The sequence below is a fragment of the Melanostigma gelatinosum genome (genome assembly GCF_949748355.1).
Source record: "Melanostigma gelatinosum genome assembly, chromosome: 18".
Taxonomy (NCBI): Eukaryota; Metazoa; Chordata; class Actinopteri; order Perciformes; family Zoarcidae; genus Melanostigma; species Melanostigma gelatinosum.
The window spans coordinates 16,286,922-16,431,100 of record NC_136651.1 but is presented as its reverse complement, the minus strand read 5'-3'; the positions used below and the strand labels follow the sequence as shown (position 1 = coordinate 16,431,100).

The window sequence follows — 144,179 nt, the reverse complement described above, 5'->3', positions numbered from 1 at the left end:
ATAAAATACTCAAAGTAATTGAAATACGTATAAGATTTACAAATGTGATTTGTGCATCATTTTTGGAAATATTAATATTACATGTGCAGATTTTTAAGCTTCAACTTCACAGATCTGTTAAGTTTATTGGTCGGTGCCCCCTCTGTATTTGTTTTGGTAAAGACATGGTTAGAGAAGCAGCCATTTTGTTTGTTTTGTTTTCAGAGGTAGTTAGCCAGGCCTAGTTTTGTTATATTGATTTCTATTTGTTTGGCACGACCACATCCCATCCTCTCCCACTTTGTTTGATAATCTTTTGTTTGAAAATAGCCGAGATTAAATAAATATTGTTAAATTGTTACTTCCACTTTGGACTATTATATTACTTATCGCTTCGAGTAAAAGAAAAGGGGTCTTAACATTACATTAAAGATATTTATAGTATGTGTCTGAAACGGCTGTTAAAAATCATGGTATTAAAGTGTGTGTGTGTGTGTGTGTTCTGTACGAGTAAAGAGTTGCATCCACCAACGACCCTTCACTGAATATGCATCTGTCTGGCTTATAATACAATAATATCATAATAACCTTTATTTAACCATTGTGGTTCATTCAGACCATGTAATTGTGATTAAATGCAAGTTGTGATGATCTGAAAAGGTCACGGAACACAAAAGTGTCATAGAACACAAACGTGTCATAGAACACAAGTGTCAGAACACACTGAAGAACTTAGAATGCCCGTGCAGAATGGGCATTCTGAGGTCCAACAGTATCAGTGATTAGTGCCTTCAGAGATTTAGAGAGCAAGCAGCAAGACAAGAGTTATCCCAACCTTGAAACTTGTACCTCTTGAATTTCAAACGTACTCGTCCGAACTTGTGATTTACACACTTATTTACAACGTTTTGCGGAGAAAATCCCGACAAATCCCAAGGACATCAGCTGCAGCACTCGGTAAGTATCTTTTACTTTCGTAATTGTTCTAACATCATAACTTTCATTTCTTTTATCAAAATGTGATTGTTATAGTGTTACATTGTGACTAAATGTTGTGTCCCCATCGGCATTCCTCGCAGCTTTGAGTTCCTGGCAGCAGTTGTCTCATCTGATGGCTTCAAATATGTCCGACCTTCCACCATCCTATCATAACTCGGTAGCTGTTGGAGCCTTGCTCCGTTCTAGGTTCTCCAAGTACCTGGTGGAGTCTGTCCTGGGGCAGGGCACCTTCGGCACAGTTGCTAAGTGCAGGAGGATCGCCGACAGGAAGACTGTGGCCATCAAAATGATGAGAAATCAGTACCAGCAGGCAAAAGCTGAGGTAGGAGAGGAAACTGAAAAGTGCTCATCTGTATTTGAGGAAATACCTACAATACAATATAATGGTTTGTTACTGTGGGTAAAGCTCATATAAAATCTGTGCCCTGTTATCTATCCCCAGGTGGCTGTCCTGTTAAAACTTAAATTCCTGGACTCTGACAAATGCAACCTGGTTCGCTGGTACCGGTCTTTCCGCAGCAATGGACACTTTTGTCTGGAGTTCGAGCACCTGGACATAAGTCTTCACGACTTAATGGTTGCCAGAAATGGCCAGCCTCTCCATATTAAGGAAATCAGACCCATTGTTCAGCAGGTACGTTCTACTGCAGTTCTTCCTGCATTAATAAACACACTAAAGCATACTGATAAAATATCGTTTCCCTTCTTGTGAAATGACTGACTTTAATGACCTTTCAGCTCGCCAACGCACTTGACCACTTGAAGGTTGCTGGAATAATACATGCAGACCTCAAGTTGGAAAATATAATGTTGGTGAACCATGCACAGGAGCCTTACAGAGTTAAAGTCATCGACTTTGGCCTGGCCTGTGATGTGTCAGCTGCCAGACAGGGCTCCTGCCTTCAGAGCCATCCGTACAGGTGAGTGACTGAAATCACATTTGATTGGTCGGGGGTTTCGCTGCAGTCATATGCTTCAAGTTGTGATTGATACAGGTCCCTGTCAAAACAGTGGAAATTGTCATAATTGTTGTTTTTCCTCTCTCAGGTCTCCGGAGATTATTTTGGGTCTACCATTTACCGAGGCCATAGATATGTGGTCTCTGGGCATCATCATTGCTACGCTCTACCTCGGCTTCTTACCCTACCCCGGCAGCAGTGACTATGATGTGGTAAGTACTACCTGAAGTTTGGTCCTCTGATTTAGTTGTGTGTATGTAGTAAATGTAAACTATATTTTTTTTTCTTCACTCTTAAACCACTTGGTTATTCATTTCCCCCCCTGTTCTTGTTGCTAAATATGTATATTGTATATTCAGATGAGGTACATAGTGGAGACTCAAGGTCAGCCACCCAACACCATGCTCTCCCTCGGATGGAAAACTGGCTGTTATTTCCAGCACAACTTCACAACCTGGGAACTCAAGGTACCTGTCACTTCACCACTACTCTGACCTAACTGACTTGCTCTTTGACCTAGACTTTGTGTCTGGTTAATTCTGTCCATGTTGCATTTCTAACGTACTGTAGAATATTTGAGTCTGTCTGCCTATTTGTCCAAGTTGACTGTACTCTGATTGTCACACGAACAATAACTGTCTGTTCAGACACCAGAACAGTTCTGGAGGGAGAGTGGAATTCAGTCGCAGGAGACCAGGGTCAAGAAGCTCCGCTCGCTGTATGATCTCGTGCTTGTAGGTGTTGGTTTGTTTGTTGACTTAAAAAAAAAGAAATATTTCTCAAGCATTGACTTCTGCAGGTGACTTATTAAGATACCCCTGACCGCTGTTATTGTTTCTTCATTTTACAGATCCGGGCCATCGGCAGTGAAACGAATGCTGATAAAGTTGCAGAATCGAGTGACGTGCTAGACTTTGTGCACCTCCTCAATGGGATGCTTCAGCTTGATGCTGCCGAGAGAATTACACCCAGTCAGGTGCTCAATCATCAGTTCACCAGCATGTACAACATAGTCTGGATGTACCTGCTCAGCTCCTAGTAAGTTAAGATTTCATTGATGTGTGTAGAAGAGAACACTTTTTGTTTCTTACTTTATCTGAATGTGTTTGTTCATACACTTGGTAAAGGAAGTTCATTCATGTAATGCTTCATTTTTTTGGCAGTGTACGGTCCTGTTCTGAGTTAATGAACCCGACTACTGACAGTAGGAAAGCTGTGTGTGGGTCTCTGCAGCAGCTATCCTCTGCGACCGCCCATCCCATCCAGCAGAACCTTCCTTCTGCTTCTGCTGAGAGGAGCCAGTATTCTGGCAATCGCATGCAGGCTAGCACAGCTGTGATCACCCCTCTGGCCCAGGCACACCAATCGAATACTGATACCTCAAGCAGCTACAGTTCGAAGAGGAAGATGGTCGACTCTGACTACCGTGATCAGAAAAAAAGGGTTAAAACTGACCCAGCTCCACCCAGCAGCAGCAAAGCCCCTACCGACGAACCGCATCGGAGGAGCGTCCCTGCTGAGAGCCGGGCTCCGTCAGGGAGGAAGAGAAAATCACCTGATGTCATATATGTGGGTCATCAAGATGGCGGCAATAGGAACAAGCTCCGGAGAAGGAATGCTGCTCCATTCAATTCCATCAGCTATTGCGTCTCCCCAAGTGTAAAGCGGAAGATGGCAGATGGGGACGACAGTCATGAGAGAAAAAGGCGGAAAAACCGACCAATTTAACTGTTGTATAAATGTTGTCATAAATGTTGAATAAATGTTGAATAAATGTTGTCATAAACATGCATGATGTGAATGCAATGAGTACTTTTTAAAACATAGTTTACATTTTAAGACTTACCTTTTGGTGTGTGGTCGAGGACTGGCACCATGCTCCCAGTTTACTAAATGGCCTAATGAGAAGTCTGTGCTGTGAATTAATCATTAATTGCAGTATTAATATGCGTCCATAAAGCATATATTACCATGGTCTCTAACCATTCGTGCATATCTAAATCATATATATATATATATATATATATATATATATATATATATATATATATATATATTAATGTATCGCTAAATAAGTTCTTAATCATTTACTAACACTTTATAAATTGTTTTTAATCACCTACAACTCCTTAATAATTGGTTTGTAACATATATAATACTTAATTTACAAATGGGGAATCCATAATTTATAAAGTATGAAAACAATCACGAAAAACATAATAGACGAGCTTATTAATCAAGAATAAAACATTTATAACTGTTATGAATTGTATACTAATGAGTGTTAATGTAGGAACAATGCTTTATAAATGATGAATTAAGTGTTTACTCATACTTACATACACTTTATAACATTTTTTTAAACCTATAAGGTCTCCATGGCATTTGTTAATTTACTAAATTTACTGAACCCTGTTATTTCTTGAAAGACTAACTGGATCAAATGCTATTTATTTAATTTACAAAGACTTGAATTTGCGCCAAACTTTTCAAGAAAGTTACAAGAATGTATTACAATGTCTACAGTGGAGCCACGGTTCGGTACGTTTCGGTACAGTAGAAAACTATAAATGAGAGAAATGTACTTTATTTTAAAATATATTTATTCATTACAACTAACATCATGAAGTTATTCTTTGACTTTGAACAATGATGGAACTATACCTGAGTGACTCATCTTCTGGGGTGTCTTAGCAACACATAAGCATGAAAAACAAACTGCTCCTTAATGTTATGTAGTATTGTTACTTACATCTTGCAAAAGAGATTTTTAATCTCAATGGTACTACCTGGTTAAATAAAGGTTTTAAAAAAAATTATTTTTATTTTATTTTTATTTTTTTAATTCAAACTTATTCAGTTCGTCATGCGTACCGAACCGTGAGCCTCGTACCGAACGGTTCAATACGAATACGCGTATCGTTACACCCCTACCCAAAAGTAAATTTTCCAACCCTCCTCTGTCTCCGTTTAGGCTTCAAATCCTATTTTTCAGCATCACTGCATGTTGTCAGGTTCTCTGCTGCCTTAAATCATTTTTTCACAGTCTCACTAATTCTCCCATTTTCTACAAGGTTTTGAAAATGTCACGACTACTACTTTAAAGTTTGAACATTGTGAATGGTCAGGTTCTCGTGGTTGACAGCTACTCATTAGATCTGTGTTAGCTGTGATATTTTCACAGCCTGCGATCCAAAAATAGCAAGTTCATGGCACAGTTTTGGGACACAGTTCTCTGTGGAAATTCTTTATCTTTCATATCAGAAACTTAACATTTGAATCTCACTTTAGGACCAGGTTATCTGATTTGAACCAACATCAGCCTTTATCTAGCTTATCAGGTTGTAGTTCTCACACATCTACACTCTTATCTTCTTTTGCTTTTGATGCTGTGAGCTAAGCTTCACTAAAAACACGTAGCTCAGCCTGCACTTAGCACCCTGCTTGACATTTACAATAAACACGACCCCTGAGAAGTCAGAGCGATTCAGACAGACTACACACCGAGACAGTGTGAACAAGGAGACAAAACATACTGGGAATGATTGTTGTGACCATGCATATATCATATCTGTCCATTTAATATGACGCTATGAGCCACGAGGCAGTTGACGGTTAGCTTGTCCGGCTGCGTGGACTAAACTCACGCAACGTAACTTGTTAATCAGTGAGTTTAAAGCAGCTGCGGGGTATCTTGGACAGGGCTATGCTACCTGGCTCCAATGTTAAAGCTAAGCTAAGCTAACGGGGTTCACAGGTCACACGTGAGAGTGGGAGCATTGTTCTATTCTAAGATTATTAACTGCGTCAGTACAACAATTCTTAAGAAGTTACTTTTACTATTCTTATACAGGTGTTACTGTATCGTTGTCACATTTTGTAAGCATCTTACGTGTGTGTATTCTTTCTATTAACTTCTATGTACTGTGGCAGGGTTAGTCAAGCTCTTTTGAATGAAGGCCATATACAAATACATATTAGGAGTCACGGGATGGACAATAGTGAATGTGTAGTTTTCAACATGACAACAAAATTCCTACATTTGGTTCCGTTCATGGCCTAAGCTCCCACATAAAATATTATGATGCTAATGTAGTTAAATCTAACGTGTGAATTCATACGAGCACGTGTCCCGTCCCAAAAACAAACTCAACACGGCGGAATGACGAAAACATCTTGACGCTGGATTTTACAAAGGGCGGCTTACATTCAGCAGCAGAATAAAAGCAAAACTCAGAATTGTAGTGCAAAACATTGAAGACGATCTTTATTGTTCACAGTTAAAACACAAGCCACTGCTTTCCTTTTTGCCATTTGATCCCAGATTGTCCAGCTCAGGTCAGAGTCCTGGTTTCTTCAGTTTGTGCTGATTGTACCTTCTGTCTTGGTTTGCGGTAGTTACTACGGTTGGCGTTTAAAGTGGATTGTTGAACATGCTTTAGATAGCGAGGCAAAAGGAAGTGACAGCAGGCGTTCCCGGTGGACAACAGGATTAGTTTACTTCTAATACTCAGAGGAAACTCCCCGTTTATCAGACCTGCACAAAAGGAACCCGATTGGACGAGACGTTGTCTTTCCCACGGTGTACCAGCTGACTGTACGCGCAGCACGAGAAACAACACCTCTGTTCAGAGTCGTTCCCGTTCAGCCAGAACACAAATGTTTGTATGGCACTTCAAAAATGATCAGCAGGTCATCCTGAACAGAAAAAAAGAAGCTTGGGCTTGTGTCATTTGCCAGGTCTGATTCAAATTTAGGATATGTACTTCATGGCTGAATAAATACAAAAAAAAAAAAAAAAAAAAAACAGAAGGTGGAAATTCCAAACACTTTCCTCGATGAGTCATTGCTGAAATGCCAGAACCAACACGACTGCATCACCCATGCGCTTTCACAGTCGTGAAAAAAAAACCACAAGCAGACTAATTTTGGATAAAAAATTTAAATTAAAAAAAAACCTCAATGGAGACATTTTTTGTTTTCCACTCCACGGCTTCCCCAGAGCAAAAGCCAAACACCTCCATGTGCCCATCACCTCCACCGCTCTGATGCAACACTCAACATGCACTCCTCACACCAAAAACATTTTTCGGTCCGTGGTCGACGCCAAAGTGCTCCGAACAGATGATCGTGACAAATTATAACTCCTGCTGTTAATAAGTGATTAGGTTTTAAAGGGTGGGTACACCCAAACTATGAATAAAACTAAACATTTTCTCACTTGGTTGCAGTGGTACAGACTGGAGTTACATTTGTCCAAATTTGGAGATTTGTGTCAGAGATTGCCGTCTCCACATGCAACACAATGGAGGTGGCTGTATTGGTGGTGCTAACAGCATTTACAAATAACATATTAGAACAGCAACTTGTCTTCCTGGAAAGCGTGTCTCCATCAAAGAAGACTTCACTTAAAAACAACCTTCTGAAACAGTGTCACTAACTGATCTTTCAATGCTGCGAGCGCCACTGAACTTCCAGTCACTTCCATTGTGCCAGCAGAAATCTCAGAGACCGATTTCTCACAACTTGGATAAATGAAAGCGAAACTTTCCGCATGGCTGGTACAACTGGAGCCAAGCGGGATGTTTGCAGTTCGGATGAACTGACCCTTAAAAACGTTGGGCTCACAGTGTCACATGAGAGTTATTGATCACTGTTCGGCGTATTTGTCTCATAATCAAAGACTAGCATCGTCGCTGGTAACATCACATCCACTTAGTATCCCTCTCATCATGTCAAATTCATCGGGGGAATGACTGAAGAAAAAAAGAAAAAAAAAGTAGAACAACATTGTGGGAAATCCTGTTGTCCACTCAGAGGAATGGAACAAATAACACAGAAATCCAAAGAGTTGCTGACGGGTTACTCTTTCTGCGGATTTAGCTCTTCTGCGACGTTAAACTCGTCTCCGGACCTCCGTCCCGGCTCAGTCCAATGTCTTAACTGTGCTCGTGATGCGTTTCATTGTAGTCCATGATCTTTAGCTGCTGCTGCCGGGGGCGCCCTGAACCCGCCTGACCCCGCCCTCCACCTGATCCCGCCTTCCTGCGGGGGCTTTCCTGGCTGGAGGCCCGCTGCTTGGGCTCAGAGGGGGGCTCCTTGGTGGGCACAGTGAGAGGAGTGGCGAGGGCCGGGGCGGCGGAATGTGCCGAGCCGCCGGGGGCGACATAACCGGGGCAGGGCGGCTCCACGCACAGCTCCGTCTTCAGGCCGTGGGCGAGGCCAGCCAGGCGTGACGACGACTGCTGCTGCTCCTCCTCCTCCTCGTCACACTGGCTCTCGCTCTTGTTGCGGAACAGCTCGCGGGCCCTCATGCCCAGGAAGCTCTTGGCGCTGGGGTAGGAGCCCACGATGAGCGGCGCGTCGGCCGGGGGCAGGGGCGCGAGCAAGTTGGCGTAGGGACAGGACAGGGAGGGCTCCTCCAGCAGGGATGGGGCCTGGTCCTGGCTGCCGGAGTAGGCCGTGGTCCTGGAAGAGTTGCTCGCCTTTGGTTGACGTGGCGATAAAGTGCTGCTGTGGCTCCGAGGGGAGCCGCGCGGTGGTCTGCTGCCCACTTCTTCGTTGGTGTGAAGTTGTCTGTCTGGTACCGTGACACTGTGGCGGACAAGAGAAACACTAAAGTAGTAAGTATTCATGTCCATCGAGACAATACCAGTACATGCGTGCATTATATCTGAGGGGTCATGGGAAACACAATTTAAAATGCATGTATGATTTATGATCCATGTTCTATGTGTGCATGTGGATCGTGATGCTGGCAAGAGTATTGTGTGATACAGCGGCTTGGAGCCCAACTCGAGATGTGAAACTGTCCACGATGACTGTATGTGGTTAAAAAAAAATACAATCACAGATCTTTGTGTGAATTGCTTGCAAAAAGTAAGTTACAAGTAAATGTGGCAGTCTAAATGTAACACAGTAGGATGCAAACTGAACAGCTAAAAAAAAAAAAAAAAAAAAATACAGTGCTGAGCCTGACCTGGAGTCAGCAGAAGCGTGAGGCTCAGCGTCACCCCCTGGTGGCGAGCTGCTGGCGGTGCCGGCCGGCGCCTCCGTCTCCACTCTGCTGTAGAGCTGCAGGAGTTCAGTCTGCAGCAGCTGAGTGATTCTCCTCTGAGCCTGATACCTGCTGTCTGAGCCCTGCAGCTCCGCCCTGCAAACAGAGAGCAGAGAGGGAAAAGAATCAAGAAAAAGATGACGCGGGAGCGAGCGAGAGGACACGAGGAGCTTGTGTTGAGGACTCGAGAGGTTCGCGCTCACTTCGCTTGACACTTCACGTCCTCGAGGAACTTCTTCTGCTCGGCGATGAGGTGCTCCTTCTTGGAGTGGTGCGTCTCCAGCTCGCAGACTCTTTGCTGCGCCGCCTCCATTTTCTGACCCTGAACCAGCAGGCTCTGCCTCAGCGTCTCCACCTCTTTCCCATAAGACAGCTTCAGCATCTGGGCCTCCTGGGTTGGTGGGTCGTCGTCCACACAGGTACAAAGAGCAGGAAGCAACGAGAAATGAACGAGAGGGTGAAGGAGACGCAGACCAAGGATTGTGGCGCTTATATAAAAAAAGAAAAAAAGTTTATCGCCATGTGACAGCAGCTTGTTCTTTCCATGGTAGTTCTATGGGGAGTTTTCAGTGTGCGTCACTATTTTTCTGTGCAATAAATGCTACTTTCTGCCATTATCTACAGCACCTGTGAATGTGCTTTGACTCAGAGGAACTCAGTTTCTTTCTTTGTAGACTTCTACTTCATGTGGTGCATTCAATGAAGCGCTGGACATCCGAAACGTGAGTGTCAACTGAGAAATGATATGAAATAGTAATTTCAGGAGAATGTAGTTTACAATATACTAATTATACAGGTGTGAAAATGCATCCAAAGTGTGGCTCTGTAGCACAGTACAAAGTACAGGAGTCAAATCTAGGAAAACAAATATTGGATTTTACAACAACTCAGGTCTCCCAAACGTACCAGATAAAATGCACCGCTACTCGAGTGTTGATAGTTGCGTTATAGCTGGCGAGAAACATCAGTCAGCGTTACTGTCGGACTCATTATCTGAGCTACTCTATACAAAACCCCAAAAAAATGTTTCAGTAAGATGCACGAAGCAGGCCTCTCCATGATCACAACCAACTATGACGTGCAAGAAACTATTTGGAACATGGGTAAGACGCAAAATGACAACATCTGGCGCAATTGTATGATGCGACAAAGGCGGCAAATGTCCATCATTTTCTAGTATACAACATTTTCTAACTCAATGGATTACTCCTTTGGAGGCAAAAAAGCACAAGCTGAAATGAATTTAATCTCCAGTCTATTTTCTAATCTTTGAATGATTAACCAACCCCCAAATCGTATCTGTGTGTCGGTAGATTAGATTAGAACATGTGACTTTAACACCGGAGGGTTCGTTCATTTCCACACCTGAACCTGTCAGGCTCTGTTGAGGGTAAAACACACAAAGAGCACTTAGGATTTACTTTCCTTCCTTTTACTGGAAGTTAACGGATGGGAATTCATGAGCAGAATATATTTTACGATAGACTTAAATAATGGAGATTGAAATGAAGTCTTTTCTCACACTTAATACAACTATTTTAAATGTTGTATAACTATGATGACCATGACATGATCTAGAAAGACCATCTTACAGTGAAGCTAAAAACGCTTCAGCGGGACAGTTTGACTTGGCGCCCAACAAACCCAATTAGTGTCCCTTTTTTCACCTCAGTACGTCTTCTCCGCAGTTCTCCCACACACACACACACACACTTCTTCCACCGTACCTTGGTATTGTCGGCGCCTGCGTGGGGTAACTCCTGCATGGACAGCTTATGCGCCTCCCCGAGGAGCAGCAGCTGCTTGTTCAGGAAGCTCATCTGCTGCTGGGTGCTCTCACTGTTGCTCAGCTGAAGGACACACGAGACAAACAATGTCGACGGAGGGCAAAACAGCAATTAAGCTACAAACCAAACCTGTCCAGGAATATCTGGGAGCGCATCCACAACAGGCACGGCAGAATGAGTCACTAATGATCTCTCGCAGAAACCCGCTGAATACTCAACAAGCTGCGCCCGACGAGCCGTCTAAACATTTCAGTGTACGCGTCACGCTAAGGAGCTTCTTCATGACACTGTACAGACAGTCTCTGAAAGTGATGTTAAGATATTAATCCACGCACTATGCAGTCTATTCATTCTGTCTGAGCATCATAAGTAAGGAGCTTTAGTCATCTAACAGCCCGTTTCCTGAATCAACTGCTCCGTGTCTGTCAGGATTTCGGGTTCAGTCTGGGTCGGAGGAGGGAAACAGACTTCAAACAAGCCCCAGGAGGCAAAAAACACCCGAAGCCCCCGTGATGCTGACCCAAAAATAGAGAGGGAGAGATGGCATCTCCAAGGCAACCGGGCCCTGGGACAGGCTGCAGTCTGGGGAGAGGTGGCAGGACGAGGACATGCGCTGCTGTAACCCCAGATGTCCTTCAGCCGGCTCCACTCCTCCATTTAGAAAGGCAGAAGGAGGCACGCAGGAATCTTTGGGGATTTACATTCTACACTAGATTAGCCAGAAGGGCAGCAACGAAAGAGTGCTGCTGGATTTTTTTAAAGTGGGGTTGTAGGCGGTCTACGTGCCTTTTAATCAATGACCTGAAACTAGTTCACTCACCCCATTAAATAAGTCTTCCTTTACCTTGATAGACATCTGGTTGAGGAGGTGACCAGTGTGGCACACTTTGTTGTTGGCCCTCTGAAGCTCCGCCTCCAGCTCATCTATCCTCTTCTGGCACTCATGTAACTTGCTCTGGAGAACCCGAACAGAACCAGATTAAAGAGTCACATTAGATCTTCTAAAGGCAACTACGGTGGACAAATAGAGGTGTACTTTATCATCATGAAGCTGCCTTAAAACACAGTTATTTATACATTTGTGTGCCTGTATCTAGATCAGTGTGTGTGTACCTGGAGCTCCTGGTTCTTGGTGTAGTAGTCATCCCGACCCTGCTGCAGCTGTCTGATCTGACTGTGCAGCCTGGTCACCACCGTCTCCCGGTCGTCCCACAGCTGCCTGTACCGCTGCTGCTCCACCTGCAGACTCTCCCTCAGAGACACGATGTCCACACCCTGCAGGTTCAGCTGGTCCTTCTGCGCGCGCACACACACACACACACACACACACGCACGTTAAGCACAAAGAGTACGGAGTTTCTAAACGTCTGTTAGAAAGAACAGATGCTTAAAACTGCAGCAGTTTGTTCAGTCCAGCTTTTTTTTTAGCGATGGCAGGGCCAGACAATACTTTTTTTTTTTTTTTACTGTCACAAAACGGAATTACTGTGCAACATGTTCAGCCGATTGAATGTGTCAGTGCTCCACCTCGTTGTTTACACTTCATTCCAGAAGACAAAACATTTAATACTGTTTTTTTGGGGGTCTCCAGCAGGGCTAATCTGTGATAATGAGCGCGTGCACACTTGCCATAGCGTTGTTCTGCTCCTCCAGCGCGGTGGCGTTGATGATGCGTCGGAGGAGGCGTCGGTTGCGGACGGCGTGCTGCTCCCTCTTGTAGCGCTCGTACAGCAGCTGGTTGTGCAGCAGGAGCAGCTGGCTGCGCAGCGTGTGAAGCTCGTCCAGCGGAGCAGAGCCTGGAGAGGCCACGGTAATAACAATGTAATTAACACGGTCACACGAGTAGAAACAAACACAATTATTGGTAAAGTGTGGGATAGCACAGGTGACTCAATGAGATTTCGCCAAGCCATAAACGCTGACAGCCTTCCGGTGTAAATGTCCATCATTGGCAATAAACAAAATCAAGTTTTACGTATCTCACTTTACAAAAGGGAACATTTGCTGACCGGTCACACAGTGACGGGAAACTAGAAATGCTAAACTATTTCAAGGGCATAGATCTTCGCTGGCTTTCTGTAATCCTTAAAATTTGATTTGACACAACACAAAACATTTAAAAATGATTTAATTTGAATTATAATGTGCATCATAACAACCATAATGACAGTCATGTGACGCACGTATATTTAGTCTTTTCAGATTATTGCAGCAAGTCATTACATATTTTCATGAATGAAGCTGTTATCCATGATTTCTTCAAAGCCACAAGACTCCTTTGCCAAAAACTGTTCCTCGCAGAACACGGGAGTTTCTTAGCTGCCTTAAAGCGGTATTGTTGTACGTGTTATTGTGAGTCTTCAGTATTTATAGGGTTAGATTGGATCCATTAAAGTCACACAACAAAAACTGATCATGGCAACGTCCTTGTTCAGCAAGGTCAATGACTGTTTTTGTCAGAAGGAGTCTTGTGGCTTTGAAGAGGACTTCCTGTTGGAAAGGGCTGTCTCACTGCATAGCAAGGCGGTGAAAATATTGTAAATATAGCATACACTTAAACTAATGTTGATTTTGTCTAAAATGCGTTTTGCATACAACCCCACTTTAAAAAAAAAAAATCCAAACGACCTGCTCAAGGCTGCCGTTTACCCAGTTAATCACATTCCAAAATATATTTTAAATGTTGTACTAGTCAACCCCTACAATTGGCCAACATTACTCTGGATACAGAGCTTCCCTTGTCAACACGTACGAACGAAGGAACATTTAAATAGAAAAGCATCCTGAGAATTTGAACCAAGACCAAGTCATCAGTCAGCCACAAGCTCCAAGTTGAATTTAGTTTGAGACGCAATCAACATTACATGACTCCCATCAGCCAACCAGGGGAGATGATTCAATTCTAGAGTTGTAATTACAAGTTGGCCAAGAGTATTAACAAAACAGGCTCTGCATGACTGTGGGAACTCTGCGTTTCTGATTAACTTCTGCTGAACAAATTCCCCCTCTGGCTGGGTAACATTTCAACAGGCTGCTCATGTCTCGGAGCTCGTGACGAATCCCTAGTCATGCCTGAATAACGCTCCATCTGCAGCCTCCATAACGGCTTCTTTTATCAGTGTACGGCAGGCTAGTGCTGCCAGTGTTTTACCTCCAAAGTGCGTCCAGTCAGCTGACTTACTTGGCAAAGGTAATCTGGAAGAGCAGAACGAAAGAAAAACATTTTAGAAGAATGATCTCTCTGGGATGTTTCTTCTCTTTAGTGATTCATGGCAGTCAGGATGTGTAAGGATATGATCATTTTCAGTGTATATACGTGGTTTAGGAAAAGCAAGAGCTTCTGGTGTTGAGAATGGGGAAAGAAACAATTATTCTGTTGCTAAATTCACCAACGTTTCATTGATGAACATACTATATCTCAAACCAGGTTTTAACACAACGAGGTATTCATAAGGAAACACTGCAGCGGCTGGGGCAGCTATAGACGGCCCAGACTGCACTAATCTACGCTGAGACACAACGTGGGTGAAATGTGTGGAAAACACAGGTCAACACAGACAATGGATAGATGGATATATTCAAATAACTCAAAACTATTGTCGCTTTTGAAACATAAGATTTTGCTCTCCTGAAACACCCAAAACATGATTGTAAATACAGTTTGCCATTTGTCTCAGCGTAATGTCTTTCCGCTGATTGTATTCCCTCCATCCGGCCGCGTTTGTCTCCGATGAAGACCGACGTTGGGGTGATGAGCCACGGAAAAGAGCGAAGCCAGATCGTTCTGTGCCCAATGTGTACTTTGCTGACACGGTTGTATTGTTGGCCCTGAGGACCAGCTGTGTGTGTGTGTGTGTGTGTATGTGTGAAAGGGGCCGAGGGATTCTGAACAATGTCGTGCTTGTTCTAAACTGGGTGTTTCCTTTCGGCTGCGGTAACAGACTGGAAACAACCCAGACAGGCTGTTCACAGTGACCAGCACACCGAGACTCACAACACCCTCTTTCACACCGACAACACACTCCAAGTCCAGAGAGCAGTCAGAGAGCAAAAGTCAAAATGGTGGCAAAAAACCTGTTCAGGTGTAAATGGCAAATAAAAGATAAGAAGAAAATAAAAGCCATAAAACCTCAAATCAAAATCGACCTGTGCGGATGGGAAGCTAAGCCCTTACCTCTTGAGAACTTTATCATGGGTGTCGCTCCCCTGCTGAACAAGGCGATCCAGCACCTCCAGCGGGGAAGCGGTCGCGACTCCTTCCTCCTCCCCGTCCTCCAGCCCCTCCTCCCGCTGCAGCATCCTCTCCAGCGCCGCCTTGTGCACCGCCTCCGTCGTCTTCTGGCCCACGAAGAGCGAGGCCGCCCTGGGCAGGGCCAGGTTGAAGAACGACTCGTAGGGCACCGGCGCCTTGTCGCACGGGCTCGGGGAGAACATCCCGAACTTCGCCAAGTCCTCGTCCGGGGCCGAGGGGCTCCGGTGCAGGTGGTGATCGATGGGGGTGAACCCTGACTGGAAGGACCAGGACTGCTCGAGGCCGAGGGCTGAGCTCCTGCTGTCCCCTGCTCCGCCTCCTCCCCTTTCGCTCCCGCCGCCACTGGTACTCGCGGTGGTCTCCCCTTTGTCCGGCGTGGATACGACATGCTGGGTGTCGCTGGCGGGACCGCCGGGCTGGATGTCGGAGAAGGTCTTGTCTGGTGCCTGACAGCCGGTCAGAGTCTCCGTGGTGAGATAGAACGGGGAGTCGAAGTCCCTCAAACCCGACAGCTCCTGCTTCTCCTCGGTGATCTTCAGCAGCTCCTCTGTGATGGCAGCTGCAGCAGAAACAGCATACGGGTGATCGAGGTGGACTTAAAGCGGAAATACTTGAAGTGTGAAGTACCTGCTATCCGGCACAGATAAAAACAACAAGGTGTCTGGGATTCTGTTTGGTTTTCTTTCCTCAAAGAGAGAAGGGAAATGTTTAAGTCTAAGCAGCTAGCTTTGGCAGCAAGAGCTTGTGCCATTTGGCAGATGCTTCCATGCAAAGTGCTTCACAGTACTGTCGGTGCATTCATTTTTAGTACGAGTGGCTCAAGTGGGATTTAAAACCAGTGACTGCGCAGCGATAGCTGAACACAAGCAGGTATATAAACAGTGTGTTAGCATCTTGGATGTTTAGTCAAAGTGTGTGAGCACAGGTGCATTCAGCGCGTGGGATCCAATTCAACACTTTTGGGTTCAGTCAAAACTAAATACCGTTCTGAATGACTTGAAATGATGTTAATCGCACCTATATGTATGGTGTCCGCAATAGGATATCTCTGTTTAAAATGGAGCCAAATATTTTTATGTTGGCTAAAGAAGGAATTTGGGCAAATTGGTTCATCGATACTGGAACACCAAACCTGGGTCTGGCCATTTTAGTGGTGTGGCTGTTAAAACACACCCCCACAGCAGTTTAACTCCTGTATTTTTTGTGCTTCCCCACCAAGAAAAATCAGCAAACAGCAGATTTTGGTTGTGTGAGGATACCCACAATTACAGCTCTTGGATCAAATCAAGTGGACACTCACCCTCTTCCCTCTCTTTCTCTGTCCTCAGCTGAAGCTCCAGCTCCTGTTTCTTCATGAAGACCGACAGCTCCGTCAGAGTCATGGAGACGTTCTCCGCAGCTCCCGCTTCTGATGAGGGAGAGTCACACAAGTGTGGGTCAGAAACACGTCTCAAAAAGAAAAAAGGCAAAAACATCGACGCTACAAATCCACCTCTGATAGTTATTTTTTTAGGAATGTTTGCACCTCGTTAAGATCAACGATCCAATATTGCTATCGCAAATACAGATCGGTAGACGAGACAGGTCTGTCTGTCAACACCCGAGTGGACTCTCTGATCACGTGGTACATCGAATAATCGTCACAGGAGGAAAATGTGCTTTTTGAGGCAGACAGAGAGTGAAGTGCACTAAAAACAACAAATATTACTGAACCTTTTAACCACGACTGAGTCCTCTCCGGGTTAAATTATTAACCGTGCTTTTCCACGGGTTCATTTTGGATGCCATTGAAAATTGAGGAGCTGTGAAGAACTTTACTTTGAAATCAACGACAATTAAATCACAGAGATGAGACACTTACCTCTGTTTGTTGCTACTTCCGCAGTCTTCTCTGTATCTTTCACTGGTTCCTGTCTCACCAGTGCAGGCTTACCACTTTCTCCATGTCGCCGATCCTGGAAAGTCAAAGTTTATAGTTTTCATTTATCCTTTACGTTGTAGTGAATGATGTGGGATTAAAGACCTCAGGCTCTTATTATTGCCTACTTCTACATTCATGCACCAGAATAAAGAACATTTATGAGACAAAAATCACCCCCGAATCAGACTCCTGCTGCGAACCAACAATATGACTGCGAGGATTTCAACTCTTTTCTCCCGATGAGTCACTCCAGAATCAAAGCATGTTAATGAATTTGCCTCCTGCTGACTCGGAAATGAGTTTTCAAGACGATACAAGTTAAGATCATTTGAGTCGGCGGACACGTTTGTCATATTTGCTTGGACGTTCCTAATTAGCAACACAAGAGGAACAGTCTCCTGAATAATTTAACTATTGTGAAATTCAGAAAAGCAGCATTTGCCTTTTGCACTGAAAAACTAAATATTTGAAAAAGTCTGTTTGTGAAAGTACAAATAAAATTCACAAATAGACATCGAACTGTCACTAACTCACTGACTGGGGGGAAAAAATGGAAACAAGTGGTGTTGTAATGACAATTTTAAAATGCAGGGGAGAGAGCATACCTTTCTTGGCGGACTGGACTGGACTGTGTTGGCTGGTAAGGAGATTATGGGGAAGTCATCTGACAGGGTGGGAGGTGGGGAAGAGGTGGCTGGCGTGCTGGAGGCAGGCGTTCCTTTTCCTCCTGCTCAAAAACAAATCAGTGGTCAGCAGAAGAGAAAATTCCAGATCAGTGCACCAACAGCTCTCTTGTTAACGTGCGAGCGCTGACCTGATGTGCATTGGAAGCGGCCGGGGAGGTGTGAGGCACTGTGGGAGAGCTCCGAGTTGGGCGACATGCCTCTGGAGGAAGGGGGCGTGGCCATGCCACACAACGAGGAGGGGCTCCACAGAGGGTCCTTGCCCCCACAGGAAGAGTTGAGTTCACCAGAGGAGTTCTGTGACGAAAGAGACCCAAACGATTCCAGCGCCGACAGAGAAACCATCACAACGCAGATATAAGCTGCCGATCTCCAAAGTCAGAGTTCGTGCTACGTTTACACAACAGTCAGTCAGGTTGCGTTGACGGTCTCAAAATCTTACATTCCACCTTGCAGGCTGAAGTGGGGTGTAATTACATGGTTTATAACAGAGATCGGCCAACTCTGAGACAAAAATAAAAGCAGTGAACATTTGTTGTTGTTGTTGTTGGGCATCTAGTAACTAAACCCATCATGGGAAGATGCGAGTCAAGATCTGGGTGGCTCACCACCTCAGCTAAACAATTTCTTGGGGGGGAAACTGAATTGGTAGTTCGGACTCACTCTAATATCCAGATCCTTTGGCCGATCGTCCACCTTGCTGAATCCCTGACCTCTGACCTCCCTTCAGAAAACGCAAGTGTTGCTTTCGGGATCCAATTACTGCTGTAATGATTGTAACTGAGGGAGGAGTACTTCCTCCTTATTGTACTACAGTTAAAAATGTATGTAACATTAAGTAATATGATCCTGGACACTTTCAAGTTGTTGATGAACCTTTACTGAAATATGTGACTTTCAATATTAAATTCACCTGGTGTGAGAGTGGAGCATCTTGCCCAGAACGACACAATTTCACTCAATGTACCCCCCTGCTACCACCCCCCCGATCAGCTACCTTGCAGCTCAACCAACATTCTGACAGCGTTATGGATGAGCTTACCTGCCGTCTGGAGGTCTGTGGGCTGCGGGGGGAGGACTGCGTCCCTGAGAAGGGGGGCAAGGACAGGGGCGGGGGTAGCGGCTGCCGTGGAGTCGAGAACGGGGTCGAAGAAGAACTTCCTGTTGTCAAGAAGACAAATAGTCGGATCAATCCTCCAATGGTAGCACCTACTGCTCTTTAGGACACTGCTGTTTGGGGTTTGTCCTTTAAACCAGTTAGAATACAATGTTTAATATCAAAAACACAAGCGCTGTACTACTGCAGCACATACTCATATTAGTAGCACGACACATGGACACAACCAGTACTGACGGTTAATAACATCAGATGGATGATTCCTTTTGTTTGCACTGTATCCAACATACTGTTGCTAAATTTACATGTGGACGGAAAGATGCACTGAAATGGTTAATTCCTTCAACAGGGACACTGAGAACTTAAAATTCAAGATGTCAGCTGAAGTTTTGCCAATATTTGTATCTGACTGTACATTACATCTATATGTTGCTTGCATTCCCATATCGCTCTATTACCCATTGAATATTTCTCAATACATTTTTTCCCAGAAAATGTACTTTATTATGAAATATTACATGTACGCTTTCACATTAAAAGAGTTTTGTTTATGCCAAAATACACGTGCAACATCCAAATGTGGCCCATAAGATTTTAAACTCACTAGATGTCAGATACAGATTACCAAACTGTGTTAGTTCCAGCATAAATTGAATCAAATGTTTGTTTGGGTTTTGAATGTCTGTCGTCATATTTTATGACATCATCATCATAAAAAGATTACCCCCAAAAGAGACGTTTGTCATTGTGGTTAAACAAACGTAACCTACGGTGTCTTTAGATCGCTGCTAGACCATTTATAGTTGTGCTTCCTGTATGGTTGGGGCTCTACCAGGCGTCTTACGCATGAGGGGTTTACTGACCGAAGCTGCTGTGGAGGTCTGTGTAGGGGCTGGAAGTGCAGTCTTGTGGTCGCAGGTGGACTTGGGGGTAAAAGTTGGCAGGCATGTTGGCGTAGCCCTCCTCACAGGAGGCCTCCTTGGGGTCTAGAGACACTTTGGCACATTCGATGACGATATCGTGGATTTCATACTTTTTCCACCTGCAGCAAAAGCACAGCACCGATCGTCAAGGAGATGCGGTAGACTTGGAAAAGAAGGTTAAACAGTGAATTGTTCCTTTACAAGGCAGAGCAGTGCAGGCAGCGTCGGAAATACACAAGGGCAAAGCTGCCCCAAAGAAATATCATTTTGCCCCGGATATCACTAGGAGAGGGGCAAACAATGCCCCCGAAAAAAAGGGAGCGCTTCTGAATCAGACCTGTGACTGCGGTCAACTCAGCAGACACTTACATGTTAGTGCACCTATATCCTGAAATTCACGGTAAACGCATTCAAGCGGCGCAGATCGGGAGCGAGCGAAGGACTTTGAAAGTTAACGTAAAGATTAACGTGAGACAACATCCGGTTTCTTCAGACGAACATCCGGTCTTCAGAATAAGATGCCAACAAAGTACACATATTGCATAATGGAAATGAGATTAAATGAATTATATTCACATGAAGTATACAACATGCTACCTGCATCTCATGAGTTAAAGGGAAAATACACCTACATTGTGCGTAAAGCGTCTTTATTCTTTGATTTGAGGGTCGCTGGAAGTTAATAATACCTGAGTGACAGTCAATTAAGATATTTTACGAAGCAAAAACTCTGAACTGAATTTGTACCTTCAAATGGCACATTTTTAAGGTGCTATAAAATGTTTCTCAAAAATTCCACAGAATGACTAACGCATAAGTTCAGGACAGAAATGGGTAATATCACAATATTTGAGGTGCTACAAAAATATCTCTCAATAATTCCATACAATGACTGATGTATATGTAATCAAGGCATCGTTGACTTAATAATTGTTAATAGTTGTTTAAAACATTTAACAATAATAAATAACTACAAAGAAATAATAAAATAGAATGCGATTGTCTGATAAGTTAGTTTTTTGTTAAATAAATCGAAGAAAACGCTTTGAATCTGTAGGCTACTGCCCAATAGTCTTATTATTGCCATTTGATGACAATTGCTCATATACTGTAAGCCTAAATAAGTGTATGTATTATTTTGAACAAAGGTTAAATGTTATTTCACAAGTTTCAAAAAAATGCCCCCAGTTTTTTGAAAATGCCCCTGGATTTAAGTCAGTGGGGGCAAAAATTGCCCCCAAAATAATATGTGAATTTCCTACCCTGAGTGCAGGGTTTACCTGGCGGGGTCGAGCTCATGGTCCTTGGTACCCGTCACCAGTTCTGGGTGAATACGAACGTGTTCAAGCATCGGCTGGATGGTCGGACAAAAAATCTCCATTAGTACTTTGTAATAACGTAGAATGAGAAAGCACGGCAGCAGGGGTCCTCACCTTCACTACTTCCTCAAACGTTTCCATGTTCTCCTTCATGCTGTAATGGGAGCGCAGGTAGGACACAAAGTTGCAAGGGTACATGCCGTAGAGACGGTGGAAGAGTGAGTAGACGCTGGCGTGCAGGTGGATTAGGTAAACCTCCGAAACGTGCCCTGAACGAGTCAGAAATATCAAACATTCAAAAACTTGAAACACATAAGAAGCCTATGGGTGGTTGACTCTTTGGTAGATGAGACGAAAACACAATATTCAAGTGGCTGAAAAGGTTTATGTAGTATGTACAGTATTAAAAGTGATATTTTCTGCTAGCAATACATCATACATCATTATCCTGTGCTGTACTCGAAGTTAGTGTGCGAGTAGTTGCCACCCCAAAGACTAGCTGGGGCGACCCATTCACACACACGTTGCACCGACGTGTTCTGCGAGATGTGACAGGAAGCTCCTACCGGGATTCTTAAGGTTCCAAGACGCCAGGCGGCCGAAGATGTCGAAATACTCCCACAGGTGTTGCTTCCCGGCTTGAGGGATCATGGGGAGCAGAGTGATCAGCACCAGCACTCCGGTTATCAGCACCACTACGTCCGTATCCGTCTGCCAGGACGTTGGACAAAAGTTGGTTTGTGACAAAGTCAGAGATTGAAAAAGTTGAAATTAAGAACTTTTAATTTGTGATTTGACAAAGACAGTTAATAACTGTCGGTGCCAGAATGGGCCGGATAACCTTTAGCTGGGAGAGGGTTGAGGAGCCAGGTAGTTGGTTGGTTTAAAAGCAAACACCAGCCTATTGCAGCAGACTATGCACATAATCAATATCTCATTTGACGAAACAATGATTTGCTAAAATCATGTCTGAAATAACTGAAATATATACAATAAGCCGAGCAAAGTGGAATCTTATACTTACACTTATATCAAAGCGTTATTGACGTAACGGAGCTGTCTGCCATTCTCCGTTATGAACGTACTCGTCACTACCGCATTGCGTTGAGGGATATTTATGTCGCAGAAGGGTCCAATAGTATGCAATTCACGTACTGTTGGTTTCATACTCAGGTTTCGGACGATTTTAACGCACTGAATATCATAAGATTCCAGCTCAACCAATGCTCTAAGAAGTCTACCTGTGCTGTTAGAGAATGTGCTGTTATCCACACGTCTGCTTGCTTTGTTCGCAAATTAAACAAATATATATTGTTTGATGGAGCACCGAAACCTTAAAAGGAAATTGTAAATTATAAGAGTCCGCCCAAATATCACACATGCCATGCGATTCTAAAGCAGCAGGACGGTCGTCCGTCCACACGCCGCTCAGTGCCTCGGCGAGACGAGGCCTTTGCTCACCGAGTCACAGCTGGGTGGTTACCTTGAGGCATTTGAGCAGCGACAGCAGCAGAGGGTATCGAGCGATCTTGTGGATCCAGGACGGCTGCTTGCGGACGACGTGGCCGAGCAGGGTGAGGGTGGGCAGACGGCAGGCCTGTCTGGTCATGCACTCGTTCATCTTGTCCAGAAGGTGCTGCGATGGGGAGGGAGGGACAAGCGGAGTTAGCTCTGTATTCAACACAATAAGGTGGCTGGAGTTCTTTTTCTTGTTAGTAATTGATAAGGAGAGGAAACTACCCTGAAACTTAATTTAGAAGTGCACTTTTTCTATATCGAGATCATATATTATTAAGTTACACAAACAAGTAGCAGCTACAAATCACCGCTGTGATTCTACGCCGACCTCTCGCGGAAGTTGCTACGGGCGTTTTGATTAGATGCAAATTAAATCATAGGAGACTGCAGAAATAATGACAATGACCTCAAAGCCCGGCACCACAACACATCCACATCTTAGTCTGCTATGGCAATATGCAAATACAACGACGAAGCACTGGACGACCCACCCCGTAAATAAAATGTTACCAGACCTATCAGCTTGTAGTCGGTTTCTGATAATGGTTTTACTTTACGTTTACAACAGAGTCAACTTTTTAAAAGCTGTATAGAAGAACTGTGATCGTGATAGAGTCTGTTGTTTGACCTCCATGTTACTCAAGTATTTTACATGACGAGCTAGAATCCGATATATAAATCACATGCACAGATTGCTGGGCCTGTCCCTCTCAAACTACAGGAAGTCAAAGCACGGGGAGAGGAAAGCAAAAAAAAAGAAAGTTGAGCAGATCCTCTAATCCAGACGATTCAATCGGAAATAATTGATTTCACCCAAAAAATGTTGTTGTTTTAAATCCTGTGAGTCTCTCACCTTATCGTGTGGCTCTCTGACTGAGGAGAGGATATGCATGGCCTGGGCAGAGTTCGTTTCCAAGAAGTAGTCCACCAGCGCGTTCAGCAGCATGGACCCTCGCTCTTTAAGGAAAACAGGAAGGATAACAGGGAGGAGTTTGTTTATTTCTTCAAGAAATAGCAGTGAGCATACTAAAACCAGGAAATCAGCGGAGCGACGCTGTTGGTCTGTGAAAAGAGCCGGTAAAAAGTACATCAAACCTGGGCGATGAGGCACAGGCCAAACCGACGAGTAAAGTTACAAATTCTCAAAGCTCCCCAGATATCTGAACACACAAGGATAAACAACTCTGCCGGCAAAAGGAGCCAAGCCGCCCTACCGGTGCTGAGCTGCTCGTTGATGAGGCCTCTGATCTCATCTAGCTGCTGGAGGTCGGAGGTCTCAAGGAGCGGGAGGAGGTCCCCCACGTTGGGCTGCTCCCTGGCCATGGTCAGTGGCAGTGCTGGAGGGGGAGGCAGCGTCTCTCTCTCTCTCGGTGTCCGTCCCTGCCTGCCTGGAGGACTCCTGGGGCCACCCACCAACACAGTCTCCAGGCACCTCTACATCACACACAGAGAACCAAATTCATAAACATTCCCAGAATTAGCGAGCGCTGCGATCTGGGATTAGTGGTCACATGACAATACCGACCGAGCACTGGGAAGCAGGGTTTGTGCTCATGGAATTTTGTCCGAACTGGTAACTCGTCAAAATGACTCAGACATGTGATGCGGTGTAGTTAGCGGTGACAACTGTGGAACTACAATCCCCAACAGGACTGTTTTCATAAATTAGCACAAGTAGCAAACTGTCCGCTGGCAGCACTGGCTCGCTAATTGAAATGGCAAACCAGATTAAAAAGGGTTCCCATATGTTTTTTGGTTAACCTCTACTAGCGTGATGTCTCGTGCACACCAACAGAGCACACGCGTGCGCTCGTACATGCCAACGTACGGGCACACAGGTGACAAACCGATCGTGCCTGCCAATAAGCCCTTTCCAAAGCAGCCATTTTGGCAAGTCATAGTGAGGTAAACACAGGTGTAATTGATCAAATTAATTACAGTACCAGCCGACGTACTGTGTCACAGCCAGTCCATTGAGCCAGCATGCACATTACCCACATATCCTCACATCTTCAGGTGGCGGTGACATGCCGAGAAATGCAGCAATGCGACAATTTCTCAAACTTTCAATGAGAACAGGCCCTTTTTCACAGCAGACGTGTTGACGCACAGGTGTCCCCAATAACGACATTAACAATTGCTCGACAGCAGGACCCCGAAGCTGAAGCAGCTAAATGGAACTCAGCCCTCGTTGTTGTCATTTGACTTGTCATGTGACTTTCCTCCTGTGACGCGTCAACGTGTGTTCGGTAAAGAAGGCTGACATATTGTGTTCCTGCAATGAGGAAATAAATCAAACTCAGGAAAGTACAAACCCAGGAGTCCAATGACAAAGCACATATTGAGCTCAGTTGTTCAACATCACCATACAACACGTGTATCACGCCACACTTAACGAACTGGAACTAGGTTTTTCCAACCCACAGCATCGGATGCAGTTTGTCACGCACTTATACTGAACACATGCACAGCCTCACAAAGAAAAATAGACCCAAACCTCCACACTGTAGAACAAACAAACACAAGTTTAGAGAATGCATTAAGACAACAGATATGGTGGAAAACTCCCAGGAAGTAATTAAGACAAATATATGACCTGATACTGAAAGATTACTTACCTCAATCTTCCCCAAGTTTAATTTAGGAGCTGCATTTACTATTTATTAAAAACACCACCTGGCCTAATGCATTTACCAGTTCCAGCTTATTAGTCTATTCATGTCATCTGCGCTGCATTTCGGGCTAGACACAGAGTCACTCATTCAAATTGAGAAGGAGGCCAGGGGGAGCCTTGCAGAATCTCCCATCTGAAAAACAGGGGATAAATAATCCTGATGGACATGTCATTATCGTCAGGGTGTCTGCACCCAGCAGCTTATTCTCTAACGGGAGTAATGAATCAGCAGCAGAGAGCCGCGTCGGCTCCTAAGATCTCCTTTGAACACTTAGGACAAAACGCTCCACATGCTGCAGGATGAATCCCACCAACTGCTCCATTAGCGCGGGATACTGAACCGTCCCAACGCAGTCACGTGCTATCGAACCCAAGACGACAGGAAGAAACGAATCAAGTATCAGATTTCATCTTACTTCTAATAAAGTCAGCCAAAACCTTCTCCACCCCCACACACACACACACACACACACACACACACACACACACACACACACACACACACACACACACACACACACACACACACACACACACACACACACACACACACACACACACACACACACACACACACACACGGAACGACAATAAATTATGAAGTTGAGCCCGATTTTAGTGTGTGCCAAAACAAAGATTTGATGATTGAATGCTCTCCTGTTTGTTGATTCACAGAAGAGGTCACGGCGCAAACGTCTCCCTGTTCAATCAATTAACTGCTCGGTCACGGGGTTTGGGAGTCTGGGTGTGGAAGGTGGAATCAAATGACGCGGCTGGTTGTTGTTGTTGTTTCACCCTCCGAGCGAGCGTCTTCGATGGCACAACCACGAACCCCGCTCAGTGAGGACACAAAGAACCTTTATGCAGCCCGAGCACTGGAAACTACATTTGGCAAGCGGTTTACCAAGGGCCTCTATTTTCTCCTCGGTGAATAATCAAAAGCAGTTTCATAAAGCACACAAACAGCCTGCTCAGTGCACTCGATGCAATGGTTTTCAATCAACCCAGCCGAGAGCCGGCTCATTAAAAAACAGGGCTTTGGGCAACAACTGACAATTATTTTGAGTACATATTACATCATGTTCAGAACTATTTTTGACTTATAATAATGACAGCTTTCTGGTCTATTTAAATATCAGAAAATACAGCAAAACACTGATGCCTTCAGGTGTCTTGTTCTGTGCAAAACCCAAAGACTTTCATATCACATCACGTCATAGTCATTGATTGTTTTTGTTGCTAGAGACATAACAATGAATCCATCATAAAACGAATCAATTCATTGACTTTTGACAATAATTAGGTTGAGTATTATCCAAACTTTTACTTCCTTTATAGAAATTAAACTGGAACCTCCAAAACGACCGAACAACACTTTTACATTAAAACCTCTACGAAATACAGGTTTCAGTATTTCCTTAATTTAAAAAAAACACCAGTGAGAGGAACACTTTGAAATTTAAGGAAATGAAATGCACAGAAAACAGCTGAAAGAATAAAATTCAATTCAAAAGCATTAGAGCATTTCAGAGACATTGTTTTTAGTCATCTGGTCAGACATTGAGCACATGACTTCAGTACCTCTGTAATCCTAGCTACAGCCCTGTAAGATATTAGTGTTTTCATAAACTAGCAAAGTTGTGACAAACAAACATTAAACATGGCGACAGCCCAGCATGATGTGAGAGATGGGTCGAGGAGGTCAAACTGTGACACTAGTGAAGCATTTTTGTCTGCATGGTGGCAGGAGAGCCTGATGACGAATGAACGAGCACATGCTAGCAGGATATTAATGATTGACATGATAATCAAATGAGAACAGGTGTTATCCATGAGTGATTGCAGACGAATGATATAAGGCAAAGGGATATGATGCAGAAAGCTGCAAGAGATATGCCAATGTGATGCATTATGAGGCAAACAAATAAGCTAATTAAAAAAAAAACACACAAAGGCCATGAAGACAATCTGTTATACCGACATGCATGATGACAGTCATGCCGGCCAGAACCCGCCGAGGTCTGAGGCTGAGAAGCAGCAGAGCTGCTGCTGTATGTGGACTGACCACTGGCTGCTGCCTGTCGTAAACAACTCGCTGAGAACAATGGGCAGGGCTGGGTTTACTTTATCCGATTATACAAACATGCAGGCGTCTTCCCTCTGGTAAAGAGACAACTTCGTCAAACCCAACAGACAACGCAGATAGAACCACAATTAAACGTGCAACGTCTCCAAAGCCCATCACCGGGTCTTTCCAAAAACAAGTCAGTCCCAACGCAGAGAGCTAACGTTAGCTGGGAGCAGCGACCCACGCTCGGTCGGGGATTCATCTTGCCTGTCAGCCGCGTTGTATCCGCGGAGAAGCAAGCCGAACGTCTCGTGCGCAGTACAACCAGTCACATGCGTTGAGATTCGCTGCAAGAAACCCACAGAAGACGTGAATAATCGGACCTGTTTACCTGTTAGAGTAGCTGCACTCCACAGGGCGCCGCCATCTTTAACACCTCACAGCCAATCCCGCCGCAGTCAGCCTCCGCTGTCGGGCTGCATGCAAACTAATCCCCCAAGTTAGCGCCTCGCAAGTCGCAACCGCAACTTCAACAACTTTTTCACCCGAACAACATCTAAAATAAACTTGGTCAATTATATGTATAAACACAGAAGTAGTATTTAATCTGTAACCCCAGATATAGTTTTGCTCTGCTGCAGAGCTAAGATTGTTTTTCCCATCTCCTCATTGGTGGAAGGATGAAATGTGTGTAATGCGGTTTCGCGTGACCCACATGTGAAGAGCGCACGCGCAAATTAGTTGTTTTTTATCCCAGGTAGTGGGGAGATAGATATGGAAGCTAATTAATGCAAAAAATGAATACAAATAAAAAACAGATGCAGAAGTAGAATGTATGCATGTATGGAGGGGCATAACTGAGCTACTGAGGCAAAAAATTACGAATTTTAAAGACAAAATTAAGTAAGTATTAGTTCTATGTTTGTAAGTCAGAGTTATGAGGTGATGATTCAAACTGTTTTATTTACATCCTTTATCATAATTGGGACTTGTATTTTACATTTTTAGATGTAAAAGGTTAAAATTCAAGCCCAATTATGATGCCAAAAGTTTAACCAAATATAATTTGATATGAAAATAAAAATGGTGACTTACCAGAATTCTTACGCAACATGACTATTTTTGGTTTGCCATTCCTTACATCTTAACTATTTTTTTGTCTTTCCTGCCATAAATGTACTTCCATATTCTCAATACTATAAGCTGGACATTTATTTAACATTTTGACATTCAACCTAATATAATATGATGCTACGTCATTGTCATTGACAAAATGTCTGCAGTCTGTCTCCAGGAGATTTATTCAGATTGAGCTGCTGGCTGGACGACATGTTGGGTGCTTATCCAGTGTATTTTATTGATATTCATATTCGACCAAGGCTTTACATGAAGCTCTATGAACTTGACCATCTGACAAGTCAGCTACTTTTTTTTATACATATACATGTATTTAAAAACTGGTGTGTAACCATAAAGTAAGCACACATTACATGAGATATTTCTAAAGTGCTTATTAAAAAGATCTGTTCAAAAGTGTTGTGAGATGGTCACAACTGAGTGTAACTGATTCAGAGGTATTTTTTGGATGAATAAATACAATTACATATTATAAATGCATCTTTTATCAACGTCCAGGAAATACCCAACGTCCCAAACTCCAATATAAGCGTCAAGATTTTAGACACACACTCTCCACAAGATGTCGCACTTGCACTTCTTTCCTCGTATAAATCCTCTCCTCCTCCTCCTCCTCAAAATGTGTCTCGACTCTTCGACATGAAGTTCTTTTAACATAATTTGATGAAACAAAAAAAAACAAAAAATAATAATAATAATTTAAAAAAAGAAAAACGTAAAAAAAGCTCACTCATTTTGTCATTTCAATCTATCTTGTCACTGTGCTCATGCATGACACCAGCATCCTCAGTAGGAAGAAATCTCTTGTCTGAATATTGACATGCTTTCATAAATAAAGACAGAGTCAACAGTGTCGATCTCCCAGACTGGTTTAGTGTGTGTGTCTTTGGAGGAGCTACAGTCTCATGTGATCTTCTGGCCGTTTATTAAATCGTGCACACAATGCACAGCATTACTCCGAGTAAATCCTGTAAATCAAACATTGTGAGGTGGAAATAATGTTGTTCGGATTTTGTTCGTTGGAAGAACTTTTGTTTTTATGCTTTTTTTATGAAAGAAAGAGTAACATAAATTGATGTATGTTTGGTTTGAATTTAAATGAGGCAATGAGGCAAACATGGAAACAAACTGTCTTTCATTTAAAGCGCCGAAACGCTGTGTTCGAAACGAATATGCATGAGCTTCAATTTGATCATTTGACCCTAACGTTTTACACTACATCGCTCTGTCTACACTAACTGTTCAGTGACAGCTAAGGCCCCGTGTTATATGCAAATTTCCATCTGCAGGTTGGCCTTCTCATTGGTTGAAACCACAGTCAGATTCCCCTGCGAAATTATCTGATTGAAAATCAGGGCGGGGAGAAAAAGAGAGAGCAACAAGTGTGATGTTTTTTAAACACTGCTTTGCTTTTCTGACTTTTAGGAAGGGATTTTTTTTGCGACGCGTCTTTCCTCCGCAGAGCCGCTTCACACCCAAAAGAAACAAGGACAAATATTATTGTTAATAACTGCACTTTTCCTTTCGACGGGGACCTGCTCGGTTAACGGTGAGTTGAGATGTGCCGACTATAACTTCTAGACCCTGCGAGTGAAACTTTTGACGACTTGTTTTCCTCACAAATAATAGAATCATTTCAACATCTGAAATATTGAAACTTCTGTTGGCCTATCGACCAAGTATAAATCAATACTAATTCATATTAATCAATTAGTGCGTGAGTTTAATCGAATAAATGCAACAGTAACTGAGTAACGCACCTGCCATTAACGACTGAAACGATAACTTCAGAGTAGCCTGACTGGAATTCAGTAAAATCTTAGATTAAAATGCTTGTAGTGACCGTTTTTTCTTTTTAACAAAATGTGACATAAGCAATATTTTATTGACAATCATGCTATATTTCAAAAAGAATTCATTGGTTCGCTAACGATTTTTTTGGGTGTGTGTAGGATCAACATGCCCCGGTCATTCCTGGTGAAAAACAAGCGGTGCTCGTCCTATAATGTTCACCGATCACACGAAGACGAGCCTGAGGCCCCAACGTGTAAAGGTAGGACTCGGGGAAAAAAAGAAAACTGTCTGCTGTACTCATGTGTCTTTATTTTAAAGCTGCTGCTGCGTTCGATACACATGCATATCGAATATATTACTGAAGTCATACACCTCAAGGTTAATTACTGAATAGATGCTTCTTAAACAGAATGTCCTCCAAGAAGCATTGCAGTTGTTACAGAGTATTTACTTGCTGTGCAATTGTTATGTCCATAACTTTTGAACACAGGGAGAAATCACCCCCCTTCCAGCCACTTGCTCTCAATCGTCTCCAAAACACAACAGCAGGTTGAAGTCAAATCAAATGGATTTAATATCCAAGAAGCATAAAAACAGATACAAACAGTTACAAACCGAATCACACGACTAATAACAAAATAAACATATCAATTCCATGAAATGTGAGAGCTAATCCGTGCCACCGTATGACTCCTTGGTGGCCAGCAGAAGATCTGAAATCCCCCAGAGTTTCAAACCCCTTGTCCCCTCAAAGTTTCATCACACAGAGCCGTGTCTGTTGCTTAGAATTCAATCACACTTTTATTTGCAGAAGACACATCGGAGGTCCAGAGCACAGAAGACAGGCCTCAGTCTTCCCCTGCGGACCGCTGCTCCTTTGAAAAGGAGGAGGCCGAGCTGAAACCCTTACCTGCTCACCCAGAGCCAGCCAGGCCCCCCATGGCTCCCACACAGCCATACTACCTAAATGGTGAGCTGCCAGTGCATTCATCTCTCATCTTTTCCTGCCACCTCCATAAGCTTTCAATCCGATGGGTGATTTCTTCTTCTTTTTTGTGTGTGTTTGCTGTAGGTGTTCACCCCTCAGAGCCCCACATGGACGGATTCGCTCCTTACTTCAAGTCGTCGTACGGCTGGGAGCCGGTGCCGTCCTCCTACAAGCTCCGCCAGTTGAGCTTCAGCCCCACGGTGCTGCAGCACACCAGCGACCTGTACGGCACCCACATCAGCCGCAGCCCACAGCCTCAGCAGCCTCAGCAGCCTCTGGACTGCAGCACGCACTACTCCCCCACCTCAGACACCTACTACCACTGTATCGCCTGCGAAAAGGTGAGCGCAACATTTTTTGTTGTGGTTGTGAAGCTTCTCGTATATTTATTGAGGCCAAAAAGGTCAAATCTGTGATCAGCTGGAGATTCAGTCGAACTTGTCAGCCACCCTTATCAACGGACTGCCTCTCATTTAGGTGTTCTCAACGCCCCACGGCCTGGAGGTTCACGTCCGGAGGTCGCACAGCGGAACCAGACCTTTCGGCTGCAGCATTTGCAGGAAAACCTTCGGCCACGCCGTCAGTCTAGAGCAGCACATGAACGTCCACTCTCAGGTATGCCGGGGACTCAGAGACGCTGAACAACACAACACATTACAAGCTTCTGTTTAGTGGGCTACTATCTAAAAGTAGCTATAATGCCCGGTAAGAGGCCACATCTTTCCATCCCAACGTCTTTCGGTTTGTGACGTAGGCGCTTTGTTAAAAGTTACTATTCTCTGTGCCCAAATTGACACGACCCGGGTGACATCACTATGACATCACCGGGGTTATTATGTATCTGTAGAGCTCGTTACAGGGCATTACATCACTTTTCACAGTCTGAGCAGCGTTCAGCGAGATGAGTGAACCCAACGTTTTTGTGTAAAATGGATGCATTGCCCCAAAGTGTCCCTGCTGCTTTGAACTTACCTGAGTGAAGTTCAAAGTTTGTTCTTTAGTTTGTTCTTTTACTAAATACATTTGATAGATATGAAGATATGAAGTTCATTCAAATTCGTTCAGTCATATTGAGGAAATGGTCATGGCTTATCTATTTACAATTCTTTCAAAGATCGGTTGATGTCACAGGATTAGGTTTTACAATGTATGACTTAAAACTGATCCAACAATTGCAATACAAGGTCAATGGAAGAGCAACTTGCAGGTTGACTTTTATTTAATTTGTACTTAACCTTCCTGAAAATGTAAAAGTGAATGCAGGATTGTATATGTTTACATGAGGTAAGGGCGCACACTCAGAGGGGAAAGTAGCGGTTTTGAGCAATGCTTTTAAAAGCGCTGTTTTTTCAAAATAGTTTTTTTCATATTACGGCTAACGGAGTTGCTGCCCTTGCCTTCTTTTTACTTTGATGAATCTGTCATCGTGTCAATGTCTGTTTTCAGGGCCACAATGAATCGTGAAGCTTCAACCTTTCTGTACTTGTGCTTTCGTCCCTAAATCAGGAAAAAAGCTTTGAGTGCAAGATGTGCGGCAAATCCTTCAAGCGCTCCTCCACGCTCTCCACGCACCTTCTCATCCACTCGGACACGAGGCCTTACCCCTGCCAGTACTGCGGCAAGAGGTTCCACCAGAAGTCTGACATGAAGAAACACACCTACATTCACACCGGTAAGTCACATCATGCAGATTGTCTGTTACAGCAGGTGGCCATATATGAAACTGTCCATGGCTCCTCTTGCTGTAATCTTCTGCTTTCCAGGTGCAGCATGCAGGAATTGTTTCCAGGAGTAATATATCTACTGATAAATCAGAAAAAGAAACTTAACCAAATGTCCTGTGGATTTGCATATCTGGTTTTCCTGCTTCATGCGGAGCTCTGTGAAAGGAAGTCTCTGTGAATCTGAACAATGGCATGATTCTTCACCCGTAGTTATGCATGCTTATCTTTTTTTTTTGGGGGGGGGGGGGGGGGGGTACCTTTTTATGGTGCGCATAACAAACCTGAACTTCTCTCCACAAAATGATTTGGAAAAGATTTCTCGCTGGTTTATTTGTGTGCGTTTTATTTTGCAGGTGAAAAGCCCCACAAATGCCAAGTGTGCGGCAAAGCGTTCAGTCAGAGCTCAAACCTGATCACCCACAGCAGGAAACACACGGGCTTCAAACCGTTTGGATGTGACATTTGCGCCAAGGGCTTCCAGCGCAAGGTGGATCTCCGCCGGCACCACGAGAGCCAGCACGGCATGAAGTCATGAAGAAGCACCGCAGCCTCATGTGTACCATACTACTCAAACAATGAGCTGGTATTAACTTCTGCTTGAAGGCGATTTAACAAAGAAAGAAAAAAAACGTCACCTGGATCATGAAGAAATTCTATATGTGTTAATATATTGGAAGTGATCTCTCAGAGATGCGTTTACATGTGGCTGAATGCGCTGTTGTCATTCAGATTTTAAATATGCTTTTGGCTTTTGACGACAAAAAGGCAGCAAGCAACATTATTTTTGGATTCCTATAATTTATTTGAAGTCTGCTTAATTGTATATTATACTTTCGGGAGTCCGTGTGTGTGTGAGTTGCTAAATGCTTTCCGTTGAAATAAAGTGTGAAAAGCCGGCACATGGTTGGTTGTTCTTCTAGATCTAGACCACAGACATGCAAAGTGAAACGTAAAATCATTTGCACCTTCAAGGCAAAAGAAACATGCGCACCGTTTGTCTAAGATGAGCACTGCAAACACAATTTAACTTCAACACTCGCCTCTTTTATGTGTGTTTTCCCAGCCACGCTCACGTCGGAGCAGGATGTAGAATGACTATAGGGACTGTGGCCTCGGGTGAAAAGCTCTTTTGGGACCAGAGATAGAGTGCAGCGGAGGAACGCTGCATTCAAATGACACGCCTGGAACGCCATGCAAATCCCAGGCCAGAGAGATATTCGTCAGCGGGACAGTTAGCATCCGTTTTATTCGGTTTGAGGCTCAGCAACTTCCTCCAGAGACATAACCGGCTCTATAATCTCAGTAAAAACAAAAAAATCACAATTCCACAAACTGTCAGAAGTTTGGCCACACACCCTTGTCTACATGGAATGTAACTGCTTGGCCGTTACAGTGCATTGAGTCCAATGGGATACAGGGATTAATGCAAGGCTGCGGAAAAGGGATTGAGCCGTTGCCACACCCAGCCAGCCTTCTGGATTAACATCAACAAACAAGCGCCGAAGACTCACCACCTTCCTCAAACACCAAACCTGTTAGGACATTAAGCTGCTTGAGGCAAATCACATCATCACCGGTGCCTTTTAAATCTGATACCAACTGGACCAGAAAACACATCACACCTGTACGGAAACCGCTCCACTGACTGCCGGTTGAGTAAAATGTTGAAGTTAAAGTGTCACTGCTGCTCTACAGGGCCCTAAACAGTATGGCTCCAAAACATATTCTCACTTGCTGTGGCCCAATCAGATCATCAATGTGTCTCCTGAATGCAACGAGAATTACAACTAAACCAGGTGAATTTGGTCAATATGATGCTGTTCTCTGGAACTGATGATCTGAGATCTGCGGTAACCGTATCTTCCTTGAAAAGCATCTTGAGACAGATCTCTTCTCTCAGGATTTTGGTAGTTAGTGTGTTCCTGACTTAGGTTACCTTCTGGGTGCATTTTACCCAACTTGTGGGGACATACATCTGATAACACAGTCACATTGTGAGGACTTTCCTTCTTTATTGGGACAAAATGCACATCTCCATTTTGTAGATCTTTACAATATAGGGTGAAGACTTGGTGGTAGGTTTAGGGTAAGATTGGTGTACGGGTTAGGTAAAGGTTCGGTTAAGGTTTATGTTAGGCTAAGTGTAGGATTAGGCTGGTAGAGTTTATAAGGCTGGTGTAACGTTCCAGGAAATGAATTCAAGTCAATGTAATGTCCCAAAAGTCATGAAAACATGTGTGTGTGTGTGAGTGTGCAAGTCCATGAGTGCAGTAGTAGGATAGTTGTTAAATCATTTTATATTATGTATATATGTGTGTGCATTTTGTATGGTTGGCTGAAAGGCTGAATTCAAATAAAGTATTTTTATCATTTATTTTTGTTTGTTTGAGTTTACCTGCAAAAGTATTGATATAGAAATGAAAAGAAGTGATCATAACTTCCCCAAAAGTGTATTATTCACCTATGCTGTGCCACGGGGAAATCAGTGTCTGCACAGGGAACAGAGGAGACGTGAGGGCTTACGGTCTGGTAAACAAATCTGAGGTCTTTATGCAAAATGTGTTGGTATTGCCAGGGCAACAGCGCCCGTTGTGATGCATTACAGTTCGGACCTGCTGCAGCCACCGCTGCATCCTGGTGAGAGGAGACAGAGCAAATCACAATCCTGCACAGGTAACCAGCAGAAAGAAGGGACATGCAGGGTGGGACTTACGGTAACAAACAGGACATGGGTCCTGAAAGGGGAGGGGTGGTGGTGTGTGTGTGAAGGGAAGGGGAAGGGGGGGGGGGGGATGCGTGCACCTGTAACATTCATCCAACTGTGTATAATTGCATGAGCGTGACAAGATTAATGTGGAGCCATTTTGATTTAATATAATGTTTTTCACAGATGTCAGAGGAAATGGCAGATGAGGACTGTGCTGGAGTTGTTTATGTGGTGATCCAGCTTTTGCTCATTTGCATGTATGTTGCCTGAGGCATGGTAGTGTCCTGAAAGCTGCAAATTGACTTGATGATTTTTCCAACAGTTACGGCTCCACCTGGAAACAGTTTCTTAGGGAAGTGTTTTTTTTTATTTATTTATTCATTTTTTAAATCAGAAGCTGCACGAAAAGACGCATTGAATATATTTTTTAAGTATTGTTTGCAGTGTGACTGCAAAGTTGCTGCCTAAACAGTGGAGTAACAGCACAGTCGGTACCAGAAACAGTCTCAGCACTAACAACAACAATGATCCACCAAATCGGTTCCATCCAAGAGACCATTGAAGAAAGAAAAAAGAAAGAAAAATCAAGTTTCCAAACATCAGCGCTGTGCCTCAAAACCAACAAACCCCAATCCAAATGCGGCACCATCTCACACAAACACACACACAGAACCTAAACATGGCAGAAATTTGTCTTGCAAATTGGCTGCATGCAAATGAATGCTGGTACCGTGGAAACGCTGCAGGATGGAAGGACGGCCTGAGGCATCCGAGGCATATTCATGGGAGTAAGAGAGGGAGATCTAAGAAAGGTTGGAGTCTGAGTCATCGTTTACCGTTGGAAGACATCCGCCACCACCGTACACAAACATTTTATCACACCTAATATCTCCAACTGAACAGTTTTTGCCATACACTCCCTCCCCCCCCCCAAAAAAAATCCCATTGACAGTTGTAGGACCCAGATTTCTTCTCTGTTCATTCATTTTTATCTGATTTCATGTCAACTGTTTTAGCCGTTGACTTGTTTTTCATGTTCCTCATTACAAATGACTAACGCAAACCTTTCATGTTCTTAGATTTAGCATTTGATGGAACAGCATGTTATGTGCTTTCAATAAAATTGGGGCCAACCGTATAAAATGAGTGGGTTTGAACTGGTTCATTGTGTTCCGGTTTATACAAAGAAAGACGGTTTGGAAGTTGAACTCAGGGGGTAGGTTTGGCTTTAATTCTAAAAATGAAAAATAGTTTTTATTCAAGTGAATCACAGGGAAGAGACAAGATGATGCTGCAAATCGGCCTACAAATCTGTATGAGCGGTGTGACTAATACAGAGCTGCTGTTTTATAGTGCTTTCCCAGAATGCACCTGTGCAGAAATACCACAGTTCACAAACGACTGAAGTGTCATTTTATAAAGAACATAAATATGAGATGCAGTAAAAACAATTCTGGCATTTGAAAGCGATTGCAAAAAGATGATGCAAAGAAATAATGAGTGCAAGAACTCGGAGCATCCGTTAATCAACAGGGAGAAGCTGGAAAAGTTTGGAATGCTGAAGATCCAGAACACGTTTGATGAATAAAAACAAAATGTATAAGTGAAGGTTATAGGCCCTGAAGTCATAATAACAACCACAGGGAAGCTACGGAATTGCGTTGCCTTTGTAGAGTCAGTGTTGACTGACATGCCAGTGATCCATCATGTTGTTATTTTACACCGACAGAATAATCCAAACAGAAACACAAGCTGTCAGCAGATTTCCTCTGCATGACTGGTCACAGGGATATGATGTGTGATCACATCCGCTGCTGTCACACAGTGTCGGGGTGAGATACTATTTGATTGCCGGTGACACTGTGTTGTGGCCCAGCACGTCCTGCGCTCCCATAGATAAGTGCGGCGACAAAACATGCACAAAAAGCCACGCCTACAAAGTGTCAGAAAAAGACCACGTTTTCCTGTGGTGTCCTTTTTTTGGGGGATTTAAATCGTCCATTTCACAAGTAAGCAAATCAACACGATGCCTTCAAGTCACACTCCAATGCTGGAAACAGAAAAGAAAAACATTGAAGCTGCTCATGAACGATGACGTGGTTACAAGTGAGAGCTCCAGGAATCATTGAAAGTTTAATTTGAGTTTCTAAAGTGTGATGTTCAATGACCTTTGGACTCTTCGTCAGCCCACAGTCGAGCACTGGCAGCCAGCGAAGGCCCCATTTACATGCATCCCTCGCAAAATGCATTTGCCGCAAAAGATTCATTTATCGACACGCCCGTCTGCCCATGAAATATGCCAAGAGTGGCGAGTGCTGATACTGGCTGGGGCGTCCTGGGTACCAAGCCGTCTTGGATCTGAGCCATGTGGTGAGCGGTATCCCAGGAACCACATGCCATCCCCTTCACTCAGTCCCCGTGTGTCCCCGTCAAAAGCTGTCCCATAAAAGCAAACAATGCCATAAAAATGGACGACTTGATGTAATGAGTAATGTAATCTTATTTTCTTTTCATTGTGTTAACTTATCGATACAATTTTAAAGAAGGGATCATAGCAAACAGTGTCTGCTGCAGTGGTGCCCAAGCTGAGGACAGGGTCCCCTCCGATGGGTCGATAAATCTAGAGGTTCATGACATGATGGGACAGGAAACACTAAAATTAGATGCGTTTCTTCAAACACTTCTCTGGTCTCTGCCTTTTTATTCGGTCCAATTACTGAATGGAATGTCTTGAAATTTTGTACAGACAGTCATGGTGCGCAGAGGATGAACCCCAACGACTCTCGTGATGCCCTGATTTGTTTCTCTGGCAATAACTTTACCTCAAAGCACGCTGTGCTAAAGTCCTGTCTATGTCACTCAAATTACTGAATACTTTTTCATTTCCGGGCCTCTAAAAGTTATTCAGGTAAAACAAAATCCCTCTGATTATTTTGGTCGTAATGCACAAACTTATTCAACCAGTGCTGTGGGTCAATATTGAGCATTTTGAGATATCTAAATAAAACGGCTTGTGCAGTAACGTGACAGCTGTGGGCGGATCTTCACATCAGAGCCTCTTGAACAATTTGCAAAAGTGCTGCGAAAGCAATCACTGACACTGATCTTTAGGTTTGCCTACAGAGAGTGACAAGGCTTCGTAGGTGCGGCCTAAGGTCTACGTCACGCGTTCAAACATGGCCATGCATACAGAAAGCCCGTCCAACCACGAAACAGCCAGCTGCAGGCCCAGAGGACGGAGGTGCAGATGCTGAGAGAAAGGATGACAGGAGAGGAGATACGCTGAGTGAGAAGTCAGAGGGAGTGGGAGCAAAGGGGTGAAATCTGAGGGCAGCAGGCTCTTTCAGAGTAAGAGACTGTCTGATAACCTTATCAAGGCCCCCACACACTGCAACGGCCGGAACACGCCAGCAGAGCCGAAAGGGAGGAGCGAACATGCCCTCGACTGAGATAGCACCAAGAGCTGGACCAACATTCGACGGACAAGGGCCCCGAGACAAAAAGAAAAGAAAGAGGAGGATCATGTAAATCCTTACTTCACCACAGCAGATTGTCAGTCAGAGCCATGGGTGCGTTCTGTCCACTCCCACAAAACACATGATGGCCCAGGCTGGACATCACCATGTATGTTTTTATTGAAGCTCTGCTAGTGTTCACAAAGCTGCTTCAATTTCCCATAAATGGCGGCCAGTCCTACACAACGCAGAACATGACAAAACTACGAAAACAAGTTGTTAACATATATGGCAGAATTTGTACGGTCCAAGGTTTCCCAATATCCTCAAGTATATTCTTCTTTCAAAGGTGGAGGCTAGCTGACAAATCTGGTCTTTAACTTGTCAGAGCAGGACAAGCACAGGTGTTGCTAATGACGTTCACGACGGCTTCATGTCTATTCAGCTGTCACGTGCATTTAATTGGGACATACTACTTCCTCATAACATGGCATCTTGAACTTTGACCCTCTCGCTCATATATTGTGGGTCAGCCAGAAAAGCATGCTGGCTTGCAAACTGCAGAATGTGACAGGATGCAGAGGGACATACTGCACACTGCATTTGACCTTTTATGTGTTGGGACATACCGGTACTTTGGTAGTTTTGGGGTCGTCAAGGTAACGTGATGTGTCGCTGCAAAGTGAGAAAGGTGTAAAATCTTACCCAGAGTCAGTTGAGAAAATCCCAGTTTTAATCTTTGCGTATCCTGTACAGAGATTGATACAACTGTTTAGCCTAGCTTAGCACAAAGACTGTAACCTACAGGTGTAAAATTCACTAGTTGTATCTCACCATCTAGCATATCAGAGCCAACCTAAAACAGCATCACATTCTCCAACTGACCTGCAATTAGGGGAGTTATGTTTCTCTCCAAATCCATACAACTGCACTTGAATGCACCATTCCAGCAGACTTTTCGTTTTGCACACCAACAGCACATTTTCCACACAGGGACATCTCATACATATAAAAATATTTCACTAAAATGTCTGACTGCTCTTTAAAAACAATACAATAATAATAATAATACAAAAACCAAATTCTTTAACTGAAACAAAGGTGATTCAAAACAAAAGTGAATATGAGATGGCTAGAAGCCCACATTGTAAATGTTAAGCCTTACACTCCCTTAAGGCACGGGAGAAGAAGACAAACTAGAATCTAAGCAAACACAGCGTCACATCAGACTATAATCGGCCTACATAAGAGCATCTTAAACAACTTGGTAAACACAACTGTTTCTTCAAAGTCCTCTGTCTTCTCTGAGGGGATGACGGTTTGTTGACAGTTTCTGGGAGGGATTTCTGCTGGGAGGGACAGCACACAAATCCTCTTTACCAAGGGCCCTTTGAAAACAGCGGATGTCTCCTTTTGGCAATACAAATACAGCCTATACTGTTAAAATACCCAATCCTCAATACTAATGAAAAATAAATCTACAGATGAGTCACAGAGACGCAGGGCATTCATGAAGACTCAGTTACTTGAGTTGTTGAACTTTGATGGATGCATGATGCTTTTCCCACAGCCAGAGAATTTCCTCCACCGACCACATTTTGTTTGGTTTTACATCGCCACCCAGTGGCCAAATATGTACATTACATTTGTTGTGACTGTTTCATAAATATATTGCCAATAGAAGATTGTGCAATGGAAGATTTAGGGGACATAAAGAAAGTACAGGTGTGATGGGATGTTACTTGCATAATGTAAACACAGCTTGTATGCTAAAATTGATGAAATAACCCTTTTCAAGAAAAATTATTTACAAGATAAAGAGACAGATTCATAATACAATCTTAAAGTTAATCAAACTGAATATCTTGTTATGTCGCTGAGTGAAAGCTCTATGAGTCGGCTATTTCATGCATTTCATGACGTTTTTGAGTTTTTTTCCAGATATTGTTTTTGAGTTTTTTAATCATAAAGGTAAGATATATTATCCGTGATGGCTACATTTCAATGTTTGACTTAAATATGTTGACAATGTGGTTCATTTTTATTTTGATATCTTTGATATCGGAAATGAATATACCCGCGGAACTAATACGAGTGAGCATTTGTTTCCGCACGGTGTTATTTTGCACTTGGATACTCACTTCCCCCTCCGCTGTAACTGCAGCAGGAATGAGCGAAGCAAGTCTTCCTACGTGTAACTTAGTTAGGTCACAGGAAACAGAGCGTTAGTATTATGCCCGCGTGAACATTACAATTAATAGAACCAATATGGCGGTTTCTAAGGGGCCGAAGCTGGATTTTACTCTGAAAGAACTGACTCTTTCCTGTCCGACTGAAGATGTGGACGTGCCCGGCAGCTCGTCCAGCGTGGTGCTGCAGGACAACAAACTGGTGTGTGTGGAGTATCCGGCGGTGGTGAACAGCGTGGACAAGATGCTGGTGACCCTCGGCGGTGTAAAAGGAGTGTCCAAAGTAAGCGGGCCATGCAATATCTACGTGCCATACATGTACATCATTTTGTGATACCTCTCACAACTCTAATACGTTATAATGTATAATGGAGTTTTAGAACAAGACATAGCTTGATAGTACATTCCAGGCTTTCAGAAACGCAAAATGCAAATATGGCAACTGATTTTAATATTATTCATATTCAGTGGTTTTATTTTCAATGTGATGTCAAGCATTCTAACTTATTTTTATTTTGATTTGCTATGTGTTTTATATATATATTTTATTGTGTAAAGCAGGATTACTTTCATGAAAGCTGCTTTATTTTGTACTTATTCTTTATTAGCTCTTTTCTCACATCCCCTACAACATCAAAGTGCATTTCGACCCGTTGCAAGAGATTACACTACTTATAAAGTCTATCTACACATTCAGTCCAATATACATAGAATTTAGACAAATACAGATTATTATTATTAAGATGTTCCTGCTTTTTATCTTGGCGCCACAATGAGGAGTTGAAATGGGCCTGGATGGTTTGTAGCACAGAAGTGAATTGAATAACAATAAATTACTGTTTTGTGAGTTCATGATCGTCACCATCTTTGCTGCGGTCACATCTTCATCTTCCCCGCTGTAGTAGCTAAACTGCACTAATCTCACCCCCGTCCTTAATGTCCTGTGAATCCCACAGACCTTCGCTCACCCCAACAGGCGTCTTGAAATGCGCTTCCGACCTCAGGACCCTTTCTGTCACTCTCTGTGCGGAAACCGCTTCCCATCAAGCAACCTGGTCCTCAGAGTGCGCCGACGCGTGCGAAAAAGGGACCCCAAGGACGCCGAGATCCACATGGAGATCCTCGGAGTCATAGGAACAACATACAAATTCCAAGGTTACATTTAAAGTCCTCACGAAGCGCATGAAGTTTATTCTTCTTTTCACTGTTGTCAATGATATTGTTCTTGAATTGTGTAATATTGGGTTCTCTTTGTTTGTAATATTGTTTTAGTATCTCAGAAATTGACTCATATGGGAAGAAATTAAAATATTCGGGTGGTTGTTCTCATTACCCGTTTGTTTTTCTGCAGGGATGGCAGACTTTCAGTGCCTCGCCGTGCATTCAGAAGGTGGAAAAGACACCTCTTTGTATGACAAAATCATCCTCCGCAAATCAGAGAATCAAGAGTTCTTTGAGCAGCCCATGCCCCTCTTTCTCCCACCTGCCAGCTTCTCCCGCCTCGACTCTCCTGTGGATTACTACTACCGGCCCGACATCTCTCAAACTTCCCCGTAAGGGAATATGTCACGACGTTTTGTCACTGTGATGCAGCTTATCTGCAGGAATCGATTCAGAATATTTCTCCTCCTTTTTTTCCCCGTTTACAGCCAGGTGCCCAACAGCAAGAACAACTTTATCGGTTTGAATCGAGCTCGCCGGCCCCACAACGCCATTTTTATCAGCTTCGTGGATCCCACTGTGCCCACCGAGTGCCTCGAGGCAGCCACGGCCAACTGGGTACGGGTGTGCGTGAAGGAGAAAGACAAGCAGGCTGAGGAACAATTGAAAAAGGTGTGTGTGGTTGCTGGTTACTGGAAGCGCAACACGCTCTGTGATTAGCACGGTCACTAGTGTGACCGAAGGGTCATTTGGAACAGAAGGCACGCTTATGTTAGTCCTATGTTAAGCAAAAATGTCACGTGTGTTTTGGTTCCAGCCAGACTATGTTTCGCATTTTAATGACATTACGTCGGCCTCTAGGAAATAGTGATGGTAATATTTTCTGATATTTATAAATGAAAAGTGGATGATTTAAAAGAGGCAATCATTAAGTGAAGCCCTGATATTTTTCTCCCCCTGTTCTGTTGTCCATGGAAATAGTTTTCATTTTATTTTTGTCTCTCTGTGTGCATACTCATTGACTGTTGTTTTGGAAGAATTTAGCATGTTATGAAAGGAAATAGTCTCAGAGTTTCAGTTTACTTTCAGTGTTATTCACCAAAACACACTGTGAGACCCGACATAGCACCACTAGAGTTCCTTTAATTACTTAAAAACTAGTGAAGCCAAACCATCATAAATAACTGTTTTCATTCAAGGAATGGCATCTGGTCGATGTCAGGAAATGTTCTTTTTACACGGGCATGACCGTTATCTTATCTGAAACCAAACTTCTTCTTTTTTTCTGTGCTTAGATGTTTGAGAGCCGACCCATCTGGTCACGAAATGCGGTCAAGGCCAACATCAACATCCACCCTGATAAACTGAAACTGCTGCTGCCCGTCTTCGCCTACTACATGGTGAGTGTGGGGGTCGATTTAAGGTGGAAAGTACTTGCTGTTCAATGTATTTTCCATGACGTAAACCATGAAAGTTCAGTGCACTGCTCCTCAGAGGGGTGTTGCTTTGCCGTAGCTGAACAGAAATATTTAAAAATGGAAAATCTCTGTAGAAATAGATTCCAAAGCTGAAATCTATTGATTTGTGAATTTATAACCTTGCTTTAGACTCTGGTGAATGCTCCAATACAATGTGTATTTTGTTGTACCATTTTATTCCACTCCCCGTGCTTAGAGTGACTCCTACATTCTGCTCTCTGCTTTAACGAAAATAATGAAGTCCCATTTAAATCACCAATGAAATGTTCTCAAATAAAAAGGGAGACTCAACGTTTTTTTTCTGCCCAAATGTAAGTTAACACTGTGATTTTCTCTTTAAGGTGACTGGACCCTGGAGGAGTCTGTGGGTGAGGCTGGGCTACGACCCCCGAAAGACTCCAGACTCCAAGAACTACCAGATACTGGACTTCAGGATCCGCTGTAGCACCAAGCACGGTAAGAGCCTCAGGCAGTTACGGAAAGAGAATTTAATCAAATGCATCATCTACTGACTTACTTTGGGTTTTCCATTTTTGGCATTTTATTTGTTTTGTCTTAATTGAAAATTCAAGCCCTGTCTGCCTGACACTGTTGGTTCCTCTGTCTTCCTACTTTTAGGGTATTCATTGTCTGACATACCAGTAAAAGCCAAGAGGAGTGCCCTGAACTACAGCCTGCCTATCACATTCAACAAAGCAGGTGAGTCTGTGAATTTATTCTGATGGAACTCACGTTAAGAAGCCTCAGGAGATTTTACTATTTGTACATTTCTATGGTCACATGATCCATAGACCATCCAGTCATGTATGTCCACCACCTGTCTCTCACAATAAGGAAGTCCATATAAACATTTGGCACTTAGTGACCTCTGGTTTTAAAAAGTGAAGCCACCGCTAAAGTGCCATAAACTTGTATTCTCGCTAATGTCCACCAGGGGCCAACATCTTTATTTATTACCTCAGTAAACATTGTAAACATGATTTTATGGTCTTAATCTCCAGTTTTTAAGTCTTCTTCAACACAGCATGATGTTCATTTCGTACGTTATAGTTAAATAGAGTCAAATAGACCACAAAGCAGGGTATGCTTTAGGGCGGGGCTACCTTGTGATTGACAGGTCGCTGTCAGAGTCATATATGGCGTCTCTACAACACTCCTCTTTAGTCCAAATATGGTCACTTCCACTCACTGGTTGCAGAAATGTAACTCCCTCCTCCTCCTGTATTATCACCTACCGTACTTTTCGGACTATAAGCCGCTACTTTTTACCCCACGCTTTGAGGCGTCTGCTTATAGTCAGGTGCGCTTTATATACGGATTTTTCCGTCGCTTTTCTCCACCACAACAACCGCAACTTCCGGTTCCGGTCTAACACAACATTTACTAGCTCCCGACACAGAGCAGTTGCTACCAGCAACCCCTCTGCTACCAGCTGTTACTGACAGGGTCGCTACAATATGGATGAAGTACCTTTGACCTACCTCTCACTAGGACTGTTAACAAAAAAGGTTGAACGGCAAGATGCTTTTAACAGTACATGTCCGACTCGCTAGCTTCTAAGCTAATTTTAACATTACGGCCAATGGGGAAATGCTAACCGAGATTAGCATTAGCGAATATATAATATATCTTTGTACATCTTTTCATGCAGACATACTTGCATTACAGACTAAGGTCTCTCACGGCTACCAAACGAAAAGCAATGAGGCAATAACTGTTGTTGCTCATAGCTCTGAATAGCTGTTGTGCTAGCAGCAACTGGCCAAGCCAGTTAGCCGTAAATGCTATTCAGAGCTATGAGCAACGTCGACACGCTGCATGAGAAGATCAGCTTTTTCACAATTGTGGCAAATCTTCCAGATATGATCTTAGTTCATGTATAATTGTGTTTACAATGGCTGGTATGATGATAGTCTGCTTTATCTCAGCCATTCGTTGTTATTCAGCCATTCGGCCATGAAGGTACCGGTACATGATGTGGTGTGTTCAAGACCCAAATGCAGACTCCGGACAGCAGAGTTATATTGCAAACCAAGATGAGCTACGAGCAACAAGTTATTGCCTCGTTGCTTTTAGATTCTAATGAGAAGACACGCTGCTTCGTTTTACTTCTTCAGTTTGGTAGCCTTGAGAGACCTTAGTGTGTAAGTATGTCTGCATGAAAAGATGTACGAATATATATTATATTCACTATATTCACGAATGCTAATCGCGGTTAGCATTTCCCCATTGTTAAAATTAGCTTAGAAGCTAGCGACATGTTATGATGTTCATAGAAGAAGACAACTTTCGTGCTGTTGAAAGCATCTTGCTGTTCAACGGGGACACCTGCGGCTTATAGACCAGTGCGGCTTATCTATGTACAACTTCTTTATTCTGTTAAAAAATCAGCTGGTGCGGCCTATGTACCGGTGTACTCTATAGTCCGGAAAGTACGGTAGTTTAGTTGTTTTTGAATTGCGTGTGTTTAAATTAGTGCTGGGCAAGTTAACGCGTTATTGTCGCGTTGACGCATTAATTCATTATTTGTTTTTTATTTTGAAAGTCCGTTGCTCACTGGCAGCGGTGGAGGGAGGCTTCGGCAGACTGCGTTGGATGAAGCGTGTGGGAGAAGTATAGATAAAGAAAAGCAAGACAAGCTAACAAATGCCACAGAGAAGTGGATACAAACTGCAGCCGATTAGTGTTGTGGAAGATGTCTGTCTGAGGAACGGTCTCAAGGTGCGTTCGCGTCGCGTTTGGTGTGAACGCACCTTTAGGATCGCAACGAATGACGAAGGCTCATAACGTATGAGCCTCAAGACACACCGTCACAAGAAGAATACACGAGTTGTATGAGAAGGAGAGGACTACCAAAGCGACGGCGTTACAACGTGCACCAGCTGTTGCTCTCACTGGAGACTACTGGACATCGCTGGGTCACCATCATCACCTCGGAGTTACAGCATTATGTTGACGAACAGTAGAGCTGCATTCAGATGCTCTGACTGTCATGAAGACAGAAGACACACATTTAGACGAAACGTGCTGAAACATTGTATTCCTGTTTCACATATAGTCACACACTGAGCACAGATAGTGCCAGAAATGCTACTGTGTAAAGGAAATACTGCTGCTAACAACAACCTGATGTGTTTAAAGTTTTTGCAAACCAAATGTTATTGCCCTTTTGTTCATATAGCAGTACTTTTAAAATAAAACTGCACAATATACTACTTTTGAATAGATTATTGAACTTTGCCATAACAATGCGATTAATTGCGATTAAAAATTGTAATCGTTGCCCAGCACTAGTTTAAATGTGTCTTCATGTTCATTAAATGTCGTGTATCTCAGGCTCAGGTCTTTATCAAGCGGGCTTTGTTTCCAGAGCCACCAAACTAAAAGGCATACTGCTACAATAAATAGTTCAAACCATTGTTTCCTCAATAATCTCCACTGTCGTAGAAAACGCTTCTTTATTATTTTTTTTTTTTTTTTCTAGGTCCCCAGGCAGCTAGTGTGATGGAACTTCCAGCTCAGGAGGGTCCAGGCTCCAGTCGAGATCCAGTCCCCATCACTTACCAGCTGAAGGTCGGTGATAGTTCATAATCACCTGCTGTAGTTACGTCACAACATGATTGGAGCGCAGCGCTACATGCTAGTTTCAAGCTCTTCTTGGCGGAATCAGTTCCACGCTTAGATTTGATATTTTGTCTGTATTATTGAAATATAAATGTCATGTCTGGTGTTTTTAAACATCCAAACATTCTGATTCTCCGTAAGCCAAAATGTTGAAATGTGAGGAAGTTTACCTGTCGTAGTCATGGAAAACTTTCATTAAATGAAAACTGTGATATCGACCTCCACAGGAGTCATCCTACATTTTCAAAGAGGGCATGCTGCCTCCTCACAGACAGATGTTTTACCAGCTCTGTGATTTGGATGTGGAAAGGTACGTTACAGTTCTTTGTTACCTAATCATTTTATAATAAGTACTTGAGGGAAATGAAACTGCTATCAGGGTATCGGCATGTGCTGAAAAACATTTGGAAATTAGGTGTTTGTCTCAAATATAAGTGTAGTGTTATAAATTCAGTGTCAGGGACTGAAATAAATAGCTCATTATTGAATTATTAAGTAATTAGAATTTACTGCAATGAAAACAGCCATTTGTCCCCCCTGCTGTGGTTGGTGTTCAGTAGTGGAAGCAAATACTCAGATCTTCTACTGAAGTGAAAGAAGTTTTTTTTAAATTTCATCATATTATATAATATTACATATTATATATAATATATACATCAAAATATATATATATATATATATATAGACATGTAAAAAATTATATTTGTATCTGAAAAGTATTGGAGTAGAAGTATAAAGTATCAGAAAAATAAACTTCAAGGACCAGTAAGTTTTACTTCATTGTCAACGACTCTGTGTCTCCAGTATCCGACGGGAGGTTGAGCAGATGAATGAAGATGAGCAGCAGGTATGCGACGAGCGGGACGGCTGGTGTGTCCTTGGCACCACGGACAAGCTGAGGGACATAATCTCAGCCATGATCAAGACGGTCATCCGAGCCCATAAACCATGTAAGGAAAATACCCAGCGCATGCCCTCATTCAAGGGCCCTTCATGGACACGTGCTGATCACACAGTTACTGCTAACAGGTGCACCGATAAAGCACTTTCCTCTTACCATAGACACAACATGGCCAGGGCAAGACTTTGTAACAACTGAACACTGTGTTTAAAAGCGTTATTTTCTCTCCACCCAGCGTTGCCAGAATTCCCCAAGAGACGCAGACGCGTAGGCCAAAATTCCAAATTCTCAGGGAGAGATCATGCGGATGAAGAGGAGCAGGACGACGAGAACAAGGACGATGAAGACGAAGATGAGGAGGATGAGTTTGAGCCGTCGGAGGGCAGCGAAAACGAGATGGAGACGGAAATTCTGGATTACATGTAACTAATCACGGCCAGTTGGATTACATTGATCCTAAATGTGTTCGTGTTGAACTCGTTTCTGTAAAAGGTGTTGTGTTTGAATTATCTTTTTGACTTAAATGTAAATAAATATTTGGAAGTATAGTTTTAGTGGTTTGTGTAAGAACTGTATATTCTTTGTAATTATGTTTTTGGTGGATACACTACACTGGACTATGTCACGGATACCAGTCAACATGCAGTTGTGTTTTAAAACCTCCAAATAGCATTTAAAATCATGACACACGAGATGCACAATATTGTCGAAGTAAATACCTTGTAAATACCATGTGGCGGTCACATCCTGTACATACTATGGATCCTTTATTTAACGGTCATACGAAGTTATTATTCTAAGACAGACTGAGATAAAAGGGAAACACATTGACAAGTGAGGAAACCAATGAGCATTGCAGTAAAAACCCATACAGCATAGTTAACTAAAAGTGCTACAAACTACCACTAATCTATTCCCATGTTTCCATCTCGTGATGAAGGTTTTAGAGTTCAGCTCTGCTGCGTTAGGAAAAGCGTCCTACATGAAACAAGAAAAATTGGATTGGCTGCAGCTGTGTGACTTTGAGTCCAGTTGGACAGCTGTGTCAACTCAGCAGAGGTTACCTTCCTGATACACAATGGAAAACGTTTGAAAAGGCCATTTTTAGCCAGCAATTATTTTGAAGTCCCCCACTACCCATCTCGGTAACACTTTATAATAACTACACACTACGAAGCATTAGTTAAGTATCAGTAAACACTTAATTCATCATTTATAAAGCATTGTTCCTACATTAATAATTCATTGGTATGTAGTTCATAACAGTTGTATGTTTTATTCTTGATTAATAAGCCTGTCTATTGTGTTTCATCGTTGTGTTTTCATACTTTATAAATGATGGATTCCCCATTTGTAAATGATAAGTATTATATTTGTTACAAATCAATTATTAAGGAGTTGTAGATGATTAATAACATCATTTATAAAGTGTTAGTAAATGATGAATAACTTATTTAGATGTACATTATTCATGCATTTATATATATAATGGTTAGGGCCTATGTTAATACATGCTTTATAAACGCAAATTAATACTGCAATTCATGATTAATTCATGATTTTCTCACCTTACCTGTATTGTCCCGCTTAGTTTAAAGCGCCTGTCTCTTTAAGCCCCCCACCCGAAAAAGCCCAGTCTGGTTTGCAAGAAAAATATGGTGCGCCTTTGCACAAGGAGGGTTAAAAAAGGAGATATCACGCGTCATATCATTGGGGTAAAAATCTATTAGCAATCATAAGTAAAATATTCTAATGAGCGTATGAACAGGGGAACCACATCTAAATGGCTTGTTGAATCGCATGTTTCCACAAAAAAACTGACTGGGTTGTCTGATTTCACAGTTTGTTGGTTAGTATGCATTCCACATACCCAAATGTACAGCGTGTGTGCAAGGACTGACCAAATGATGTCTCCCCTTTAAACGACTCAAAACTTGTGGCCAAGATTCAAACCGACTTCTTTACCTTTGTCGAGGGGAAACTTTCAACCGAGTCAAATGGCTTTATCAGAGAAGGATGCCCCCTTTCTTCCTCCCTTTTTATTTGCCATTACTATTGGACAAGAGAGCATTAAAGGACAGGACGGGGTTGGTCCACTGCCATGGCCAGTCCTTGCACAACTTCTCAGTCAGGTTGCATGTTGCTAGTTGTGGGGTGAAGGTGGTGGAAATAGTTCTTCATGTGCGATAAGAAAAGAACGGTTCAATGACATATGTCACTGTTTATTCACGTTTACCTCCACTAACCACTGAAAACCACATGTTTACAAGTTGGCCTACATCTTTATTTGATCACTACATATGTTAGTTTGATTCAGCCAGAGAGGTTTTAAAATGTTAGAGGTAGTCCATACAAAGTATTTCAGGAAAGTGATGTGGACACAAGGTGATTAAATATTACGTGTTATGTAACCGTGGGAAAAACAGGCCCACTGACTGCCCACTGGTCAGATGTTGTTCGGGGGAGGGGTCTCTCCTTTTGTATAAGTCTGGCCGACCATCAACCTGCTTGTCTCAGTTTAATGATGATGGTGAAGCTGGGGATTTTGGTAGCTTTTGCCACGTTTCTGGAGACGGTCTCTGCGACCTCCGTAAGTGTGTTTTTCTAGTGTATCGAGTGTAGTGGTTCTCAACTGGTTCCCACCATCACCCCTTAAAATAATGACAAGCCGCGACCCAAATTTTCAATTTCTCAAATGTAGTTAATGAAAAGATGGTGCAGTTTGAACCTGAGCCGAAGATGTCCTCTGCAGTCGTCGTAGTAGGGAGCTCTCTTGTGCAGAGAAATTGTTCCCGTCAGTCCCCGTCCACACGTTTCACGTTGACGAGTAAAACTGCTTTATTTGTGATGTAGATTCTTACTAATGTGATGTAGATTCGTCGATTTGTAATGCTAAATCACCACTTGCCTTAATTCGAGCTGTGGTCTGTTGTTTGATGTCATCCGACATGTCTTCAATTCGTCTACTCATAGTGTCATTTGACAGAGGTATAGTTTTCAGTTCATCCGCTGCTGATTGATGTAACACGTCCATGTCCACGGCTGCAGGTAAGTGAGACACTTTTGTGACGTCCTCCGGTCTTGAAGTCATCTTCGAAAATACTCAACAGGTTTATCTTTGAGAGAAGGGTGTTTTGTTTCCAAATATTCAGTTTTGACGGCTTCGTGCTTTCTTGTGCCAGAACCTCGTTGCACAAAACTCACTGAGGCTTCATGGAGTTGGTGTCGTACTTGCATTTCGCTCAATTAGCTCAATTAGAATGAATGAATGAATGAATTTTATTTATATAGCGCTTTTCACAGACAGTACTATCACAAAGTGCTTAACAGAGCAGACATTTAAAAGCATAAAAAACACAATGTGACCCTAGGGTCAATAAATTATCTACACAGAGTGAATAAAAAATGTTAAAGAATAAAATAAAAATAAAATAAAAATGTAAAACAAATTTTAAGAGCAGGTCTAGGACATGGGTTTACTTTTACACAAACGCCAGCCTAAACAGGTGGGTTTTTAGCTGGCTTTTAAAAGTATCCACAGTATCTGCGAGGCGTAGAGTTGCAATTAGCACATGAAAAAAAACTTTGTGGGTGTTATTCTATACCAGGGGTCACCAACCTTTTTGAAACGGAGAGCTACTTCAAGGGTACTGAGCAGTACGAAGGGCTACTTGTTTGATACAAACTTCATGAACAACAAAGTTGCACAGATCACCTTTTAACAAAAATAATATATGTGAAGAGACTGATCACATGTCAATGTTAATTATTCCTCACAATAATTAACAATGATTGTGTATTTTGTTAAAAATCGCACCTGTTATATTTTTGTAAAAATGATCATTTCTAAAAATGTTTATGAAATCATTAACTGTCATATCTTCACATCATGACTCGTTTGTGCTAACCACTACCTTCGTAACATTTTTGAACAAATCATGAACTCTGTCCCATGTTTATACAAATGATCAGTTATGTAGAATTAAAAAAATCAACTCTTTCACGTGTTTAAATTAATCCTATTACATTAGTACTAATCACCACATTTTGGGGAATCTGGGTCAACTTTGCATTGCGCAATGAAGACTGCATGCCGGCCTGTAGTCTGTAGTCACCAGCTTTTTTTCGGGTACCTTTTTCTCCACGAAGAAACTAGTAAAAAGTCGAGTCTATATCCGAGGGGGATCCAACCCTCCGAGGCACGCGAGCGTCTTTGGTCGCCTGCGTTCAAACCTCTAGTCTGGGCCTTTTCGATCGTACTGCATTGCCTCGCCTCTACCCCCGCCACCTACGAGTTGCTGCCCCGCGGCCTGTTCCGAGGGTCGACGGACCTGACGACGGTGTGCGATCGCGGCGGGGGCGGTGTGTCCGGTGCCAACGGGAAGTGCCTGCCAATTGGAACCTGAAAACCTAGTGCGGTGCGGCGGCCTCTTCCTTTTAAAATCTACATGAACGCAAGCATTTTTGATTTAAAAAATAACAGAAACTACAATTTTTAGATGGCGCTCCATGGAGACCGAGTGCTATTTTTAGAACATGCCTTGCGGGCGACTCGTATGGTCCCGTGTTGGCTACCTCTGTTCTATACTGTGAAATGGTGGGTGCGGCCTGCGACCCACTGAAAACAGGTCCGCAACCGAAAAGTGGGTCGCAACCCACCAGTTGAGAAACACTGATCGTATCCAAAGAACCGTGTTCACGTGCCCTGTTCAGTATCTGCAAAATAGTGTTTGGTGTGAAAAGAGTTCCTGAAATGTATCTTCTATTCTGAAGAAAGTATAATTATTTGTTCATTTTTCAACCATCAAACACTGATAGATTATATTATATTCGGGAAAGAAAGTCTTCATATGTTTTTGTCACAAGATATTTCTAACCTAGTTATTTGTAATTAGCATTTTTTTAATTGCTGTGTTACGCGATTGATTGAATTTAATATGTATATGTATGTATATATATATATATATACATATATATATATACGTATATATATACATATATATACATATATATATATCCATATATATACATATATATATACATATATATACACATATATATATCCATATATATATATATATCCATATATATATATATATCCATATATATATATACATATATATATACATATATACATATACATATACATATATATATACATATATATATATATATTTATACATATATACATATATATATACACATATATATATATATATACATATATATATACATATATATATACATATTAAATTCAATTATATTCAGATTATATAAATATATATATATAAATATATATATATAAATATATATAAATATATATATACATATATATATATATATATATACACATATATACATATATATATACATATATATATATATATACATATATACATATATATATACATATTAAATTCAATTATATTCAGATTATATAAATATATATACATATTAAATTCAATTATATTCAGATTATATAAATATATATAAATATATAAATATATTAAATATATATAAATATATATATATATATATATATATATAATCTTTTTTACAAATCATGCCAAACTACTGATAACTAAACTGATAATTTTAATCTAAATGGGACATACCACACATGATTTGGTGTAGTTACGTGTGAAAAGCTAAAGTAAATGAAGGTGTTTGTGTTACTTCTGTAGCTCGGTGTGGTGTACACAGAGGGAGGTATGGTGCAGGGCGAGAACATTCGTCTTGGGTTCCGCCATCACATGGACGTCTTCAGGGGGATTCCCTTCGCTGACATCCCTGGAAGGTTTGAGAAACCAAAACGTCACCCGGGCTGGGACGGTGGGTTGACTGACCGGACTTCTCACACACTGGACTTCACACCAATAACTCACCTGATAAATTCACACCACAAAGATATGTGTGCTCCTTCAGCAATCATAGCCGGAACTCCCGGCAGCCAATTCTGCCACTCTTTCTCTTTTACCTCAAATTTATTGGAAAATGTTTTCTCTTCTAGCTGTCGGGGTAGATGAGCCTAAACTGTATGCCTTACCCTGCTCTTACACCGTATGTGTCTCTCGTCAGGTGTTCTGGAGGCCACAGAGTACAGGAAAAGATGCATTCAGCTGAACCTCATCATGACCGATACCAGAGGCAGTGAGGACTGTCTTTACCTGAACATCTGGGTTCCTCACGGCCGCTCAGGTAAAGACTGAGAGAAGTCCACAGGGTGTCATCCATATAAGATCCACACTATGACTGGCTCACATTTTCTCTCTCTTCTAGTGTCCACTGGTCTGCCTACTATGGTCTGGATCTACGGGGGAGGCTTCGTTGTCGGAGGCTCGATGGGTGCCAACTTCCTGGACAACTATCTGTACAGCGGGCAGGAGATTGCAGACCGAGGAAATGTTATTGTGGTGACGCTGGGATACCGCGTGGGCACCATGGGCTTCCTGAGCACCGGAGAATCTGACTTACCAGGTAGGAGCCGGTTTCTTTTCTTACTCATATGACAGAATTAGAAGACGTTGGCTTTCCCGCCAATTTTATGTATTGCACCATTAAAATGAAAGTTCCTTGATTGAGAGAAAAATGTGATTCTCGACAGGAAACTACGGTCTGTGGGACCAGCAAGCCGCCATCGCCTGGGTGAACAGGAACATCCGCTCGTTCGGAGGAGACCCCGACAACATCACCGTCTTTGGAGAGTCTGCAGGCGGAGTTAGTGTCAGCTTCCAGGTGAGAAGCTTCTTTCTTTTAAATTCTGGATGTAGATAGATGATGGATTTGAAATTAAAATTAAATTCACAGTTTGTAAATTTGAATCTAACTTTGTTCAAAAAATAACCAAAAACATTCTGAAATATGTCTTATGACTGCCCACAGACTCTCACTCCCCACAACAAAGGACTGTTCAAGAGAGCCATCTCCCAGAGCGGCGTAGCCACTTGCTCGTGGGCGATCAACAGGAACCCCCGCAGGTTCGCTGAGGAGGTGCACAACGGCTACTCTTGACTTGTTTAAATTTTTGCTGTGCAACACTTTTGTGGAATGGTTAGCGCGGTATGAGTTCAGGGCCGGTAGACAACTCAAGCAAATTTAAACCCTCTCCCCAGATTGCTCTGAAGGTCGGCTGCCCCACCGATCAGACTATGGCTTCCTGTTTGAAGATAACTGATCCTGCGCTGCTTACGATGGCTGGCTCTGTCAGTCTTTCCAGCTCACCCGATAGTAAGGACTGCACTCCATACAGTCTACTTTACATTTTCATTTCAGACACCTTGTTGCTTTGTACCACAACAATGGAGACATTAAAAATTCAGCCCCCTTCTTCTGCAATGGTATAATGGCACTCCACCGGAGAAACTGCACACTGCATATTTATTGTAAATTTAGCTTGATGCATCCAACTCATATTACTCACATAACAGTAATAAATGGCAATAATTAACATTTTCTTGAAATCCATTTCAAATGTGCTCTAAATTTGAACGGGAACTTTGCCCCAACACACCGAGCAGACCTCCAATGGCTAGTGGCCTAACGTCTTCTAAAATGTGCACTTATACACACAGCAAAGACTACACCCAATGGCTAACTGACCACCAACATGCGGGTAAATTCTACAGTGCACGCCAGTGTGAAATTTCGAAAGCTGCCCGTACTGTGCTGGCTGTTTGACACCACGAATATCTTTTATTCAAACTAGCAATTTTGAGATGTCGATTGGTGCTTCCATTCCTTTCATATCAAGAGTTTAGGTTTATAAACGTATTTGAAGCATAACAACAGCAGATCTAGCAAATTGGAAATTAGAAATTCCAGTTATGTATAAGGCCTACAGTTAGAGCTGTATATGGTAGGTCTCTCATTGTATCTGCCTCTGTCAGACCCCCTTCTCTTCAACCTGTTCCTGTCTCCTGTGATCGACGGCGACTTCGTGCCGGATGAGCCTTCCAACTTGTTCCACAATGCGGCTGAGATCGACCTCATCGCTGGAATCAACGACATGGACGGACACCTCTTCACTGGCTTAGATGTTCCTACAATCAACTCCCCCCTGGTGAACACCCCTATGTGAGTTTAAGACATTTGTTCACCGTGTGAAACATTGACAATTCTACAACAAGTCTACCCGAAGCAGCGTGCTGTACTTTTGTTCGTTATGGTGATGTGGGGTATTATCAAACCTAATTTTCAAACCTTCCTGATCTCAGCGAGGACATGAAGAGGCTCCTGGCTTCGTACACTAAGAAGGGCAAGGCTGCTGCGGACCATGCATACTCCACATACACCTCATCCTGGGGCTCATACCCCAGCAAGGAGACCATCAAGAAAACTATTGTGGCAATTGGAACAGACTTCAACTTCCTGGTTCCTACTCAGGCCGCCCTCTACCTTCATGCTGCCAACGCCACGTGAGGATAAGATCTCGCTATACAGACGTCACTGTCAGTTTATTGATAAGCCCTTTTGTTCAACACCTTGCTTTTGAAGGTGGGGAATAAAAACCAGGGTTTAACCTTTTTTCATCTTAAGGGTGGCCATTGAAAATCAATTTAAAGAGGCCTTAAACTGGCCTATGAGTGATTCATCAAAGGGAAAATATGTATCACCTTTGCTACTTTGAGTGAAAAGTTCCTTTAATTTCCTTCAGGTGTTTTTAATCTCAAGTTTCAAAGACAGGTTTCTGTTTTAGGTGTGGATGAAATTCAAGGTCTAGTGCAGGGGTATTCAATTACATTTCCAAAAGGTCCAGATTGAGAAAATCTCCTTGTGCAAAGGTCCGGAACATTTCAATGATATCTAACTTGCACGATGTTATTCAAGAAGCCAAGTAGTAGTAACAACGTCTCTGTATAGTCAACAACTGTCAAATCAAATAAAGAAAGTACACATCAATTATATTTTAGCAATTATTATTCTCAGTTTTCAAATCTAACTGGATGGATTATAAATAATACATAAATAAATGTTCTTCTCATTTCAAGTAAAATAATGGCTGGAATAAAGAACAACTGACATAACAAAGCTTTTGAAGAATGCGCATCTTAAAATAAAGTAATTCATTTTATAAAAATCAATTTCACTGAAATGTCCTTTAGCTTTAAATTCAGTTCATTCAGGTGTGAAGTGATGTCAATCAAAAAAGCCACAACATTATACTTTTCTCATCTTCTAACAAGAGAAATTTGTGTGCATGGACTTTATCTGTGGTTGTTAAACCACTTGTTTCAGCTCTATTCTCTCTGATCATATTGGGCTCTTAGCTTTATTTTCTGTGTCTTCATTTCGGATGTGAGAGGGTCGTTCGCTCATTATGAGACTTACTGTTTTTAAGCTGCCCGTAGACAAAATGTATCTAGATGAGTCTTTTCAGTCTTGGTTAAAGATCCTGGTCTCTGTGAACACTTCTCTTTTTAGAGAACGTCAAGTGAATTAATTTCTGTTGCACACGCAATTTTTCTCCTGCTCTTCGTACTATTTCCTCGTCTCAGCCCCGTGTGTCACATCGCGTGTACATCTCACTCGAGTCGGGAAACTTGTCAGAATACCCATATTTGATTGGCTGAGCTGCATCATGTGATGTGATTTACACCGCATTGGTCGGTGTGTTTCCTGCACCGCTGAACAAGTGCCGTAAATGCTGGTAAAGCTGCGCAGGTTAAAATAGAAGCACCCCGTCAAAATTTTATAATTCTCAATTATATATCGGTTTTAGGTCCTTGGTTCGGATACAACGCCGTCTGGGTCCGGAGTATGTAGGATTTAGCAGGATCTATTATCAGAAATGGAATACAGTATTCATAACTATGTTTTTAGTAGTGTATGATCACCTGAACGGACAAACCAAACACTGGCTCTAGAGAGGGCCTTTCACATTCATACGTTACCTGAAGGATGAGTTATAAACAAACAGGACTTTTGTCCAGGACTCTGCTGTTTGTGTCCCGTTGAGTTCATGTTAACCACACTCTTTTCCTGAACCTTAACTGAATTGTTTTGTTGCCTGTACCTACCTTCCTGTGAAGACGGAAGTGTATTTTGAAAAGAATCTATGCATGTAGCAAGTGGAAATTGTCGCTAGAGGGGTACCTAGATCGTCATAGTTTGAAGCGTAGGGCCAATGACAAAGTGTCCGTATGTGATGAGTTGGGAGGGAGAATGTGTTGGAAAAGGAGGGCTGAGTAGAGGAGTATTCAGTTGGTTGCAATCTGCAACCTCAACCTAGATGCCACTGAATCCTACACACTGGACCTTTAATAGAAAAAGGTTTTTTATTTTATACATTTATTCAGCAGTTTAACTCTTCAGCATAATATGGTGACATTTAATCATGGTTTTATTATTTGTATTTGATTTATTTATTATTGTATTTGCATGATTTAAATACCAATTTAGTTCATTATTTTGAAGTGTTTTTTGTAGTGCTGGCCAAGTTAACGCGTTATCACGTTCATTAATTAACGCCGACAATTATTTTATTGCGCGTTAACGCATTTTCTAAATTTATTATTATTAATTTCTTTTGATTGAAAGACAAGAGACAATACATAGACATAACAAGAGGATGACAAGAACAGTGGGATAAAAGCCAGCAAACATCCTATAGTCAGTTGTGTGTGTATGTCCTTGAGCCTTTTGAGATGGAAAAAATAAAATAAAAAATAATTAGAAAACAAGAAAACACAAAAAAAACCAGGTAAGTATTTTTAATTTATTGTTATTGCAACAGACTGTCATGTTTATCGTTTTGTATTGGAGATGTGATGTCCCTTCAGGGTTGCCGTAGAGAAAAGGAGACTTCCGCTTCTGGTCGAGGGGGGGGCAGAAATAAAGAGAGAAGCTGCACCAGCTGTTGCTCTCCCTGGAGACTACTGGACATCGCTGCAGTAAAGTCAGCAGACACTCAGATCTCCGTGGTCAACTCAGCAGACATTTACACTTTAGTACACCTATATGCTGAAATTCACGGTAAATGCATTTAAACGGCACAGATCGGGAGCGAGCTAAGGACTTTGAAAGTTAGCGGAAACACTAACGTGAGACAACATCCGGTTTCTTCAGACGAGCATCCAGTTTTCAGAATAAGAGGCCAACAAAGTATGAATCATATTCACATTAAGTATAAAACATGCTACCTGCATCTCGTGAACCAAATGTTATTGCCCTTTTGTTCATATAGCAGTACTTTTAAAATAAAAGTGCGCAATACACTACTTTTCAATTCATTATTAACTTTGCCATAACAATGCGATAAATCCATGCGATTAATCGCGATTAAATATTTTAATCGTTACCCAGCACTAGTTTTTTTATGTATCAAGTAATTGATTCACTTTTAATGTACTATGGAAAAGGTTGATGATTATTCTCATAGCACAACTGCCATAAATACAAACCCTGCAGTGTTTTATATTGTAATGTCATGAGAGGTCAGTATGGCAGGCTAGGGTGGGGTGGTGCAAGATAATTCATAAAAACAGGCAAAAAAAATCAAAGGTTCTCAGAATAAGATCACGTTGTATTCTTATTCTGCTAGTTAACTCAAGGAAGTCTCTTTATCAAAAATCCAAAACAAACCAACAAAATCGTCCAAGCGGAGATAACAGTATTAGACAAAAACTCAATTTAGAGTGTCCTCGGCTTTTCACCACCAACAGGGTCTTCTTCCTTTCAAACCCACCTCACTCTGGTTCGGAACTTTTCTTCATGTAGATCTTGGAGCTCCTTCACACCGTGTGCTCTCTCTCATCTCCTCTCCTCTCCTCTGGTCGCTCTCCTGTCCTTCTTCTTGTTTGAGGTTTATTGGCGGTTGGCAAACAATGAATTAGTGCATTACCAACTGGTATGGAGTGTGGATCAGGATGTTTTTATACAAATTTAAATTCAAAAGGAAAAGAAAAAAGAAACTCTCCTGTCCTTCCTTAATCAGGTGACTTAAATAGCCACACCTGGGTGAGTGGCGAGGCCTTCTGGGAGCGGTAGTTGTTGCCTCGGTGGCCATCTTGTGGTGTGGCTGCTGATCCTTAAAGGGGAAGTAGCACCCATCTACCACCTGGCCCCTTGTGATGCCACAATATTTAGTGTGTTCACTGCAAAAAGTAGCATCAGGCATCGGTATGGTGAGCTGCAGGGCATGAAATAACTTGCACTACTAGACATCTGTCATTATAAGTAGACTTCTGAGAACCTGCAGAAGAATTCAGCTTTTAGAGTGCTAAATTTGATCTTTATTTTTGTAGCCCTCACCTTGGTGTAGTCATTGTCACATCTCTATTCTTTTCTTGTCTCACCGAAGAACCGGTCGCACCTACTCCTACCTATTGTCTGAGCCCAGCCGTCTGGGCGGCATTGCCAGGCCTTACCCCAGCTGGATGGGAGCCGACCACGCCGATGACCTGCAGTACGTGTTTGGAAAGCCTTTCACCACACCTCTGGCGTACTGGCCTCGCTACCGTGACGTCTCTGGCTACATGATCGCCTACTGGACCAACTTCGCCAGAACTGGGTATAATTCTGCAGACAGGCGTCATGGGAACTTCATGATATCAAACAAACCTAAGTCAGACACTGAAATAGAAAACTAAAACAGTCTCACTTCAGTTGCCCTTTTTCTCTGATTCTGTCCACAGGGACCCCAACAAAGGAGAGTCGAGGGTGCCCACTACCTGGCCTAAGTTCACCAGCGATGGACACCAGTTCCTGGAGATCAATTCTAAGATGGACAAGAGCTATGTGGGACAGAAGATGAGACTGCGATATGTTCATTTCTGGACCAGCGTCCTACCAACCTTCCCATGACCATCTCAGAATAACAACCTGTGCACCCGCATTGTGGTCCCATAGATCTGAAGTATCAAATATTGCGTCCATGAAAAAATGAATTGATCACAAACACAATTTACATTTCCTGAGTTTTATTTTGTGTTGACCTCTTTAAATTCACAACAGGCTATGTACAGTAGTGCTCACCCAATTCACTTTGCATGTATGGAACCTTTTGGCTTTGTTTGTTTTTTGTTGGGGTTTTGGATGATAACAGAAGCTATTAGCCTTCTACTGAATACAATGTTGGTGTTGATCTTAATGTACAAGCCGTTAATTGTTGTGCAGAAGTGTGCGTTAACTTCATAATAAAAAATAAAATCAAAACAGACTAAAAATATGGATCTGTTGCTATTCAGGCTGCAGTGCCAATTTGCTACCAGTTTATCTGCGTTAGCTAGAGAAGGGGCTCTCAAAGTGTTTGGGGCCAGGGGCCCCTTGCAGGGGAGAACATTTCCAAGGACCCCCTCTTAATTGTAACACTGATTAGGCATACATGATATGAAACAATCCTTTATTAGTTCCACAGCTGGGAAATTTGCAATGTTATCAAAAGGGTTAAACCTTTAAACAGACGGGGATTTTATCCAAACTGTCATGATCTCAACTGCCACGGATCCAACTCACTACATGGTGAGTGTGGGGGTCAATTTAAGGTGGAAAGTACTTGCTGTTCAATGTATTTTCCATGACGTAAACCATGAAAGTTCATTGCACTGCTCCTCAGAAGGGTGTTGCTTTGCCGTAGCTGAACAGAAATATTTAAACATTTCCAAGGCCCCCTTCTTAATTGTAACACTGATTAGGCATACGCTTACCACCATTTGTACTCTTGGATTCCATTGGAACTATGTGTACTCTAAAACTTTTCCACCTTAATACTTCAGACCTATTTCATGGTGATAAACAGAAACACATTTCAATTTGAATCATGTTACATGAGATGAAATAATCCTTTATTAGTTCCACAACCTTTAAGCAGAGCGTTATCAAAAGGGTTAAACCTTTAAACAGACGGGATTTTATCCAAACTGTCATGATCTCAACAGTCTGAAGTTGACTTTCAGTAAGTGCTTCAGCTTACAAAGAAATTATTGATATGTTTCACAATCATATCAGAGTTGCTATTGGTCTAAAGCTAACATAGGCGGGAGTAATGGACACAATATTGTTTTATTGGCACAAATGGTCCCCATCTGTAGATATGCAGATTTTTAATGATACAGCACAGTTTTATTATTATAGCTAACTATTTTGCGGACTGCCACGGACCCAACTCACTACATGGTGAGTGTGCGGTTCAATTTTAGGTGGAGTACTTGCTGTTCAATGTATTTTCCATGACGTAAACCAGTGTGGCTGGCCAATAGAGGGCAATGGGGCCTGGCCCCACCTTGAGCCACACAAAAAAAAATTGAATAACAATAATTATAATAATAAATGATACAAATTGTCAATATTTTTGTTTTAGAACTGTGGAATGTACCCAGTAATATGTGTAAAATGTGATATCTGCGCAAAATATATGTTTTTCCTGCTCGTCCTCTCCGCCTGTGTGCACGACACATCTCAGAATGCGCAGCTCGGGGGGCAAAATCGTTTTTGCCCAAAAGAGGCGGGTCTATGAAGCAGTTTAGCCAATTGCTGATTAAAGATATAAATGAGTGACATACAATTGAGCCAATCAGCGCCCTCAAATAGATTCAGTGTGGGGCCAAAACGATTTTGCCCCCCTAGCTGCGCGTTCTCGTCAGGAGAAGTCTCTACAGGCGCCCGCGCCAGCGCGAGCACTCCTCCTCCAAGACCCGTTTGAGAGGAGAACTTTGGCGGAGATTCTGCAGCCAAAGAGCTGATATCAGATCAGCCTGACCTCACAATCAGACAGCAGACTCGCGGGAAAGGGAAGCAGTACATGCGAAGCTTCTGTACTAGCTGTACACCAGACAGGTTTGGCTAGCTGGATGACGTCATGCTAATAACATATTTAGGACAGATCCAGCACGGACAGTTACGGGAGTGAGGGATGAGGAGGTAAGGAAACATGAGAACACCAGGACACACATGGGGTACTTCTCAAGTCTCTTAAGTGTCGTTTCCTCGCTCCTCGATCCTCGCTTGAACCAGAACTTGTTTCTGCGCCGCCATATTGACGGCCGTCCCAAAGCTCTAATGTAGCTCGGAGGAGCGAGGATCGAGGATGGAGGAGGGACCTCGGAGGAGCCATGAGCGAGGAACCACGAGAACAGACTTCCAGGAAGTCTTTTAACGGCCGACACGCCCCCTCGTTGTTCATCAGTTATGTGATTGGACGCTGCAGCTGATCGGACTGACTGACTGACTGGAGTTTCATACCAGAGTGAAGACGGATCACAGAATAAACTCCAGTTTACTTTATATTTGATTAGGTTTCTGATTCACCATCTGGTTTAAATAAATGTTCATTGTAGTCTGAACAACAAAACGACCACAAACAACTTTCTTCATTTGTTAGAAAGATTTGTGTTTTCACAATCTGATATTTCCCTCAATAACTTTTATTATGGACACAATTAAAGTCAGAGAGAGCTGGAGAGATGAAACACTTTTTACATCATTCCTGAGTGTTTGATGAGTTTTATTATTTCAAAACGTACAGACGCAAATAATTCATAAATAAGACGATCGCATTCCGCCGGTAGAAATGGATCCTGTGCTTATAAACAGAACACAGGACACAGTTTGTTAACAGTACAGAGAGAAACACCTCTACAGTGGTGATTACTGTGTGTCTTCATTAGTTATTCGTCTCATTAGTTACTATTATTAAGCACAGTGATCAAGTGAACAGACACAAACTTATCAAAAGTCTCTCCAGCTGTTAAAGCCGACTGACAGCTGATCCAGCTGTGATCATCAGCACCGTCATCAGTAACAGACGTCGCTTCATGGGACGCAACTGAGGAAAGGACGTCTCATGTATTTTAAAACATATTTCCTCGTTCCTCTCTCCTTGCATGGTTTCCTCCACGCATCCCTGGTGGGAGGGACTAAGACGCAAGGAAAGGACGCAAGTGACGGAAACGGGGATGCAGTTAAGCGACTTGAGAATTACCCATGGAGAACTCTGTCAAGCTACATATTCGGCAAAGTGAACATCTTTTATTCTACATAGCTGTCCTCATCTGCTTAACTTGGTCATGGAGGCATCAACGTTTAATAGAGATGGTAAATTAACAGTGAAAACTCATCAAAGCTTAATTTAACATCAGTATTCATAATTACACTTCATGTTTACTTCTCCTGATCTTTACCTCCTATAACAAGGTCCATAGGGGCATCTCAATAAATGAACATGTTATATTATATTAGATAAGTGTTATTTACTGATTTTTGGAATAAATGTTAAATATTTAACTGCAAAGTAGTAATGCATGTTTGATACTTAAAATTTTTTTTGCATTAAATCACACTGGGATGTTTGCTGAAATTGATAGGATGGCCCGACTTAGAAAATGTTCCACCAGCCGCCACTGACGTAAACCATGAAAGTTCAGTGCACTGCTCCTCAGAGGGGTGTTGCTTTGCAGTAACTGAAGAGAAATATTTAAAACTGGAAAATCTTTGTTGAAATAGATTCCAAAGCTGAAATCTATATTGTTCAGAATCAGAATCAGAATCAGCTTTATTGGCCATGTATGCGTACGCATACATGGAATTTGTCTCCGGTTTCCACTCCGCTCTCAGTGTACAAACACCATTTTACAACAAACAAGAAAAAATATATAAAGAATAAAAAAGGGCAGCAAAAAAGTAGAACAGATGTAGGTATAAACATTTAACAGCTACATACACTATAAGTACAAATATATTTCCCAAAAAAAACAATATATATATATATATATATATATATATATATATATATATATATATATATATATATATATATATATATATATATATATATATATATATACACACACACACATGAACATAAACCTATAAACAATGGCAATGGAAATTGAGGTGATAGTGCAAGTGGTGGTAATAGTGCAAACGGAGGTAGTAGTGCAGTATGATTTATCTATTGTTCATCAGAGTAACGGCCAGTGGAAAGAAGCTGTTCCTGTGTCTGGTGGTTTTGGCGTACAGGGCCCTGTAGCGCCTACCAGAGGGGAGGAGTTGGAACAGCTTGTGTCCAAGGTGTGAGGGGTCTGCAGTGATCTTTCCAGCCCGTTTCCTGACTCTGGAGGTGACCAAGTCCAGGATGCACAGCAGGCTGGAACCAATGATCCTCTCCGCAGACCTGACAAGCCGTTGCAGTCTGTTTCTGTCCTGTTTGGTTGCCGATCCAAACCACACAGTGATGGAGGAACAGAGAACAGACTGGATGATGGCTGAGTAAAACAGAATCAGCTCCTGAGGCAGGTTGAACTTCCTGACCTGGCGCAAGAAGTGCAACCTCTGCTGGGCCTGTTTCCTGATGGTGTTGATGTTGGGAGCCCACTTCAGGTCCCGGGAGATTGTGGATACCAGAACCTTGAAGGTCTCCACAGCAGAGTGTTGTTGAGTATGGTGAGGGGGGCAGTGTTGGGGGGCTCCTCCTGAAGTCCACTGTCATCTCCACAGTTTTGAGCTTGTTTAGATTTGTGAATTGACAACATTGCTTTAGACTGTGGTGAATGCTCCAATCAAATTAGTATTTTGTTGTACAAGTGTTCATTTTGTTTCCACTCCCCGTGCTTTTGTAGAGTGACTACATTCTGCTCTCTGCTTTAACGAAAATAATGAAGTCCCAATTAAATCACCAATGAAATGTTTTTTGTCCAGACTCCAAGAACTACCAGATACTTCAGGATCCGCTGTAGCACCAAGCACGGTAAGAGCCTCAGGCTTTTACGGAAGAGAATTCAATCAAATGTATCATCGACTGACTTAATTTGGGTTTTCCATTTTTGGCATGGAAGGTAAAGAATATGAAGTGGCGTGCCGATTCAGTGATTGTTTTTAGTCTTAATTGAAAATTCAAGCCCTGTCTGCCTGACACTGACTGTTGGTTCCTCTGTCTTCCTACTTTTAGGGTATTCATTGTCTGACATACCAGTAAAAGCCAAGAGGAGTGCCCTGAACTACAGTCTGCCTATCATATTCAACAAAGCAGGTGAGTCTGTGAATTTATTCTGATGGAACTCACGTTAAGTGTCAGGATCCAGGATCCCTGTCTGACCTGTTCGGTGTTACCTCTGTTTCCCCTGATCTCCTCTCCTCAGGTGTCCTGTCATTCCCCCGTTTGTTATTGTGTGCCATGTGCTCTGTGTTTGTCCTCTGCCTCCAGACGCCTCCCATGGCCACACCCTTGATTGTGCACAGCTGAGGACACTCCAGCCGATCACCTCCTGCAGCCTGACACACCAGACTCAGGGCCCACTAATGAGTCCCCTGTCACTACATAAGCTCTGGTCCTGCAGTCTGGGGTTGTCAGGTCGTACTGTCTTTCACCCGCTTCAACTCCTTATCGTCTTCTGCCTCGTCAGTCCGTCCGGTTACCAGTCTGGTCACATAAGTCTGAACACCGATTCAGTGAAGATCGTTACATGTTTGTTTTCTGTTCTTTCAGTTTTGAGTGCGGTCGAGTTTCCCTCCCGACTCCGGAGGCTACCTGTCCCGGCCTCGGTTGAGCTTCCCTCCCGACTCCGGTGGAGATTATAGGAGTGACTTTAATTTGCTGGACAGTTAGTCTTTGTATTTTGTTGGCTCATTCTGTGACTCCTCCTGCACCGTTAAAATAAAGTCTTGGCTTGAGTAAACCTGCTGTGTGCGTGCGTTTGGGTCCACTAACTACACTACCACATAACATTAAGGAGCTTCAGGTGATTTCTCTCTAATGTCCATCAGGGGGCGACTCTCTGGTTGTATAAATGTCTATGACAAAATGTCTCACTTAATTTATTACCTCAGTAAACATGATTTGCTGAGGTAATAAATCGAGTGAAAATCAAGACTTTGCTTGACAAGTCTAGTTTAAAGTCTTCTTAAATACAGCATGATGTTCAACTCGTACATTTTGCTCCCATTTAGAGTCAAATAGACAACAAAGCAGGGTATGCTTTAGGGCGGGGCTACCTTGTGATTGATTGGTTGCTGTCAGAGTCATATACGGAGTCTCTACAACACACTTTATAGGTGATGACCTTCCTACTCTCGTATACTGTGTCCCTGTTACATGTTGTATGTTGCTGGTGGTGATGATTCATCAGCTGGATGAGCCACACCTGAGCCGGTGTGGCTCTGACAATAGTCTATGGACACATTTTTATAAATCCTGCTTGAATTTTTTTCATACCGGTTTTAATTTCCCGTGTGATTTGAATTTTTCACACAGTCATACCGGTGCATAGCCGAAACAACTGCTGTCACTCTTCCACAGGCAGCTAAATATATTGTTCGCAGTTAAGGGCGCTGCGGTCGGAGCTAGTTGTCTTAACTGTATTGAGAGGGACCCCTAGTCATGGTTATAACTTTATAACCATTATTAACCCACAACTTACGCTCTTTAACAGTTTGACAAATAAACAATTTGTAACACTAATGATTGTACATTTATAAAATTTCACTGCCAAACTGCATGCTGGGTACAGCTCGCTAGCCCGCTAGCACAACAGTCTGCTAACAGCTGGAAGAGGCTCCGTTGCTACGGTAACATCACATTAAAGAACAGAACAGAGCGATGCAGGATGAACAAAGACAGACCGGAGATGTCTGTGCACAAGAGAGGAGCTGGGTCTGCTGTTTGGAAGTGTTTTGGTTTTAAAAAATCCGACGTTTGCGAGTTTGTCGAGCCACTGTTGTTGCTGCTGGTGGTAACACAAGCAACTTACTCCATCACCTCAGCAGAAAACATGTGTTGGAATACCAAGAGTGTGATGACTGCTGTCGGATTCGAGGCAGTCAACCAGTAACGTTAACGCCAGTGAAACGGTGACGCCAAAGGGTCACACATCGCTTGAAGAGGCATTTGCTCGAGGCAGCATATGACAAGAAAAGCAAGCAGTGGAGCTACATTACGAACACAATAACGATCCAGCTATGCAAGGACATGGTTCCGCTACAGACAGTCGAGGAAGACGTGTTCAGAGCAATGATTAAAACAGTGGATTCAAGGTACGTCTTACAGGGCGACAATACTTCAGCCAAACTGCTATCCCAACATTATACCAACAAACGAGCACACCCTCTAGTAAGAAAAGCCTTTATACATGACATTAAAATGTTTTTATATTCTATGTACTGCTGACAGTAGAGTAAGCCACTATGAACCTATATAAAAACACAGTCAAGGGGAGAAAATAATACCGTGATATACCGTGAAACCGGCAGAATCTTAAAAAATACCGTAATGCACAAGTTAGGTCATACCACCCAGCACTAGGCTGACTTTGTAATTGTCTTCATGCGGCTGTTGAAATTCAGAGTCCATAGCTACACCTAGATTTCTGTCTTGGTCTCTGGTTTTCAACATTGTCGATCTAAGCAGAGCGCTGACTTCTAATTGTTCCTCCTTGGCTTCAAAACAACTACCTCACTTTTGTCTTTGTCAGTTTTGCTCAGACTGGATAATAGTTCTTGGTGATATGGTTATGTAACATTGTGTGCCAACTGCATAATAATTTTGTTGTTTTTCCAAAGTTTCTCTGAACCACCTGAGGTTCCCGGTGAGCCTGGAAAGGATAATGAGCCTGGAAAGGTAAGTCTAAAGAACAGGAGGCTTGATCCGGAGTGGAGGAACCAGTTTACAGCTGGTGGGGCAACAAGGCCCCTGGACCTCCAGGCATTCCGGTAAGTCCACCTAAACCCCCTCAGGGACCCGGTGTGCCTGTAAAGGTAAGTCTAAAGAACAGGAGGATTGATCCTGAGTGGAGGAACCAGTTTTACAGCTGGTGGGGCAACAAGGCCCCTGGACCTCCAGGCATTCAGGTAAGTCCACCTAAACCCCCTCAGGGACCCAGTGAACCTGTAAAAGTAAGTCCACCTAAACCCTCTCAGGGACCCAGTGTGCCTGTAAAGTTAAGTCAACCTAAACCCCCTGGACCCGGTGTGTACACTGCAAACCTGCCGCAGCAGACCGGCGAAATACAACTGGGGAGGCTCGACTGTCACTGGTGTCCATGAATCGAGAAGGACTTCTTACTGGAACCGAAACGTACTGGGATTAAACTCTTTAAGTTTCGGTAAGTGACAAACTGCGTTTGTTTTTTAAAATAGTAACGTTACGACTGTTCATTTGTCTATCATGTCGTTTTTATGAATAATATTTGAATGGCTCGTGCTCTTGTGTGGTGGAATGTGTGGATCTGCTGCAGGTTTGCTGGATTGATGCTTCATAATGAGGTTATTAGGAGGTAATTGTTGGAATGATGTTAAGCATTCCAACTATTCTTCGAATCTTCATTGTTGGAATGCTGTTAAGCATTCCAACTATTGTTATCCTGTTTCTTTATTGTTGGAATGCTGTTAAGCAAATGTTGAGAAAACCCTGAACTATTGCCACATAATTTAGCTTTTTGATATATTTTATACTTTTTGAGCTGCAGCAATTTAACTTTTATGATTTTTCAGCCCTTTTCTGACTTTATAATGGGTGTGTATTGCGCTGCTTAGAGTGAAGAGCAGCTTGAGATTCTTGTGAAAAAAACATTTGTATTTTGCCACTGTGTCCACAATCTTCACTCTTCATGCATAATTTCTGGATTTAGAAGTAGCTAATATTGTCCTTGTCATAGAAGAATTACTGTGGAATCCCACAGATTTCCACATTTGACACGGAAGCCGTTAATTGAGAGGAAAACCAACTTTCTGCTCCATAGAGACCAATGTTAAATTTTGCTTCAAAAACATCTTCCACAGAACACGGTACCCCATTTCTAGATCGCCAGTTAAGCCAAATTTCTTACACTACAGACACAATTTTTACAGGATCTGTTCTTCAACTCATCCTTCCCCTCAATTATTAATATCGGAGCAATAGGAGCTACGGTTATGGGAGTTTTGAGGATTTGTTTGAGAGGTGTTTCCCTGTTTTATCTCCATGAAATGGCTTCAGGCACACAGGTGTTTGCGATTGAGCCAATTAGTGATGTTGATAAACACACAGACTCAAAGACACACGTGCACATACACTCCTCTCCCTCTCTCTCTCTGTGTCTCTCATACAGTCATTCAGGTCTTAGGGATCTTTAGAGGTCTTTCCCCCCTCCTCCACCCCCCCCCCCCCCCACACACACGCCATTTTAAAATAAAAGCCCCACAGAATGAATCCTAACTGAAATGCTTGTGATGAGCCTGTCATTTAATAACCGGTTTGTGTTTATCTAACATTATGATTCTGTCTCCTCTCCCCTTCTCCCCCACACCCCACACCCCATTTCAAAATAAAAGCCCCAGAGAGTGAATTCTAACTGAACTGCTTGTGATGAAGCCTGTCATTTAATAACCTCTGTTTATGTGTCAAACATGATGATTATGTCTCCTCTCCCCCTCCCTCCCCCACCCAGTCCCACCCTTTCAAAATAAAAGCCTCATGGATTAACTGTATTTAAACGTTTCGCTCAAAATTAGGCTTTTTTTGTTGAAATAATGAATGCTCTTACTAATACTGCGACAACTACTGCTACTGCTAATATTTCTAGTATTACCACTACTACTACAACTTTTGCTGTTGCTACTATTACAACTACTGCTACTGCTATTACTGCTACCATAAATATTATTACTACCACTACTGCTATTACTACCACTACCACTACTATTATTACTGATACCACAACTGCTAATACTGCTATTCCTGCTACTACCAGTACTAATAACCAGTACTAATACGACTACAGCTATTAGTACGACTGCTGATACGACTACTTCTACTACTTCTAATTACAAATACTTCGACGACAACTTCTACTACTACTGCTACTACAAATATCACTACTGCTACAACTAGTACTTATTCAAATGCTACTCATACTTATACTGCGAATAATACTTCTACTACTACTACAACAAATATCACTACTGCTGGAATTCTTTTAAGCTACAGAAACCGTTCGAATATCAAAATGTTCAGCTCTTTCAGGAGAGGGGTGATATAACTTCATATTTGTAATCTTTCAACTTTTTGAATTATTCAGCTTTTTGCAATTTTTTTTAAATTGGATATCTATTTTCAGCAATGTTTTTGAGATTCATTTCAGCTTTCAGCATTCCAACGCATTTTCAGCAGGAAATGCATTTTCTAGTTCAACTTCTTCTATTTCTTCCGTCCCACCTCTTCTTCTCCTTCATTTTTTAAGCTACAGAAACTGTTCAACTATCAAAATGTTCAGCTCTTTAATGACATGTATGCTATATCTTTTCATATTCCTAATCTTTAAACTTTTTGAATTATTAAGCTTTATGCAATTTTTATTTTTAATGGGATTTCAATGGAGAAAATATTCAAATCCTCTTAAACTTGTTCAACTTTCAAATCCTTCAACTTCCTCATATTTTCAGCTACAGACACCATTTTAACTTTAAAATGTTGAGGAAATCCTGAGCCAATCACTGATTAAAGAAATAAATGAGTGACTTACAATTTAGCCAATCAGCGCCCTAAAAAAGACTTCCGGGAGGGCCATTATCATCTGGCCCACGGCTGCGAGTGCCCGTGTCTCTCGCGTCTAGTTCTCATCTCGTGTGTTCTCGCAACCCAGCTGGACGACGGTCACCGGCTTGCGGTAAAGAAACACAACGAGGAGGTGGATAAAAACCGGCACATTTTATCAAAAATAATTGATTGTGTCAAGTTTTGTGGGGCTTTTGAGTTGGCTTTGCGTGGGCATGACAAGACTGACTCCTCTGACAACCCTGGCGTGTTCAAGGGACTGGTGGATTTTGTTGCGTCCCTCGACAGTGTGCTGGAGGAGCACCTGGAGACAGCCAGCGTTTTTAAAGGGACGTCGAAGACTGTACAAAATGAGCTGTTGGACTGCATGCTGTCGGTTGTAAGGGATTACATTCTGGAGGAAGTAAAGAACGCTGATTTTATCGCCATTCAAGCAGACTAGACGACGGACATTTCCACCCACTCGATGCTAACGGTAACGTACAAGAGCGTTTTAATGCTCTGGCTATGCTCTCCATGGAGAAGGAACTTGTCAGGGACATGCCTGACTTCAATAAGAAGGTCATTGAGAGGTTTGCCACTCAGAAGAGCAAAGTTCCTTTACAAATAACTGTCATAAAAACATGCAGGTTTCCTCACCGCACTGATTGGGTTTCTCCAACAAACTAGGTTCATATGGGCATCTTAAAATATACTTGTTCTATTAGACTATATATGATATTTATATTTTATTATAATATATTCATGATATTTATATTGTATATTTATGATTATATGGTATTTATATGTCATATTATGCTGAATATTATTATTATATGACATATATATATATATTAATATACTGAATTGTATGAATAAGATGTCCTTATTATGTCAGTGTTGGAATAAATGATAACAATGTAACTGCAAAGTACTAATGCGTTTTTGATACCTTTTTTTTGCATTGAATTATACTATTTGCTGAAATTGATTGGATGGCCCTACCCAAAAAAAAATCCACCAGCCGCCACTGTCCGAGCCCATAAACCATGTAAGGAAAATACCCAGCGCATGCCCTCATTCAAGGGCCCTTCATGGACACGTGCTGATCACACATTCACTGCTAACAGGTGCACCGATAAAGCACTTTCCTCTTACCATAGACACAACATGGCCAGGGCAAGACTTTGTAACAACTGAACACTGTGTTTAAAAGCGTTATTTTCTCTCCACCCAGCGTTGCCAGAATTCCCCAAGAGACGCAGACGCGTAGGCCAAAATTCCAAATTCTCAGGGAGAGATCATGCGGATGAAGAGGAGCAGGACGACGAGAACAAGGACGATGAAGACGAAGATGAGGAGGATGAGTTTGAGCCGTCGGAGGGCAGCGAAAACGAGATGGAGACGGAAATTCTGGATTACATGTAACTAATCACGGCCAGTTGGATTACATTGATCCTAAATGTGTTCGTGTTGAACTCGTTTCTGTAAAAGGTGTTGTGTTTGAATTATCTTTTTGACTTAAATAAATATAAATAATAAATAAATAAAAATAAATATTTGGAAGTATAGTTTTAGTGGTTTGTGTAAGAACTGTATATTCTTTGTAATTATGTTTTTGATACACTACACTGGACTATGTCACGGATACCAGTCAACATGCAGTTGTGTTTTAAAACCTCCAAATAGCATTTAAAATCATGACACACGAGATGCACAATATTGTCGAAGTAAATACCTTGTAAATACCATGTGGCGGTCACATCCTGTACATACTATGGATCCTTTATTTAACGGTCATACGAAGTTATTATTCTAAGACAGACTGAGATAAAAGGGAAACACATTGACAAGTGAGGAAACCAATGAGCATTGCAGTAAAAACCCATACAGCATAGTTAACTAAAAGTGCTACAAACTACCACTAATCTATTCCCATGTTTCCATCTCGTGATGAAGGTTTTAGAGTTCAGCTCTGCTGCGTTAGGAAAAGCGTCCTACATGAAACAAGAAAAATTGGATTGGCTGCAGCTGTGTGACTTTGAGTCCAGTTGGACAGCTGTGTCAACTCAGCAGAGGTTACCTTCCTGATACACAATGGAAAACGTTTGAAATGGCCATTTTTAGCCAGCAATTATTTTGAAGTCCCCCACTACCCATCTCGGTAACACTTTATAATAACTACACACTACGAAGCATTAGTTAAGTATCAGTAAACACTTAATTCATCATTTATAAAGCATTGTTCCTACATTAATAATTCATTGGTATGTAGTTCATAACAGTTGTTTGTTTTATTCTTGATTAATAAGCCTGTCTATTGTGTTTCATCATTGTGTTTTCATACTTTATAAATGATGGATTCCCCATTTGTAAATGATAAGTATTATATTTGTTACAAATCAATTATTAAGGAGTTGTAGATGATTAATAACATCATTTATAAAGTGTTAGTAAATGATGAATAACTTATTTAGATGTACATTATTCATGCATTTATATATATAATGGTTAGGGCCTATGTTAATACATGCTTTATGAACGCAAATTAATACTGCAATTCATGATTAATTCATGATTTTCTCACCTTACCTGTATTGTCCCGCTTAGTTTAAAGCGCCTGTCTCTTTAAGCCCCCCACCCGAAAAAGCCCAGTCTGGTTTGCAAGAAAAATATGGTGCGCCTTTGCACAAGGAGGGTTAAAAAAGGAGATATCACGCGTCATATCATTGGGGTAAAAATCTATTAGCAATCATAAGTAAAATATTCTAATGAGCGTATGAACAGGGGAACCACATCTAAATGGCTTGTTGAATCGCATGTTTCCACAAAAAAACTGACTGCGTTGTCTGATTTCACAGTTTGTTGGTTAGTATGCATTCCACATACCCAAATGTACAGCGTGTGTGCAAGGACTGACCAAATGATGTCTCCCCTTTAAACGACTCAAAACTTGTGGCCAAGATTCAAACCGACTTCTTTACCTTTGTCGAGGGGAAACTTTCAACCGAGTCAAATGGCTTTATCAAAGCACAAGAGAAGGATGCCCCCTTTCTTCCTCCCTTTTTATTTGCCATTACTATTGGACAAGAGAGCATTAAAGGACAGGACGGGGTTGGTCCACTGCCATGGCCAGTCCTTACACAACTTCTCAGTCAGGTTGCATGTTGCTAGTTGTGGGGTGAAGGTGGTGAAAATAGTTCTTCATGTGCGATAAGAAAAGAACGGTTCAATGACATATGTCACTGTTTATTCACGTTTACCTCCACTAACCACTGAAAACCACATGTTTACAAGTTGGCCTACATCTTTATTTGATCACTACATATGTTAGTTTGATTCAGCCAGAGAGGTTTTAAAATGTTAGAGGTAGTCCATATAAAGTATTTCAGGAAAGTGATGTGGACACAAGGTGATTAAATATATCACGTGTTATGTAACAGTGGGAAAAACAGGCCCACTGACTGCCCACTGGTCAGATGTTGTTCGGGGGAGGGGTCTCTCCTTTTGTATAAGTCTGGCCGACCATCAACCTGCTTGTCTCAGTTTAATGATGATGGTGAAGCTGGGGATTTTGGTAGCTTTTGCCGCGTTTCTGGAGACGGTCTCTGCGACCTCCGTAAGTGTGTTTTTCTAGTGTATCGAGTGTAGTGGTTCTCAACTGGTCTGGCTGCGGGACCCACCATCACCCCTTAAAATAATGACAAGCCGTGACCCAAATTTTCAACTTCTCAAATGTAGTTAATGAAAAGATGGTGCAGTTTGAACCTGAGCCGAAGATGTCCTCTGCAGTCGTCGTAGTAGGGAGCTCTCTTGTGCAGAGAAATTGTTCCCGTCAGTCCCCGTCCACACGTTTCACGTTGACGAGTAAAACTGCTTTATTTGTGATGTAGATTCTTACTAATGTGATGTAGATTCGTCGATTTGTAATGCTAAGACACCACTTGCCTTAATTCGAGCTGTGGTCTGTTGTTTGATGTCATCCGACATGTCTTCAATTTGTCTACTCATAGTGTCATTTGACAGAGGTATAGTTTTCAGTTCATCCGCTGCTGATTGATGTAACACGTCCATGTCCACGGCTGCAGGTAAGTGAGACACTTTTGTGACGTCCTCCGGTCTTGAAGTCATCTTCGAAAATAATCCACAGGTTTATCTTTGAGAGAAGGGTGTTTTGTTTCCAAATATTCAGTTTTGACGGCTTCGTGCTTTCTTGTGCCAGAACCTCGCTGCACAAAACTCACTGAGGCTTTTGCCCTCTTTTGTCCTCAATGTAAGAAAATCCATATGTCATGTAGTCGGTGTCGTACTTGCGTTTCGCTCAATTAGCACATGAAAAAAAACTTTCCTGAAATTTAGCTTCTATTCTGAAGAAAGTATAATTATTTGTTCATTTTTCAACCATCAAACACTGATAGATTATATTACATTGGGAAAAGAAAGTCTTCATACGTTTTTGTCACGAGATATTTCTAACCTAGTTATTTGTAATTAGCATTTTTTAAATTGCTGTGTGACACAATTAATTGAATTTAAAATATATATATATATATATATATATATATATATATATGTTAGGGGTGTAACGATACGCGTATTCGTATTGAACCGTTCGGTACAAGGCTCACGTTTTATTTATTTTTTTAAACCTTTATTTAACCAGGTAGTCCCATTGAGATTAAAAATTTCTTTTGCAAGATGTAAGCAAGATGTAAGTAACAATACTACATAACATTAAGGAGCAGTTTTAGTTTTTTATGCTTATGTGTTGCTAAGAATGTTGCTAAGAATTTTGTGAACCGTTACACCCCTAATATATATATATATATATATATATATATATACATATATACATATATATATATTTAAACATATTTAATGTAAGATTAAATATGTTTAAATATATATATATATATATATATATACATATATGTATTCAAACATATTTAATCTTTTTTACAAATCATGCCAAAATACTGATAACTAAACTGATAATTTTAATCTAAATGGGGCATACCACACGTGATTTGGTGTAGTTACGTGTGAAAAGCTAAAGTAAATGAAGGTGTTTGTGTTACTTCTGTAGCTCGGTGTGGTGTACACAGATGGAGGTATGGTGCAGGGCGAGAACATTCGTCTTGGGTTCAGCCGTCACATGGACGTCTTCAGGGGGATTCCCTTCGCTGACATGCCTGGAAGGTTTGAGAAACCAAAACGTCACCCGGGCTGGGACGGTGGGTTGACTGACCGGACTTCTCACACACTGGACTTCACACCAATAACTCACCTGATAAATTCACACCACAAAGATATGTGTGCTCCTTCAGCAATCATAGCCGGAACTCCCGGCAGCCAATTCTGCCACTCTTTCTCTTTTACCTCCAATGTATTGGAAAATGTTTTCTCTTCTAGCTGTCGGGGTAGATGAGCCTAAACTGTTGATGTATGCCTTACCCTGCTCTTACACCGTATGTGTCTCTCGTCAGGTGTTCTGAAGGCCACCGAGTACAGGAAAAGATGCATTCAGCTGAACCTCATCATGACCGATACCAGAGGCAGTGAGGACTGTCTTTACCTGAACATCTGGGTTCCTCACGGCCGCTCAGGTAAAGACTGAGAGAAGTCCACAGGGTGTCATCCATATAAGATCCACACGACTACTGGCTCACATTTTCTCTCTCTCTTCTAGTGTCATCTGGTCTGCCCACTATGGTCTGGCTCTACGGGGGAGGCTTCATTGTCGGAGGCTCGATGGGTGCCAACTTCCTGGACAACTATCTGTACAGCGGGCAGGAGATTGCAGACCGAGGAAATGTTATTGTGGTGACGCTGGGATACCGCGTGGGCACCATGGGCTTCCTGAGCACCGGAGAATCTGACTTACCAGGTAGGAGCCGGTTTCTTTTCTTACTCATATGACAGAATTAGAAGACGTTGGCTTTCCCGCCAATTTTATGTATTGCACCATTAAAATCAAAGTTCCTTGATTGAGAGAAAAATGTGATTCTCGACAGGAAACTATGGTCTGTGGGACCAGCAGGCCGCCATCGCCTGGGTGAACAGGAACATCCGCTCGTTCGGAGGAGACCCCGACAACATCACCGTCTTTGGAGAGTCTGCAGGCGGAGTTAGTGTCAGCTTCCAGGTGAGAAGCTTCTTTCTTTTAAATTCTGGATGTAGATAGATGATGGATTTGAAATTAAAATTAAATTCACAGTTTGTAAATTTGAATCTAACTTTGTTCAAAAAATAACCAAAAACATTCTGAAATATGTCTTATGACTGCCCACAGACTCTCACTCCCCACAACAAAGGACTGTTCAAGAGAGCCATCTCCCAGAGCGGCGTAGCCACTTGCTCGTGGGCGATCAACAGGAACCCCCGCAGGTTCGCTGAGGAGGTGCACAACGGCTACTCTTGACTTGTTTAAATTTTTGCTGTGCAACACTTTTGTGGAATGGTTAGCGCGGTATGAGTTCAGGGCCGGTAGACAACTCAAGCAAATTTAAACCCTCTCCCCAGGTTGCTCTGAAGGTCGGCTGCCCCACCGATCAGACTATGGCTTCCTGTTTGAAGATGACTGATCCTGCACTGCTTACGATGGCTGGCTCTCTCAGTCTTTCCAGCTCACCCGATAGTAAGGACTGCACTCCATACAGTCTACTCGACATTTTCACTTTAGACACCTCATTGCTTTGTATCACAACAATGGAGACATTAAAAAGTCAGCCCCCTTCTTCTGCAATGGTATAATGGCACTCCACCGGAGAAACTGCACACTGCATATTTATTGTAAATTTAGCTTGATGCGTCCAACTCATAATGCTCATATAACAGTAATAAATGGCAATAATTAACATTTTCTTGTAATCCATTTCAAATGTGCTCTAAATTTGAACGGGAACTTTGCCCCAACACACCGAGCAGACCTCCAACGGCTAGTGGCCTAACGTCTTCTAAAATGTGCACTTATACACACAGCAAAGACTACACCCAATGGCTAACTGACCACCAACATGCGGGTAAATTCTACAGTGCACGCCAGTGTGAAATTTCGAAAGCTGCCCGTACTGTGCTGGCTGTTTCACACCACGAATATCTTTTATTCAAACTAGCAATTTTGAGATGTCGATTGGTGCTTCCATTCCTTTCATATCAAGAGTTTAGGTTTATAAACGTATTTGAAGCATAACAACAGCAGATCTAGCAAATTGGAAATTAGAAATTCCAGTTATGTATAAGGCCTACAGTTAGAGCTGTATATGGTAGGTCTCTCATTGTATCTGCCTCTGTCAGACCCCCTTCTCTTCAACCTGATCCTGTCTCCTGTGATCGACGGCGACTTCGTGCCGGATGAGCCTTCCAACTTGTTCCACAATGCGGCTGAGATCGACCTCATCGCTGGAATCAACGACATGGACGGACACGTCTTCACTGGCTTAGATGTTCCTACAATCAACTCCCCCCTGGTGGACACCCCTATGTGAGTTTAAGACATTTGTTCACCGTGTGAAACATTGACAATTCTACAACAGGTCTACCCGAAGCAGCGTGCTGTACTTTTGTTCGTTATGGTGCTGTGGTGTATTATCAAACTTAATTTTCAAACCTTCCTGATCTCAGCGAGGACATGAAGAGGCTCCTGGCTTCGTACACTAAGAAGGGCAAGGCTGCTGCGGACCTTGCGTACTCCACATACACCTCATCCTGGGGCTCAAAGCCCAGCTGGGAGACCATCAAGAAAACTATTGTGGAAATTGGAACAGACATCATCTTCCTGGTTCCTACTCAGGCCGCCCTCTACCTTCATGCTGCCAACGCCACGTGAGGATAAGATCTCGCTATACAGACGTCGCTGTCAGTTTATTGATAAGCCCTTTTGTTCAATCAATCAATTGTTCAATCAGCCGTTTTGTATAATCACCTGGAACAGTAGCCCAGAACGGACAAACCAAACACTGGCTGTAGAGAGGGCCTTTCACATTCATACGTTACCTGAAGGATGAGTTATAAACAAACAGGACTTTTGTCCAGGACTCCGCTGTTTGTGTCCCGTTGAGTTAATGTTAACCACGCTCTTTTCCTAAACCTTAACTGAATTGTTTTGTTGCCTGTACCTAACTTCCTGTGAAGACAGAAGTTTATTTTGAAAAGACTCTATGCATGTAGTGAGTGGAAACTGTCGCTCGAGGGGTACCTAGAGCGTCATAGTTTGAAGCGTAGGGCCAATGACAAAGTGTCCGTATTTGATGATTTGGGAGGGAGAATGTGTTGGAAAAGGAGGGCTGAGTAGAGGAGTATTCCGTTGGTTGCAATCTGCAACCTAGACGCCACTGAATCCTACACACTGGACCTTTAATAGAAAAAGGTTTTTTATTTTATACATTTATTCAGCAGTTTAACTCTTCAGCATAATATGGTGACATTTAATCATGGTTTTATTATTTTTATTAGGTTGCATGATTTAAATACAAATTTAGTTGTTATTGCCCTTTTGTTCATATAGCAGTACTTTTTAAATAAAAGTGCGCAATACACTACTTTTCAATTCATTATTAACTTTGCCATAACAATGCGAAAAATCCATGCGATTAATCGCGATTAAATATTTTAATCGTTACCCAGCACTAGTTTTTTTATGTATCAAGTAATTGATTCACTTTTAATGTACCATGGAAAAGGTTAATGATTATTCTCATAGCACAACTGTCATAAATACAAACCCTGCAGTGTTTTATATTGTAATGTCATGAGAGGTCAATATGGCCGGCTAGGGTGGGGTGGTGCAAGATAATTCATAAAAACAGGCAAAAAAAATCAAAGGTTCTCAGAATAAGATCAAGTTTTATTCTTATTCTGCTAGTTAACTCAAGGAAGTCTCTTTATCAAAAATCCAAAACAAACCAACAAAAAGCGTCCAAGCGGAGATAACAGTATTAGACAAAAACAGGAAGTGGATTGGTTGCTTAGTTTAAAAAAAATACGACAGAGTAATAAAGAGTATGGTCTTTAACAATGAAAGGTTGTATTTGATACTTAAGATCTTCCTCTATAAACTCAAACAGACACAGTTCGTGGAAAGTTTGAGAAACTGCGGGTCTTTCTCTCTCACATTACAGTCATTTAGCAGACGCTTTTATCCAAAGCGACTTACAATTTAGAGTCTATCACATTTCTACACCGTAGGCACAACTACGGGACTAATTTTGGGGTTAAGTGTCTTGCTCAAGGACACATCGACATGCGACTAGCAGAGCCGGAGCCGGGGATTGAACCGCCGACCCTCTGATTGAAAGGTGGCCCTGCTATCCCCTTAGCCACAGTCGCCCCACATCACATCAAATTTACTTTAAACTCAACACTTACACGTAAACGTTTACTAGATTATGGTCCATTAATGTGGTTAACACACGTCTCTCACTCGTTTCCTCCCTGTTGTTGTTGTCTGTTCTCACTCGTAGCTCTGAACATCATGTAACATGTCCGACTAGCTAGCTTCTAAGCTAATTTTAACATCACCGCCAATGTAGAAATGCTAACCGCGATTAGCATTTAATACAACACAAATGCTATACTAAAAGAGCGAATAGAATATATCTTCGTATATCTTTTCATGCTTCATACAGACATACTTATAGACTAAGGTCTCTCAAGGCTGCCAAACGGAAGAAGTAAAACGAAGCAGCGTGTCTTCTCATTAGAATCTAAAAACAACGAGGCAATAACTGTTGTTCTCACTCGTAGCTCTGAATAGCATCTACTGCTAACTGTGGCTTGGCCGCTCCCATAGGGCTGATGACGCCGCTGGTCACACCGCTCGCTAATCGCTCCAATAACAGCTGCTTCCTCCACAGAACTGCAGACTTTTACTGCACAACAGCTGCTAGTACAGACAACAAAGAAAACACAACCCCGGAGTTTTCAAACACCTCCAACCTCGGGGGTGTTTTCAAACTCCTTCGCTTAGGGTGCTCCAAAACTCCGGCATAGTGTGGCCGCTCAGTGTAAACGTAGCAAAACATGTGTGTTTCCAAACGTAAACAGAGTAGTGTGGAAATGGCCTTAATCAGGTGACTTAAATACCCACACCTGGGTGAGTGGCGAGGCCTTCTGGGAGCTGTAGTTGTTGACTCGGCGGCCATCTTGTGGTGTGGCTGCTGATCCTTAAAGGGGAAGTAGCACCCATCTACCACCTGGCCCCTTGTGATGCCACAATATTTAGTGGGTTCACTGCAAAAAGTAGCATCAGGCATCGGTATGGTGAGCTGCAGGGCATGAAATAACTTGCACTACTAGACATCTGTCATTATAAGTAGACTTCTGAGAACCTGCAGAAGAATTCAGCTTTTAGAGTGCTAAATTTGATCTTTATTTTTGTAGCCCTCACCTTGGTGTAGTCATTGTCACATCTCTATTCTTTTCTTGTCTCACCGAAGAACCGGTCGCACCTACTCCTACCTATTCTCTGAGCCCAACCGTCTGGGCGGCATTGCCAGGCCTTACCCCAGCTGGTTGGGAGCCGACCACGCCGATGAACTGCAGTACGTGTTTGGAAAGCCTTTCACCACACCTCTGGCGTACTGGCCTCGCTACCGTGACGTCTCTGGCTACATGATCGCCTACTGGACCAACTTCGCCAGAACTGGGTATAATTCTGCAGACACGCGTCATGGGAACTTCATGATATCAAACAAACCTAAGTCAGACACTGAAATAGAAAACTAAAACAGTCTCACTTCAGTTGCCCTTTTTCTCTGATTCTGTCCACAGGGACCCCAACAAAGGAGAGTCGAGGGTGCCCGCTACCTGGCCTAAGTTCACCAGCGATGGACACCAGTTCCTGGAGATCAATTCTAAGATGGACAAGAGCTATGTGGGACAGAAGATGAGACTGCGATATGTTCATTTCTGGACCAGCGTCCTACCCAACCTTCCCATGACCATCTCAGAATAACAACCTGTGCACCCGCATTGTGGTCCCATAGATCTGAAGTATCAAATATTGGTCCATGAAAAAATGAATTGATCACAAACACAATTTACATTTCCTGAGTTTTATTTTGTGTTGACCTCTTCAAATTCACAACAGGCTATGTACAGTAGTGCTCACCCAATTCACTTTGCATGTATGGAACCTTTTGGCTTTGTTTGTTTTTTGTTGGGGTTTTGGATGATAACAGAAGCTATTAGCCTTCTGAATACAATGTTGGTGTTGATCTTAATGTACAAGACGTTAATTGTTGTGCAGAAGTGTGCGTTAACTTCATAATAAAAAATAAAATCAAAACAGACTAAAAATATGGATCTGTTGCTATTCAGGCTGCAGTGCCAATTTACTACCAGTTTATCTGCGTTAGCTAGAGCAGGGGCTCTCAAAGTGTTTGGGGCCAGGGGCCCCTTGCAGGGGAGAACATTTCCAAGGACCCCCTCTTAATTGTAACACTGATTAGGCATACGCTTACCACCATTTGTACTCTTGGATTCCATTGGAACTATGTGTACTCTAAAACTTTTCCACCTTAATACTTCAGACCTATTTCATGGTGATAAACAGAAACACATTTCAATTTGAATCATGTTACATGAGATGAAACAATCCTTTATTAGTTCCACAGCTGGGAAATTTGCAATGTTATCAAAAGGGTTAAACCTTTAAACAGACGGGGATTTTATCCAAACTGTCATGATCTCAACTGCCACGGATCCAACTCACTACATGGTGAGTGTGGGGGTCAATTTAAGGTGGAAAGTACTTGCTGTTCAATGTATTTTCCATGACGTAAACCATGAAAGTTCAGTGCACTGCTCCTCAGAAGGGTGTTGCTTTGCCGTAGCTGAACAGAAATATTTAAACATTTCCAAGGACCCCTTCTTAATTGTAACACTGATTAGGCATATGCTTACCACCATTTGTACTCTTGGATTCCATTGGAACTATGTGTACTCTAAAACTTTTCCACCTTAATACTTCAGACCTATTTCATGGTGATAAACAGAAACACATTTCAATTTGAATCATGTTACATGAGATGAAATAATCCTTTATTAGTTCCACAACCTTTAAGCAGAGCATTATCAAAAGGGTTAAACCTTTAAACAGACGGGATTTTATCCAAACTGTCATGATCTCAACAGTCTGAAGTTGACTTTCAGTAAGTGCTTCAGCTTACAAAGAAATTATTGATATGTTTCACAATCATATCAGTTTCTCTAAAGCTAACATAGGCAGGAGTAATTGACACAATATTGTTTTATTGGCGCAAATGTTCCCCATCTGTAGATATGCAGATTTTTTATGATACAGCACAGTTTTATTATTATAGCTAACTATTTTGCTGACCCAGTGTCAGACTGCCACGGACCCAACTTTGAGAATCCCTGAGCTAGCATACAGTGAGCCTAATTGAGGCAAGTTTACATATGATGACAGTTGTTTAAGGCAATGTGCTTAGTAAATGTCAGTTGGAGACGAGGAGCCATAATAGATTGAGGCAGAGGAGAGAATTTCTCCGATGCAGATTGGGAGCTGTCTTTTAGAAATCTGTTGTCTTTCTGCATCAAGACACGGAGGAGCTGGATCAATTTCAGACAAGGCTCTTCAGCAGTCCCAGCTCTAGACTGCTTTCAATGCAATAAGATATGATTAGTCCAAAAAATGTTCAGCTGTACAGTCAGCATGACATTATATTTCCCAGCACCGTATTCTTCAAGGAACAGACAGGTTGTTGTGTTTGGCAGGATTTAATGAAGGAAAATACGAAATTTATTGTAAAACTGAAAAAGAGCACAAAACACAAAAGGTAATATCTCCAGTACATCAGTGGATGAAAGATTACTCACCGTTTTGCACTTTTACAAATGTGCAAAATATAGTTAAGTACTTATGCCTCTCATCATCTCTAGTATGAGTAAAAAATACTGAATTCAAATAGATTTTTCAACAACAGCACTTTACTTGTGGGGCTATTTCTGTGGTTTTATCTTATCAAACTGTGTTTATTTGCCAGTTGTCGGAGAAAAATTAATTCTATGAAATCTGTCAACCGTGTTTGCATGGAAAGCATATTCTTTCAAATGTCCACAGTCCATATCCAGCTGGCTGACTAAACATTGACTCACACGCTGTCTCCTGCAGACGGGGCAAAGTGTGTCTCTCTGAGGTGTATTCAAGTTCCTCTCAGGACTGAGAGAGTTGTCAGACTTCCTTGACTCTCACCGAGTGAAGGAACGCTGTCCCTCTTCAGCTGAAAAGTATTCTATGACTTTGTCTGTACTTAGTTGAATAAATCGTGTTTGACGAGTTGTACACCCTTGATCATTTTTCTATATCTTATTCTGTAATACATTCTTAAAGACAGAGAGCTTAAGATACTTTTGGTTTCTCACAAGGAAGAAACTACGGTCTGTGGGACCAGCACGCCACCATCGCCTGGGTGCACAGGAACATCCGCTCATTCGGAGGAGACCCCGACCACATCACCATATTTGGAGAGTCTGCAGGCGGAGATAGCGTCAGCTTCCAGGTGAGAAACTTTTGTATTCTTCCAATAAGGTGTGGGGGGTGGCAACAAATGGCTGTATTAATGTTTTTTTTTTAAATAATTCATTTTAATTAATGCATTAATAAGAAGCATTTATGGGTTGCCCGGCTTCAGAAAATCCATTTGGTTGGTGTATGTATAGGATCCTCCTGCATATCATTGGTTAAAGCATTAATACATTTTACTAAACATCTTACAAAGTATTCCAAATATATTTTCGGAGCATTCATGCACAATATCATGCATTTCAATATACTACTACGACATGAGTGCCAAGTTAAGCCTGAAAAGTGCTATTTAATGCATTTTTTCCATACTGAAGCCAGTCAAATAGGCAGAAAAACACAACCAAAAGTAATAACTGTATTACCTATGTATGCATTCCCAAGCAGACTTTCTCCCCCCCCCCCCCCCCCCCCCACACAACAAAGGGCTGTTCAAGAGAGTCATCTCCCAGAGTGGTGTGGTGCCCCTGGACTCTGAACAGGAACCCACGAAGGGTTGCAGAGGAGGTATGTGTCCCGGTCTCGGACTTTGTTTAGGTTGTTTCCTGTTTTATTTTGAATTTCCCTGCCTCTCGTGTCCATGTTCACTTCATTTGCTGTCTTTGTATGTTTTCCCGCCCCAGCTTGAATCCTCTTGCCCAATCACCTGCACCTCCCCAGTGTATTTAAACCCTGTGTGTCCCCTGTCACAGTGTTGGTTTGTCTGTTATGCTGCTGCTCTCTTCTGCTCTGCTTCCCGGTATGTTCCCTGCTGTTGTCCCTGCTATCATGTCCCTTCGTGCTTTTTGTCTCAATTAACTTATCCTGTTTTTTTTCTGTTTTACCCGTTCTGGTTTTCCTTGTATTTTTTTGGTTACACATTTCTTGACTCCCCATCCCTGCAGGTTTTGTTTTGAACATTTTCTTTGTAATTAAAATCACCGTCAAACATCCCTCTGTTCCCCCGTGTCTATCTGTGTTTGGGTCCATCCCCTGCTACCGTTTTTGCCTTAACCTTGACAGTATGCCATGGTCAGATATCATGGAGATGGACCCATGCTGTATAGAAAAAAAAGTCCAAATTTCAATTTCTTTTCTTGAATCTTAATTTTGAAACAATCGCTCAACTTTCTCTTGAAAGCATGAAAATATGAATCATTCATTTGAACACCAATCAAATATTCTTTTACATCCAAACATCTGCTGGTATTTTAAGTTACATACATTCTTTATTTAACATTGCTGCATGAACATTAGCATGCAGTGTCTATATATCCTCAGCTTTGTAGCTAAATAGGTAGACTTATTTTCTAGTGATGCCATTGTGACCTTTGTGCTACAGACTGACCAATTAAAAACAGAGCACTCATTTCATTCAAATATGAGTGCCAATAAAAAGTATTCTTCTTTTTCTATTGATGGGAGGGTGAAAAAAAGCCGCATTAAATCTACATTCGATGTTGTAAAACATCAAAACTTCCAAGGGGGTTGAATACTTTTCATAGACACTGTTGTGAAAGTTAGTCATTATCAAAATATGAAAAATCTGTCTGTTGCAAAACTGTTGGCTTTAGCGCGCTATGGCCTTACTGCTGCATGCTCCGCTGATATTTACTTTACTACCATCACTCACTGACATGTTCGGTTGTCAGTGGAGGGCAGAAGCATTTCATTGAGAGCTTAACTGAGATCAGGCCAGTCTACTAAAAAGCATGTGCTCAGGTTGCTGAGAATGTCGGCTGATTCCCACCACTGGACACAACCTGAGAATAATCTATACATATGTATATATGCATGTATGTATTCATTGTAATGCATGGTTGATTTTTAATGCATATCTAAAAATCAATACAAATTTGATCACGAAAAAAAGTATAATCTAATTCATAATTTCACCATTGCCTAGACTAGAGTCAAAAATATCACGAAAGGAACAAGTTGATGAGTTGCCACCACTGCACATAAATGAAATAGAATGATATACACTTTTAAATTTGACAGATTACATGAGACACATTCTGAATTTGGCATTAAATGAAAGAGACCCGCTGGACTCGGTCGGCCACGGGTCACCGGTGTGGAGCGAGACGGGGCTGCTCGCGCGGGCTGCGGTCTGCGTCATCGCCGGAGGTTCCCTGCTCGCCGCGGGCTGGCTGCACAGGCTGCTCTTCGGTCCCCTGGTGGTGCTCAGGGGGCCTGATGACGTGGGGTACATCGCCGAGGACGGTCGCACCAGAGCCCAAGCGGCAAACGAGGTCCGCCGCCGGAGGAAAACCGGCGAGCTGCCCCCGGTCTATCCAAACGGCTGGTACCGGATGCTGGACTCGCACAGGCTGCAGATGGGCGACGTGAAGAGTGTCTCTGTTCTAGGTATGATAATATTCGTGGATGCATTAACGGTACTACTTAAAGCAATAACTAAAGTAACCTGCTGCCACACTATTATAGCGTAAAGTGTAGTATGCTGGATAAACTGGTAGATTCCAAAGTAGCAACAATAAATAGTATTTTATTTTGAAAACATTTTACTGTAACAAAACAAATAATAGGTCTATTTGTCAGGCTCTCCAGAAGCCATTATGAAATGAAGATGCTGACACTGTTTACATGAGCTGAAGTGTGATGTCAGCTATGAGAGATGCAGACAGGTGAGTTTAGTGAACCACCAGCAGATGAGGGAGAGGGAGAACCCAGACTTTTCTGTCCCATTGCCCCTGACTATGAGAGTCTTTTTTTTTTTACTGTGGTTCAGTCAGCATAAGGATTGTGGGATATAACAACTTATTGTTGCTTTTATATTCCTTTACTACCATAACCCCCACATGACCTCAATAGGCAGAGTTGTGTTAAAGGACAGTCAGAGATCTCTAAATCATACCTAGATAGGCATCCGATCATTTTTGCGATGTTTTTAAGATGTTAGTGTAGGCATCCTTTGTGATTGATTTGAATTGGCTGTTGAAGTTTCACTTTGAGTTCACGATCACACTGAGATCTCGTCAATATGAGTGTCCCTGAACTCTTTCAAAGTCACCCAACTGTTCTGGATAATAATAGAGTATGAGCTGAATTTCCAAAAAGTCAAATATCATGCAAATGTGAACTTAAATGTCACACAAATCAGCTACCATATCGCAAAAGATCATTCAACACAAACAAAATAGTGTAACTCTCAGGTGCACTGAAGACATCTAACTCAGTTAATGTGATATTTCTTAAATTATCTTCAATATGAATGTACTGTTACGTGATATCTGGGGGGTGACCCCTCACGGTTTTTAATTCAATAATAATAAAAAAATTGAAAAATTAATTAATTAATTAATTTTTTTTTTTTTTTAATTATTAGAATAAGTATCAGTGTGGTTTGGGCATTTCAAGAATGCCATCAGTAATGTACCGAGCTGGATCAAACACAACTTACCTCAGGGGCTGAAGGGGATCATCTGAGGTGTGACCCCTCTCCAGGGCTGACTTCTCAAGAAAATATGAAGAAAAGGGCTTGGTCGAAGAAACTAATTCGTTATTTATTTATTTGCATTTAAATCAAAGTATAGTCTCTTGGTCCAAAATGCAGAGGAAAATCGTTAACTGAAAAATATAAGAAAAAATCACCTAAGTATTCAAAAACCCCTTCAGAGTAGTTTACAGACAAAGGATCTGTAAAAAGCTGACTCAGCCTGCAGACGGGCTGGCTGTGTAGCTTACGGAGGAAAAAGTTAATGATTCACCCAGCGCAGGACTGGACAGAGTGAGCCTTCTCTCCTGACTAGACTTCAAAAAACCTTCTAAGTTTTCTTAAAAACCTCCGACAGTCAAAGTCCGGAGATTCTGTAAAAAGTTAAAGTTTTCCTCCGTGCAGGCCGGAGCCCGCACGGGATTAGAGACTCCTTCTCCAAAAGCGTCTTCCAGGTCCTGTTCCAAGTGAGTCTTTTGCTGTTTCAAAACTGCTGGTATTTATACTAATACGGGCTGGTTCGCTCGCTTCAAGCGCATTCTTCCCCTTCACCTCACTTGATTGATGACACAAAAAACCCTTACTTCAGCGTAATCTTTGAAAGCCCGGTCTGCCTTCGTGGTCCATATGAACCCGTCAGCAGTCTCATCGACGCCACTGTCAAGGCTAAGTTTATTTATGTGTGCCCCCGAGGCTACTCTACTGATCTGACCGCCCTATAGTTTTTCCTTGAAACCGCTGACTCGGCCCTTTTCACTTTGGCTGGGATTCTCCCTTCTTTCTTCTCTAGACTAATGACCTATATTCTCATGGATCACACTGCCTCCGGCTTCCCGGACTCCACGGGGGTGCGATGGCTGCCCCCCCCCCCCTCCTTCTCCCCTAGACTAGGTGGCGTCTTTGTTCTGTGTGTAATTTTGCTGACTCAGACCTTGGACTTCCCCTGAACTGAGGAGCCCGCCTGAGAGGGTGGGGGTGTGTGTGTGTGTGTGTGTGTGTGTATGTGTTCCCTCCGTACCCTTCAGGGCAAACGGAAGGTTTCTTGGCAACAGACGCAGGTCTGTCTAACCGGTTCAAACTTAGTGCGACTTGTCATATCTCCTGATAACCAGGGCTAAACTGTTTAGAGGCATCGCGATTTCGCATAATCTCCCCCGTGTTCAACACCCTCTCTTGCGAATCGCGACTTGTCTCTACCTTCGTTCTTGTATCACCCAAAATGTAGTTACCATGATTAATTGAGGTAAAAACCTTTGACAATGTCTATCTCAGTGAACGGAAGATCAACCATTTTCTATGCGATCTGGGCCAATTCGCCACATCGCCTAACACCCTCTCTCGAATGGCACCAGATACACGAAAAATAGAACATCTCATACTCTCACAGTAGAGGTCCATCATAACTTCTGTATCGTCAAAAATGCACAAAAGCAGGTATTCCCAGAAAAACAATGGGAATCTGAATCATATTGAAACACAACACATGAAATTATATCATTGAAATAAAGACAGGAAAAAGAAAATGAATCCTATCTGAAAACATAGTTTAAAAAGAAGAAAAAGCAACGCTAAAAAGTAAAACACTCCTCATCCCCAAAAACAAAATCCACCTCTCAAAGATATCATAAAAGTACAGGATACAAAACGTTGAACATATCAGAAAACACAAAATACCCCCACAACCTCTTTGTTTTTGTGTTTTTTCTTTTCTTCTCTCTCCTAGAGCAGAAAAGTCAATGTCCAGAGTCACATGCGAGCCACGCCAGCACCGTCACTGTCGATAGTTCAGCATCTCCCGTCCAAGACGCCACCTGTCTCAGCCCGCTTTATGTCCCAGAGGACATATTCCTCTACCCCCTGGTCGTTAGAGTCGATGCAGGCCCCCGGGCCCACGGAAAGTCCAGTTTCAGTATTTGGATACTGATAAGGACCCAGGTCAGCGTAGGCCGGTTCTCCCCCGATGGGCTGCTGGTCCATCAGGTCCGTTGCATCACGTAAGGGCCCGTACACGTTTCGGGGATCGATTTCTTCGTCCACAGAGTGGACAGAGGTCAGGGTCATGTTGACGTTGGGAGACAGAGAGGGAGAGATAGCAGTGGGTGATTCTGGCGAGTCCGACAGTGGTACAACCCGCCGGTCCAACTGGACCTGCCCCGAGCTTGGAGATTCGGTGTGGTTAACCTGGAGACCTCAGGGATGAGAGGTTAAACCCAATATATCCAGGGGATGAGGATAAAAGTATTCAACAAAAATAGCAGTAAAGTATCAAAGAAAGAGAAAACCTTAAACGACTACCTGTTTCAACCTGTCCTTTCTAGACTGAAGCGTGCTATCTCGCAGCCGATTAAGTTTTATACAATCGTGAAGGATATTGTTAGCTGCTGTTGCCCTCGCCCTTCTGTATGCCATATGAAAGTACATATCAGGATCATAGATCGTTGGGCTGGGCCAGTCATCTGGTCCAAGCTTCATTTTCACATAATGACCAGGGTAGAAATCGTGTAGAAATCAAAACATAAAAATCTGAAAAGGCTCTCTCCTTCCTTAACTAGAATATTCAACTTAAAAGTTTGAAAAAGTTTTAAAACTAAAAATAAATGCTCAGTCCGTAACAACTGCATAAAACACTCAAACGATGTGTATATAATCCCTACTTAATATAAAGGATAAGATCGTCAAAAATATAAAATAAGAAATGAACAAAATGTCCTCGCAGGAGAAACTGAAAAATCAGAGAAACTCATGTAAAATATACGGCTGATAAGAATGGAACTGGTAAAGTAACAAACAAAAAAAATGATATACTTTTAAAGGATTAAAGACCCTAACTATATTTAGAGAAACGGTGATTTTGGAGTTCCCCTGAATGCCAATAGAGGGCTGTCCAGGCTCATTCTAGGCAAAATCTTGTCCCCTGAGCAGCTGATGATCCAGCCGGCTTGTGGAATGTAACGTGTGAGGTCACAGAAGTCAACGTGAGGCCCATGCCTGATGGGATACTGGCTTGCCTTTTTTCTTTTCCTGGCGTAGCTGTCTTGAAGCCATCAACCATCGTTCACTGTTGACCCGTGACCTCACTTTGTGTTGGATGTGTTCTAAGGTTAGGAAGAGGAACTAGATTTTGTTTAAAAAAAACCTATTGACCTTGTCGTGTCCCTCATTTCGTAATCCCTCATGCATATTGGTCCCTATTTGAGAGGTTTGTTCAAGCAGGACCTCAGTGAGTGCAGCATTCCCTCTCCACCCTGAAGGAAAGATAAGGGAAGGTTCAGCCATTTTCGGACTGGCTTGGGCCATTTAGTCTGCTTGTGTGGGCGAGCGGTTTGCTTTTTTCTCTTATTCTAGCTCATTCTGAGCTGCCTTGAAAGCAAGGGAAGGAGGGGCTGCCCCTCCTCCCCTGATCGCTCCCTCTCCTCTGAACAAGGAGGGAGCGTTTTTGACTTTAACCTGAGAGACACACAATCTGATCCCCTATTTCACACCTTTAGTGTTTTAGGGCCTAAGGCCTCTCAGGTATCCAGCCATGCAATAATATAACAGTGATATTATTACGATTTTAACGCGAGAGAGAAAATCTGATCCCCTATGTTACACATTCTCGTGTTTTAGGGCCTAATCTCTCTCGAGTCTCTGCTTTTTTCTTTCTTTGCAGTCAAGACACCTTCCAAACTAGCTGTCACCTGTGACATTGTCATGAGTTCACAAGAGCCCGCCCACGTCAACCAGAGGCAGCGACCAGAGCAGCCACAGCTGATGACGAAGGACCGAGTACTTCCGTTAGATTTTCGCTGGAACTTAACCGCTGAACAAAGAGGGGGGAGCTGCCTCCCCTCCTCTGCCTGCTCTCCCTGCTAGGAGCAAAAAGGAGGGGGCCGCCCCTCCTTTCCTGCTCTCTCTCTCTCCTCTGAGCAAAAAGGAGGGGGCCGCCCCTCCTCCCCTGCTCTCTCTGCTAGGAGCAAGGGGGGGGGCTTTTTAAATTTTGCAACAATAAATATTAACTAAAATCAACACTGTAATACTACCCCACCCTAGGCATGCGATAATGTAACAGTGATATTATTACGAACAACAATTGGTAGGGAAGGTTGCATCACTGTTCTTTTATCCTCGGGAGGATCCGTGTACTTTAACCCGAGAGGGAACCGCTGTTCTACCTAGAATACACGTTCTAGTGTTTCTAGGATCTAATCCCTCTCGAGTCCCTATTCGGGCGCCATGTTACGTGATATCTGGGGGGTGACCCCTCACGGTTTTTAATTCAATAATAATAAAAAAATTGAAAAATTAATTAATTAATTAATTTTTTTTTTTTTTTAATTATTAGAATAAGTATCAGTGTGGTTTGGGCATTTCAAGAATGCCATCAGTAATGTACCGAGCTGGATCAAACACAACTTACCTCAGGGGCTGAAGGGGATCATCTGAGGTGTGACCCCTCTCCAGGGCTGACTTCTCAAGAAAATATGAAGAAAAGGGCTTGGTCGAAGAAACTAATTCGTTATTTATTTATTTGCATTTAAATCAAAGTATAGTCTCTTGGTCCAAAATGCAGAGGAAAATCGTTAACTGAAAAATATAAGAAAAAATCACCTAAGTATTCAAAAACCCCTTCAGAGTAGTTTACAGACAAAGGATCTGTAAAAAGCTGACTCAGCCTGCAGACGGGCTGGCTGTGTAGCTTACGGAGGAAAAAGTTAATGATTCACCCAGCGCAGGACTGGACAGAGTGAGCCTTCTCTCCTGACTAGACTTCAAAAAACCTTCTAAGTTTTCTTAAAAACCTCCGACAGTCAAAGTCCGGAGATTCTGTAAAAAGTTAAAGTTTTCCTCCGTGCAGGCCGGAGCCCGCACGGGATTAGAGACTCCTTCTCCAAAAGCGTCTTCCAGGTCCTGTTCCAAGTGAGTCTTTTGCTGTTTCAAAACTGCTGGTATTTATACTAATACGGGCTGGTTCGCTCGCTTCAAGCGCATTCTTCCCCTTCACCTCACTTGATTGATGACACAAAAAACCCTTACTTCAGCGTAATCTTTGAAAGCCCGGTCTGCCTTCGTGGTCCATATGAACCCGTCAGCAGTCTCATCGACGCCACTGTCAAGGCTAAGTTTATTTATGTGTGCCCCCGAGGCTACTCTACTGATCTGACCGCCCTATAGTTTTTCCTTGAAACCGCTGACTCGGCCCTTTTCACTTTGGCTGGGATTCTCCCTTCTTTCTTCTCTAGACTAATGACCTATATTCTCATGGATCACACTGCCTCCGGCTTCCCGGACTCCACGGGGGTGCGATGGCTGCCCCCCCCCCCCCTCCTTCTCCCCTAGACTAGGTGGCGTCTTTGTTCTGTGTGTAATTTTGCTGACTCAGACCTTGGACTTCCCCTGAACTGAGGAGCCCGCCTGAGAGGGTGGGGGTGTGTGTGTGTGTGTGTGTGTGTGTATGTGTTCCCTCCGTACCCTTCAGGGCAAACGGAAGGTTTCTTGGCAACAGACGCAGGTCTGTCTAACCGGTTCAAACTTAGTGCGACTTGTCATATCTCCTGATAACCAGGGCTAAACTGTTTAGAGGCATCGCGATTTCGCATAATCTCCCCCGTGTTCAACAGTACATACATTGTAGGATGAGTACAGATGATTCCCCTCAGATTATTCTTAAAAGATTTATTGTAATTAAGCATGTTTTAGTTCTGTAGTTTATTTATTTGCCACTGCTGACCTTTCTACAACCCGGATGTTTGTCTTTTCACCGCATCTCTTGATGACCAGTGTTGTGAGGCTGAGTTAGGAGAGACAAGCTCATATTACAAAGTTTCTTTAGCATTTAATACTTTAGAAACACAATGGCCTAATGTCTTATGTTGGAGATTACCAGGGTGCTTAGTAACACTTTGCTCTTTTAAAACAAAGGACTCATTGTTTCAGAATCAGAATCAGCTTTATTGGCCATGTATGCGATACGCATACATGTAATTTGTCTCCGGTTTCCACTCCGCTCTCAATGTACAAACACTATTTTACAATAAACAAGAAAAAAATATATATACAGAATAAAAAAGGGCAGCAAAAAAGTAGAACAGATGTAGGTATAAACATTTAACAGCTATACACATTATAAGTATAAATATATATCCAAAAGAAAAAGTGTATATATACACATATGACCATGAAGCTATAAACAATGGCTTTCAGGTCAGTCAAGCCTTAACCTCTTGTTTGATTTGAAGGTGTCATGGAGACGAAAGTGCTTATTGAATTAGGACATAATAGCAGTAAAGTTGCAGCTAGCGATTATATGCATTATCATTTAATCAGCTGATTCCTGATTCATCTCTTTAGTTGATTAAAGTTTTTGTCTCGGCCATAAAATGTAAATTAGATTCAGTAAAATAGGGAAATTAGAAATTCCCAGAGCTAAAGCGATGCCTTCAAATGTCTCGTTCATAGCCTTTTACCATTACAAGTAAAGGACTAAATGATTATATACAGATAAATCTAAGTACACTGAAGTCTCCTATGATTGATTTAAGAGCATTAGCTGCCCTCTTTGTCTTAGTGTTTATAGTGATCATGCATCAGGCCTCTATGATAATATGACGACTCCTCATTCACAGCTTTAAAACTTTTAATATTTCATATTTACATCTCTGTGACTCTTTGTAGCAGCTCTGTTACACCGTTTAAATTGATATCACATATGTCGATTTATTTCCGCAAAAAAACAGATACGTGCCTCCCATTTTAGATCTTTTATTCTCGTGTTGACATGCGGAGCGACTGTTTCATCTCTTAAGAGGAGTTCTTTGAGTTGGAGTTCAAAAAGGTTTCAAAGAGCGTGTGGCGCTTTCATGTTTCTGTCACATCATCACCCGCCATCAATGAATAAACGGTGTATGAAAGGTTTTCTACCTGAAAAGGACACCCACCAGCCGAAAGGGACACCTGCTCTTGCAGAGAGAATCAGCATACACTACAGCGAAAACCAGTGGTATTTCTTTCAACATTTAATATAAATCATTTTAACATTTCCAAAAAATGTTCCCAGCTTGTTTTCACCATATTGAATCGCTAAAAAAAGTAATACGAAAATAAAGAGACACGCAACAAATCCTCACATTTGAGAAGCCATTACCAAACTACTATTTCCACAGTCAAGAATGAGCTGTCACGCTTACTATTGCGTTACATTTTAAGGGCCATGCGCTCATGTTGCCCCATTGGCTGCTCTAGATATCAGATTGTACAGGAAGCACCAGTGTAGCAGACAGGCGGCCACTGCCAGGTCTGAGAAGTGAAGCCAGAGCGGAAGTGTCTTAAACGTGCTGAATGATTTCTATTGCTCGTCTCAAGCCTTACTCAATACAGCATGATGTTAATTATAGTTCCATTTAGAGTAAAATATGCTTCATGGCCAACCTTCGCTATGTTGTGATTGACAGGTCGCTAACTTGGCTTCATCCGGTCTGGGACTTGTCTGTGTTTTCCTCTTACACCTTAACCCTTTCACAGTGTGTTTTCACTTCACGAAAGTTTATCGTAACATTTTGGTTGCCTAAAAATGTCTTATTCAGCGTTCGGTTGTACTCAGCTCTACCCTCTCCTGTTATTTCGCCGTCTCACATTCTGTTAACGTCATCACAGCAACTCATTCCAGGAACTGCATCCTACTGTGGATGTCTGCAGTCTCTCGTTCCTAACTTTACTCTGCAGTCATCTATTTACATCATATATTTAATTCCGCCGAGTTTGTTTTTTTCCCTCCCCGGCGCTGCTCTCACACATTGCACCGTGGTCCAGTTCTGCAGTGCTGTGTCACCCCTCATTAGATGGGCCTTATTCTGGATTTCTAGGCACTGCTCGAGCTGGCTCAGTGGTTACTGCAGTCACCCAAACTGTGCTAATCTGGGACTAATCCGAACACTGCAGGTCAGCCAAAGATCAAGCCAAATATAGAGAAGTACCATACAAAGTGGGTTCCAAAAACCTACTTCACTGCAGCTGTAATCTAGACCTGTAACCCAATCTGACCAAGTGTGATCATCTAAAGCAGTGACTTCTTGACTTTTTGCTGCTTATCCTTTGCAGAAGACAGTTAGAAAGTGGAACAAAGGTGGCAAAAGTGGTAGACAGCAGTGCACATGGACTGCTTTACTCTAATTCTCTTGTTTTCTACAGAGAAAAACGTATGAATCATTTCAAAGATGCTAAAATCACATCAAAATTCTACTCACAGGGGTTTTAATTGTTGATGAAACATTCAGGTTTTTTATACTACCAACAAGAAACACATGAGGAAAAGTGAACAGCGTATTCACATCTGTGGCAGCATTTAATTCAGAGTCTGGATGTTCTCTATTTCGTTCAAAATAAACTGTTTTGGGCGCCAGTTTGTTTGTGACAGCCTTCTTTATCATCTAGCCACAGCAGTTACAGCTTCTTTTGAAAGTTTACCTCAGCACAGCGACAAAGGGTACATTATCTCTGTCTGTCAGTGACTTCAGGAATAGTTGCTCTGGGTGCAGGCGCACCCATAAATATAATTGGAGGAACCATGTTCTCAGGAATATCTATTCTACATGGATGGTTGCTGAATGCTTATCTTTACATTTAAAAAACAAATGTATTTTTTGTGTATGGATTGTCAGTGAAATGCATCAAGAAGTTTTCACGTGATAATTTATACTCATACTTTATTCTCAAATACGGCGTTTAATAACATTGCCACTGTAATTCGAAGTGGCAGCTCATTCATGAAAATGTTTTTTTTGTCCCTGCTGTAATTAATCGCCCTGTAGGTGAACAGTTGGCAGTGTTTCGGGGCCAGGATGGGAAGGCCTACGTGGTGGATGCCTACTGCCCCCACCTGGGGGCCAACCTGGCCGTGGGAGGACAGGTGGTGGGAAGCTGCATAGAGTGCCCATTTCATGGATGGCAGTTTCGGGGGAACGATGGCAAGTGCGTGAGGATCCCCTATGCAGAAAAAGGTAGGAACTGAAGGTGGTGTCCAAGGATCTTTATTCAAAAAAAAAAAAGCATGCATGATAGTTCGAAATGACTTGCAGTGTCGCCATGTCTCAGTGCGTTGGTGCTTTGATTGGGTGAGGGATTCTAAGACCAACAAGAGACACGCTCACAGCTGCTGGTCCAGCTGTGAGGTCAACGGCCAGATCCTGATTTGGTTTCACTGTGACGGAGAAGATCCTCAGTGGACCGTCCCAGAGCAGCAGGAAATAGCAAAGGGCCAGTGGGTCTCTCGGGGGAGAATGGAGCATTTCATCAACGCTCACATAGAGGTAGGTGCAGATGTGAGTGGATGCGCTTTTACATGAAGATGTTTTAAATTAGTTTCGAAGATGAAAGACAATTTGTTCGGTGTTTTACTTTATCAGGTGAGACTACTGTTTCATAAGCGATCAATGCAGAAAATATAAACTGCATTTTACTGCATTCCAGTCTAGATTGTTAATTTGGTGCGAGTTGCCTTAATATACACTTGAAAAAGTCAGCAGCATCATGTCTTTCCAGAAATCATGACATCATCTGGGGATTGGCTTGAGTAAGGGGTCTTAATTTCTGGAGCGAGACATTGCTTATGAGTCTTTCAAATGTGCCATTTAGTCCCATTATGTTCAACATCAGGCAGACATCTCAATGGCCGATATCTCTAAAACTAGGGGACTCACTCCAAAACAATCTAGATTGATAAATAGTCCCACAGGTAAGAGTCAAAATGTGTATTTGATTCATTTTGGGGATGAACTGTCCCTTTAAGTACAGAGATACATTGTCCCTCACTGTTGCTGACCATTACCTGACTCCAAGTCTGTACTTTCAGTCGTACATAGCTTCAGTATCTAACTCCCCAGCCAGAGAAGGGGTTATTTTTACCAAACTTTTAACACAATTCACGAAAATGGGTCATGATGACATCTCTCCTCTGTCGGAGATTCCTGAAAATGCAGCGGACATCGCTCACCTCGCTCACCTCCACACGCCGGCTATTGCCAGCGGAGTAGATCTGCGTTACACCAACAGCAAAGCCTGGGATTTTTTGCGGCATGACTGGAAGGTAAGGAACTGTCTTAACTAAAAGATGCTCCACATGGTGGCGGTGGTGCTTCTACAATCCACACAGTTTCAGAAATGCCAAACTTTCTTTATGCTTTATAATGGTATTAAGATTTTGAATGGCACAGAATATATATATTTTTATTTTTCTCTGTGTCTGAATACCACTGTATGCACTTTGACTGTGCGCCTACATTTGTGTGTCTTATTCAAGGTTCAGTGGGAACCAGAGTCGGGGCCCAACAAGCATTGTTCTCAGATGTTGGTGAAACACACGCTGACTGTGTTTGGATGCCACTGGCCGCTGCTGGATGTTGGCGTTGTGGCCAGACAGGTACGGTAAAGACAACGCTGACATGGCTCCTGGCTGTTTCTGAAGGATTTTTCTCCGTGCAACTTTTAAGCGTTCATGAAAACAGTACAGAGCCCAAAGGACGTGAACCTCGATGGGCTGGACTCATGCAGGTACAGCTGAGGAACATGCTGAACCGATGCAAAAACAAACCACCACATGCTTTAGTTGTGGCTGGGACATTAGCAACCGACTGTGCAGTCTGTTCCTTTTCATCTTGCCGAGTGAATTATACACGATAAATAAGTGTTCCCTGAAACCACTAATCTGCCCAGTTAAACCTGTTGCAGAGGGCTGCAGGGGGAGAAGGATCCCTCCACAAATGTTGCTCAGACATACTTACTCTAATGCGGGCGGGAGTGGGTGGTTAGCAGCGTTGTCATGCGATGAAATTAGATACATGACTGACTACGAGGTGGTTATTATTGGGCTTCACAATGCACGTAAAAGCATTGTTGTCCAATAAATCATGGACGTTCAGGTCCGATCAACACAATTACATATTCTGTAAGATGGGTTTGATGTTAAAGTTCCTACTCGGAACTCATATATAACAGTCTCAATTTCATACTATATGACTTTCATAGGTAAGCCAAACCATCGGCAAGAAGATTGAAATTTTTGTTTTTTAAATTTAAATAAAATGCTTGTTATCGGTGCCACCAGATTTTGCGCAAAACCAGGTGGCATCATGCAGGTTCACCAGAAACGAGATGGTATTGCTGGGCCCGCTGACGAGAAGAGAGGCACTGCAGAACCACCAATGAGTGTCACAAACTGCCAGAGCCTGCTGCAGTAAAATGAGAGGTTTTCTAAAGGGACTCTGGTGCTCCCAAGTTCCTAGTAGCTTCAAATAACTGAACATATATATGACTTCCAGCCTAAATTGATGCAAGTGATGAATACATTTTGTTTCAGGTGGGTCCAGGAGTGGTGTTTCTGCTGTTTGACCACAGCTTCTTGGGTCGAGGCGTTATCTTGCAGTGTGACTCCCGTGGAGCCTCTGCTGCAGTGCGTCTCTCACACCATCTTCTACCAGTCTAATATCCCACCTCTGGTGCCCAAATTCATCCTCAAAGCAGAGTGCATTCAGGTGCAATATGCTCTCAACCACCTACTATCACGGTCACTACAACAGTCCTTCATAGATCACTGTTATTTCTCACCAGTACGTTTAAAATTCAGCATTGCTCCGATGTGAAGAGACCATTGTGTGCATTTGCCTCCCACGCTGCCTTTGGGTTAACTCTGCCTCCTCATTGCCACCAGAAGTAACGCCACACAGTAACAGAGAAGGTGTAAATAGCCCTCATTCAACTTGATAATTAGCCGCGTGGCGAAGCGAAACAACAGTCACTGATTTAACAGAAAGGAAAACTAATGAGTTGGCTTGAAAGATGGAAGCATTTTTCTGGATTATAACAGATTAACAAGACACACAATTTGATTCAACACAGAAAACATGACAAGTGCCTCTATGAAGAGCTTATTTACTATTTTTGAGAAATATTATGCATGTGGTATTCACACAAAGCGCTACAATGTTGGAGGACATGTGTGGAGGTGGAGTGCGTACGGAAATGCCAAATCTCAGCAGCGGATGGAGTAACAGTGTGGAGTGACATTTAATCAACATTTATCGCAGAAATAAATTACAATACATTCATGCAACAAGAGAGTAGAAAATAAAGATTGCTTTTTAGTCACTATTTAAATCTTTGTCCTGTTTAAGTTTATAATGGACTTAAAGTCGTAAAACAAGTCGATCATGAATCACGTTTGTTAATTAATATTCATGTTTAGCCGGTGTGTGTGTGTGTGTGTGTGTGTGTGTGTGTGTGTGTGTGACCGTTGTCACAGCTTTTTCTGAAATCCTAATTTACAACTACGTGCAGTGACCTTCTCCTGTTGTCTTCTTTGTGTCTAGTTTGAGCGCGACGTGATGATCTGGAACAATAAGCAGTACATCTCCAAGCCTCTCCTCGTGAAGGAAGACTCAGCCATCCAGAAGCACAGGCGCTGGTTCAGTCAGTTCCACAGCGAGAACAGCCCGCGGCTGCAGTACCGGCGTGACACTTTGGGCTTCTGACCTCCTCGAACTGCAGAGGTGATGTCAGGTCAAGGTTGACATTAATCAGAGGTCCTCGAGGAGAGAGTCCAGGATTGATTTTTTTTTTCTTTTTGAATCCGTAACATAGAATAAATGACAGGAGGGAAGGAGACCTGACTTGTTTGTGAGACGGGGCTCTCTTGAAAGCCAGAACCTTACGCAACCTCCTTTTCTAAGTCTTCCTGAAGTGGATGATGTGACTTCCCAGCTTTATACACGCAAGTGCCAACAGCCGGCATGTCGCATGGTTGGACTGGTCGAACTGACTGAGTGGGTTCAGCCCATACATGTGAGATTTTGGTGAACCAGTGCTAATATACAAAGCAAGCAACACTGAGGAAAACCACTGTCGCATCGCTGACAAGACTTATTCTCAGAAATCTGCAAAAAAAATGATAACTCCATATACTGTGATGCACATATAACCACTAACTTTCTTGTGTGATCTGTTCCAGCAGATTTTGTGTTCTGTCTGTATGTTTGATATGGGTCAATTTAAGCCACCTGACTCTAGTTTGAGTTCGGTGAGAAGTCTCACAACATCATGATTTGAGATCAGTTTCTGACTCACTTTGGCTTTTATCTGCGTTCGAGAATAAGAATAGGCCTTTCCAAACTGTCAGTTTAAGTCTTCAGTGTTTAGTATGTGATCACACTGGCCGATGCCTCGGCCGCGGGTTTAATGGCAGGTGTGTTTGTTTTCTGATTGATATCTCAGGGTACTCAACAGCCGGCCGATAGCGGTTTTGATGAGAGTGAACCAAAACAGTAAAGCTGCAGGCTAGCTTTATCCTTTTGAGCTACCACCTTCACATTTAAGCACTATAGTCATCCATTGACATCATGCAAATATTGATTACTGCTGCTTGAACATGGAGGATATCGGTCACTTATTCGCTCACAAATGGGCAAATAAGCATATTTATACATTGCTGAACTGTTCCTTTAAAACGCATGATTGCGTCATATGTCAGCCTGATGATGATAAATAATGAAATGGTCCTTTCATTGTGACATCATGATGGTCTTGGAAACAAATTATTGGAAAATAATTTACCCAAATTGAATAGCTTTAAAAAATAAATAAATAAAATGTTCCCCTTCATTTAATCACATGAGACACTGAGATAAATGAATAGAACTGGGCCTTTGCAATATTGTAAAAGTATACTATTATGATGATTGTTAAACGTGTGCTCCTGTTACTGCTATAACAGATCTGCGTGTCTCAATATGCAGCGTAAACGCTTCTTTTGGTTTACTCCCCGGTCACGTTGTCTACTCGTTACTGAGGTTATGATGGTGTTGGATGACGTAGCATTACATTTTTAATTTCCGTACGATTGTCAGATGGTCACGGAAGAGACACGACACCTTTCAAAGCAAACAACCAGCCGTGTTTTTAAAAAAAAGCACCGTGACGACCGGATGAACTCCTCTGCACACAGAAAAAAAAGGTTGTTAAATGGTTCTTCAAAAGGCAGTGTGGTCCATCTGTCTGACTGACCACCAACGTCTTTTCAAACCAGTCGCCCGTAACTAACAGTGGTCGTGTAAGGAGATGTACCGTTTATTTAAATATGCAGAATAAATCTGTCTGCCTCGCACTGATGTGTTCGCTCATGCATATCTCAACTTGCGTGTTGAGTGGAACCATGAAACATTGACTGTACTCGGCCGGTGGCACCTCTTTGAGGCTCATATTGTTGCTTAGCACTCCTTATCTGTGAATATGCTTATCTTATCTGGGGTTTATGGTGGGAGAGGACTGTGCTGCCTTTGTTGTGCTGAAGCATTACATCAACATTGCGCTCACTCGAGCTTTTGTCAAGGCAGAAAGGTTTGCTGTAATAAGGAAACATGTTGAGCTTGTGTTAGAGCGGTGTTCGACGTGTGGAACGGACAGAAAACAGAACATATTTGTGTTGTGAAGGATGGCTGAGGCCGGAGCCGTTGCAGCCGAGCAGGAAGCCGTCGTTACACTCGAAGAAAAGCACCTGGAAGCTCCAGAGGACACTCGTGTCAGAGCTTTCTACACCGCGAGGGTCCAGCGAGAAGACGAGAGCGACTCGGCCACACAGCCTCTACTTCGGGATGTTGTTTGTGATGAGAGTGACAAAGCGGGCATGCGAGCGGCGACAGATGGGGCTGACCGACTGACATCTGTTCCACAAGAGCTGGAATTGGCTGGCAAGGATGAGCCGGACCCCAGTGGAAGTGTCAGGAGTTTGTGCAGTGACAGCAGCCGGCACGAGTGCCCCATCTGCAGCGAGCTGTACGACCCGCGCGGAGGTCGCCGCGTCACTTTGCTCCACTGCAACCACACACTGTGCCACCGCTGCGTGGCCGGCATCATGAGGCGGGCCAAGGACCAGAGCCGGCTGCGGTGCCCCTTCTGCCGACAGACCACCCCGTTCCCGCAGTGGGAGATCAGACGACTGCAGGAGGAGTCGTACTACGGAGGCGACGTTTACGAGCCCGGACCGGCCCCCGTCGCCAGTCCCGGCCCTGAACTTCCGGCCGTCCCGGGACCCCCTCCGTGCTGCTTTGCTGTGGACGCGCACAGGAACACATGTTGCGAGTGCCCGTCCTGCCTGGTTGAAGGACTGACGCTGACGGGACCGCGCTCCCTCTGCTTCTCCATCACCGTCCTGCTGCTGCTGCTGCTGCTGCTGCTGCTGCTGCTGGGCATCTACATGGTTGTTCCTGTCATAACACTTTTCGCAAACGGCTAAGCTCAGAGGTCATCGTCAGTGTTTTATGAATGAACTGCCTGGCGACTGTTATGATACGGTCACAAATAAGTGACATTTGGGGAAATACAAGCATCTGCATGGTTGTCACATCGAACGGGGAACACAGTGTGGCTTTGAGGAACATGCTTTTCCTCAAACGGTTACTCTGCTATCATATGTCATTTGCACTTCCATTGTTTTATTAACCTTATTTACTGTAGATATTATAACTGGAAAAAGTCCAATTTGGAGTTGGCAAAAAGCTAACTTGACTCCTAAATAGGTTAACTTGAACATTCACATGAAGAATTAGGTTTTCATTTTGTAAACTTATTAAAAAATAAACAGGATTTCGGCACCATGAAGTTCATCGTAGAACATTTTTTTTAAATATCTCAAAGTGAAGGGTTCCAGTCTCTTATCAGTTTGTTCAACCTCTGACTTTCATGTTCTTTGAAGAGTGCCTCTGCTTTGTTCTGCAGGGTTTGGTGCCACGAATAAATGACTTTGGATCAAAACTCTTCATATCCTCCTGGGTCTCGCGTTGACCTCTCATCAGAACAGCTCGGATGCTCTCTGCCGTGACTGCTCCATATTCTTCACAAAAAAAACCTAGCTTGATCTCCTTTCATCGTGCGCATGGATCGGACCGGCAATTTAATCCTTTATATCCATTTTATTCTTTCAAAGAGAGAAGCTGGAATCTTCCTGTTTTTATTTATTTTTTGTTGCTGGTGCACTTTCATGTTTGTCGCTACGTATCTGTGCTACTAAATGGGACATTACCATATATATATATATATATATATATATATGGTATATATATTGCAGCACGTTAGCCCTCGGATCTAAAATCCGGAAGATTCGTTGTGTTCTCTGCGGCATGAATACTTCAGCTCGGGACGAGCAAGCAAGCGAGCACTGAGGGGGCTTGCACATCCATAATTTATGCGAGGGCTCCATCGCTACATGAGGAACACATCAGATAGGCAGGCATCCATCTGCACATGACTCAGTGAGGCAAACCGTTTCCAAGACTGTTTGAGTCAACGCACTGGCAGAGCGTGACCTGTTTAGCTTCGGGCTTAGATCAGATAACGTGGGCGTCCAACCGCCGTGTGCATCAGCTCCAAAGTGACAAGCACATATTCAGTAGGCTATGGAGGCCAACACATATCCATGTGGGAGCAAATGTGTTCCCGAAAAACCCTCTCATCGGACGCAAAGAGCAACACGAGGAGCTGAAGACACGCGGTTTGCAGACAAACGCGCTGCTGTCGTGCTAAACGCTGAAGCATGTCAGAGTTCAAGTGTGACCTGCTCTGTCTGCTCCCGTTGTGTGTTCCATACGTGGGTGAGTCTTCAGTTGAAGGCTATTTTAACCACCTGACATAAAACTTTAAAACAATTAATTGGAATGACTTAAGTCTGTTTTTATCGTTCTTAAAAATGTCACACCAAGCCCTATAAAGACGCAGGTTGGATAACTGATCACAAAATGGCAACAAAAAAAAGGAAAGGACTCAGACTATTCGCATACATGTCATCAGTTAAACTTCATTTAAATGTTAAAATGGTTTATTGAGGCATTCTCTAGTTGGGGGTACATGTTATGTTCCCTGGTGGTATTGATATTTTAACTATTCATAACTATTTTCTTCAAAAATATAATATTTTACCAATTTAGGGAAACCATATTCTGAAGTCAAACATTTGGTGCACACTTAGAAACAGACCTTCTGCATCCTCCTGCATCTAATGTAACCAGCAACACAGGATGTCCACAGAGAGTCAAACGAGGAGATGTCACACATTCTGTGGGGTGCAGCACATGTGCAGTAAAATCTGGTCTGCAAGGCGGCAACCTCCGGTTCTGAGAAGTGAAGCCATTGCGGAAGTGCCTTTAACCTGCATTCTTTCCAGTGGTCATCAGAGGGAGACTCCTCTGGTCGTATAGAAGTCTGTGAGAAAATGACTCTACTTCTCTCTTGATTTATTACCTCAGTACATCGTAAACATGAGTTTATGGTCTCAATCTCTAGTTTCAAGTCTTCTTCAATACAGCATGATGTTCATTTAGCAAATGATGATCCATTTAGAGTCAAACAGACCATAAAGCATAAAGGCAGGGCTACCTTGTGATTGACAGGTTACTACCAGAGCCGTATACGACACTGCATCACTCCTCCAAATATGGTCACTTCTGTTCACTGGTTGCAAAAAAACATGATGTCGAACTCGAGGCTTCAAAACCTTAGTCCACAAACTAATGGGTGACATCATGATGACTAAGTCCACTTCTTATATACAGCCATATGGAGTGGACCCTAAAAAGCTCTGCCAGGCTGAGCACAACCTGAGCGGACACCACAACTTTATTTTCAGCGCCAGTCTGCAACAACTCTCCAACATCCCAGCTTACACTGTTACATGTGCTGTGCCCTATAGCTCAAGACCTTGCCCCAGCCTTCATTCCGTAGCCTTGAGTATGTCAAGCCTCTCAGTGGCGGCCATTTTGACTACAGTCTGGTGATTTCTGAAAAATATTTGATCAGAAATATCGCATTGTCAAGAAGTGTACTAATTTACCATCCACTAAAGCAGCATGGTGCAGGAGTGAGTGGTTAAAGGAGGAGATGTTTTGACGTTTGACATTTTTGCTCTAAAAAACAAACAAACCCAATGTGACACACGTGAAGTAAAGTGAGAAGCAAGTGATCCAAGCTCCGGCTGGATTTCCTAAACTCCCTCGTAACAACAAGGCTCTGCTGGAGATACTGATCCCAGCAGCAGGTGGGATGAATGGAATCTTGTTCAGCTCTACATCTTGGACCTGTTTGGTTTTAATCGTGTTGAGCCATTAAGATAAGTCTCCTTTATTGCCTCCTTTATAACTCTCCAGGCTTCTCCTTTCGAATTTCATTTCCCTTGATTTAACGGGCAGCACTTCTGAAACACACAAACGTCCCTCTTCTAGCCTCGCAGAGGACTGAGTGGGTGGTGTACGAGTCCGTATTACAATGTGTGGGCAGCAGCCCAAGAGTGTGTCCGTGTGTGTGTGTGTGGATTACTGGAGTGTAAATTCTGTGAACGTCTTTGTGTGCCGAAGACTGAAGCCTTTAGGACTCTCGTGTTGTGCTGCTCCTCCAGCGAACTTCTTACATCATGACTGCAGAGCAGATTGGTGGCTTTATTGTTGTGTGAGTGGTGGAGGAGTGGGCAGGAGGAGAGGCTGAGGAGGGCTTTATAACCTCACTTAATGAGAGGTTCCGCACGCCGTCAGGGCCATCCAATAAGTGGTGAGATAGCAAACTGGCGGTGGCAGGCGTGCAGAGGGTGGGAGGGGAATCATTAGGTGCTCTGGTCAACACCATTCATTTAACATTTATTTTCAGCGGTTTTGGATGGCGGCAGGGCCTTGTCTCCTCCCATCTGGTATTTTTGAGGCAGCGTGTTTAGTGGTTCCAGGATGTGAGGATGAGGGGGGGGGGGGGGGAGCCTCTGTAAGTGGATGTATCTCCAGAGGGACACTGTGTATCCAGTCAGACCAGCCAGCCTCACTTTCTCCAAAATGTTCACACGTGTTTCATGTTGCTTTAGCACTCTTATATAATGGATTCTGATGTTTTAGTTTTTTCCTTTGAAACTTTAATATTGTTGTGTTCCCTTTTAGGGGGTTTCTTCCACGGCTTGCAGTTTCCTTGTAATTGGTTGATTTTGTGACTACAATTTTCTGCCATAACAGTTATTTCAATGGGAAACATTTTTTTTTTTCACGTTCGGGTTTTAGTTGAACTGATGGATTTATTGCACCTTTATGGTCTGAGAAAAGTCTCCGATATATTTGGTAAAACAATCCTCGTCATTTTTTACAAACTTTTATTTTTGGACGATGGATCTGAAAATCAAATCAAGTGAACAGCAGTGAATTGAAAATGGCATTAATGTGTTCAGATATTCTGAGATGTGTTCACAGTTCTGCTTTGTGTTGACAATAATGATACCAAACACATGCTACATGCCAGAGGCCTGCTGTGCCCCCTGCACTTATTCATGGTGTGTTGTTTCAGTGTCCATACTGTCAAAATACAGGTTGTTCTACACAATTCAGACTGAGGTGGGTTTCTTGCAGGAAGATGTTAAAATAATGTTCGAAGTAAAACGTATTTCTTTTGACAGCGCACACCTTATATAGTCCGTGTCTTAAGAACAGAAAAGAACCCTCAACTAATCATGTTTGAGACAAGCTCATTCACCACACAGCCAGCAGCTGATGACTGTTGACTTCCTCAGCCTTGTGATTAATTGATCAGCTCACTGCGACACAGAGAGACACCAGTGTTGTGCGATTTATAATTCAGAACACTGTTCGATGGTTTTACACTGGCCTCATTTCCCAAACACCCTTTTCAATCGCAGTTGTTGATATCCGCAAACACACAACGCAAAGCCCCTTCAAATATTTGACTGTTAATCATCAAGATGAAATGATAAACGGCCGTTTGAGTGGTTCACACAACGACGTCCCTCCTGACTAAATATCTGTTCACCGTTTCATATGTCTCGTTTTGTTCGAGTCATTTGTTTCGATGTTTCCTGTGATGAATACACTCACGGTCTGCCAGTCGGGCAATATGTCCTCCCTGTAAAGATCCATCTCGTGCATGTGTGCTGTAAAAAAATTAATTAAATAAATAAATCTAGTTTCCTAGGTAACCAGGAGGTTGATTCTGCTCATCTATACCTCGCTGCTCCAAACAGTTACCGAAACGCTCCAAAGCGCGGGGTCAGAGATAACGCAGCATCCACAGCAATGCGTCTGCAAACACACACATACACGTACACATGCACATAAACACACACACATACACGACAGACAGACGGACAGATGGGTCAGGCCGTGTTGAAGTGTGACGGCTGGATCGACGGACGCCACTGACATGCTGCTTGATTCATGAGCTATCCACGGAAGTCGGACGCAGAGAGCTCTGTACGCGAGAAATCAGTCTCTCTCTCTCTCTCTCTCTCTCTCTCTCTCTCTCTCTCTCTCTCTCTCTCTCTCTCTCTCTCTCTCTCTCTCCCCCCCCCCTCTCTTGGCGGAAAATGAGACACCAAAGCCCGTGTCTCAACTCTGACCTGAAACCCGCTAGATTGGAATAAACCCCCACCCCTCTCCTGCATCTGCTCTTGTGCAATCAGGCTATTTTAGGAGAACATCTCCCAGCCGTCTGGTTGTCATTACAAATCACCCGCATTAACAAAGCCCGCACACATTCATCTGATTTAATTTAGCGGACAATACCCACGCCCTGCAGGTATGCAACCTGCACGTGCGCTGCCCGGATGATGCCTGCCATGTCCTGTTATGGCTAGCATGGTGCTCGAGTAGATCCTGAACAAGTAGGTACATTTATTTTTCATACGATCGGCTTCCACTCGGCAGCAGCAGCAGCACGCCAACACGCAAAACCCGGAGTGGGGGAGCTGATACGGCGGGAGCGTGCACCACCACCACCACCGCGGCGCGCATGTACAGCTGTCAGGACCAAGGACAGCAGCCGCTCAGCCCGGATTGACCAGGCAGCGACGCATCGGGGGGGGGGGGGGGGTGATCAGTCCGCACTTAAGCGCGCGGAACAGCGGCTGGAGGGAGTGATACACAAACCTCTGCGGAGGAAGCCGCCTGGAAGCCGAGACAATGGTTTTCACTCCTTCTTCAAAACCGTAGGGAGGTTTGAGCGAATTCTGCAGAGGAGAGCAAAAAAAGGGGGGGACAATGCGGTTCAGACGTCCCTTTTTGAAAGCCTGCCCCTAATATGAGCATGCACATTCCTACGCATTGCTCATAGATCCACCTTTTCTCTCGGCCTCCCGCCCACCGCCCACCTGGATCGTGTCTGCAGTCGCGCATTCAACCGGCCGCGCCGCGCTGCTGCTCAGAAGCTGGTCGAGCGGACCCGCCACCGGGGGGAAAAGGGACCGGGCTGCGCCGTTCCGTTTGTTGGCCCACACGATGCGTCTGTTTCTACTGGCGGTGCTCCTCTCGTGCTCCTGCGCGCGGGCCGGCTGCGAGCCGAAAATCGTGAACATCGGGGCCGTGCTGAGCCAGAAGAGATACGAGCAGGTCTTCAAAGATGCGGTGACCCAGGCCAACCAGGTCTACGGCAGGGATAAATTCAAGCTGACCGCCATCTCCGTAACGCACAAGCCCAACGCCATACAGATGGCTCTCTCCGTCTGCGAGGACCTCATCTCCAGTCAGGTAGTTTTTCTGCCACCTTTGCATGGGCGCTATATAATCAGTCAATAACCTCTGCGCATAACTCATATGCACGCACACCTCCACGCACTCAAATCAGAGTGTTTTGGAAGGAGAAAACCATTCGTGCTTTGCAATAGAAAGTTGGTTCCTTAAGGAAACATGACCTACATGTCAAAATCATGTGTTTTCTCACTCAAGGGGTCACTGAAGTGGGTGAAAGACTAGGATGGATGGTTATAGAGCCTTGAGCTCTGAATCCAGACTGTGCGGCTGTCTATTTCTCCAAAGCCTCACACTATTCAGCATGAACATAAAATGAATAAGCCCACCTACAGGCCTGCCATTTGTCCAATCTGGCACCCTGCACTGCATTTGCACACAGTCCACTTTGTGTTCGTTCTAATACAGCGAACTCCCCACGGACCCATACATTTTTTTTTACAAACATCCATAAATAGGCTCTGGTTTGGGGCGCATCTCGGATGAGAGGGCAAACTAACTGTACGTCCCAGGACACACAGCTGCACATCCAAGCAGCGAAGAGTGAAAATGTGCAATACGTCGCATACAATTAAACAACTTGGCTTTCACTGCGCGCGTGTGCGTGCGCGCGCGCGTGTGTGCATGATAGGACAGCGGGGGCTGACACAGCGTTGACAGTTTTCTATATGTGGGTCTTGAGGTGGATCACTCGCTCAGCTGCAGTCTATATGGTGTGATGCAGTTGGCAACACGAACAGCTGTTTTTAATTTTTATTAAGTATGAGATTAAAAAGTACAACAGAGGCAAATATTCACACCGCGCGTGCTGCAGATCTAACAAACAGAACATATTTCATAAGTAATGCATGAAAGTGTATGTGCCTTTTTGAAAGATGTATAATAGCCAAAGTTATGTCACACAGGATGTTGAGGCGTGAAGTCCCTCTCTCGCTCCTCTTTCTCCCACACGCAGAATGAAGCCTCACGCGAACAAAAACGCCCCCACAGCTCCAGTGCTGCTTTCATGTCCTCGGTCCTCTGCTTAGTGTAATGACTCTAATTGATGCAGGCTTGTAGAATTTTAACAGTCGCACCCAGTCTCCTGTCACATGCTCATCCAGAGCGCGAGCGCGCAGTCCGTCCCACGAGGCAGTACGGTTTGCACCAACAATGGTCCGGTCCCCTCTTGAAAAACGAACCTATCTCTTGCATAAATCACACAGGCATCGCACCTTATTTCGACAGAAGGTCCGTGGAAGGGTTTAATCCGATGAGATTGGCTCGCGGGCGATAACAGTTCCTGAGAAGGGAAGTCTGTGGCAGATGGAGGAGGAGATGCCTGGGAGCAGTCCTTGGATGATAGACCTCATTTTTGGCCCAGCCATACGGACTGCTCATATCCAGCAATCCATGCCTGCGCGGCCATGCCAGCTTTATATTCCTCTTTCTTCACAACTCCGAGACATTTCTCAAGGATCAGCTCGCAGAATCTTTCTTTTTCTAAAGTGCGTGGTTTTGGTTTGGTTAAAGCACGGATTAGACTAAACCGAACAACCACAAATGAACGATCGTCTGCCAGCCCACACACAGGGAAGACATTTCGAACAAAGGAACGGATTTCTTTGCTCTTCTGTTTCTTTGTCTCAGGGGAATTTTTGAAGATATCCAGATTCAAAAATGTTATTTTTAACCTGTTATACAACAGTTTAGAGCAGCAGTTGCACCCACTAAAATATGACAATCTTTTATTTAAAGTGCACACAAATTTCATTCGACTTGAGCAAAACGGTCATGCAAAACGGACAGATGCTCAGGGGTCCCAAATGCCCTCAGTTGGTGATCATTTTATTCATTCTTATTCATCTAAAATGTATTTAAGTCCTGGTCGAGACAGCAGCAGCACATTAAACAAAGTTTCAGACATATAGCAAGTAGATGAAGAGAAAAACATTTCAGCTCTCGGCATGAATTTCATTAATTGTATATTATCGTCACTCCTGCCTTTGTACCTAATCTTGTTGTTCTGTTTTGAAAACAGTGTAGGCTATACTTGAATAAATTAGAATTTGTTCCGCCAATATAAGATGGTGAACGTGCAGGGAGAACTCATAACACTCTGACTTTGTCCCCTCGCCGTTAACCCAACCCTGGTTAACTGATCTCAGCTACGCTGAAATGAACTTTTCATATATATAACCGTGCATATCAAGTCCTGTTTCATGGTAATATTTCTAAGGCATTCAATAGTAAACACATGGTTAACGTTGTGAATTCTAACTGAAACACTGAGGTTATGTAATAAAACCACTTAGTTAGCTTTAGGAAGAAAACATCATGGTTGGGCTTAAAATGTATTCTTAGTTTTAAGCAACAAGACCACTTAGATAGGTAAGATCAACGGAAAACATCAGAAACATAATTACCTTTGGGAGATGAACACTGGTCTCCGAGTAGAAAGTCTCATGTTTGTTGTTTTTTACTGCTACGTCATCACTCCCGGCTAATTTTCTCTGAGTGTCAAATAAAGCCAATGATGATGGGTTTACATTGCAGTTACATAAAAGCCGTCTCAAGCAGACTAAAAGGTGCCTTGTGCGTCGGTATCAGACGCCCTGGGAATGAGAACAAGCTGGTGCATTATGTCCTGTTGTTGTTATTACAGCCTATAAGAAGAATATGCACTCGTCTTATTGTCGTTGCTTGATACCAATGTGAGAATTTAGTGTTATTTGATTTACCAAGAAGGATAAAGGGCATTTTGCAGCTTCCCATATGTGTGTTTTTGTACATGTTTTCTGCAAAAATTATAAAACTATATAAGACTGTAATATTCAAGTCTAAATTGGACACCTTTTAAGACTCGTCTTTATCAGAGAGCGCGTAGCAGTGCTTTCATTTGGCCTCAATGCAAGTGTCAGAATGACTAAGTGCTGTTCTTCTGTGCCTCTGCAGGTCTACGCTATCCTGGTGAGTCACCCTCCCCAGTCCAATGACCACCTCACTCCAACGCCGGTATCATACACTGCAGGCTTCTACCGCATCCCTGTGGTGGGGCTCACCACCCGCATGTCCATCTACTCAGACAAGGTGAGTGACGGCCGAGAGATAAAGACACCAAGAGAGGCAGAGAGAGTGAGAGAGAGAAAGAGAGGGGAAAACAGGAAGAGAGTGAATGGAGAGCGATCGAGTGAGGAGCTCCCCTGGGGCGGCTTCAAGCGCTTCCTAGATTAAACGTCCCATCACTGTCCATTAGAGGAGCTGCGATTAAATGGGTTCCAGCTGGAAATTGAAAGGACATCATTAATAATGCCTCTTACCTGAGTTATGTTTTTTTCTGAAGCACAAGCCACTAAAATGAAAACTTTGAAGCAATCACATAAATAAAATGTCAAGGACTTTAATAACTCAATTTACAGTCAATTTGAGTGACACCTCTGCTAGTCTTGCAAGTTACGGGGTGTTAAATTTAGTCGTTTAAAGGAGCCCGAGTGGTCTGTGCATATATTGAGGCTGCTTTGTTTTTTACATGTCTGTACTTTCGTGAGTTGGTTTGGCTTTAATTGTACCACCCAAAAACTGTATCATTAATGCACGTTGTCCCTATAGAAAAAATATTCCGGACATATTCTACATCTATGTTTTGTTATTTTACGGAAATAAAAGTGCACTACAGGGCCAAAGATATGTGGACACCCGAAACTTTACACCCATATGTCATTATTGAACATGATCATGAATCTGTTGCCATAACGGCCTCCACTCTTCTGGGAGGACACCCATTCAGCCTCATGAGCACTAGCGAGGTCAGCCACCGATGTTGGGTGACGACGCAGGCTCACGGTCGCCGGTCCCATTCATCCAAAAAGTGTTGGGGTCAGGACTTAAAAATACATTTCTTTATTTATTTTATTTATTTAGTGCTCCAAATTACACAACAAACGTCGTCCCTTACAAAACCTACACCGATCACTAGTCATATTTTTTATGACATGAGAAATCTTTGGTTGATGTTTGGTTAAGCTTGGGCACAAAAACGACTTGGTGAGGGAAAGGTGATGGTTCGAAGTACTTAGTTGACCCTCTCACGAATATTGGTGACTGCAGTGGACAGCTATCCAAAAGCATGTTTCTTATTTAAACTTGGGTTTTGTTGGTTGATTGCCAGTGCACACACTGCCAACTACTGGCCAGCCGTTGTAAGTGCAACACAAATTGCTCAAAACCAAGATGGCCGCCAGACTGCCAGAAACCAGACATGTGACCTACTCAGGATTATTTTGCCAATTCTTCTCGAGATTGCCACTGGAATGAGTCCTAAGACCCGGAAATGAGTCTGCATTCCTGCCTTTCTTGTTGCCATGTCTCAAAGTCATGAGTCTGGAGCCAAGTTCAACATCTATGGATTGACCAGTAGCCTAGAAGATCTTACAAAGTGGACATGTGAAAAAGGCCTTGAAAGATGCATGTTGTGAGAAAAGAAAGCAACTTTCTTTCATGTCTAAAGAGGATTAAAGATACTTAGCTGAAGTTCTCATAATTTAGGCATTAAAGATATTTCGGTTGACTACCTATTTAAGGGTAGGGGACCAACTTCATCATGGTAACATTAAAAAACACTTTGTTATGTTTATGGTTTGAAGAAATCAACTTTGACTGTCCGTAGGAAACGGGACAGGACAGTGGACTGTTGTGTAGCATTAAGATAAATCCTCATTGCAATTAAATGGCCGTGTAGCTCAAATTCTAAAAAAAAGAAATTGTGCATATCACAATTAGAAAAGTATTTATTTTTTCTACTTGTTGTGAAGACTGAAATAACTTCTGATAAGGACAAGAATCTGCCACTTGTCCACTTGATTCTAAATGTTCTGAGCAACGAGTCATCCATTCAAAATGAATTTGTTCTGGACAACTCCACCATGTTAATCTCTACCTCCTGCTCCCCCAGAGCATCCACCTGTCCTTTCTGCGGACGGTCCCTCCCTATTCCCACCAGGCACACGTGTGGTTCGACCTGATGCGCGAGTTCAACTGGAACCACATCATCTTGATAGTGAGCGACGACCACGAGGGGCGGGCCGCTCAGAAGAGGCTCGAGACCCTCTTGGAGGAGAGAGAAACAAAGGTGAGATGCTCCGGCTCCCAGGCCCACCCCCCCCCCCCCCCCCCAGAGTGTGAGCATGAGAGCGCGCGAGTTGTCGAAAGGTTTTTTGAAACCTCAATGGTCTTCTATGTATGTAACTGTTTTCCTTTCTGTTGTGTGGCCACATCTCTCTCTCTCACCATTGTGTAAACATTGGCTAACATTCCGAGAGACATCAACAGCGTCTAATGTGGTCTAATCTGACGAAAGTTTGTTCGTTTATTTGCTCATCTTCACGTTGATTTTCGCCATAGTCCAAATTATCCAGTGTCTATCCACATTGGGAGCCAAATAGTGGACTTTAACTTGGGGCTTTGCAAACCATCACAGACCGAGGTGTTTTATTGGGGGCCGAGGAGGAAGACGGGTGTTCCTCGCAGCGCCCGATGAATGGCCGGCTTCATTATTAGACACAGAGGTCTTGTGTTTATCGCACCCCCGCCAGCTCATGTTCACATGATATGGGAGATGGTTTTTCGCCTTTTCAGATACCGCTGATGCATCCATTTTGAGTGTAGCTCTGAGCAGTGTATGTGGGTCAGTGAAATGCTGATCTTCTTTGAGCCGAAACAGACTTGAAATCGCGATGATGTGTGCCCTTTAGGAACAGGGGGAGAGAGAGAGAGAGAGAGAGAGAGAGAGAGAGAGAGAGAGAGAGAGAGAGGAGGAGGAAAAAACACCATCTATTCCATCCATTTAAAGAGGATACAATTACCTTGGGATATTTTTTTCCTTTCTTTTCTTTACTCTTGTGACGCTTGTCCCTCTCCGGGGCACTTTGCTGTAATTGTGTGGCAGAATGAACTGAAGCCTGATTCAGAGATTTAATTAAATCCGAAGCCGAGGAGATGCTGAATATGACACACATCCGAGGTAATTCACAGAAGGCGGCTACAGCTAAAGTGAAAGCTGCTTGAATCAAGTGACAGGGATTGGCATTGATTAACAGCCCCCAGCAGAAAACATTTGGGTTAATCAAGTTGAACTGTGCAACAACATCCGCGAAGTTACAACAATTATACTGAAGACATAATCCAGATGTGACTCACATCCTGCACTGGAGAAGACACATCTGTGTATTAAAAGCCTTTGATGAGAACTGAGGAAGTTCCTTTCCAGTTTGCATAATATGAGTTTGGATCTCAAAATGAACCCATCTGTGCTCTCCATTCAGGAAGTCATAATACTGAGCGAAGTTGCAGCAGCTCTCTCTAGTACGAGGCTTTAATCACCCATGTATTGAGTTAGGACTGCAGGGCCAGCTTCAGCAATTTTGGGGCCCTGAGCAGATTCATTTGAGAATTTCTCCAAGATGTGAACGGAAAACCTGGTCAACCTCAAAGGACGAGGTTGGTGATATCATGTATTTTTCTTACTGTCAACATATCTCACGAAAAGACCAAAGCCCAAACAACGAGTTGATCCTCCTAACAAGCATTGTCTTCGTATCTTCTTCTTCTGTGCCATAGAGTTCTATATTGTTGTTGCAAAAACGATTTAACAGTGTTGCACTGGCTGACATGTTCCGTCACTACCATGAACACTCACTGAAGTTTCTATTGAGCTGATCCCACTTGCACCGTCCTGCTGTAAAAAATCACTCGGGCCACCAAATGTGTATCAGTCCGCAGCTGAAAATAGTCAACAAATGCACTATTTTCTCCTGTTTGAGTGATGTTTGCTAAACACCACAGTGCCCAGCTGTTTCGGGAAATAACCGTGCCTGTTGAAAAAAATTAAACCAGTTATTTGTGGCTTGTTTTTAAATGTACGTCTTTAATGAAGAGGCAATGAACTTGAGTGCCAAAGACAGAATAGGGAATTCAAACAGTCTGTAGAGACAGATTTAAACATTGTTGGGGATTTGGTCAAGAAAACAAGAATATAAATTTGGTACAGTTTCCTTCTTTTGCAAATTGAATATAAAAATGATGTTAGAAAACAGAGGACATAATAACCTTAAGATGTACTCCTTAATTTTAGATAATAACAAAAGCAACGCCAAATACTAAGGTTCGATGCATTTCGGAGATGTGCTGTTTGGCACTGTGAAATAATCAGGAGTTGTGCCTTTTAGATGCTGAAATGCTGAAAATAAAATGAACAAAGGAACCAAAGAAGTTCCCATTTGTGATTTGTTTGTTGCCCACACGACCCCGCACAGCGGCGCGGCTCATCCCTCGCCTCGGCTCTGACTTCCCACGTATGTCGCAACATCAGCAGGGTGATGACACCTGCAGTTCTTTTGCTGTACCCTTTGTTTGGATGACGAGGTCGGCTGAATGCATTGACAGCTTTGACTGTGTCAGGTGATGTGAATGGCTTTTAGTTTGGATGTGGCAGACGGCAGTGTTTTCACATTTTGCTGCAATTAAAAGCGATCACCCTGTTGTGCTGCATGAACTCAGGAAATTTACATATTGTTTTTAGGCAAGCGAGTAGCTAGCGAGGTCACACAGTCACAGGGGGATCACTGTCACCAGCATAGAAGGATTTAGCCGGTGTGCAAACGTGACCAGCACATGAAATATTAATGCCTGACCGAGGATACAAAAATAGAGCGCTCAGAAAATCTCTAGGGGGGGAGACAAACACAGTTGTTTTTTTTTGTCCGCAGTGCTGCTGAATGTTACTTCTGGAGAGGATTGCTACACGCTTATCTCAGTAAATGCCAGTTACATGGTAATTACATGGTAGTTAAAGTGTTATTATTGCCTAAACTGTGATTGAATGTACTCATCAAGGAAGTGAAAAAAGTGGAATTAACCAGAACCCCACTGACAATTTGTAATGGTGTTTTCATAAAACAGGGAGACAAATGTTGGCTTTATCTGCTTGATATCCTTCAGTTTGGATGACATGATTTCAGTTGTGATTATGATTCAGGATAATACAATTACCTCAACATTTCATTTTGAACGGCACTTATGTTATGACTTTATTACTGTACTGAGGCATTGGTCCCCGTCAACTTTGCGGAGGAAGGGAAACGGGTCCGGTGCACTGAAGTGTGAGCTGTGAAGCCAGTAAGAGAGAAACCCTGTGAAGCGGAGAGATGATGCGTCTCTCCTGCAAAATGGCTGCCAGTCTCAGGCAGGACTCCAGAGTGTCTCTTCTAACCGAACCGGAGTGGAATCTAAAATGGTGATGCCTCGGCTGCCCGACTCAAGTTCAACCTGAGTCAGAGTCAGTACGCTGTGCTGTGACCAAATGCCATACTACATACTAATCACACACTGTATGTGCAATGTCATCTTTACACTCTACATACTTCACTTTTTTATACCAACAGGAAATGCGAGAAAACATGGATCAAACTGCAACTCTGGAATGCCACTGCCAACTTGATTTTACAAAGAGAGAGCAGAAGGTTTTTCAATTCATTTGAATGAATGAATGAACTAGCAGCTGTGATTAGAGCCTCCATTTCCGTTTTCCGAGTGAATCATTGGCTCGTGTTTGTGATTTAAGCTTTTGCTTTGATTCAATTTTACTTGGTAATCATAGTGCAATTAGTTTAACCATTAAACATTGCAGTGGATTTCATGTATGGCTTCTGGCCATGTGTTGTACCAATTGTGTCAAATATGTCGCCATTTCCTCCGGGGACGAGTTCGTGCAAGGCGTACACGATAAAATGCAGTTCGGCAGAGATCTTTTCCAGACGTGGTTTGTGTGCGAGTAATTGCAGAATTGCGGCAGTGTATGGTTGATTGCGTGCAGCGTAATGTCTCAGGGAGACATCGATTATTGTTTCAATGTATGTTTTAAATCTCCTTTACTTTTGCCTTTATGCTTTTAATGGTTTCATGTGAAGCACTTTGAATTACCTTGTTGTTGAAATGTGCTATACAAATAAACTTGCCATGCCTTGCCTTGCCTTGTGTCTGATCACACCAGTTCATAACAATAAGGATGGAGCTGGTGTCACCTCAACAGACGGTTGGACAGGTTCGCGTTTTCCCAGTTCAGCTTTACAAGTTTACAAATCTTAAAACTTTCAACGAGGTTTTCATTCATTGGTGAAGTGTTAAAAATCTGATGGATGTCGTTGACGCCCATGTTGAGCTTCCAGTTGTGTGATGTTAGTTTCCAGTATGGTGAAGACGAAACGAAACCAGATGGCTGAGCTGCTGTTATGCATTTTGCAATGATTATTGCTGGAGCCAGGGCGCTCTCCTACAGCGCTAAGCGATGCAGCCGCGTTGGCATCACTGACAATTTACGCATTGAACACAATGAATACATTTATCTCATCCTTTAATAGTATTTGATATCTTTAACAATCATCCACATTGTCAGCATTGTTCTAAAGCGGTCATCTCTGATGTTTTGCAAGCCCCACCGTTAAAGATCCAAATTTGAAGCAGAAAAGTGGAGATTTGTTGGAATGCTTTACTGCCCCCCATTTTCAACTGTTTATAATATTTTTCTGTGTCTGCATATTTTCTCTGTGCACATTACTCATCAGAATAAAAAAAGGAACAATGAAAACCTCGACCAACTGTCCTTTGACAACAAGCGAGGACCTAAGGTATATTTGCATGGTCAATGCACGCCGCCCACCAACTTTCCAAACGTAGCAACTAGAAACCAGCCCAAACCAGTCACCAGCCGACCCAGAAATGTTCCTCTCTTGGTAGCACGTGTTTTCTTTAATTTTTGACTTTGAGACATTTCCCTATGATTTAAATGACGAATGATTTTGTTATGAAAAATCTATAATTTACGGTCATTACAGAAAATAAAAAAATAAAAAAGATCTCAGTGAACAGCGCCTCGCTTTTTATCATTTTCATTTTCTCCTTCAATAAAGGAATGCATGAACTCAGAACACACATGCTCACACACAAAATGAGTTTGCAAGTCCATTCCTTTGTGGAGAACCGGTAGGACAAAACCGTCTCCCAAATGCTACTTCCTCCTGTTCTGTAGCACTTCCCTAGTTTTCAGCAGTTTTTTTGTTGGGGGAAAACGTCCCCCTCACCCCCCCTCCCCCTCCTTCACCCGTTTTTAGTTAATGGTTGCATTGACCTTCTTCTTCCCCCCACCTAACACATGCACGTCCTTCTTTGGAGCCTTGATAACCCTCAGTTTGCATGCGAACAAATGCAAACGTTTTTTTTTTCCCCCTTCAAGCTTTTTTTTCAAATTTTTTTTTTCCGTTCAGCCGGTTCCCCTGGATCGTTCTGCTTTTTTTTATCCCTGTCTCTCGTTTTCAAACAAAATCGGCCAAGCTCGAACCAAGCAGGTAAAGAGGCAGCATGGCATCTAAGGTAGGGAAAAGTAGCTGGCTTGACCTTTCTTATGCCCCGATCACAGGCAGAGAAAGTCCTCCAGTTCAGCCAGGAGACTAACTTAACTGCCCTGCTGCTGGAGGCGAAAGAGCTGGAGGCCCGAGTCATCATCCTGTCTGCCAGGTGAGATTTGTGTCTCTAATTACACATACATTTCACCAAAATCCCAAAGGGAGCATTGATTAAACCGCCCTACATCCAAGAAAGAGCAGGGAAACAAGACCACTTTGATTGTAAAGGTGATGCTTAGCCTAATTATTTTCATTATTAGTTAATCCACTGATCGGACTATAAAATGTGAGAAATTAATGAAAAATGCTTGTTATAAGTGAATGTCTACAAAAGTCAAAAGTTGATTTGGAACTGAGGATATTTTTGTATTTGTGCTTGAAAAATAAAACATGTAGAACACAATTAATTGATGATCAAAAAAGTTGCCAATTAATTTCCTGTTGATCGACTTATTGATGAATCAACTAATCATTTAGCTTAAACCCTGTGGATCTTTATGTTCAGTTACATTCGGCATCTGAATTATGTTCCTGTATATGACTATATGACTATACAGTATATATATATATAGAATATTGTTTACATATTTTCTTGAAATGTGTCCAAAGTTATATGAAACGCTGCACAAGACGCATGTAGATTACTCTTATATTCTCTAATATGTGCCAGATGGTCACTGAGTCAGATTCGGCGATTATTCTGGCCGTGACTCACCAAGAGACCTAGCAGACCATGTTGGACCCCCAACCGATCATAGCCATCCTTCATGACCTATATATAGGTGATCAGTGAGGAGGTGTCAGGGGCCAACCACACTGTCGCACCGATCAACACTGCCAGCGTCACACAGCCGTGTGCAGAGGAGCGCTCTGAGCTCATATTGGGTCAATCAATGTCACAGAAACTAGTGGAGATGGAGCAATCAAGAATGAATCTGACATGTTTGTCTTTTTGGATGTCGTGAGGCTTCCCAGATGCTGCGATGGTTGTCTTTCGCTATGACACACCACATCAGATTAGACCTACACTCATTGTCATTCCTGATGCCCCAGGTCCATCTGGTCAGGCCATTATCTGGCTGATGTCGGGTAATCTCATTGGGTCTGAATATTCCTTATTACGGGAACATTTTAAGAGAAAATCAGGGCTCAAAAGATCAAAACTTAGAGCACCCCAGTAGCCGACATGTCATGGAAAACAAACTTTTTCAGTGCTTGTGTACATACTGTACATTTGAGTATCTGGAGTGTCGACCAATCCCTAAAATGTGAAATAAGACAACCAAGTCAGTTTTTTGTGGCCTTCTTCAAGTCATGTAGTAATTTGCTGTAATCAGTTGGACATACACCGACCCCAAACCACTGTGAATAAATCAATCACTCCTAAAAGTGAACCTTAAAACTTCTTCCACTCACTTTCATTCAGTGTGCTGTGCTGTAAAACAAAAACAAACACACAATCTTCTGTCAAACTCCAGTGAGGAGGACGCTGCCGCAGTGTACAAGGCTGCCCGCTTCCTCAACATGACGGGCTCGGGGTACGTGTGGCTGGTGGGCGAGCGGGAGATGTCGGGTAAAGCCCTGAGCGAGGCGCCAGACGGTACGTTCATCCAGCAGAGATCGGAGGGACTATACGAGTTAACCCCTGGCTTTACTGAGACCATAACACACACAGGATTAGAGGGATTAATAACCGATGGATGCATTACATGATTGACTGTATAACTGCTTGTTGTGTGTTGAGCATTTAAACGTTTAAGCATCATGTGTTTAAAGGTTTAAATGGGATGTGTATCTGCAGTACACTTTAAGTTTAAATGTGTATGTCCTGGATTATCCAAAGATAAATTCAATGTGCTAATCTGCCATGTTAATGCCTGATTTCTAATGAATTACAAAGGAAGAGTTTTACAACACATAACTGATAGAATGGTAAGCTACAACAGCCTTTCTTGTCTCTGTTCCTGGGTTTTTAATTTTATGTTTCACACGAGTGTCTTGCAATATTTTATCACTTTGTGGTCACAAACGTCAATGTCCGTCCCCCCGTCTCCCAGGCACTCTCACACAACCAACCCCTGCAGAGCGTTTGTTGTCCTGTCCATGTCCAGTCTCCTCCGCCTCCACTGCAGCTTCTTCCAGGAGTCTGCAAGTCTGACGGACCTGATTGCAATCAGAAAACTTAGCTGAAGTTGGATTGTCGCTTAGTTTAAATTTAGGTCTGATGTTTTTGTTTGTTTGCTTTATTCCTAACACAAATAATGCGTTGCCTGTGCTGATTCCCAAAGCTTAGCTAGTAGGGCAGAAAAGAAAAAAAAAGAAAGATCCAACTTCAAGGGAGTCTTTACACATGCTGTGAAAAGGTCATCAGTGGCAACATCAACAAAATGGACCATTTATTCAGCTGCCTCATGTCATAAATGACACGATGTGGAATCTTTCTTGGTTATCTTCCCCGAGATTAACGGGCAACGATGATGGATCATGCAGCAGCTGTCTGACCTTTATTCAGGATGTCTAAACTGGAAGCCCCTATAAGTTTTCTTTACACTTTGTGTATTGCAAAAAGGTTCCTGAGAGGCTGCAGTTTGCTCAGGTCAGTGATTATCTTTTGTTGTCGGCCTGGTCCCAGGTCTGATCGGCCTCCAGCTCATCAACGGGAAGAATGAGTCAGCCCATATCAATGATGCGGTGGCTGTGGTGGCTCAGTCCATCCAGGAGCTGTTTGAGAAGGAGAATATCACAGAGCCCCCGAGAGGATGTGTGGGCAACACCAACATCTGGAAAACAGGGCCACTCTTTAAACGGTAAGCTTCAATGCAGTATTTCTTTATTGTTATAGCTGATAAAGTTGTGATCATCTTTAAAATACATGGTTGGTTGAGACATCATTACGTTATTATCGCAAGCAGCTTCAAGATATAGCTGGATCCCAACCGTTTTACAGATTATTTTGTTGCGAGGGCATATTTATTTTCAACCTCAAGACCAATATATTTAACATTTAGTTTAGTATTTACTAACTATGAGGCCAGGGACATATTCTTAGGAAACTGACTCAAAAACCAATAACTTAAAGGTCCAGTGTGTAGCGGTTTGGGGGATTTATTGGTGGAAAGGGTGGGGTGAGCAGAGGGATATTCAGTTGGTTGCAATCTGCAACCTCACCACTAGATGCCACTAAATCCTACACACTGCTCCTTTAAACTTAAGTCAGACTTAATTTAGCCAAATGGCATCAGATCAAGACTTCCCTGTTAAAGAACAGCGGATTTCAACACAACAAATTACCTTTGGTCAGTTAATGTTAAGTCTGAATTGTGCATGTTTTCAAATACCATTAAAGGGGTTAATTATACAAATATATTAAATATACTAATCAGTATATTTAGATTAAGAATTGATCAGAAGCGCTATGTGAAATGAGGCACTTAGAGTGTTAAATACCACAGACAAGTCATCTCTGCAGTTCCCTTCAGCCCCTACAGGTTTTTGACCATTTTTGCTTGTTTTGATTGGAAAGCTCTATATTTTTCACTACCTAGTGACAAGTGACTGAGTTTCGACTGACCCACTTGGGTGGTTTCTCAGCAGATAAGAAACACACTGCTCCCAAACAGATGTGGTGACAAAAACAGCAGATATCATGGCAGCCAAACAACCACAGCTCAGCCTTGGTCATAATAAGTGGTGAATCAGTCATTTCACACCTCATGCCGTTTTTTCGCTGAACGATACACAGTAAAATGGACTGTGACACTCCTAATGACGGACGACATCCGTGCACGGACACGCGTGCACCCATTCACACAAATGAATAATTTTGATCGTCTTTCCACAGGGTGCTGATGTCATCTAAATACCCAGAGGGCCTCACAGGACGCGTGGAGTTCAATGACGACGGAGACAGGAAGTACGCCCATTACAGTATACTCAACTACCAGAAGAGTCGACTCGTTCAAGTCGGCATATACAATGGAACACAGGTATACTGACAGACAGCTCCGGCCTATTTGACGTAAATAAGCAAATTCATAGGAATTTAAGCCGCCTGTCAGCGCTCACCTGTGATACTGTGTGTGTGTGTGTGTGTGTGTGGCATCCCTGCAGGTGGTGATGAACAATCAGCGGAAGATCATCTGGCCCGGAGGCGAGACGGAGAAACCACAGGGCTTCCAGATGTCCACTCGATTAAAGGTAGGGTGCCTTCACTTTGCTGCTGCAATGTGACATTCTTGTCCACACAGATCGAGTACGGACCCGGGCTGATACACTCGCGCTGACGCTTCTTCCTCAGAGGGGGAGTGAAGATAATCCATGCTCTTAAAGGCAGCGGTGATATATGTGCTATGACTTTTATCTCTTCAAATTTGTCATAGGCCTGCAAAGACCATCTCATCTGTATCCTTGTCAGTTAGTTTTACATTCATCTATCTGTCTCTGTGCGTCCATGTGCATCTGGTAGTTTGTTGGGTATTTGTGTATCTGCTGGGTTCTTCCAATTTGTATTCATTTTTTTTTATCTCTCTCTCTCTCTCTCTCTCTCTCTCTCTCGTTGAAATCAGGATCGAAACGGATCCATCTCTTACTGTGTGATAAACAGCTTTCTGTCCCGTCTGTTGTAGATAGTGACGATACACCAGGAGCCATTTGTGTATGTGAAACCCACTCAGCTGGACGGAACATGCAAGGAGGAAATGACTTTAAACGGAGTCTTAATTAAAAAGGTTATCTGCACTGGGCCCAATGAGACCATCCCAGGTAACCTATCAGGGACGTTTCTACTATCACTGTGCTTTTACTGCACCCGCCAAACACCCACTGGAGATGCATACATATATATGCAGTAGGTATCTATATATGTATGCATGTAGCTGAGTGTGCCATTCAGAGTGAGTGGTTGTTGGGATGCTGGGATATGCTTGGTCTGTATGCCGTGACTGTGTGTGGTCGTCTGCTGTGTGTCACGCATTTCGTTCAGTCTACGTGCGCCGCTTTTGGATAAAAAAAACAAAAAAAAAAAACCCGTAAAGTTTTTCCTCAAGAGTGATTGTAACTTGTAACTGTTGCTGGTTTTGTTACAGGACGTCCAATTGTACCCCAATGTTGTTATGGATTCTGTGTTGATCTCCTCATCAAGTTGGCTATGACCATGAACTTCACCTATGAGGTGCATCTGGTGGCCGATGGGAAATTCGGAACTCAGGAGCGGGTTAGTTTTGCATTCAAAGGCCACGTTTGTCGTAGTTTTGCATGAGGCACAGGTTGCACGCGTAACCTCACATTCCATAGGTTACACAGCTTGAATATTTTGAATCTTTTACCCCACTAACAGCAGCGATCTCACTTACAATTCAGAGCTGAAGCGATAAGCAGTCATAAAGCAAAGACCCAAAGATAACAAATGTCCAGCAGGTGAACTTGAACATCGTCAGTGAGCTGGTGTCAGTTTTTGAATGTCCACGCTAAAGGGATTAGACGAGCAGCAATCAGCATGAGCGCTGGGGTGAATTTGGAAGTGTCAATTGGTTGCAACGTGAAAGGAATATAATATCACATGAAGCCCACTTGAAAATTTACCGTAAAAAAGAAGAAGAATATCTCCATAGTAAAAGTATGGTAGTGTCAAACAAAACAAACAGGATACTTCAAAACTTAATTTTTTTTGGTCAGTGATGGAGTTCTTCTCCTTCTGGCTTCAGTCTCACCTCAAGCAGGTTTCTGGTTGTGTAGCCTTGACACAGAGTCAATGAAAAATTTGCTTTAATTAGCAATATAAGTCACACATACACAATTAAAAGGGTTGCCAAGTGAGCACCAGTGGCGCCCCCCAGCTTGTTTTAATTGGTGGTGGAAAGACTCGGGCTACTGAGAATCTTGGGGTGGCCCGCCGAAACCAAAACCCATCACAATGTAATAGCTAAGGAATCGTAAACTGATATTGGCTACTTTGGTTTCTTATTTTAAAGTTGATGTAACTAATTGATGAAGGTCCATTGACTAATAACAATACTGTTAACATTTTGAGTTTCACAATGTGCTGGTCTATCTGGCCAACCCTTGCCGGCGCCACTGGCGGGCACCAGTGCAAATTGAAAATACAAGTAGATTCAGCTCACATACGAATCGGCTGATTATTCAGAGATGACATTGTCCCTGAACAGCATGCTAACCTACCTATATATTTACAACGCAGTAACTTTAACTAACCGTTAGCTTATGGCAACCATTTAGCTAACATGTTTAAGCTTACGCTAGCTTAGCTAATGGTGCTAATTGTGGATTTTTTGGCAGTTATAAAGGTGGGATATTTTCTAAGTTAGTAGTTTTTAGGCTAACATTTGTTGAGTAACATCATGGATTACCCATCATACACTGGCAGGCTATTACGTTTGTTATATTATAAATTATGTCCGTTCAAAACCTGCGTGTTAGGACTATGGTGGTGCTTTGAGTTGAATAATGACATGAACCATTCTGGGTTTGGCCATTGGTTAAGGCTTGTCCAATCAGGTTTCTTGTAGATGAAAGAATAATCAGCAGAATTTTATTATCACTAATAGCAATCATTTTTGGAGAATGGAGAGAGTATACTTACAGTAATATCTTTATATATTATATTGTTTTATTATTTTACCTTGACAGTAAGTAACCGCTTAATTTCGAATCCTGCATCAATATTTCTTCATCATTTCGATGGGTGAATAATAAAACATAATAGTCCTGTACTTAAAATCAATTCACACAATAGCTTGAAGGCTATAACTCAAATGACAATGAAAATCAATGTCACAGCGTCAAAGGGGTCGCTTGTAATGACTTGTGAGAGAATCATCACCTGAATCTGCCGCTCCCCTTGGCTTAACAGAGCTTTATAGCAAGTTTCAGCTCATTCGTTTTTATCTCAAAAGATTTTTTCTGCGAACACATTCATCTCTAACCCAGAAAAGGCCTATCCTGTTGGCATGAATGCATGATCTTATCAATTAGAGAAAATAAGCAGGCTCCCTTCCGTAAGACAGAGACAGTTTTAAAGATGGATGAGGAGCATACCGAGAACTTCTATCCCTACTGGGCTTAACCCAAATCCTTAAAACCTGGAAACATTCTGTGGTCTAGACGACAGCAGGTTGATGGCTGATTCTCATGTTAACACCTTCCTTTTGGGGCCTCAGGTGAACAACAGTAACAAGAAAGAGTGGAATGGCATGATGGGAGAGCTCCTGGGGGGCCTGGCTGACATGATTGTAGCCCCACTGACTATAAACAACGAACGAGCCCAGTACATCGAGTTCTCCAAACCCTTTAAATATCAAGGCCTCACCATCCTTGTTAAAAAGGTAAGTGTCCACCTCTAGCCCATTCGGTGCTCTATGGAGACAAACAACCACTGCGGAGTTGTACTTAATGTCCACTGTGTTATTTCCAGGTATCAATTAGTTTTCATTCATTTACATATTCTATTGAAATAATAATAATCTCTTAGCACACTGTGCTCATTCCTTTTCGCCCGTTATTATTATGAGGCAGTGCTGACTTTTCAAGTAAGTCAGCCATGACCGTGTGTCTTTTAACACAAATGAATGCCACCTTGAAGTTTGTTGGGATTGACTACACAACTCAAGCAAATCTCAAGAGGCAAAATGGTCAGCAAATATGTAAAAATGCACACGGGTTGAAAACGTCAGATAACCATTGAAACAGACACATTATGTCACTCTATAATATGCAAACGTGACGTCATCGAAGCTGTTGATGATCAATCGAATACTAACTGCGTTGTGTGTTTGCAGGAAATCCCTCGCAGTACGCTGGACTCGTTCATGCAGCCGTTCCAAAGCACGCTGTGGCTGCTGGTGGGTCTTTCGGTGCATGTGGTGGCGGTGATGCTTTACCTACTAGACCGGTTCAGGTACAAGGGGGACCTGTGTGTGTGTGTGTGTGTGTGTGTGTATGCTTGTGCCCATGTGTGTGTCATGACTCATGACTGAATCAGTGAATACATGTGTGCGTACATGTGTGTACATGCACCCCCGAGCGCTGCAGATCTTCCCTCGGTGTGGACAGGAAGGCAGACAGAGGTGAAGATTGGCTCCAACCATCCCACCGCTCTGTCCCTGTGCCGCCGTCTCTGTCTCTTTTCTTTCCCAGTTTGTTTCCCCTCTTGCTTTGCTCGCTCATGTTCCCCTTCCCTCCCCCCCCCCCTGCCTGGGGTCCCACCTACAGGTTCTCTGCAGTTTCTCATTTTATCTTCTGCAACACACCCAATTTCTTCCCTCTAGCCCATTTGGAAGATTTAAAGTAAACAGTGAAGAGGAAGAAGAAGATGCCCTCACCTTATCATCTGCTATGTGGTTCTCCTGGGGAGTGTTGCTGAACTCTGGAATCGGGGAAGGTGAGATTAAATAAATAATAATTACTGTAAATCTCCAAATCATCCCTTATTCACTCGTAAATGTTGCCTTTCTCCCAGAACACTGTAATGCTGTTGAGTACTTTGGTCTTTACACAGTTTTGCGGTCGTATAAAGACCAAAATCAAGGCGTTTGTGGCTCCAGCCGATGCCTCACTGTCATGTTTTTCTTTGAGGATGAGACATTAATTCCTTTCAAATCACATTTTGCAAAGAAAGACGGTGATGCGGCTCGTCTTTTAACAGTTTATACCTGTTGCCTTGGCTTGTTTCATTTGTCTTCCAGTTTCCCTTGTCATATCTGGTATTTTTAGAGGGCTGTATTTTCATTTCTTTTGCAAAAGTTACGCAATTTTTAATGCGAGCAAAGGGTTTATTTTAACAAACTCAAAACTGTAATGTATAAGTGAATGATCGTTTGCATCAGTAGTTGTAACAGAAGTAGCAGTGTTATGGGTTATTAGCAGTATCCAGCTAACTACCCTGCATAACTATCCAATTAGATATTGGAAGTTACTGAACTGGAAACCTGAACCTTGAACTCACCACACAGGTGCGCCGCGCAGCTTCTCAGCGAGAATCCTGGGTATGGTGTGGGCCGGATTTGCCATGATCATTGTAGCTTCTTATACTGCCAACCTGGCTGCCTTCCTGGTGTTGGACCGACCTGAGGAGCGTATCACCGGCATCAACGACCCAAGAGTGAGTGCAGGGTCATTGTAGACCATGGTACCACACAACAACACAACAACATTTTCATCAACATGAAAAAATATAAATACCTTTTAAAATGAATTAGTCATTGCTCAACTGCGTCTTGTCCCTGTCTCTTTGTGAAGCTGAGAAACCCATCCGACAAGTTCATCTACGCCACGGTGAAGCAGAGCTCCGTGGACATCTATTTCCGGCGGCAGGTGGAGCTTAGCACCATGTACCGCCACATGGAGAAGCACAACTATGAGAGTGCCGCCGAGGCTATCCAGGCCGTGCGTGACAAGTGAGTCTCGGCCAGGCTGGGCCGACCAGAGCACGAGTCGGCCGGCTGCTCGACCTATCAGACACACAGACCAGGGCCAGTTCAGTTATGCTCAGTGGGGTGAGGGTCATGGACCTCCGGGCCAGGCGGAAGCGGCAGGACTTACTGCGGCGTTCCCACTGATCCGGGCCCATCGCCCAGCCACGACAGACATCAGGGACAAGAGCAGGTGTGGATGTGTCAACAGCACTGGCACCAGTGTAAGGTTAAGCTAACATTGAGTGGAGGAGCACCCTTTTTCAGGTTGTACCCAGACGAACATCTTTGAGATGGGTGGAATCCAATTGGGGGACGTGCCCTCACCCATCTGGCATTGGATTTCATTTGGGCCATAAGCAGCGGTAGAGATTGCTGGTAAACGCTGAATGACACACACGATCTGGTGTGTGTGAGAGAGAGAGAGAGGGGTGGGAGCCGTAAATGTGTATGTAAATCATTGTACTGTTGCACCGTAACCCCCCCCTTTCCTCCTCCCTCCCTCTCCCCCACAGCAAGCTGCATGCTTTCATCTGGGACTCTGCGGTGCTGGAGTTTGAGGCCTCGCAGAAGTGCGACCTGGTGACCACGGGAGAGCTGTTTTTCCGCTCTGGCTTTGGCATTGGCATGCGCAAGGACAGCCCATGGAAACAGAATGTGTCCCTGGCCATTCTCAGGTCTGTCCCAGCCGAAGCTGCATTACTCGTATGACTTTCTTTCTTTTTTTGTTGTTGGTTTCTTGTCAATATGATTTCACGGTCACGTACTGACCATTTATAGCCATTCAATACATTGCCTTGTGTTACATTTACTGTTTCTGTGTCTCCTGCTCCTCTCTTGTGTGTTCGTCTTTGTCCAGTTATTGTCTGTCCTGCTGTCTCAGTCTCATTGTTGTTGCTTTCTGGGAGTGAGCGGCTCGGATTTTCCGCCGTATTCGCGGCGCACATTAACTTTGTCACCTCTCTCCCCACCAACCCCAACCCCCTGCAGTTCTCATGAGAATGGCTTCATGGAAGACCTAGATAAAACCTGGGTGAGATACCAGGAGTGTGACTCACGGAGCAATGCCCCAGCCACACTCACCTTTGAAAACATGGCAGGTATGGTCCATTAAGGCGTAGAGGAAGCGTTAAAAGTGATTGGACAAAAACTGCAGTGGTAAGGTACTGTAGCCCTTTTTTGTCCAATACCTTTACAAAATCGTTGTTTTAGTGTCAGCGTGCTCTGTGGAAGTGTGCCGTACAGTATCTTGTGCTGTGGCTTTGTGCGGTTGTGGTCTTCTGTTAATATTGTGTGGGTTGCAGCTGCTTGGAGAAGAAAGAGGGGCTGCCGCCGAGCATGACGGACAGACCGTGCATTCATGCTCGGTGGGCGCGGCGGGGTTGTAGACCAGCAGCTCATGCTTCTCCACCTCTCTTCTCTGTCTGTTTGTCTGTCCCTTACCAACAGGGGTCTTCATGCTAGTGGCAGGAGGAATAGCTGCAGGGATCTTCCTAATCTTCATTGAAATCGCCTATAAGCGGCATAAAGACGCCCGCAGGAAGCAGATGCAGCTCGCCTTTGCGGCGGTCAATGTTTGGAGGAAGAACCTGCAGGTAGGATTGATCCCCTCTGCTCGCTCACACCCAGGGTGGAAAGGCCGAGGCTGGGGCGGCAAGAGAGCCGACAGAGTGTCTCTCTGCCTCTTTTGGGAGCTTTTCATTTTTGCACATCAGTGGTGGTGAGACTGCCAGATCACCGTATGAGAAAAGCGAGATTTCCGATGCCTTTGTGCACTGTAAGGCATCCTCAGTGGCCACCGTGTAGATCCTAACAGTTCCCAGAGGCCAACGTGTCTCTTGTGTGTGCCTGCAGGACACTCAGGAGGCCTCTGGAAGTCAAGATGTGGTCGGGACCCCCTCATTAGTATGTAGCTAAGTAGCAGAGCCATATCCACCCCCCCATGCCAGCTCTCGCTGATAGAGTAACAGTAGGACGATTACCCTTGTGACCCTCCGACGTGATGGACATCCAAATTAAAACTTCACCTCCCACATCCATGGCATGACCTAGCATTCTCTAAGCTGCTGCTCTGTCGCTGATACTCTTCATAAGGTCAGATGACGTGGACATGGAAAGCCAACGTAAAAAAAGGAGCAAATGTCCTCGCGTGAAAACAATAAGAACAGTAATTTACAGTTGATGCACTTTGATCGCTTCATCATTGATGGCCTTCAGTCTGAAGGCCATACAAAACAACAGCCAGGAGCTAACAATGCAAATAGAGCATAAAGACTAAAATCAATGCCTTGGCCCGATCACGCCGCAGCGACTCTCCCAGCATGTCAGCATAACTATAAATGCTACAGTGTGCAATATGTCTCCACTGCAGTGTCCATAATGCAGACACAAAATATGGAGTTTCTTCAGGATGCAATCAGAATCAGGTGGCAATTTAAGGCCAGTCAAAAAATGTTTAACTTGCCCAAGTGGTATCTAGCCATGCAGATACTTTTGGTTTAATGTGCCGAACTCCTGCCTCAAAACCAATACAATTTGAGGTGAGTTGAATTGAATCTGAGTCGAAGACATCTGCATGGTAATTACTACTCGGAGTAAATTATTTTCACTGCTTTGTCATTTGAGTGACGCAACCCTCTTTGAGCTGCAATAAAGCAGTAAGTTCCTCCACTCAGCTGACAAAGAACATGATTTGCCTCACGTTTTCCAACGCAATCAAACGCAGCCGTGACGCGCCTCCACCGCCCACACACCCCTCCTTTCCTTTTATTCTTGATGGTTTCACTCCCTGATTGGATCGCTCGGAGGTTGCAGCACGTTTAACGACCATGTCACACTGTGAATTGCGCTTACGGCCTGCTACTGTAAACCTTGCACCAAAGCTCAGTGTTGGGCCCTGCTGAATAGAGACAGCAGGGCTGGAGGAAGGAACGGTATGAAATCACATGTGCCTGTCAGCAAATCGATGTCCTTTCCGAGAGTGTCTGCCATCGACCTGATCGATGTATGTAACTGTCGTGAGTGTCCTCACGTGGATGTGCGTTCAGCAGACGAATGCATGCAGGGGGCGGGGGGGGAATCATCACTGAGAAAGGAGAGGGACACACTAAACTGCCCGAAGAGCAGCACGTTTCAGCTCCGTGTCAGCAACGATCACGTTCATTTCTCTGCACCGCTGAACAAAGATGGCTCATGCATGCTCATGCTTGCTCATCGACCGTCCCTGTGGGCCCCTCCGGCTCAATCAACGGACCACACACGGTCTTCACCGCCCTAAATAGAACCGGGGTAGAATAGAATAGAAATAGAATAGAAATGGGGTCTCATGCAAAAGAGTGCAGAGGGAGCCCGCAAAGTCAAGTCGAGCCAATACAATCTGTTCTGTTCGGCGTGAATATTACTTATACTGTTTGGGTGCACTGATGGGATTACGTGATCTAATTTCCCACAAATTAAAAACGACAGCTTAGTTATGTGCGACACAAGCTCATCACGATGGAAAATCTAAGCTCACAGTTTATGTGGCCTCCTCCTTCCTTAGTACGGCAAGCACTGAAACCTGCGGTCCCATTGTTGACATCATTGACTGATTGTGCGTGTATTTGTATGTAATTATATGCTTACACGGCCTCGGTCCGTGCAGTATGCAAAAGCACTGTGCACTGTGCACCCACATACCTCTAAACAAAGACGTAACCTAAGAGAACGTGCACTTCTGACCAACTCAAATTCGTTCATGCACTACATCTCAACTCATCCTCGTTATGCTGTCAATGCTCGAAAGCCCTTGAAATATGAGGTCATCAACGACAACAACACCAACCGTCGCTCCCACATTGCTTTACAAAGAAATGAAGGTGCATGCCTGGTAAGAATTGCACGCCTATGCTGTTCTTTAAGGAGCTGCAGCCACAGAGATGTAGTGGGGGTGAAACTACTGCATCTCGTTTTTTGGTGAGATCATTTCATACAGATTAAAAGAAGAGAAGTGACGTCACTGAGGCATTGATTTTTTTTTTTCCTGAACCAAGCTAGAGTCATACAGTCTGACTTTCTCTATTTACTAACATGAGATGTCATCTTCCAACAGGAAAAGTATTTTACTCACCGTCACCTGCAATAAAAATCGAGTGATGCCGTGCACCCATCATTCCCCGACCAGCTCTCATCTATCGTCCACGCCAGCTAACGCCTGCTCGCCACCTGATATCGAGTCATTAGGGGTTTGAGAGAGAAAGCGCTGGTTGGCGGGCTGATGGGTGATACAAATGTGCCCAAAAAGTGCCTAGTCATGTGACCTGATGAAAAAGGATGTACTGTGGGGACCAGTACTGGCCAGGATTGATTTTTCATGCTATTTGTTTTGTGTTTACTTACTTCTTTGTTCCTCCCCCTCCCCTTTTTTTAACTCCTTCTCTCCATCCATAAAACATTTTGGCATGTTGAAATTCACACCACACTGCCCCGCCCGGCTAAAGGGCCTCCCTCCCTGCAACTACTCGCTCATCCTTCACTTATACTTTACCAACATCCACCTTAGAGCGCTTTATTATTTTAGAAATAGCACCCGTTAGCCTCCATCTGCTCAGATCATTATGAAATTAAGCATACAGAGTTGCAAATCTTTTTTTTGCACTTTGACTTTGATTAAGAATATGATTTGCAGCTGGATCACCATTCCTTTAAAAATCTCTTTTTTTTCTAATGCACTTTTTCCTTATTCTCCATCCCATTCCCTGTGTGTGGGGTGAATTTCCATTATACCACTTTCAGGTATAATGTCTTTAAATGGGCTTCAATTACTGACTTTTGTCGCTGTTGTTTTCCCTCTTTGATATGCATTGTAGTGGCCTCCGATACTGCAGACTTTTTATACCTGCCTGGCTTTGGATGTGGATGTTTGCTTTGCTAGTCTTTTCTTAAACTATGCGCCCTTTTTGGTTCCCTTGGCTTTTGCTTAAGGATCATCTTTAAAGTAATAACGATCAAGGATGGAAATTTATTTTATTTTCCTTTTCTCCCCCTATGCAGCCCTCTTCCTCTCTAGAGACTCAGGATGTAAGAATACCTTAATATGAGTTTTTATTTATTTATTTTTTTGCACACAAACACCCAGTTATTGTGCTGAGAGTAGCTGTGGGGCACTCTGGTGGTATGAGGGAGGGAGGGCACCAAATTGGGTCGCCGTCTTGTAAGGGTACGGTTAAAACTGACTCTTGCTTTATTTTGCCACATATCTTTTTATTTATTTAAATGTGAATGCATTTCTAAATGTCTTCCAGAGCTCTGACCTCGGTCACAACCGAGTACAGAGCAGTTTCTAGATACTTTCGTAAAGTCATACCTCTTTAGTTGTTTTAATTACAATGTAAGATCACTTGTGTGTTAAGATGAGAACATTGCAACTGTGTGTTCAGGCCATTGCGAGCATGCAGGCAGAATACAACATAGGTATCACACCCACTGACATCTTTACTAGTCATCCCTCATTCCAATGCATTCCTTGGGGCCGGGTGAATGTGTCAGCACATTCTTAGAGGACTGCCGTGTCATCCTGTGCAGACCCAGTGTGGCAATGGCCCATAACAATGTAGACGAATGCCCTCACTCTCACATCTAACAGGCTTTATCCCTTTCTTTCTCCCCCTTGGTGCATTTTTACACTTCCAACCGCTGTAGTCTTTCTCACGAGGACCCTCCCTCTATTTAGATGTTGTAAAATAAGGTGATTTACTGGGGTGGCGGGTGGTTGGTGGCAAGAGAGGAAGGGTGAGACTGAAAACCACGGTTATCACCCCAGCCAAAAGGACATGAATAATGTTTCTACATATATTCATTTTAGGATAGGAAAAGTGGTAGAGCAGAGCCCGACCCCCAAAAGAAAGCCTCTTTTAGGTCCATCAGTACCACCTTGGCCTCCAGCATCAAGAGACGTAGGTCCTCCAAAGACACGGTAAGGAGACGAAGAAGCAACATCTTCCCCTGTTTATTCTCCCCTCGCTCTCCTCGTCCTCGTCCTCCTCTGTCTCTACTCTCACCCCTCTCCTTTCTCCTCCTCTGTCCTCTCTGCCCACATCTCCATATCCGACCGCGAGGGAGTCCCATGTTCCACTCACTCACCCATTTCCACACGGCTCCGCGGCCTCTGCCACGTGTCTGTCCGTTCACCATCAATCAGCCATCACCATTTAGCATCTGTAGGTCCCCCACAGGCCGAAAGGGCATCAGTGCAGGGACTCAGGTCAGGCCAGGAGCTCGGCTCTGGATTTCTTTGGGGCAGGGTGTTTTGATGGGGTTAGTGGCGTGTTTCTTCTGGAGGTGGGGGTTGGGGACAAAAGCACGCAGTCTGCCGGTGGTGTTTTGTCTTGCGCTGCTCTTCCTCCCTGCCTCTGGTTTGGACGTGGACTCTGGCGATTGTGTGCTGTTGTTGGTGGCGTTGTGGTGTGTGTACCGTACTGAAGCGTACAAGATATATTTGTGTTTGTGTCCCGTCATTTTGACTGCTTGATCCTTTTGTATATCCATCGTTTCTTTGCACCAATCCGACCCCCTACTCCCTTCGTTTTGGCTTTCTTCAGCCACTGTCGTTTCGCTTTTGGTTTGATATGCATGCGCTGTTGTTTTTGTCCATTTTTTCCAAAAATCCATTTCCAAGGTTGTCGTGATGGTCGGTCCTCCTGAGAAGAAAAAACTAATGTGTTATCTTACTTTTCAACATGTCTATTTCAGGATTGCACTCATGGATTTATATTAATCTATTTACTTTTTGCTTTGTCATATTTTATTTGTCATAATTCCCGTTTATTTTCCAGTGTCCTTGTGGTCGGAACTGTGCATGCCTCTTTCAGGGTGTATTTCCAGGTGGCGATGACGGTCTTCTTATCCGTTTTAAATATTGTTTTGTTTGTTACGAACTACAAACTCTGTGATTTCGAGATTCAGACTCTCACTGTGTTACAAATACAAGCTTTTCTTCTTTTGTGTTTTGCTAAATCACCATCTCTTTGCTTGACTCCGTTGTTGCAGCACAATGAGAGTGTCAGGTTTCCGCCATTCCTTCGCAGTTCAGTTGAAAAAGCTCTTCCCGTTGCGGTCGGGAGCTTGTACTCCACGAGCTCGGAGTCCTCTAACAAACCAGTGACCCGCGGTCGTTTGTGCCCAGCTGCTCCGCAACACATAGCTGGTCGCTAACCAAATCTGGCATGAGAGAAAAACAACATAGCACGGACACCTTCACAGAAAGGCCTCTGCACCAACATTGTGTTTTCAATGTGTTTCCCAGGGGAGATGTAGGCAGCTAAGCTAACGGTCTCAAAGTAAAAACTTGTTTGTGTGTTTTTATTTGACCTCCTGTCTTTCTCTTGTTTGTTTTTTTGTCATGGATGTTTCTCGAACCAAACCACCTGTACTCGCCCCTGGAGGTTTCTCAATAGACTTGGTTTGAAGAGAAGAAGAGTGGGATCACCATTGTCAATGTGGTTTCGAAGCCCTATAGCTGTGGAAACACATATTTCTTAAATGGCTCAAATAAAACAGGATTTAGCGCAATGAAAAAAAGATGCTCCAATTGAAGGATTTCCCATCCCCAGTCTTCGACCATTATTTTTGATTTTATATAAATGTTCTTCTTTTATATTAATGGATATCAATGGACTTGAGTGTCAGTGTCCCTCACCCACATGCCACACTGCTCCTCTCTCCCTCTTGCAAGCATGCCGACGACTGTAACTGTCATAGCTGTAGTAACGGTAGCCGAAACCATCGTTGTAGCTCCACATTAACAAGGATCACCATACTGAATACGTAGCTTTATAGCCAGTAACTGTGGTTGTGATGTCAGTGAGGTGTCTCTCTTTTGCTGGTCCACTTGACCCCCAATAGGGTGCGCTGTTAGCGGGCCCTCAAGGTACAAGACGTGAGGAGACCCCCCAATAAGGGGCTGTAAGCCATATTATGATGCAACTTGCGGGTCAAGGAGATGAGGGACATCCACTCTGACCCCAGTTTCATCCAGAAGATTTGACCTTTGACTCGTCAGTCTGGATGTCGCCCCATCTGCCAGCATGTTGGTTGCATCATAGCAGCTTCTGAAGCTCATAATGCTTGAATGTATTGGCTCAGCTAAACGCGAGAGGCACGTCAAACCTAAGATCTTGCTGAATTGAGAAAGACCAAAAACAATAAAAACTGTGTCCATTTGAGACGGGTACACTGAGGCAAGACTCTTCAGTGTTTTGGTTCGGCAATGTACATTTTTAGGGCATTGACGAACGAAAGGATGTTCTCTACACATTGGAAATCAGGAAACAGGCTTTTCCCAACTTAGCGCTGTGGGTCAGGATTATGATTGGCATTTTGGAAATCACAGTAAACAAGTTTATTACTCCACCCACTGTGTTCCAAAACACGACGCTATTACACAAGAGAACAGCATGTTTCAAGCTCTTACTCATGATGCACTTGACTATTTTTACATCCAGTCATTGTTTCATTGGGTTTCTATATTTCTTTGCTCGTTAGCAGACTCAGCGTTGCAACAATATGGCTTACACACACACAATCCCCCACACTCAAAAGACTGAAAGGCAAAATCACTGTTGCCATAGCAACTAAGCACCTGCATGGAATCGGGATCTTGTTTTCCCCTCTCAGCATTGTAGACGCCTCTACTTCAACGCGCTCTGCTTTAAAAGAAGCACAGTGAAGCGGGGACTGGACGCAAGAGTCCGGCACAACAGCACTCTGAAATCGACCTGAAAGATTCGTCTCCTCCTCCTCGTGAGATGCTAAAATTAGAGACGCAGTCTGTCTGCATGCGCACAAGATGACTGTGGGGAGATAAATGAGCTGCCTGCTTTACCCATGGATGGAAATTATCACCCATTTTCTTTTCCTAAAAAAAAAAGAAAGGGTGGCTGATTCCAATCTGCTGTTGTCTAGACTCAGGGCCTTATGTCTGCTACTAACCCACCTCAGGCACCGCCAAGCTGCTTTACAAACAATCCCAGCTGAACAGATTCAACAAAAAAAGGCAAAAAGTGAGGTTTGCCTGAGAGGGGTTAGAGAACCCTCCTGCTTCTACATTTCTGCAGAAATGAAGCACAGGTGTTCTTAGAATAAGATGGATGAATATTCTAACATTGCAAAAATGCTGCAATTGTCAAGAAATGACTGTGCCTCTCCTCCTCCCCCCCCCCCATTTCTCTTCATCTCTGCAGCAGTACCCACCCACTGACATCACGGGCCAACTCAACTTGTCTGACCCGTCTGTCAGTACCGTGGTGTAAAAGAGAGGGAGGCACCGAGGGTTCACTCCCCGGGGAGAGAGGAAACGAGACGAGTTAAGGAGGAAGTGGACGAGGAGAGGGTGGGAGAACCCGTCTCCTCGTTCCCTTCGCCGTCGAAGCCGGAGCTTTCATTTCACTGCCTGCCGACGGAGCTTCGAGAGGAAAGTGCTCGCTGAAGAAGTATCTGAAAACACTGAACTTGCACCTTTTTTTGAAAAGTCTGGGTTACCTGGCCTTAGATGTTCGTAGGGTCCCTGAGCATGCACAGAAGAACCAACCCGACTCACATATACAACCTTTTCCTTCTGTATATTAACTTATTTAACCTTGTTTTTGTCCTTTTACTCACAGAAGTTTACTTAATGTTCGATGTTTACTACTTTGAAATTTCCTGACCAGCTGTATAGGTTTAGCAAGCCAGGTTTAGTTTAGTTAAGTTTACGGATTAACCAGATTTGGTGCAAGTACTTTACTAAACATATCACTTATTAGGGCTTAGATACCATAGTAATATCTAGTTTTTCTCAACAACATATACTGCAATACAAAACGTACTGTAAGCTTCAGTGGATATCGAGTAGTTTTTAATGGGAACGACCTGTTTTTAAGCTACATTTTAAAAGGTTTTCAGAAGATGTTTCTTTCATTGAGAAGCACTAATAATGACACTAATAATGAGGATATGACTAATCTTACCATTGAAGATGATGGAAGCATGTATGTGAACAAGAGCTTTATGTATCTGAATGATGAAATAGATAACTGTTATTTTGAAGGCTATGTACCAGATTCTGTAGATGTTTGAAGTGTATCTTTTTCCAATCTGCTAAATGCAGTTTCTTTTTAATTTCTCGTAAGAACTCAGTTCCTTCATCAAAATATGTTAAGCTTTACACTTATTTCTAAAAACAGGTGAAGATATGAAATCACAGAAGTAAGGCTGGTGTATTTACGTCCAAACATGGACGAGACGCTCATGGGTCAGCCATGTCGCTTTTGGGGACGCCCTCTCTCTTCCTCTCTCCTGCCGCAGCAGTCTTTCTCATTTCCAGGCTGTAAAGGGGGTTGCATCAAAGGGCCAGGTTTTTCGTCCAACCAGCACTCGGCCTTTCGTGCAAAACCTCCTTCCATGCGTATAGCGCTGGCGAGCTTTTACACGAAGGAGCCCGAGTGAATTGAAAGCGTGGCCCTAGCTCGAGAGCTTGTGTGCCGGTCTTGGTTAGGTGTCAAAACAGGCCTTTTCCCCGTCTTCTGGAACTGAGAAACCACTGGTGTTTATTGAAAAGACGATCACATCGTGTCCGGTCTCTGGCACTGCATCGCACTTTATGCTGAGGCGTCTACCAAACTGTAAAATAAAGATATTGATCCACCAAGAAACTAGAACAGGATCACTACAACACCAGTCAGACATACTAACTTCTCCACAACATGTTTTGATTTCACAATTGTCTTTTTTTTCTTTCTTTTTTTTTACATAATTTGAAAAAACGTCTTTGTACGAGAAATAATGACACTTTGAAACAACCGCACAAACTGAATTTGTTTTCTAAACCTGAACCAAGAGTTTGCTTCTGGTCATGTTCTCATTCTGGCCTATGCATGCTTACGTGTTACTGCAGTATCAGTGCTTCACTTTGCTTTTGGAGGCGTGTTGTTGCTGTGTACATTCAGCCGAGCTGACTTGAATGAAATGTAAATTCTGGTTCGGTGTAGACGGGGTCGAGGAGATTGCACTGTTTGTGTTACAACTGCAACTGAGAATGTCTAGTCACACACACACACACACTCTCACACACACACACACACACACACACACAACAGTTGTGATACACAGGCATACACTAACACACACAAACACAAAACCCCTTAAGGGAGGGATCACTTGTTTTTCTTACCTTTTCCAGTAAAGATCTTGCATTGAACCATTCCGTTTATACAACTGTAAATAAAATATACTTGCATTGCCAAGTCTAACCAATCCTGTGATTTTACTGTTTTAGGCCTGCAACTAATTATGAATCTGTTTGTTTTGTCATTATTTAGTTAATTGTATAGGATATAAAATGTATTATTTGTACAACCAACAGTCCAAAACGAAGATATTCAATTTACAGTGATACAAAAACAGGAAAGAATAATCAGCATTTCTGCTCGATAAATGACTTGAATTATTAATTGATGATCAGAATTGTTCATTTTCTTCCTTACTAATGGATTATTGAACTCATCATTTCAACACAAAGTAAGTAATCATTTTGTATGTCACCTCCGCAACTGCTATTTTACGAGCTGCGTTACAGTTACAAACAAAACAATGTAAGCACACGCCGTACCGAAAAGAACAATGCATATACACAGAACACTGAGTCAGTGTAATGTCTCGTTTTGGTTATTTGGTCTGCCTTTAGACTGAATGGCCTACTCCTACCTGCGCTTATACCAACCCTTCATATACTGTAAAACTGAGCTGCACTTTTCCAGCAAACAAGCTCAAACAAGCTGAGAGTCTGTCACCTGCCCGACAGGAAGCAGCAGAGAGACAAAGCCAGCGGCTGGTGAGCACGGTCGAGCAACGTGGGCCAGATATTTCCCTCGGGAGTTGTTGGACACCAAATAGAGCTGAAATGAGAGTGAACACTGGACATCAAGTGGAGACAAACATGAGTCCAATGGAATTATTATGTGTCCGTTGAACGTGACTTAAGGCCAATTTGTACTAAGATGTTAGCCATGATAACATATTATTAAGCTAATAGTGTGTCAGCAATGTGTTTCTGTTTCATGGAGTGTCTGACGCTTTGAATAACTGGAAGAAAGAAACCCTAATGCATCCTAAAATGAATAGAGTGAGCATGCAGTTGAATAACTAGGTTTTACTACAGCAGAAATGAATATGTGCAGAGGATATTTGATCTCATTGCATTCCTATCAGGCCTCAGCTGCTCTTTGTGTGTACTGCTTATTAGCAAATGTTAGCATGCCAACATGCAAAACTAAGATGTTTGCTAAACATCAGCATATTAACACTGTCCCTGTGGGCATGTTAGCATCTTAACATTAGCATTTAGCTCAACACACCGCTGTGCTTACGTAAGCCTGTACTGCACAGCCTCACAGTTGGTTGAGACGTGTGGCTATTTTAATGTTGCTTCCACATATTTTAGGCTACCATGTAAAAGCCAACCGACTAGTATGTCATGTTGCATCCGCAGACAAGACAGGAGGTGCTGCAGGTTGTTGATCTTAAATGGACGCACAGGAAATCTTCAGGCTGATTTAACGGTCCATTGACGGTGTGCCCTGATCACTGAACACTTTGTCACGCTCTGTCAGACAGATTGATGTGATTCTGTGTGCCGATTGGTTCTAACGACCTGATTGTAAGTACTGGTATGAACCCTCCGCCAGGGCAGCAGCAGCTCAGTCTGTGGGGACTGGATATGAAACAATCTCTAAATATTGCTGATGCCTCTATATGACCGACAGAAGGAAACGACACCAGGTGCCACCGGGTCGGATTCCGCGTGAAATCCGATTAAATCATGCAGGTTCTCGAGAACCTCCCTCAGCTCAGACTCCAGCTGGGCCTCCAACAACGGCCAACCCACCGCAACAGATCGACCCAGATACGGCTTCGCTGCAGAATTCGACCTGCAGTAGGATGCTCCGGTGGGAGGAGGAGAGCTCAGCGCACGGCAACATCATCTCTTCCTCGGCCAGGAGCAGAGCTTTGCCTCGCTGCTCCCCCGGTCTCTGCTGGAGACCCAAGCCGCATTGCTGGGCCCGCTGGAGAGAAGGCAGGTATGGGAGAACCCAGTGGCGGGCCGTGCATTTTATATCTGGGCCTTCACTGCTGTCCTGCAGCTGAAACACCTCCTACTAACCTCATGATGGCGCCACAGCTACAGTTATTATTTGTTTCTAGGGGTGTAACAATACACGTATTCGTATTAAACCGTTCGGTACGCGGCTTACGAACCAAACAATACGTTTGAATAATACCAATGCATTTGGAAAATTCAGAAGCTTAAATTGTGGGAAATATAATGTTTTCTGCGCTCACGTAGGAGACAACAGGCAGTGTGACCTCTGAACCGGAACAAAAAATAAATAAATAAAAAAAGCTGAGGCACCGCACTTCTGGGAGGCTACGCTAAACTAGCTCAACGGGAAAACAACAGCAGCAACACGCATTCTGCTACACACTCGAGGGCCATTCAGATATTATATCAGGGCTCTCAAACTCATTTTCACTCCGGGCCACATCAGCATCATGGTCGCCCACAAAGGGCCGGTTGTAAATGTAACTACTCGTAACATATTGTTAAATAACTCTCTGCATTCACAGTTTAAAGTAGTCTTCAATGTGCTCACAATACATTTCCATGTTAAATGTACAGTAACCAGCCAAAGAGCTGCTTCTATGACTGTTTAAGTATCTCATAATTTTTACTTTCTATTTCATAATTTTGACTTTCAATCTCATAATTTTGACTTTCTATTTCACAATTTTGACTTTCAATCTCATAATTTTGACTTTCAATTTCATAATTTTGACTGTCAATCTCATCATTTTGACTTTCAATTTCATAAATTTGACTTTCTATCTCAGAATTATGACTTTCTATGATAGTTATGACTTTCTATCGAATAACTTCGACTTTCTATCTCATAATTTCG

General features: G+C 43.0%; 7 protein-coding genes across 9 annotated transcripts; 6 read left to right on the top strand and 1 right to left on the bottom strand.

Moving 5' to 3' along the window:
* Positions 1-6,238: 6,238 nt before the first annotated feature.
* Positions 6,239-23,460, bottom strand: tsc1b (TSC complex subunit 1b; the record flags this gene model as incomplete). Of its 2 annotated transcripts, XM_079289845.1 has the most annotated exons (20): positions 6,239-8,531; positions 8,917-9,090; positions 9,198-9,385; positions 10,722-10,844; positions 11,626-11,736; positions 11,895-12,077; positions 12,411-12,577; positions 13,933-13,976; positions 14,956-15,592; positions 16,334-16,441; positions 16,895-16,988; positions 17,560-17,681; positions 17,769-17,934; positions 18,680-18,798; positions 19,618-19,796; positions 20,958-21,031; positions 21,111-21,265; positions 21,563-21,707; positions 22,480-22,632; positions 23,368-23,460. In XM_079289845.1, 20 exons carry the CDS (start codon positions 23,458-23,460, stop codon positions 7,877-7,879), a joined length of 3,690 nt encoding a protein of 1,229 aa, XP_079145971.1. In that variant the 3' UTR covers positions 6,239-7,876. The 2 variants fall into 2 exon arrangements, with proteins under 2 accessions (XP_079145971.1, XP_079145972.1); XM_079289846.1 differs by lacking the exons at positions 21,111-21,265; positions 21,563-21,707; positions 22,480-22,632; positions 23,368-23,460 and having other exon boundaries at positions 20,940-20,971.
* Positions 23,461-29,807: 6,347 nt separating this feature from the next.
* On the top strand, positions 29,808-34,953 carry gfi1b (growth factor independent 1B transcription repressor). Its single transcript, XM_079289858.1, has 7 exons — positions 29,808-29,942; positions 30,346-30,446; positions 30,999-31,157; positions 31,260-31,516; positions 31,653-31,790; positions 32,682-32,847; positions 33,253-34,953. The coding sequence occupies exons 2-7, from the start codon at positions 30,353-30,355 to the stop codon at positions 33,432-33,434; spliced, it is 996 nt and encodes a 331-aa protein (XP_079145984.1). The 5' UTR covers positions 29,808-29,942; positions 30,346-30,352; the 3' UTR covers positions 33,435-34,953.
* Positions 34,954-41,221: 6,268 nt separating this feature from the next.
* Positions 41,222-48,876, top strand: gtf3c5 (general transcription factor IIIC, polypeptide 5). Its single transcript, XM_079289853.1, has 11 exons — positions 41,222-41,533; positions 42,207-42,405; positions 42,602-42,803; positions 42,900-43,083; positions 43,707-43,811; positions 44,231-44,345; positions 44,508-44,588; positions 47,374-47,462; positions 47,741-47,823; positions 48,318-48,463; positions 48,650-48,876. Exons 1-11 carry the CDS (start codon positions 41,330-41,332, stop codon positions 48,838-48,840), a joined length of 1,599 nt encoding a protein of 532 aa, XP_079145979.1. The 5' UTR covers positions 41,222-41,329; the 3' UTR covers positions 48,841-48,876.
* A 2,062-nt stretch (positions 48,877-50,938) lies between these two features.
* On the top strand, positions 50,939-61,215 carry LOC306792608 (bile salt-activated lipase-like; the record flags this gene model as incomplete). Its single annotated transcript, XM_079289854.1, has 11 exons — positions 50,939-51,004; positions 54,099-54,246; positions 54,493-54,612; positions 54,694-54,891; positions 55,019-55,149; positions 55,297-55,404; positions 55,527-55,641; positions 56,301-56,487; positions 56,628-56,828; positions 60,713-60,922; positions 61,047-61,215. 11 exons carry the CDS (start codon positions 50,939-50,941, stop codon positions 61,213-61,215), a joined length of 1,653 nt encoding a protein of 550 aa, XP_079145980.1.
* Positions 61,216-75,404: 14,189 nt separating this feature from the next.
* LOC306792610 (bile salt-activated lipase-like) lies at positions 75,405-82,805 on the top strand (the record flags this gene model as incomplete). Its single annotated transcript, XM_079289856.1, has 11 exons — positions 75,405-75,470; positions 76,938-77,085; positions 77,338-77,457; positions 77,541-77,738; positions 77,866-77,996; positions 78,144-78,251; positions 78,374-78,488; positions 79,148-79,334; positions 79,475-79,675; positions 82,288-82,497; positions 82,622-82,805. 11 exons carry the CDS (start codon positions 75,405-75,407, stop codon positions 82,803-82,805), a joined length of 1,668 nt encoding a protein of 555 aa, XP_079145982.1.
* Positions 82,806-86,698: 3,893 nt separating this feature from the next.
* LOC306792777 (cholesterol 7-desaturase nvd) lies at positions 86,699-101,333 on the top strand (the record flags this gene model as incomplete). The annotated part of the gene is given in 8 exon segments (XM_079290077.1): positions 86,699-87,746; positions 97,620-97,808; positions 97,903-98,129; positions 98,771-98,893; positions 99,107-99,226; positions 100,163-100,230; positions 100,232-100,337; positions 101,172-101,333. Coding segments are annotated over 8 exon segments (1,359 nt in total). The 5' UTR covers positions 86,699-87,382.
* An 8,534-nt stretch (positions 101,334-109,867) lies between these two features.
* grin1a (glutamate receptor, ionotropic, N-methyl D-aspartate 1a) lies at positions 109,868-141,477 on the top strand. 2 transcript variants are annotated; one of them, XM_079289725.1, is made up of 21 exons: positions 109,868-110,351; positions 113,286-113,420; positions 115,282-115,458; positions 119,948-120,010; positions 120,799-120,896; positions 122,263-122,384; positions 123,417-123,591; positions 124,626-124,770; positions 124,895-124,981; positions 125,410-125,545; positions 125,869-125,996; positions 127,960-128,124; positions 128,578-128,696; positions 129,067-129,179; positions 129,751-129,899; positions 130,037-130,194; positions 130,725-130,886; positions 131,200-131,309; positions 131,659-131,804; positions 132,064-132,114; positions 139,428-141,477. In XM_079289725.1, the coding sequence occupies exons 1-21, from the start codon at positions 110,103-110,105 to the stop codon at positions 139,494-139,496; spliced, it is 2,757 nt and encodes a 918-aa protein (XP_079145851.1). In that variant the 5' UTR covers positions 109,868-110,102; the 3' UTR covers positions 139,497-141,477. The 2 variants fall into 2 exon arrangements, with proteins under 2 accessions (XP_079145851.1, XP_079145852.1); XM_079289726.1 differs by lacking the exon at positions 132,064-132,114.
* The last annotated feature ends 2,702 nt before the right edge of the window (positions 141,478-144,179 follow it).

Coding starts and splice junctions, on each gene's coding strand:
- grin1a (XM_079289725.1), top strand. CDS start 110,103: ATGCGTCTGTTTCTACTGGCGGTGCTCCTCTCGTGCTCCTGCGCGCGG. Junction 113,421..115,281: donor TGTCCATCTACTCAGACAAG/GTGAGTGACGGC, acceptor CTGCTCCCCCAG/AGCATCCACCTGTCCTTTCT. Junction 120,897..122,262: donor GTCATCATCCTGTCTGCCAG/GTGAGATTTGTG, acceptor GTCAAACTCCAG/TGAGGAGGACGCTGCCGCAG.
- gfi1b (XM_079289858.1), top strand. CDS start 30,353: ATGCCCCGGTCATTCCTGGTGAAAAACAAGCGGTGCTCGTCCTATAAT. Junction 31,158..31,259: donor ACAGCCATACTACCTAAATG/GTGAGCTGCCAG, acceptor TGTTTGCTGTAG/GTGTTCACCCCTCAGAGCCC. Junction 31,517..31,652: donor ACTGTATCGCCTGCGAAAAG/GTGAGCGCAACA, acceptor CCTCTCATTTAG/GTGTTCTCAACGCCCCACGG.
- gtf3c5 (XM_079289853.1), top strand. CDS start 41,330: ATGGCGGTTTCTAAGGGGCCGAAGCTGGATTTTACTCTGAAAGAACTG. Junction 42,406..42,601: donor AACAACATACAAATTCCAAG/GTTACATTTAAA, acceptor GTTTTTCTGCAG/GGATGGCAGACTTTCAGTGC. Junction 43,084..43,706: donor CTGAGGAACAATTGAAAAAG/GTGTGTGTGGTT, acceptor TTCTGTGCTTAG/ATGTTTGAGAGCCGACCCAT.